General features: G+C 50.7%; 2 protein-coding genes, 1 long non-coding RNA gene, 1 other non-coding gene and 1 pseudogene across 4 annotated transcripts; 2 read left to right on the top strand and 3 right to left on the bottom strand.

Moving 5' to 3' along the window:
* Positions 1-26383: 26383 nt before the first annotated feature.
* LOC102449714 (uncharacterized) lies at positions 26384-81290 on the bottom strand. Its single transcript, XM_089771521.1, has 10 exons — positions 81188-81290; positions 78246-78332; positions 71567-71654; positions 71259-71385; positions 69175-69288; positions 67147-68385; positions 52976-53777; positions 49049-49479; positions 37979-38128; positions 26384-37703 (listed from the first exon to the last, which is right to left on the bottom strand). The coding sequence occupies exons 1-10, from the start codon at positions 81268-81270 to the stop codon at positions 36208-36210; spliced, it is 4617 nt and encodes a 1538-aa protein (XP_089627647.1). The 5' UTR covers positions 81271-81290; the 3' UTR covers positions 26384-36207.
* A 119-nt stretch (positions 81291-81409) lies between these two features.
* On the top strand, positions 81410-101662 carry LOC142821595 (uncharacterized). The gene is given in 12 exon segments (XM_075913050.2): positions 81410-81569; positions 82532-82997; positions 84362-84457; positions 88521-88751; positions 89062-89084; positions 89790-89905; positions 90474-90545; positions 92843-93043; positions 96120-96185; positions 99309-99422; positions 99727-100885; positions 100887-101662. Coding segments are annotated over 11 exon segments (2526 nt in total). The 5' UTR covers positions 81410-81569; positions 82532-82589; the 3' UTR covers positions 100927-101662.
* Positions 101663-103542: 1880 nt separating this feature from the next.
* On the bottom strand, positions 103543-103616 carry TRNAT-UGU (transfer RNA threonine (anticodon UGU)). Its single transcript has one exon. It is a non-coding gene; the product is annotated as a tRNA-Thr (tRNA).
* Positions 103617-109656: 6040 nt separating this feature from the next.
* Positions 109657-111086, top strand: LOC149522260 (uncharacterized; annotated as a pseudogene).
* A 5628-nt stretch (positions 111087-116714) lies between these two features.
* Positions 116715-134233, bottom strand: LOC142821512 (uncharacterized). Its single transcript, XR_012898258.2, has 3 exons — positions 133652-134233; positions 126201-126314; positions 116715-125910 (listed from the first exon to the last, which is right to left on the bottom strand). It is a non-coding gene; the product is annotated as an uncharacterized LOC142821512 (long non-coding RNA).
* Between the last annotated feature and the right edge of the window lie 8097 nt (positions 134234-142330).

Genomic DNA, 142330 nt, shown 5'->3' with positions numbered 1-142330 from the left:
ACTCTATCTATATGCTCTTGCTTTGGTACAGGCAGGGAGGTTACTATTCTGATCATTGTGAGTGAGGAACCCCTAGAGGGGCAAAAACAAACAGTTATACTATGGCCTGTCTAGGAGGGCCTTTAGGTCCTCAATAATTCTCTACTTCCCCACTCTCATGGATAGGCACAGGGAAGATGGGGACTCACCACTTCTATAAGGGCTGGGTGGTAGTGGCTAAAGCTTACCCTGTTCTTCAATACTGGCCTTTTAATTTCTTTAATTTAGTTTGATTAATTAACAATCTAATTAGTCTCTGGTCCAAATATCTGGTTAGGTTTAGTGAAGTGGACACAGAGCTGAACAGATCCTTCAAACTATTTAGGTTCACTTGATTAGCTTGGCTAGTGTCTAGGCCTTTACAGGCACTGGATATTACTGCATCTACCAGCTTAGACATAAGTGCTACTGACAGAGTTTCCAGGCCCAAACCAATCTGCGATGGTATCTGCTAAGCCCCGTTGTTGCCTAATCAGGCACTTGCCAATTCCATTAGCCAGTCTAGCACACAGCTGGTCTATACCAGTGTGGAACATCACCAAGGTAAGGACCAGTGACAGTTGTCTTAGTTCTGGGCCGGGTCTGTTCAGGGAATGATGCACAATTGGGAGGCTCTATTTTGTCCTCAAGGACTTGGTTAATAAAACTTAAATGAGGGCAATTTAGCAATGGCCCTTGTTTAACAAGTGACAGCCATGCCTTAGGGGTTACCTTTGTTTGGGCTTTAAGTGGTAAGCCCCAGTGGGAGTTAGTAGGTTTAACCTCAGTGGCCTGATGTTAGTGTTTAGCTTCTTTCCCACAATATTCCATACAAACTTTAACTCAGAGGACTGTGTATTCTTTGTCCTCGTAGTGTTCATGTTGTTACAATAAACAAATAATTATGTGTGAATGAGGGGCGGCCTAAGGCCGTATATTTCCCATCATTATTAGTGTATATTTGTTCTATGTATGTGACTTGAAGTCTGGTTTCATTGACTGGAATCGCTGTTTCTCTTATAGGACCAAGCATGGTTCACAGATGTTTAATTGTTAATAGGAACCTATGCAATTCCATAATTCTTGAGGCCTTTTAAGGCATCAGGCACCAATGAGTAGCAGGGCAAGTAGCTGTTATTGCAATGGTGAGGTTACTAATTTCCTCATTGTTGTGGGCATCTTTACTTAAATATGCTGATGTCCCACTTGCCCGTGTTGTTACTTATAGATTTCTTATTATCTCTGGCCAAACCACTTTCATGGTTGGTGTGCAAATTTTCAGAAGCTAAATATTTTATTTATGTAGCCATTAAAGCAAAACCAATCCGGTGGGGGAGGGGCTGGTATCCTACTCCCAGTCCTTCTCTTCACGTGATGCGCTCCTTGCTTCCTTCCAGTTCTTTTTTTGTTCACCTGTGGAGACATTGTTAACATTCTTCTAGCCTAAATAATTACTAAACTATTATCCTTTTACTGAATTTTAAAGTTGACAATTGATTAAGTTTAGAGTTGCCAATTGATTGGGCCCAATTATTAATTTTGTTGGTTTAAATCCATGCTTCTGCTTTACTTAAATTATCCTTTCATTAAAACAATTTCCTATACACAACAACATTTGCAATATGTATTACAATTAAGACACACAAGACAAACTTGGACAGAACACAAACTTATTATGTCATGACACAGAACCATGGTTTTTTGTTGTTGTTGTTTGTTGTTTTTCTTCAGCTTGCACCAGCGCTTTCTGATGATCTGAAAGACAAGAAAACATTTCTACCCACATTGGAGTAGTGCATTATATTTAGAATACTTTTTCTTTACAGATGTTCTTTCCAAATTTTTATTATCCTGTTGTTACCTAATGGTATGCTTTGTTTTGCACACCAGCTTCAGAGGGTTTGAGTAAATTACTTCATTGTTCAATTATTAAGTTGAAGATGACATGCTTCAGTTTCCCTCTTGTACTGCAGTTCAGGCTCCTTTTTCCTTTAATATGTGAAGCTTTAAATAATTTACTGCCACAGAAACTTTTTCTTAGAACAAGGCACTTGCTAATTACTATTTCAGCAAGCAAAACGGTTTTCTTTTCCTGAAAAGAATCATACACAATGTTACAGGCTTACTTATGGGGGACAGTGCCCCCCCCCCCTTTCTAGAACAGACAGGCAGTTTGCAGACACAACTTTGGATCTGAAAGCAAGCTAAAAGTGCTATCAACTCAGCCTTGAACAGAGACACAGTGAAGTTTCAGGGCTTGAATTCTTAAAACAATGGTTTGTTTTTTAAAGAGTAAATTTAACCTTAAGGATTGAATGTATAGATTTCATTCTTTTATACAGTTAACCAGTTAAGTATCAATCGAATTTCTTATTTACTTTCTACTATGCTTTTTTTTTTTCTCTTCTTCTTTCTTATGGTCTATCTTGATTCCTGCTAAATGACCCTTCCTAATGACACAAGTTTATCCAATATTAATTTGGTAAGGAGAGTGGGCTTTCCAATTAGCCCCCACACTTCCTTATTCTTTTCAATATGTAAATCTAAATGTGTATTATTGCAGTCAGCTATTATTAATTTTAAACTTCTCAGTATAAGGTTTTTATAACATCCATGCTGCAGCAGTTGATCTATGCTGCTGATTCTGGGGTGGATCACTTGCCCATGCTCTGTAAGGAGATTTATGTTGTAGAATGTGTCCCCTTGTTAGGGCAGATTTAGCTTCTGGTGATTACATCTTTAAATTTAATTTCTACCGGTTGACTTTAGGGTGGCTTTTAGGTTACTTCCTCCCACGCCCTCAAGCTAATTATAACAGCGTGTGAGGGAAGGGTTTTAACTGTTTTTTTTTTCTCTGGACGGCCTCTGCTCGTGCGTTGTGAAACATCCTTGAATTGCCTGCGATTCCAGCCGGAGAGGCTGTAGTTATCTATTTGCTAACAAGGCCTTGAGAATGTCTTGAAGTTGGTTGGTGGACTTTCCTACTCTTGTATTGTGTTCTGTGTAAATGTTTCTAAATAAAATGCCTAGGGTAATATGGCTTGATGGTCGGCAGGCATTCTTTCCGTGAGAATTTGGAGGAATACTTCCCATCAGCTGTTAAGTTTATTTGCTTTGGATCGGGCAAAGTTGTTACTAGAGCCCGTTTTTCCATTGGGAAGAGCTGATCTTTTTTAGTTATCTTTCATACCTCCTCTCTAGCTATAACGATGTATAGCTCATATGGGTCTGGGCATAGAGAGGAGTAAAGGGGTAATGTGTCAAATTCCCCCTCTAAGCTTGGGAGAGGCAGCACAGTTGAGATGGGTGCGCCAGCTGAGAAATCCTTTCCTCTCACTCCTCATGCATTCTTTTGGCACAGAGGCACTGCTGCTTGTAAGTTACATTTCTTACCATAGGGAGGATTTCTTTTTGCTTTTCTGAGCTTCAATTTTATCCTTCAGGCTTTAATTTCTTTTCTGTCAATTTGTTAAATGCTTACAGGTCCTTGGACCATGATGCACATACATGTAGTGGGTGCCTTTCTGCAGTGGGGGTATGCTTAGACTAATTCCCATTCATTTTAGTTATTCAGGGGAGTATTTTGTCCACTCCTTGTTTGTTCAATGGCTTATAGGGAACTAAATCTACACACTCCAAAGAAGGGGTCTGCTGCGTTTAGAGTGTCAGACCTTATTAGCAGCTTATGAAAGAAGGGGAGTCGTCACTCCCTCACATATCCGCTCGGCCTCAAGGTTCGGCTGACCTCCCCTTGCATTTAAGACCTTGTCAGCGGCATTCACTCCTCATACATCAATTTGCATTCATTCAGATGAGTGAGTATAAATGTGGTTTTTAACATACTATCAGTAGGAGAAATAGGATTATCTCTAGCAGGAAAAGGAGCACTCCCTGGGATTGAACAAATAATGACAGGGTATGACATACAAACACACAACACGTGGTCTGGAAAATGCAGAGGTTCAGCGGATCACACTTTCCAGCTGTAACAGCTACAGCTCACCGTCCGACCTTCCCAGTCCCTCCGGACAGGCGCTGGGTTCTTTCTCTTCCAGTCCTAGACTTGGGTGCTTTGGCTCCCAATCCGGCTGGGTTTAACTTCCAGCTCGGGCTCGGGCACCTTGCTCTCGACCCGGCTGACTTACGGAGGTTGCGCGCGGCTTTCCTCCCTGCTTCTGCTTTTTGGTACCTCCTCGGGGAGTCCACACACGACTTAACTGTCCCTCTTTAGCTTCGTCTTTCAGACGTACACTTAGGGATCAGCCTTTTTCCCCGAACTTCCATGTGTGGGCTTATACCGTACGGTCTTCTCTTCTTGTAGCGCCTCTTGGTACCTTCACAATTGCTGGCGGGGATTTGCACTATGCAAGAGTGTGTACGTTAAGTGCCTGTGGGGGGGCGTCCGCCAAGTCTTACAATGTTACGTGCAATGAGAGAGTGGGTCACCAGTTCGTGCTGCCTGCCGCCTTGCGTACTCGGCCGATCCCGAGCTTAACGTACGGCTCAATCACTCCTTGGTGATTTATCCAGTCTCTCCGTAACGAGCCCCTTAGTTCTAACAGTACACAACTCTCTTGTGCTCGTCCCCTGTGGGAGGTTAGATGTTCCTTCCTCCCTCTTTCAGGCCTGCCTCATATACTTGGTTCACCTTCATCCAGGTATCTCATGCCTCAAATGGGAACGGAACCAGGATGTGTCTGAAGGAAACCAGAGACGTCAACCCCTAGACCTAATGAGGTTTCAGTCTCCAGCTCCCGATCAGCTCACAAGCCTGAATCCCGGACGAGCCCCCAAATTGTTGGAAATAAGCCAGGACACTCTGGATGCAGGTGAAAACAAGCAGAGGATTTATTATACATCAGCTGATGGAGTGACACGCAGGGGTTACCCTGGTGAACACTGGTTAATTAACACTATACAATAGGTTATATAGTCAGCAGGTGGACGGAGGAAAAATGATTTGATAGGTCTAGCAGCAAGACGAAATGAGCACATAAGCCAATAGAACTACTAAAGATTACATAATATCTCTGCCCATTGCAAAGTAACAGCTCATTAATTAATATACAGGTGGTTATTGTTCAAATGCCAAAACATGTCAGCAAAACAGTAATAACATTTTAGTCTGCAAGGATGATGATGTTGCTATAGCAGGCGGGTATGGCCTTGAGTTGGTGCAGCACTTGGTTCTCAGGCTTATTATCTAGGAGTGAAGCAAGACAGTTTAAGCAAATTTTATGAATGTTATCTTAAGCAAAATGTGTTACGGTACCAACTGAGACCCTGTTGAGTGTTTTAGAACGTGGTTGCTATGGTGCCCAGGGTCTTTTACTGTCTGCAGTTCTTATCCTGACTGTGGTGTTCCCAGGCCTTAATCCTAGAATGGAGTTATGCTGTTTAGAGGCCTACTAGCACATTTAGGGCTGCCTCAGTTTACCCTACAGGCCCATTTACTAAACTCACTAAAATTTAGGACAAGGAAATAGACATTTAACTAAAAGGGCTTAATTTAATATTATTAAACTACATTACTATATTACTAAACCTAAAATACAAATATAAAAAGAATAAAACTTTCAGTTCCAACAGCTGCCTATTTCATTGCAGGGCAGGGGGTGCTACTGGGCCCCGTGCAGAGAGCCCTCTAGAGAGACATCATGCAGGATAACTACAACTCTGTGGCCTTGCTGGGTAAGGATTCTGGTGCCCTCATCTAGCAAAGCCCTGGGGCCGGCATGTCTGCATCTGGCCAGGTTCTTTCCTGGTCAGATAGATTAGAAGTGAGTGGGTCCACAGCCCCCATGTCAGAGAGACTTTAATCCCCATACCCCCTTCTGGAGAACAGGGGAGTCAGAGACCCAAGGGACATGCTAATTCATCCTCATCTCCCCAGTTTCCAGGGGCCAGAAGCAGGGAACTGTCCTGCCTAGGTTATTTCGCCTTCATGCACTTTCACCTGCCTTCTTGGGACTGGCTCCATCCATGGGGAGGGCTCTAGCTTCCTCAGACTTGGAAATAGGCAAGAGTTTAACCTCAGAGCTATGTGTGTGTTAGCAAGTTCCCACAGATCATTAAAACTCCTAGTGAGGCATGATAACACCCTCTGTCATCAAGGGGTGGGGAGTCACCTGGTTCTGCACCCCCATCTGCAGCCAGACGTGACTGTCAGCTGGCAGGTAGAACAGAAGGTTTATTAGTTAACAGGGATACAGTATAGAGCAAACTTGTTAGCATAGAGACCAGGAGCTGTCAGTACAATCCCTCTTGGAAAGAAGGGGGCCCAGCTGCACAAACTACATCCTCCTACATCCACCAGTTCAAGGATTGCAGGATCCTTTCCAGGATTGTGACTATCATGTCCAAAGGATGCCATAGTGGGTTGGGTACTGAGCAAGTCCCTGCAGTGGCCAAAGCCTGAGACTGGCATGGGTTACTATGTACGTACAGGAAGTCATATGCAGTTGCGGGCTGTGGTCAAGGGTGATTTGTGGAGGTCCATGATCATTACCAGCGGTGCCAGGGGCAATAGGGTGCAGAGACAGACACTGGGGCTGGCACCTCCGGGGACAGCGGTGCCAGGTGGAGCGGGATGTTAGCAGCCCCCAACTCCGACCACATGGTGGATAGTGGCACCATCAAGGGCTGCATTAGGAGGGAGGACGACGGCACCAGCACAAAGCTCAGTGTTGGGGTCGCTGTGGGTGCTGGAACTGGCTAGAGTGTAGGGGTTGGTGCCCCTAATGGTGCCTCTGTCTGAGCTCTTTCTGGTGCCGCTGACCATACGGGTGCCAGTGCCACCATCATGTTTGGCATCAGTGCCGGTGCCAGTGCCAGCATGCTCAGTGCCCCTTCTGGTGTTAGGGGCAATACCAGCGGTATTACCAGTGCCGGTGCCGGTGCTGGTGCCGGTGCCAGTACCAGCATTGCCCCCCGTGCCCCTGACAGCACTGGGAACAGTACCGAGTGCAGTACGGAGTACGGCACCACCGTTGAAGTGGTGGCCGGTGCCAAGGACTGTCCTGGGACCCAGGGGGTCGGAGTGCTAGTGTCCACAGGCTGTGGAGGCACCAGGAACTGGGGAGGTGCCCCAGATGTGGGTGGCACCATTAAGCTAGGCCTCCAAGACCCCATCAGAGTGGCCAGAACTAGGGTGGTGGAGTGTTATGGGTTCGGTACCGGGGAAGGCAGCAGTTCCTGCACGGTCATCGCAATCAGGTCCTGAGCCACGTCAAAAGTTTCTGGGGTCAACGGTCTCAGTTCCTGGAGTGGTCCCTCAGCTTCTCCCCTCAGTGGAGAGTGAGAATGACCCGGCTCTTTGCGTGGCACCCTAGAGTCCTTGCTGCTATGTGCCCCTCCTTTGGGCGCACTTTTTGACTCCTCCTTTCTGGGGACCTGCCTCTGGCATCCTTCTGCCTCCTTGGCACCAGGGAGTGTGATCGGTGCAGAGAAGCCTTTGACTTGTGTTTGGCTGGAGCCGCAGCGCCCTCTGGTGCCAATGAAGGGGTGCTCTGCACCAACTGAGGCCCCTCTGGTGCCAGCGGCTGCAGAGAAGACTCCATGAGGAGCCTCTTCAGTCTGGCATCTCTCTCTCTCCGGGTTCTGGGCTTGAATCCCCGACAGATTTTACACGTCTGAGTAGAATCAGCAGGGCTTGTGGTCAAGTTTTGGCCCTTCAGGTTCAACCTGCAAATCTTCTTTGCCAAAGCAAGTCCTGCCCCTCCCCCTTGTCCTCTGGGCTCTAGGCCTGAAACCTCTGGCCTGACCAAGACAAAGGGCTGGCTGGGTGTGACTCCCTGGCTCACAATGGCCCTGGAATTCTCCCCCTTCTCCCATTCAGTGGGGTAACAGCAGTAAGCTGTAGACTCCCAAGTCTCTCCTCTGTCCACCTCCAACCTCTGTTTCCAAATGGAACCAGATATCAAACTCCCGGAGGGTATGTCTACACTACCCCCCTAGTTCGAACTAGGGGGGTAATGTATGCATACCGAACTTGCTAATGAAGCCCGGGATTTGAATTTCCCGGGCTTCATTAGCATAAAGCCGGCGCCGCCATTTTTAAAAGCCGGCTAGTGCGAACCCCGTGTCGCGCGGCTACACGCGGCACAGGCTAGATAGTTCGGACTAGCAAGCCATTCCGAACTATCTGTACACCTCGTTCCACGAGGCACTAACTTCCACGCGGCATGGGGTTCGAATGAGTGGGGATTTCTAAATGGCGGAGCCCCGCTTATGCAAATGAAGCCCGGGAAATTCAAATCCCGGGCTTCATTTGCAAGTGCGGTATGCCTACATTACCCCGCTAGTTCGAACTAGCGGGATAGTGTAGACATACCCTCAGTTACTGAAAACTGATTGCTACAAGCACTGCCAGGACTCACTTCCCTATGAGCTTCCTTAAGCAACAGTTCACCCTTCTCTGGCTCTACAGCAGCATTACCCTGCTGAGCCACAACCAACTCCTCCTGCAATTCCCTTACTCCCTGAGTCATCTCTGGCCTCTCAGGTAGATTCACAGACAATCCCCTCTCAGGCACACAGACAGACTCACAAGAGACCGGGTCAGAGGCACCTTCTCTCCCTTTGCAGCTCTCTAGATGGCTGTAAACTTCCACACCATCATTAGGCTCCAGAGTTAACAGTCCCTCATTATCTCCTTGTGCCCAGGTTAAGGGGTCACCCTGGTCCCACAGAGTCACTTCCCCCTCTTCCAGCAACACAGCAGCATCAGTCACAATATCAAGGTTACCACTGTCTGATCTAGGCTAAACGTACACAAATCCATGGGTCCGGACTTAATGCACCCGAGGGTACTGAGGGAGTTGGCAAATGTCATTGAGGAGCCTTTGGCCATTATCTTTGAAAAGTCGTGGAGATCGGGAGAAATCCCGGATGATTAGAAAAAGGCAAATGTAGTGCCCATCTTCAAAAAAGGGAAGAAGGACGATCCAGGGAACTATAGGACGATCCAGTCTTACCTCGGTTCCCGGAAAAATCATGGAAGGGATCCTAAAGGAATCCATTTTGAGACACTTGGATGAGAGGAAAGTGATCAGGAATAGTCAGCATGGATTCACAAAGGGCAAGTCGTGCCTGACCAATCTGATTAGCTTCTATGATGAGGTAACTGGCTCGGTGGACATGGGAAAGTCAGTGGATGTTATATACCTTGACTTTAGCAAGGCTTTTGATACGGTCTCCCACAATATTCTTGCCAGCAAGTTAAGGGAATGTGGATTGGATAAATGGACGGTAAAATGGATAGAAAGATGGCTAGAAGGCCGGGCCCAGCGGGTAGTGATCAACGGTTCGATGTCAGGATGGCGGTCGGTTTCTAGTGGAGTGCCCCAAGGTTCGGTTCTAGGACCGGTTTTGTTCAATATCTTTATTAATGACCTGGATGAGGGGATAGATTGCACCCTCAGCAAGTTTGCAGATGACACTAAGCTGGGGGGAGAGGTAGATACGCTTAAGGGCAGAGATAGGATCCAGAGTGACTTAGACAAATTGGAGGATTGGGCCACTAGAAATCTCATGAGATTCAACAAAGACAAGTGTAGAGTCCTGCACTTGGGAAGGAAGAATCCCAAGTATAGTTACAGGCTGGGGACCAACCAATTAAGTTGTAGTTCTGCAGAAAAGGACCTGGGGGTTACAGTGGATGAGAAGCTAGATATGAGTCAACGGTGTGCCCTTGTAGCCAAGAAGGCTAATGGCATATTAGGATGCATTAAGAGGAGCATTGCCAGCAGATCCAGAGATGTCATTATTCCCCTTTATTCGGCTTTGGTGAGGCCACATCTGGAGTATTGTGTCCAGTTCTGGGCCCCCCACTACAAAAAGGATGCGGAAGCATTGGAGAGGGTCCAGCCAAGGGCAACCAAAATGATTAGTGGGCTGGAGCATATGACCTACGAGGAGAGGCTGAGGGACTTGGGTCTGTTTAGTCTGCAGAAGCGAAGAGTGAGGGGGGATTTGATAGCAGCCTTCAACTTCCTGAAGGGAGGTTCCAAAGAGGATGGAGAGAGGCTGTTCTCAGTAGCGACAGATGGCAGAACAAGGAGCAATGGTCTCAAGTTGTGGTGGGAGAGGTCCAGATTGGATATTAGGAAAAACTATTTTACTAGAAGGGTAGTGAAGGATTGGAATGGGTTACCTAGGGAAGTAGTGGAGTCTCCATCCCTAGAGGTATTTAAGTCTCGGCTTGACAAAGCCCTGGCCTGGTTGATTTAGATGGGATTAGTCCTGCCTAGAGCGGGGGGCTGGACTTGACGACCTTCTGGGGTCTCTTCCAGTTCTATGATTCTATAAGGGGATGGTTGGATGAAATAACATGATCTTGGTAACTAATTGACCATTCATTATCAGTTGGAAATAGGTCAATGGAGGGATGATAGGAGTTGCTATAGGGAACTTTCTGGGTGTCTGGCTGGTGAGTCTCGCCCACATGCTCAGGGTTTAGCTGATCGCCATATTTGGGGTCGGGAAGGAATTTTCCTCCAGGGTAGATTGGCAGAGACCCTGGAGGTTTTTCGCCTTCCTCTGTAGCATTGGGCACAGATTACAGCTGAAGGACTCTCTGCATGTTGGGTCCTTCAAAGTATTTGAATGCTTCAATATCTTTGATATAGGTGAGAGGATTATTCTAAGAGGGGTGGTTGAGATTCTGTGGCCTGCACTGTGCAGGGGGTCAGACTAGATGATCATAATGGTCCCTTCTGACCTTAAAGTCTATGAATCTATGAATCTATGAATCTCTGGGGTTCTGGCAAAACACTGACTGGATCTACCTGAGTCACCTCATCCTTCTCCCCAGCAGACACGAACTTAGAGCCACCTCCTTTCTGGGCCTTCTCTGTATCTAGACCCAACTCTGGGACAACAGCACTGCTCTCAGCCAACACAGGCTGTGGGGCATCTTCCTCAGACAAAGGAAGAAACTCTTCCCCACACACGAACAGACAACCAGAGACAGTTTCTCCCTTGTCCCAATACCCCTGGCTAATCTCAGGCATACAGCTAGCCACTGAGACAGCTTCCTTTACTGCCCCACTGCGACTTCCACCAGCCAAATTGCCAGCTTGCACACACTGTGCTTCACACAACTCAATTTCAGCTTGTGCAGGTTCAGTTCCACAAACCTCACCAGCCACCAACTCCTCAACTAAAACTTCACTCTGGCCAGCCACTCCAGGCTGCCCCAGAGAAACATTTCCCTGACTTCTGGGCTCTCCCTGCCCTGTTTCTGATTCCAGCCTCACCTCTGAGGCATCAGACGGGCCCTCACCCACAGGCTCACTGCCCCCCTACACAGACACACAGCTATCTGCCACAGGCACACATGTAGAGACACTTTCCCCTTGGTTACAGGGAGACTGACTAGCTCCAGGAAACTTTCCATACCCACATGCACCCCCTTCCCAAACCTCCCTGTTAGCTACAGATAACACAAAAGGTTTGCATTTACACATGCTTTGGGGTTGGGTCATCACATCTGCTGGGCAAAATACGTCTGCCATATCATAAGCACACCACATACCCACAGAGTTATACATTGAACCTTCAGGAGAATACAGTCTCTTGTTCTTTTAGTCTCTTAAGCTGGAGGTCAAGTCTAGCATGTTCCTCCTTGGCTAGGGCCATCTTCTTTGCATGCTCTACCTCTTCCCTCCACTGTCTCTCAGCATATTCTGCCTTTTCCTCCTCAAGTTCCCGATCCATCTCCTTCTGTCTCTTAGCAATTTCTTCATCTGCCTTCTGCCTTCTTTCAGCAGCTTCCTTGGCTCGCTTCTGATCCCTTTCATCCACCTCAGGTTAGTAACAACACTACCAGATCTAGTTTAGAGGCCCTCTTCCTAAAGGCAATGCCTCTCCCCAAGCACAAACCCTTCAGAGCACTTTTGCCCAGACTCTCATATAATCCCGGGATCATCGCAGCGGCTCTTTAACCAACCAAAGTCTCAACACAAAAAATCAAATTTAGACAGCGTGGGGTCCTGATCCCAAAGCTCAATTGACCAAGATCCGTGGATCCTGCCGACTACGCCACTGTGACAGACCGGGCCGTGTCTGGGCACAGTTGAGGGCGCCCGCTCAGGGCGAATTGCTCAAATCCGGGGCTCCTTACAGCCCCCAGACTGGTGACCTCTCCAAACAGGCCACAAACCAGTCCCACAGAGCGCTTCAGCAGCCTGCCAGAAGCCTTACGAGCAAAACCCCTCTGACACCCCAGCAATATCCGTGCCCCAGATGGCCCCGGGCCTCATAAACAGGTGGGGGGTCCTAGCACCCAATCCCACCTACCCCGAACAAGTTCTGTCCAGTTCCAAGAAACCAGCCACAGATCCCTGGTCAATTTACCCTCTGGATCTTACCCACAAATCACGCTGGGCCAATCCTTTAGAATCTAAAACTAAAGGTTTATTATCACAAGAAAGAAAAGCTTGAGAGTCAGGTTGTTAAATGCACCAAATCTCCCAGTCCTCGATGCAGGCTCTAGCAGAGATGTTACAGCTGCTGGTTTAAAAGTTCTTGTTGCACATCCTATCATCAGGATGGGTTCACAGGTCTTCCAGGCTCTTCGATCCCTGCAGTGCTGCCTCTGGGATGAAGTGCTGAGCTGAGAACAAAATGGCATCGACCACATGACCTCTTTATACCTCCTTCCTGGCCTCTTCTTGTATGCAGCAGGTCACCTGGTCAGAGGCCAATCTCTGTGTTTCCTGCTGGCTGCTCTCAGGTGACAGCCCCCATTCTTTGGGTGTGTCCTTGGCCCATCAAGTGCCATTGTCCTACAGGGCCTGGCTAATCAGCCTGTCCATAGCAATGCTTAACCATATTGAGAGAAATATTCAGCTTCCACACAGATTACAGATTCCTACCTACACACACAGACATTATACACTCACATAAATAGCGTACATAAGATCAGCAAACAATAAGCTCCCATTCAATACCCCACATGGCTCCCTTTTATACCAATTTCTGGGGCCAACACCCCCACCTAGGGGTGCAGCAGTGATCTGGCTGCTTCCCTCTAATTCGGTAATGTGACAGGCCCAATTTAGATGCCTCCTCACCAGCCTCGATCCTCTCTGAGCACAATATTCCACACGTGGTGGCAGCATGCTGTGTGCTCCACAATTTATGTGAGAGGAAGGGGGAGGCTTTCATAGAATCATAGAACCATAGATCTGGAAAAGACCTCAGAAGGTCATCAAGTCCAGCCCCCTGCTCTAGGCAGGACCAATCCCAACTAAATCAACCAGGCCAGGGCTTTGTCAAGCCGAGACTTAAACACCTCTAGGGATGGAGACTCCACTACTTCCCTAGGTAACCCATTCTAGTGCTTCACCACTCTCCAAGTGAAATAATTTTTCCTAATATCCAACCTGGACCTCTCCCACCACAACTTGAAACCATTGCTCCATGTTCTGCCATCTGTCACTACTGAGAACAGCCTTTCTCCATCCTCTTTCGAACCTCTCTTCAGGAAGTTGAAGGCTGCTGTCAAATCCCCCCTCACTCTTCGTTTCTGCAGACTAAACAGACCCAACTCCCTCAGCCTCTCCTCATAAGTCATATGCTCCAGCCCCCTAATCATTTTGGTGGTCATCCTCTGGACCCTCTCCAATGCGTCCACATCCTTTTTGTAGTGGGGGGCCCAGAACTGGACACAATATTCAAGATGTAACCTCATTAGAGCCGAATAAAGGGAAATAATGACTTCTCTGGATCTGCTGGCAATGCTCCTCTTAATGCAACCTAATAAGCCATTAGCCTTCTTGGCTACAAGGGCACACTGTTGACTCATATCCAGCTTCTCATCCACTGTAACCTCCAGGTCCTTTTCTACAGAACTACTACTTAACTGGTTGGTCCCCAGCTTGTAACTATACTTGGGATTCTTCCGTCCCAAGTGCAGGACTCTGCGCTTGTCCTTGTTGAACCTCATCAGATTTCTTTTGGCCCAATCCTCCAATTTGTCTAAGTCACTCTGGACCCTGTCTCTGTCCTTAAGTGTATCTACCTCTCCCCCTAGCTTAGTGTCATCCGCAAACTTGCTGAGGGTGCAATCCATCCCCTCGTCTAGGTCATTAATAAAGATATTGAACAAAACCAGTCCTAGAACCAAACCTTGGGGCCCTCTGCTAGAAACCGACCGCCATCCTGACATCGGGCCATTGATCACTACCCACTGGGCCCAGCCTTCTAGCCATCTTTCTATCCATCTTACCGTCCATTTATCCAATCCACATTCCCTTAACTTGCTGGGAAGAATATTGTGGGAGACCATATCAAAACCATTGCTAAAGTCAAGGTATATCACATCCACTGACTTTCCTACATCGACAGAGCCAGTTACCTCATCATAGAAGCTAATCAGATTGGTCAGGCATGACTTTCCATTTGTGAATCCATGCTGACAATTCCTAATCACTCTCCATGACTTTTCAAAAATAATGGCTAATGACTCCTCAATGACATTTGCCAACTCCCTCAGTACCCTCGGATGCATTAAGTCCGGACCCATGGATTTGTGTACGTTTAGCTTTTCTAACCTGTTCTTTACCCACCAAGGGCTGTCCATCTTCATCCCATCTTGCATCACTTAGCGCAGAAGTCCAGGAGCCGACCTTGTCCATGAATACAGAGGCAAAGAAAGCATTGAGTACTTCAGCTTTCCCCACATCATCTGTCACTATGTTACGTCCTTCATCCAGTAGGGGCCGCACACCCTCTCTGATCACCTTCTTCTTGTTAACACAAAAGCACACAAAAACTATTAGTTTGGGCCTGCCTAGGCTCTGTGTGCAAGGGGAATGTGGAGAGTGTCTTTGTCCTTCTCAGCCAAGGGCTTCTCAGTTGTGTGAGGCCCCCCAACTGATTTTTCTGTGGGTCAGTGGCTCCAAACCCAAAAAAATTTCCCAATCCTTGGCCTAAGGTAAGAAAGAAAATATTCTTTGAACAGAATGTTTTGAGAGTTTGCATATATCTAAAACTCTGATCTTAATTCTTTTTTTAAAATACTGTGTAACTAATTAATACATGGTAAACTATATTGCATTAAGGCCAGATATTTGCTATTTGGTAGAGTTCTGGCTCTTGTAAGTCAGAAGTAGCAAGTACTAGGTGTGATGCTGTTTTGTAGGATGAAACGTTATTTGCAAGATCTTGAAAGGTGCATTTGTGTGTTAGAAAGAATGATGATACATGTACTCTAAGTCTCAGAGGAGTGTTAATCTGTAAGGGTATGTCTACACTGCATCCCTAGTTCAGTCTAGGGATGCAAATGGAGACAACCAAAGTAGTTAATGAAGCGGGGATTTAAATATCCCGCGCTTCATTAACATGATCTCGCTGGCACGAGAAGTGCATGCTGGGACATGTTAGTTTGGACTAAAGCCCTTAGTCCGAACTACCATTACTCCTCATTTTTTGATGCGTGTTGGCGAGATCATGTTAATGAAGCACGGGATATTTAAATCCCCGCTTCATTAACTACTTCGGTCGTCTCCATTTGCATCCCTAGTCTGAACTAGGGATGCAGTGTAGACGTACCCTAAGGGTGTGTCTACACAGCAGGGCTTAACTCGAATTGCATAGCTTATTGCGTAGCTTATTTTGAAATAGCTGTAACGGAACAGCAAGCCCCATACTGAAGGGCAGAGGGCAGTCCAGGCCCAGCTGGTAGAAGAGGCCCCACCCAACCAGCCCTGCTGGGCATGCTCCCAGCAGGGCCCAGGTATAAGAGCAGAGAGAGCCCTGCATTTGGGAGAGTAGGAGGAAGGCGGAAGGGAGCAGGCAGCAACCCCGGTGTTTCTGCAGCAGCTGAGGCCAAAGACTGCAACAGACTCAGGGAGTAAAGCCAGCAGCCATCCAGCAAGACATGTTGGGTGGGATTGGCCCCCCAACTGGCAATATTGGCCCTGGTAATATTGGGACGAGATTGGACAGATCTCCGCAGGTTGCGCCAAGACTGGGCCCAGCACAGACCATCCGAAATAGGAAGGCGGCCCTGAGGAAGGACAGTAGTGACTCAGGGCAGAACTCTAGGGCCCGATAAAGAACTGGGAGCTGAAACTGGGACATCGGGCTAAGCCAGACCCCCGCGGCCGCTGGTAGAAGAGAGAGGGACAGAGTGGCTGGGCACTGGAGAGGATTTTTTGCAGGACCAGAGAGAGAACCCCACGTTAAGCCGAGCCTGGGAGCAAGTCCAAGAAACAGAGGGTGTGGAGCCAAGAAGCGCGCTGGGGTGGCAAGGCCCGATGTTTGGGGTCCAAACGACCGGCTGTACCAGGTAGTCCGAGACCTGCAGACGGATAAGGAATTTGCACAGCTCTTAGTCCCTTCCAGGTACAGAAAGAGGGTGCTGTGGTTGGGCCATGCCAACCTCTGGGCTGGACACTTGGGTCATGAGAAAACTCTACAACGGGTGGCCCAGAGATTTCTTTGGCCAGGTGCGTGAGTTCTGTGAATCATGCCCCAAATGTCAGCAAACCAACCCAAAGGGGGTACCCAAGGCCCCACTGGTATCTTTGCCAGTAGTAGGGGCCCCCTTCAAGAGAATTGGGTTGGACTTCGTGGGACCTCTAGAGAAGGCAAGCTCGGGCTGCCAACATATCCTGGTTATAGTAGATTATGCCACCAGATCCACAGAGGCGGTCCCATTATGGAATACCACGGCCCCTGCTATAGCTGCTGAGCTCCTCAAGGTATTCTCCAGAGTGGGGATACTGAAGGAGAAACTAATGGACCAGGGTACTAATGTATCATCCAAATTAATGGCAGAGTTATGCCGACCATTAAACATCCGAGCCCTACGAACTTCCGGCTTGGTGGAGCAGTTTAATCAACATTGAAATTAACGCTATAGAAATTCATAGGAGAAGACCCCCGGGATTGGGACAAGGTCCTCCCATCCTTGCTTTTCGCAATACGGGAAGTACCACAAGGGTCGACAGGTTTCACCCCTTTAGAGCTCCTTTATGGGCGACAACCCTGGGGGATACTTGACCACCTGAAAGAGGACTGAGAGGCGTAGGAGGCTCGAGTGATGGGAACGGTCCCCTATGTGTTACAGTTAAGGGAGCGTCTTCAGAAGTTAGGAGAGTTTGCATGGGCCAACCTGCTACAGGCCCAGGAGATCCAAGCCCATTACTATGACAGGGGAATGAAACTGCGGACTTATGAGCCTGGAGACCAGCCAAATGGCAAGGTCCTTTTGAGGTGATACAATGGGAGGGGCCCATAGATTATGAGGTGAAGTTGGCGGGGAAAGGGAGAGGAGTACAAATTTATCATGTGAACTTGCTAAAAAAGTGGAAGTCACAAGAGGGGCTCTTGATCTCACCCTTTCCCACCCATCGAAAACTTAGGACCTTGTGCCAGGGCACTGACGACAACTCCCCGATCACCCTGGGAGAAGAACTGAGCCCAGAACAAAAAGAGGAGTTATGCTGCTTCGTTCAAAAGTACACCCACATTTTGTCTTTGCAACCAGGTCAGACTAGCATGATCAGCCACCATATAAGCACCCTACCAGGTCATAAAGTTCAGGACCATCACCGCCCACTACCAAGAAAGATGTGGGAGCCCGTGCAGAAAGAACTCCGGGCAATGCTGGAAATGAGGATGATAGAAGAGTCTCACAGTGAGTGGCAGAGCCCCATCGTGCTCGTCCCAAAACCAGATGGGTCGATATGATTCTGTATAGACTTTCAGAAGGTGAACGCAGTAGCGCGGTTTGACGCCTATCCCATGCCGCAAGTGGAAGAGTTACTAGAAAGGCTAGGTAAGACACAGTACCTTTCCACATTGGACTTAACAAGGGGATATTGGCAAATCCCGCTGACCCCTGCTTCCAAAGAAAAAAACGCCTTCGCCATGCCATCTGGGCTTTACCAATTTATTACCATGACTTTCAGGCTGCATGGGGCAGCAGCCATCTTTCAAAGTTTAGTAGATCAGCTATTGTGCCCCCTCCAGTTATATGCCACTGCATACATAGATGATATAGTGGTCTACAGTCACACGTGGCAGGAACATCTTCAACACCTGGAAGCAATACTGAAGACCCTAGGGGAAGCAAGCCTCACAGAAAACCCTGGAAAGTGCCACTTGTGACATAGGGAGGTGACTTACCTGGGATAGACGGTGGGTAGAGGGACATTGAAGCCCCTGGTTAACAAGGTGCAGGCCTTCCACGAGTGGAACAGACCCACAACGAAGAGACAGGTCTGCCAATTTTTGGGACTGGTGGGATATTACCACCGCTTTGTCCCTGACTTTTCAGCATTGGCGGCCACCCTATCGGACCTGACCCGAGCTACCACGCCAAAAAGGATACAGTAGTCTCAAGAGTGCAAGGGAGCTCTCCGAGTATTAAAAAGATGTTTGATGGAGGCGCCAGTGTTATTTTCCCCAGACTTTTCTAAGAACTTTATCCTTCAGATAGAAGCCTCCTAGAGGGGGTTAGGGGCTGTGCTGGCTCAAGAAGTAGAAGGTGAAGAATACCCGATACTTTATATGAGTCAAAAACTTTTCCCACGGGAGCAGAAGTACTCCACAATTGAAAAAGAGGCGCTGGCAGTAAAACGGGCCATAGACGCCCGCTGATATTACCTCTTAGGTAGTCATTTCCAACTAGTGATGAACCATGCCCCTCTAAGATGGCTGCACAGCATGAAGGACATCAACCCCAGGATAATGAGGTGGTACCTATCACTGCAGCCATATGAGTTCAAAGTGGCTCATCGCCCAGGCAAGACTCACACAAATGCAGATTTTTTTCCCCAGGTAGGGGAGGAGGAGACAGGGCCAAAACAGGATATGACTACCCAGTTAAGGGGGAGGGTGTGTGATGGGGCAGACAAGCCCCGCACTGAAGGGCAGAGGACAGCCAAGGCCCAGCTGGCGGAAGAGGCCCTGCCCACCTAGCCCTGCTGGGCATGCTCCCAGCAGAGCCCAGGTATAAGAGCAGAGAGAGCCCTGCATTTGGGAGAGCAGGAGGAGGGCAGAAGGGAGCAGACAGCAACTCCGGTGTTTCTGCAGCAGCTGAGGCCAGAGACAGATCCCGCAACAAACTCCAGGGCTGCGTCTAGACTGGCAAGTTTTTCCGCAAAAGCAAACTGGCTAGCTGTCTACACTGGTCGCTTGATTTTGCGCAAAAGCACTGACGTCCTACTGTCCGAAATCAGTGCTTCTTGCGCAAATGCTTTGCCGTTCCTGTTCGGGCAAAAGCCCTTTTCCGGAAATGCTTTTGCACAAGAGGGCCAGTGTAGATAGCTAAAAACTGTTTTGCGCAAAAAAGAACCGAGGGCGAAAATAGCGATCGGGGCTTTCTTGCTCAAAACCGCGTCTAGATTGGCACGGACGCTTTTCCGCAAAAAGTGCTTTTGTGGAAAAGCATCCGTGTAAAATCTAGACGCTCTTTTCCGCAAATGCTTTTAACGGAAAAACTTTTCCGTTAAAAGCATTTGCAGAAAATCATGCCAGTCTAGACGTAGCCCAGGAGTAAAGCCAACAGCCATTCCCTGCCAGAGAGACCAGAGAACCCACAACCCCGACAGCAACCCTGGCAAGTACTGACTCTGAGGCAAATAGACTACAGGGGAACCAGGCCGTGGTAGGAAGCAGCCCAGGGCAAAGGACTAAAAGTGTGGCTCGGTGTGTGTCGGCCGGATTCCCTGCTGAGCGGGTAGGAGCCATAGTCCCTGCCTAAAGGGCCCTGGGCTGGGACCCGGTGGAGAGGGTGGGCCCAGGTCCCCCTACCACCCATTTTCCCTACCCTGGACAATCAACCCCTGGCCCAGGAGAGGCTTCTCCAGGAGGCTAGGCCTCAAAAGCTGTATTTACCCCGGTAGAGGGGCACTGACTTTGGGGACTAGACTGCTAGAGCCATATTTGCCCCTGGTAGAGGGACATTGACTTTGTGGCGCAGCCGAGGGGGGGACAAGCCCCTCGACAATAGCTTATTTCAAAACTGGGAGCATCTACACAGTGCTTAATTCGAAAGCGAGCACTCTTCTTCTGACTTCCATTCCTACTCATACAATGAGGGTTACAGGAGTCAGGGAATGTCTACACTACCACCCTAGTTCGAACTAGGGTGGTTAATGTAGTCATTCGAAGTTGCAAATGAAGCCCGAGATTTAAATATCCCGGGCTTCATTTGCATCTTGCCGGGCGCCGCCATTTTTAAATCCCCGTTAGTGTGGACTCCGTGCCCGCGGCTACACGTGGCACGGAGTAGGTAGTTCGAATTAGGCTTTCTAATTCGAACTACCATTACATCTCATTCCACTAACGGGGATTTAAAAATGGCAGCACCCGGCAAGATGCAAATGAAGCCTGGGATATTTAAATCCCGGGCTTCATTTGCAACTTCGAATGACTACATTAACCACCCTAGTTCGAACTAGGGTGGTAGTGTAGACATACCCTCTGAGTAAGAAGTCCTCCATCTTGACATTATTTGGACATTATGTCAAAATAACTGCCTGCTGCGTACCCGTGGACAAAGTTATTTTGAAATAATGTTGCTATGTGGATATACCCTAACCATTAAAACAATGGTCCTGTAGCACCTTAGACTAACAAAAATATTTAAATAGTATGATAAGCTTTCGTGGGCACAAACCACTTTTGCAGCCAAGGGTAATGTTAATTTTCTTTTTATTTTATTTCATATATAATTAATCATGAGCCTTGTTCCTTGATAATTATCCTTTGTTTTAATGTATTTTCTTCCACACTAATGGACTATTTAAATATATATTTATGTCTATGGTTTTTGATTGTACTGGTGGGTGCATATCCACTCACAGGAGACTAAGAGGTGCACGTGGTGGAGAGAATCTCCCTTCTCCCCCCCCCCCCTGCATCCCAGGAGAGTGGCACAGGTCAGGACAGGAGTGTTAAATCTTTGCACACCACTTTGGAAAGGTTGCAGATCCTTGTATTAGAGCTTGGGCATCAGAGACTGCTCTACACTTGAGGGAAATTCTTTCCATGTCCTGCTTGATTCCCACACACAGATGAGTGGTGTTTGGCTCCCAGGGATCCAGCTGTCCAGCACTGGGGTAAGGAGATGTAGTTAAATCTCTGTATTAAGCATTTTCATGTAACTTTGTATCATTTTCATATAACCTTGTATTAAGTCTTTCCATATATAACTTTGTATTAAGTCTTCTTATATTATAGACATTTTGCATCAAGGCTTTTCATAATGTTTTAGTGCTTAGGAATAGCTAAGGTAAATAAAATGTCTCTGTGCTAGGAGTAGAATAGATCTCTCCCTTTTGATCTGAATTGCTCTGTTGAATGACTGAGGGGTGAATGACTGAGGCATGGAAGGCAAGCACCTTGAAACAGCTGCAGGTGTTGGAGAGGGGACAGGAGCCAGACCCCAGGATACTAAGACCTGTAAAGTGGGCTCATTGAGAAACGCTCAGACACACTGAGGGCCCTGAGAGTCGGAAGCCAGCACCTTCTTTTGGAGCAAATTCAAAACCCCTTTTTGATTAATGTGGCAGCTTTGAGAACAGCAACCAAAAGAAGGGGCCACAAATGACTGACTTACACAGCGAGAGTGCATAGATTTGCATAAGATGATGAATAGATCTTCATGGGAGGGAAGCTACTATCAATGTAGGGCAGTGGTCTCCAACCTTTTTCCACCCAAGATCACTTTTTAAATCTCAGAACAGAGGAAGATCTACCATCCCACCCCTTTCTTTAAGACACGCCCCTTCCTTGAAAACACGCCCCTTCCTTGAAGACACACCTCTCTATTCTCCTGTCCATCACTTGCTATCCCCAGCCCTTATACACTCTGCTAAACAGTTTATTTTTAAATTATGCAATATATAAAATTAAAATCACATGTTTATAGTTATGAAATAAATGGTCTGTTTTTAATTCATGCTATTTAAATGTAAAATGAAGCATTTACAATTATACATTTTATTCTCTGCTATTTTGTAAATCTAAAATCGAGTATTGATAATTATATATTTTTTCCTCCAATAACAAAGTCTCAGTGTGACACCTGTGACTGAACAGTATCTGCCAGTGTCTTGAAGTCTGGGTTGTAGTCTGAGATTGCTAGTTGTATAGAGTCCATTAGATGAGCATCTGTGCGCGGGTGCAATACTTGGACTTGATTATCTTTAACTGGGAAAATGCTGTCTCTCAGAGGTTTGTGGAGCCAAAGTAGCCTTCACTTTGAAAGCACAAGATGATAGAAGGGGATATTTTTCTCTGTTTACTATTCTCCCAAAATCACTGTCCCTTGCTCTGACTTTCAGCTCAATATCATTTTGCATAGTAATTATCTCCTTATTAAGTCCATTGCTTTGTAAATGAAACACCTGATGAAATTTGGTAGCCAAGCCGCGAATGTCTTCTACTTGAAGGAATGGATTCAAGACAAACATGGCAATTGGTTCCATCACATCTAATTCCTGAAATCTCCTGTTGAATTCCTCTGCTAATTTCTTCAGGTGTGCACAGAAGTTTTCTGGGTGGAACCATCTTTCTTTCTCATTATTTTTTTCTAGTATTCCCCCCAAACTTGGGAAGTCATGCAGTGTTTTATTCTCTAATTTGGAGGACCGTAGGCCCAGTTTCAACTTGAATGCATTCACAGCACTGAACATACATGCTAAGTCTCTGTCCTTTCCCTAAAGTTCACAGTTCAACTCATTCAGTTTTGATGTCATATCTGTAAGGAACCCAAAGTCTAGCAACCATGCACTATCTGACAGCTCACTGTACACTTCATTCCTTGATTGAAGAAAAGTGTTAATTTCAGGCATCAGCTCTAAAAATCTTTGCAGGACCTTTCCTCAACTTAACCACCTCACATCAGCATGGAGGATTAGTTCACCATAGGCAGCATCCAGTTCGTTGAGTAAAGATTTGACTAGGTGGTGCTGAAGGGGTCTTGCTCAAATTGAGTTTACAATCTTAACAACTACTTTCATTATATGACAGAAGTCCATAACTTCACTTGCTAATACTTGCTGGTGGATTATACAGTGATAATTGACAAAAGAAGGGAAATCAGGATAATTCCTGTAAAATGCAACAAAGCCTGTGTTTGCGCCAAGCATGGCTGGTGCACTCTTCTTGCTACCATGGAAGCACCAAGTGACATGCCCTGGATCGCTGTCATTATTTCTTCTTTGTTTTTAAAATCTTTGAATAAAGAGTCAGCTGCCACAATTATTGCTTCTTTAATTATTTCGCCATCTGTGAATGATTTCTTATGTTTTGCCAGCAAATGGCAAATACAAAATGATTCTTCAGTGCAAGCCTTGCCTTTTGCTGCTGGTTTAAAAAATAATGACTGTTGAGCTTTCAAAATGGCCTTCAGTTCATTAACTTTCTTTGTACGTAGCATGCTGTTCAAGGGAAAACTATCCTTGAATTTACTATGTACTGTTGTGTGGTGTCGTTCCAAATTGCCCCTTTTACTTAATGATAAACTTTGATGACATATCAAGCATACACTCTTATCTTTTATATTTATGAACAGAAATTCATTTTCCCATTCCATGTGGAAGTTGTACATTTTTTATTTCTTAGGTGGCCTAGGGTCGCCATTCGTGTTTATCGCCAGCCAGGGAGGTAGAGCTAAAATAAAAAGCAAGATAGCACTAAACTACCAAATGTGTGATATTTGTGTTTTGGTACAGTGTGGTGATATTATTGTCACGGACAGACTGAACACAGTTTTTACAGCTGTTTGTATTTTGAATTTAAAATTGTCATGATTTATTTGTGCATGCTAGTCAGTGTGGTCTGCTGGAGGAACCCAGCAGGGACAGCTTCACTGGACACCAGGCCTTTCATAGGACCCCACTGGATCCAGTTAGAATCAGAGCTGCTGTCGGTGATGGATACACTCAAGACAGCACAGGTCAATAGGAGGGCCTCTCCAGGCTTTACTGTCACTGGGCTGAATAGGACCAGCTACACCTGGCCTGGGAAAGGAAAAGCAGCAGAGGTTCCATTCTCATTACTAGGCATTGAGGAAAACTCCCCAGAAGGCAGGGCTGGGCAGGTCTGTGTCTGGGGAGAGACTGAGGCTCCTAGAATATAGCACAGAGTGGAAGCTGCCTGGCCAGTTGGCTGTGGCATTCAGTGCCCCACTCCACCTGATGGTGAGGCTTCTCCTCTGTCAGCCCACGTGGAGTGTGGTGCACCTGGGCTGAACACAGTAGCCTTCCCACGAATTGAAATTAAGGGGATTGTTCAAATTTACAAGGGGGGGGTATCAGGGCTGATGAGGAGTGAGACCGTGAGGGGGAAGGTGGGCTGTATGGCATCATAGCTCACAAAACTGGGGGGTGTTGGTGAAATTGAGGGGGATATACACCCCCATGGGGGGGGTAGGGAAATCCCTGGCTGAGCACCATGGCCAGGCAACTTCCCCTCTTCACCAGCCCACCGGGAGCTGGTGCACCCTAGCTGAGCACCATGGCCAGCTGGCCAGCCAGCCCCTTCACTTCGCTCTAGCCCTGCTGCCCAGCACTCAGCCCAGGAGGCTGTGCCAGGATTCTTGGGAAGCTGTTCGTCTTTTGCTCCAGCACAGCTAGAGCTAGGTGCAGCCTTCCGGGGCTGAATGCCACAGCCAGCTGGCCAGGCAGCTACCCCTCTGCACCAGCCCATGTGAAGCATGGTGCTCATGGCTGAGCGCCATGGCCAGCTGGCCGGGCAGCCGGTCGCTTCTCTTTGCTCCAGCCCGGCTGCCCTGCGCTGAGCCCGGGAAGCTTGCTCCAGCACAGCTTCTCCTCTGTGCCTGCCCACGTGGAGCATGGTACACCCTGGCTGAGCACCATGGCCAGGTGGCCTGGCAGCCATGGCGCTCAGTCAGGGTACCCCACACTCCACGTGGGCAGGCACAGAGGAGAAGCTGCCCAATCAGCTGGCTGGGGTATTTCAGCTCTCTTGACCTCCCAGTTCCCACCATTCCGTGCAGCTACTCACGTGTGTTGTTGCTCGGTGAGTAGCTGCTCCTCAAATGAAGAAATCAAATGTAAATGTACTGCGCAGGCGCGCAGTTCAGAGGGGGCTCAAGATCGACTCTTAGAGCCCCTGAGATCGACCGGTAGATCACGATTTACCATTTGGTGTAGGGTGTCTTGCAGGGGTCCCTGGGTCTCATCTTGTCAACATTGGAGCATCAGTCTGGATTGGCAGAAGCCCAGCTCCTCCCTCCCCCCTCTAACTTACCTGGCCAGTGAAGTTAAAGGGAGCAACTAGTTGGTAGCAACAACAAGGAGTGTGTATGTGTTTATGAGTGTATTGTATCATATTCATATGATACATTGTTGATTGCTATATGCAGGGCTTGACAAACTATAGAATCTACTCACCTGTGGTGAGTAGATTTCAGCTGCACACCTCGTTTAGCAACGGTGCGCACATGCGCAGTGCGGCACTGGCGAGCAGCTTTCACTGCCGTTTGGCCATTTGTCAAGCCCTGGCTATATGTATTGCCAATAAATGTGGCACTTTTCCTTATCCCCCTAAAAAGATCCTGTGCAGTTCTTTAAGCACAACATTTTGGTGGAGAATTGTGAAAGGGGGAAGGTACCACAATTATTTATTGGGTAATAAAACAGAAACATTGAAAAGTATTGAAGAGTGATCATAAACACTCAAAAGTATTGGAAAATGATCTATCAATGAGGTGTACACCCCCCCCGGCTACACCCTCCCGGCTGTTGAATCTCCCCAGATTAGGAAGAAGGATTAGAGTGCTTGCTTCCCCGTTACTGGGTGAGGGTGCTAAGGGAATTGGTAAAGAAAATTGCTTTTAGGTATCTGTATCCTCAGCCATAGTGTCCCAAGAATCAGGGAGGTTTAGGAGCCCTTCCTTGACCCGTGAACATGTGTAACAAATTGCTATGAGATACCCTCAGCCATAGAGTCCCTGCCAGGTGTCCGGTATTGATTTGGACAGTCCGGTATTTTCATTTCCTGTCCAGTAAAAAATTCAGAAAACACGGGACACCTAAAATGTCTGGTATTTTCTAATTTTTTTCTCCTGCCAGGAGGTGAAAATACCAGACACCTGGCAATCCTACACACACTCAGCAGTCGCCCCCCCCCCCCCCCCCCGCCCCGCTTACCTGGTTCTGCAGGGGAGCTGTCTTCTGGCTTGGAGCAGGAAAACAATATGGCTGCCAGCAAAAAGCCTCAAAGGCCTTTCTTAAAGGGGCCAAGATGGATTTAATTTAATTAATTAATTTATTTATTAATAACTCTCAGGGTCGGTTTTTTTTTCTCAACAACTTTGGCCTACCCCTCCCCCCACACACACACACTTTTTTTTCTCAACAGAATTTTTCCTGTGTTTTCTTTTGGGGGGGGGGGGTCGGTATTTTTGGTTTTAACCATCTGGTATCCCTACCCAAGACAAGGACAGAGCTTAGTGCCTCCAATCATATTATGATATTTGTTTTATAGAACAGTGTTGGGAATATTTATTTTGTGGGTGGCTTTGTAGCACTGTAGGCTAAGAATATTCTTGATAGTGTTTAGAAAAAAGGAGTCTGGGTTAAGGGAAAGTGCTGCAACCCCTGAAAGAGAGAGAGAACAGAAAAAAGTGAATTGTATAAAATAAGAGATCCTGGCTGGCCAGAGGCTCTTGCCTTTGCAAGCCAGGGGTCTGAGGATCTGGCATTCCCTGGAGCTCAGTCTCTGGTCTGGCTGGTGCAGCAGGGGGACTGGGATAGGCGGGGCCTGGGACGTACCACCTGGCTAGATAGGAGGGGCTGAGCTTGCATCTCTTGCTGTTGCCTTTGGTGCCTGCATGTTTGGTCCCTGCAGCTGCCAGGCTCTGCCCCCCCCCCCCCCCCCCGATCCCCTAGCACTAAAGGGGGTGTCTCAGGGCCAGGCTGGAAACTCGGGGAGAGGCAGGAGCCCTATCCTAGGGGGGAGAGGAGAGGCTGTAGGGTGATTTCCCATCTTCCTGCAGCCACTAGCCTGGGCCCACCTCTGACAGGCTGGAGCCTCCCCAGTAACTCAGTCATTGACCTACGTGCCGTGTTGTGCAGAGAGCAGGGAATGTCAGTGCAGAACAGGCTCAGGGTGGGAGGGGAGGGCTGGGAAGTTGTAGGGGAGCTGTAGGAGGACGGGCAGTTGTGGGAGGGAGGGGGCTGGGACTGGGGGCTGTGGAAGAGATCTCTGGGAGCGGGGCTACTGGAAATGGGGGTTGCTGGGTGACAGGGACAGGGGGCAGTGTGTTAGGTTCACTGGCAGTGCAGAGCTGGGATTGGGGTGTAGGTGGGAGGGGAGTGTAGGGCTGGGGTGAGGATGCAGGGGGCACAGGTTAGGAGTTTAGGGGGCAGGATACAATGGCAAGAGGGGAACAGGATGGGTTATGGGGGTGGGAGGTTCCAAGGGGGCCGAGGGAAAGGAGGGTGAACCATTTTGTGGGGGCCAGAGGCCCCAAAACACAAGTTCACCCAGGGCACAGCTTTCCCTAAGGCCAGCCCTGCCTGCTGCCCCATACAGCCTGGGAGCCATCAGGTTCTGGGCACAGGACATCTTTGCTGACTTGCCAAAGCAGGCTGGGTGCCCAGTAACCCCAGACAGATGTGCACATCCGCACACTAGCAGCAGCTGTTGTGGGACTCTAGAAATCTCCCCCTAGATCCAATTCCCCTCCCCTAATTCCCCATGTGCCAGGCACCAGTCAGCTGAAGGGAGGGCTCCGGGGTCTCAAGCAGAATAGCGTCAGTGAGGCAGGGTCGGTATCTACTTGGGGAAATTTCTCAGACCTGCATCCTAGGCACATGGTGTGGCAGAAAGACCAATGGCCCCTGCTCAATGTGTCGTGCAGGGATAAAAATTGGGGCAGCAGGGAGGGGCAGCTCCTCTGCACCAGAGAGCAGATAGGAGAAGATGAGGGTGAATCCAGCTACCTCTCCATTAAGAAGGAGATACATTTCTTTTGCTCATGATTGTGCTCATGGCTGAGTGGTTAGGCAGGGGGTGGGACTAGAAATTCAATAGGATTTCCCTATGCAGGTTCAAATCCTGCTCATAACAAGGCCTATGTTTTTTTGTTTTTGTTTTTCTGCCACACCCCTAACCAGGGCAACAAGCTACACAACCCCAGACACTCTTCACATGCTTCCCATCCCCCATCAATCCCCTTCTCCTGTCAGAGATGCCTGGGATGATGCTTCATGCTGGGTCCCTGAGATGTCAGGCAAACTCTCAGCTCTTGCAGCCCTTTGCTCAGTGACTTATGGCTCAGCCGTACCTCTGGAGGCTGCTCTGTTCTGGAGTGTGAGAGGAGCAGTGTGTGCCAGAGAGACTGCACCACAGGGGTGTGATGGCGCATTGGGGGTCCCCCATCTCCTGCACCCCGAAATGGCACAAACAGACTCCACCAGCCAGTGGAATTGAGGGTGGTTTATTGCTCCTCCAGGATACAGCATAGCACAGATGTAATCTGGTTACAGGAACTGGGGCTAAGAGGCCTCAGTGCCCCCCCTTGAGATGGGGGAGTCCCAGCCCCCCTCCCCAGCTCCTTCTCCCCTGCTTTCCAGACAGGAACTAACTCTACCTCTCCCAGCCCTGCCCCCAGCCAGGGCAGCATTCCACCTCCCTTTGTTTCTCCCCATGGGGGGTAGGCTGGTTCAACTGGTATGGTACCTTTGCATAATAAGGTTTTCCCTGATGGGTCTTACTCCAGACAGCAGAGGTCACCACAGCCCAGCAAGTACCCCCACTACATCACAAGGGGCACCTGGATGGATAGCAGGGGTCAGCAAGAATTCAGGACCTCAGGTCAGTGCATTGGGACAAGATGAGAGCCCCCTCAAAAGTTTCTTCTTCTACCACTGGGGAAGGCAGCTAAGCAAGCTGGGTCCAGGGTTCAAGTCCCTTTCAGCTTCACCCTTCTGGCAAAAGAGGAAGCTGAGAGAGGGGAGGAAAGAAGGTGGCCAGAGCCTCCTTCCAACAGGCTGGCCCTACACGCATGGTGGAGGCTCCTCCTACCAGATGTCTGGCCTATTTTCTGCAAAGTCCTCAGGCTTTTGCTTATTTCTGCTTCCCTGTCCATAGCAGGCAACTAAAAGAAGACAGACTCTATCCTACCTGTTCAGTAAAGGGCTTGAACCTGTAATCTTGGTACTATACACACCACACTTGGCCCAGCTGAGCTAGCTGGTGCCCAGGCATCAGTCTCCCATTTGGCCCTTTCAGAAAGGAGCCTTGGGCAGCTGAAGGGCTCTGGAACACATTGTGTGGGGGGGGGGGGGAGAGGCAGGCAAGCTGGTCACAGGTATGGGAATTAGCTCAAGTGGCAGAGCACTTGCTTTGCCTGTGTAAGGCAGTGGGATTGATGCCACATTCCCTGGTGCAGGGTAGCTTATTTCTCTTTTTACAGGCAGAGCCAGCCAGGGGGCTAAGGGCTTCCAGTGGCCCCTCCCTCTTCCTACTTGCTCTCCCCAAAAGCCAGTCACCCTGGGGCAGAAAGCTGCTGGACTCAGCCTCTCTTTGTCTGGTGGGGAAAGGCCCTAGGCTGACCGAGTTGCCCCTCTGGGATTGTCAAAAGCAGACAGAAAGAGCTCCCCATCCTTCTTGATTGCATTTTTTCTCTTCTTTCAATCCTAGTCCTGCCTCCCACACAGCCCCAGCCTTTCTGCTTTCTCCCTCTAGGTGTTTTCCTTCCCTGGCTAGCACTGGCACTCTATGGGAGGGGATCACCCTGTCTGGATAGAGAAGAAACAGACCATCACTTAGGAGTTTGCTGGCTTCTTACCAAATCCAGCAATAGAGAAATCCCAACTTTACATATTTCATTCCCAGCTGGAAGTTTCCCTCTTTTTTTGGTCCTTCCAGCCTCATGGACCATTTGAAAGTGAGAAAGCAGGTTTCCAGCCTGAGGAATCAGAAAACAAGGCACAGAAATTCCCAACCCACCCAATTAATACGGGGGCTATGTCTACACTGCAGGCTTCTTGTGCAAGAACTTTTTTGCAGAAGATATCTTCTCTTGTGCAAAAAGCCCTGTGTTCTTACAATTTACTGTATTTGTTTCTTGCACAAAAACACACTTGTAGTGTGGACACTCCGCCTGTTTTTATGCAAGAACACTGCAGTGTAGATGTAGCCACAATTAATTCTCATTTTCCCCAGAGCACTAATGAACAATCAGCCTCTTGTTCTCAAGGAAGTGGATATCCCAAGATAGGAGCTCCTCATTTCCTCACCAGCCCCTTGATATTTGAAGCTCAGAGCTGGAGCTGCTGTGGAAGAATGTGAAGCTACACAGGCTAAAGGGAGCAATCAGCTGGCGGAGGGTTATTTTTTTCTCCTCCCTGAGCTGATGTGGATAGAATTGAATAGAAGAAAATCCTCTTCCCTTCTCCTCAGAAGACGGAAATGGCAGTTTCTCTCTTTGGTTCTACTAAAACTGGACTCCAGGACAAGACTTTTCTTTCCTGAGGACTTTGGAGTGAATTGCTTGTAAACTGGATTTTATTTATTTATTGCTTAATAACTCTCAGGGTCAGGTTTTTTTTCCTCAACAACTTTAGCCTACCCCGTCCCCCCCACACATATTTTTCCCGCACTGTGGGTGGTTCTAGACCTTATTGAGGTTTGGGGTGATGAGACCAACCTCCCGGATCTTCACACCAGATGCAGGAATGCGGATGTTTTATGGCCAGATGGCCGACAGCCTGGCCACAAAAGGACTCATCCACACCCAAGAACAGGTGAAGATGAAGGAAAAGAAGCTCCAGCAGGCATATGCCAGGGCTAGGGAAAACAACTCCTGCTCTGGGACAGAGACCCACACCTGCCCTTATTAAAAGGACTTAGATCGCATCCTGAAGGCTGCTATCAAATCCCCCCTCAGTCTTCTGCAGACTAAACAAAAGAAAATCCCTCAGTCTCTCCTCATAGGTCATGCGCGCCAGCCCCCTAATCATTTTGACTGCCCTCTGCTAGATCCTCTCCAATCCTTTCTATAGTGGGGGGCCCAGAACCAGACACAATATTCAAGATGTGGCCTCACCAGAGCCAAATAAAGGGGAATAATAACTTCTCTGGGTCTGCTGGTAATGCTCCCCCTAATGCACCCTAATATGCCATTAGCCCTCTTGGCTACAAGGGCACACTGTTGACTCACATCCAGCTTCTCATCCACTGTAATCCCCAGGTCCTTTTCTGCAGAACTGCTACTTAGCCATTCAGTCCCCAGTCTGTAACAATGCTTGAGATTCTTCCGTCCCAAGGCAGGACTTTACACTTGTCCTTGGTGAACTTTATCAGATTTATTTTGGCCCAATCCTCTAATCTGTCCAGGTTACTCTGGACCCTATCCCTGCCCTCCAGTGTATCTACCTCTCCCCCTAGCTTAGTGTCATCTGTGAACTTGCTGAGGGTGCAATCTATTCCCTCATCCAGGTCATTAATAAAGATGTTGAACATAACCAGTTCTAGAACAGTTCTTTGGGGTGCACGGCTAGAAACTAACCACCAACCTGACATCAAGTCATTGATCAATACCCGTTGTGCTCAACAGTCTAGCCAGGTTTCTATCAATCTTACAGTCCATTTATCCAATCCATATTCCCTTAACTTGCTGGCAATAATATTGTGGGAGATCGTATCAAAAGCTTTGCTAAAGTCAAGGTAGATCACATGCACTGACTTTCCCATATCCACAGAGCCAGTTGTGGAGAAGCTAATCAGATTGGTCAGGCAAGACTTGCCCTTCGTGAAACCATGTTGACTATTCCTGATCACTTTCCCCTCTTCCAAGTGCTTCAGAATAGATTCCTTGAGGATCCCCTCCATGATTTTTCCAGGGACTGAAGTAAGGCTGACGGGTCTGTAGTTCCCTGAATTGTTCTTCTTCCCTTTTTTAATGATAATCATTACATTTGCCTCTTTTCAATCATCCGGGATCTCTCCTGATCGCCACAAGTTTTCAAAGATAATGGTCAAAGGCTCCTCAATGACATTTGCCAACTCCCTCAGTACCCTCGGATGCATTAAATCCAGGTCCATGGATTTGTGTATGTTTAGCTTTTCTAGACAATTCCTAACTTCTTGTTTCTCCACCAAGGGCTGTCCACCTCTTTCCCATATTGCGTTGCCTAGTGCATTTGTCTGGGAGCTGACCTTGTCCGTGAAGACAGAGGCAAAGAAAGCATTGAGTACTTCAGCTTTTCCCACATCATTTATCACTAGGTTACTTCCCTCATCCAGTAAGGGCCCCACTCTCATCACCCTCTTATTGCTAATATGCTTGTAGAAACCTTTCTTGTTATCCTTCACATCCCTTGCTAGCTGCAATTCCAATTGTGCTTTCGCCTTCCTCATAACTCCCCTGCATTCTTGAGTAATATATTTATACTCTTCTCTAGTCATCTGTCCAAGTTTCCACCTCTTGTAAGCTTCCTTTTTGTGTTTAAGCTCACCAAGGATGTCTCCAGTAAGCCAATCTGGTCGCCTACCATAATTGCTTTTCTTGCTGCGCATCGGGTTCTCACTACCCCCATTCTTACACCTTCTCTCCTAGGTTCTTTCCCCAGCTTCTTTGGCCCCACATTCAAAACAAAGGTTTTAGTTGTTCAAAAACAAATGTGTCCTTTATTTTTTCATTAAGAAGGGAAGGAAGGGAGTGGTTAGTAGAGGGATGACAGTGAGGGGGTGAAGGAGAAGCCCCCAGTTGGGGTAGCCCAAGGGAGAGTGTCACTTGTCCTCCAGGGAGAAGCTCTTCCTGAGTGTCTCCTGGATGCGCACGGCCCCAAAAGGCCTGCCAAATGGCAGCCATGCATGATTGCCCATACTCCCTGCCTATGCGGTCAGCCTCCGCTTTGCACCCTGTCAGGAACGTCTCCCTCTATCTCTCAAACAATACACAGTCACCACATGTGAAATGCTATGCTCCCCGAGGTCCAGACAGGTAAGGAGGCAACTGAAGTGCACCTTCAAAAGGCCAAAGGCACCCTTCACAAGCATGCGGGCCCTTCTCAACTTGGCTTTATAAAGTTCTCTGGCAGGGTTGAGGTGGCTGGTGTAGGGCTTCATGAGCCAAGGCTGCAGAGGATAGGTCACACTGCTGACCAAGCAGACGGGTTCGTCCACATCCCCGACCCTGATGGTGCAGTTGGAGAAAAAAGTTCCGGCATGCAGCTTATGGAACATGCTACAGTTTCTAAACAGACATGTGCTGTGCGCGTTCCCCAGCCACCCGATATAGATGTCGGTGAACTGTCCCTGGTGATCCATCACAGCCTGCAGGACCACTGAAAAATATCCCTTTCGGTTGATGTACAGAGATGCCTGGTGATCTGGGGCATGGATGGGGATGTGGGTCCTGTTGATAGCCCCTCCCTCCCCTGCAATTGAGGAATCCCATGTCAGCAGATCCAATAATGATGGCATCCACATCTGCAAGGCGGATGACTGCGCAGCAAGATGGTGTTGATTGCTCTGACAACCTGCATGAGACAGAATCACAGGGGTGCCAGGGTGCCTGAAAGTTTCCCTAGCCCCTCCTCCTAGTCTCCCCCCTATGACCCTCCCCCGACCAGAAGCAACACCCTCAAATCAACCCAACCTCTGGCAGGGCTTTGTGAGGGTGGGACTGAACAAAACCTCCTGAGGAGGGGGCTTGCTACCCCCCACTATCAAACCCATTTCCCAGGGAAGCCCATTAATTCCTTCAATCCCCCTCCTGGGACAATAGCCCAAGAATGCCATACCTGCATGCCCAGGGCCCTGATGATCAATCTTCTCATGCCAAACTGCCTCCCTATGGATTAGTTGCTGTCCGGCGTGGAGAGCTTCCATAGGTGGATGGCAACACACTTCTGGATGGGGATTGCAGGCTTCATGTACATGTCCCATTACCTCAGGACAGGGTTGAGCCACTCATAGAGCATCAGGAAGGTGTCCTTCTTCCTTCTAATGTTCTGGAGCCATTGCTCTTCTCCCGAGTGCTCCAAAACAATGTGGTCCCACCAGTCTGCACTGGTGTCCAGATGCCAGATGTGTCAGGGCACAGTGTCCAGGGGAGAGCAGGCGGGATGCAGATGCAGGAGCTGTGCCTGCACAGTTCCTAAGAGGATTTCCCACAAGGGCTGGGGGTCAAGTTTCTGCAGAGCCTGGGAGGCTTCATGCAGAAAGTGCTGCATAACTTGCAGCAAAAGCTACAAGAGCTGAAGACTGTCCAGGGGCAACTCCGGCCCCATAACAAAGAGTGCTGTGTTGTCCAAAAGCAGGGCAACCTGAGCACATAGAGAAAATGCTTTCGGGTCCTTCAGAGAGGTAGGCAAGCAAGCAAGCAAACCTGAGAAATGGCTGTCCTGGAGTGTCCCTTTAAGCACCAACCTCAGATAATCTCAAGAAGCAGCCACACAAAGTAACTACTGACCTGATATCCTGCCTAAACTGGTTCTGAGAGGCCTTAAATGCAATTCAGCATCCAATCAGTATGGACACTCTATTTTGAAATAGCAAAGCACTATTTCAATGTGCATTTTGTGTGTAGACATGCTATTTCAAAATAAGCTATTCTGGAAAAATCTCTTCCAGAATAGCTTACTCCAAAATTACTGCGCAGTGTAGACATCCCTCCAATGTCCATGGCAGGTGGATCCCAGCTTGGATGGGAAGGGAGGGGGGAACCTGAGGCAGGCACAGGGATCATCTTGAGCAGTCTCTTCCTTCTCTCCCTTGTGACCCGTCGGCTCAGACGCCAGCAGAAGGAGTGACTGGGGTTACACAGACCATGCAGAGCCAGTGGGACCAGTTCAATGTTGGGTGCTGCAAGCCCCTTACCTGAGAGCTGGGCAGATGCATTCCTGGAAGCTGAATGCCATTCATCTGTGTATGGAAATCAGGTAGGCCATGGAAAGCATTTCCCTTGTGTTTGGAGCAATCTCTGGTGCCCGGGCTCTAACAGAAGTGTTTTACACACCAGCTAATGAAATCTGAGCGGTTTTCTCTAGAGATGTAATAGCACAGTCAATTAACCAATAAGCAAAGCTTATAGGTTAATACTCTAAACTACATGCATTTCTCTCTCCCGTCCCACCAGTAATTTTTTTAGCAGGCTGGACAGCAACCTGGCTCAGTCCTGGCTTGCAATGGGTCCAGGACTAACCACTGCTACAGTTTTGCATTTAAAATATATTAGGAGCTACGCAGGAAGACAGTCCAGCTCAGTTTCAGCCTGCGTCAGGTCTGCAAACTCAGACCCACCCCAGACAAGGGCTACTGTCACCCTGTAATGCTGCCTCTTTATGGCTACATCTAGACCACTGTTTCTCAACCAGTGGTATGAGTACCCTCAAGGGTACTTGAGAGATATCTGGGGGGTATGTCAACACAACTGAAATTTGGAGAAAACTGAATTTTGTTTTAAGTTATACAGCACTTTATTATTTTTGTACTTTTTATACCCAAACATTTCATTGCCCACCCAGCTATGAAGTTGTTTAAATAAATGTGATGCAATGGTAGAAAAATATTGTGTGTGTCTGCAAACTATCGGTACTCCAGGTATTTATACTTATTTAAAAAAAAAGGCAGTACTTTTTTTTTAAAGGGGAACTTTATTAAAAAATTTTTTAAAAGATTGAGAAACACTGATGTAGACTCCGGAGTTTTTCTGGGATACTGGATGTATCCCAGAAAAATTCTGCCGCATCTAGGGAATGCATCTGCTCTTCTGACATTTTTGTCAGACGTTTTTGTTGGAAGAGCAGATGCGCTCTTTTGGAAGCCCTGTCTTTCTCCTTCCACAAGGAAGGGCTCTCCCAAAAGAGGAGGTTTTTCCAAAATTTGGCCCAATATAGAAGAGCTAAATTTTGGAAAAGCCTCTTCTGACAAAACTCCTGGGAAAAGGTATGCAAATTGCAGAGTGCAATTTATGTACTTTTTCTAATAAAACATTGATAGGCTACATTTAGACTACAGAGGCAACAGCACTGGGTGACAGGCTGCTAGGCCACGAGGGGAGCCGGTTTTTAAACCTTTTAATGCCTGGCACCTTATACTGCTGCCTCTGATACAGAGGCAGCAGCACAGACTGGAAGGGGGCTCCTTGGGAGTGAGTCAAACTGACTGCCAGCCCCACGCCCAGGGATATAAAATAATCAACTAAGCAATAAAAATTCATGAGGTTACTCGACTAGTCAATTAACTGATATTTAACATCCCTAGGGTCTTCCCTGAGGGATTTGCTGATGCAGGAGACATGTGGATTCTCTGATGCCTAGTAAGATATGAGGTGCGATCAAAGCTTTTCCCACAGTCAAAGCACTTATATGGTCTCTCTCCTGTGTGGGTTCTCTCATGGAGAGTAAGAGCTGATCGACGACTGAAACTTTTCCCACACTCAGGGCATTTATATGGTCTCTCTCCAGTGTGGGTTCTCTCATGGACAGTAAGGTCTGGTAGTCGAGTGAAACTTTTCCCACATTCATGGCATTTATATGGTCTCTCTCCTGTGTGGGCTCTCTCATGGAGAGTAAGGGCTGAACGCATAGTAAAGTCTTTCCCACACTCGTGGCATTTGTATGGTCTCTCTCCAGTGTGGGTTCTCTCATGACTAGTGAGCGCTGATCGCTGAGTGAAACCTTTCCCACATTCATGGCATTTATATGGTCTTTCTCCAGTGTGGGTTCTCTCATGGACAGTAAGGGCTGATTGCTGAATGAAACCTCTCCCACACTCATGACATTTATATGGCCTCTCTCCAGTGTGGGCTCTCTCATGGACAGTAAGGGCTGATTGCTGAATGAAACCTTTCCCACATTCATGACATTTATATGGTCTCTCTCCTGTGTGGGCTCTCTCATGGACAGTAAGGGCCGAACGCATAGTAAAATCTTTCCCACATTCATGGCATTTATATGGTCTTTCTCCAGTGTGGGTTCTCTCATGGACAGTAAGGGCTGATTGCTGAGTGAAACCTTTCCCACACTCATGGCATTTATATGGTCTCTCTCCTGAGTGGGCTCTCTCACGGACAGTAAAAGCTGAACGCATAATGAAAACTTTCCCACATTCATGGCATTTATATGGTCTCTCTCCTATGTGCACTCCCTGATGGATAATAAGGTGTGAACTCTGACTGAAGCTTTTCCTACATTCCAAACATCTATATGGCCTCTTTCTGGTGTGGGTTTGCTGATGTCTACTAAGGTGTGATCTCAAAGTGAAGCTTTTCCCACGCTCAAGGCAATTATGGGATTTCTCTCCTTGATGGATAATCTCATGTTCAATACAGGATGACAGTTCAATCAAACTTTTTCCACATTCCAGGCACTTGCACAGCCTTTCTTCTGTGTGCCCTCTCTGTGGCAGAATACGGCCTGATTTCTCACTCAATCTTTTCTCACAGTCTGAGCATTCACAGGGTTTCTTTTCATTGCAAATTGACTGCTGGGCTGAAGTTTCCTTGGGATCCTGGGATCCTCCCCTACATTCAATGGATTCCTCTGCTTTCCTGCTTGAATTGTTCTCCAGCTTCTTCTCTGCCTTGTGTTGATTTTCCCAGGCTTCCCCCTGTTCTACACACTGGGAAAAATCCCCTTCAGCTCCTTCCAAAAATGTTCCCTGTGATACTATGGTTCCAGAACCTTCCTGCTGTAGATTTTCCTCATTGTTCTCCCCCACTGTCCTAGCACCTGCTGGAAGAGAGAGAATGGCAAAGACAGAAAGCACAACACAATCATAGTTCAGGAGACTGAGACATTGGATTCTGCCTCCACATCCCACCCAAATACTCCCAGAAAGGAAACAGAGAGAGGAAACTCCTGATAGCTAACAGGGTGGCTGGGGAGTTGTGACAGGTATTTGCCAGGATAAAACCTGCAGCCCTAACTGGGAGTGGAATATGGGGGCGGAAGTGAGGGCACTCACTCACAGCTCATTTTTGAGAGTCCCAGCTTTCTCCTGCACTCACCAGAAGGTTTGTGTGTCAGTTTCCCTGACTCTTCACCTATGCGGGTGCCTTTCAGGACCTCCATTTCTTTGGCAGGCTGGAGATCTGGGACCCAAGGCTCTTCCCCTCGTTCCAGCCGGGCAATCAGGTCAAGTCTGGGAATGGGGAGTCCTGCAAGGGTTGAGATCAGGCAAGGTGAAGGCCCATGGAGTCTGGGAAAAGTATGTGTCACAAGGAACATTCCCTGAACTCAATTAATCCAACAGAGGACATCTTAAGAGCAGCAGACTTCTGGGGCAGAATATAGTGGGGGATGAGACAGTCTGGATTGTATTCACTCTGTTCACTTTTTGATGTTGCATGCAATTTCTATTGCCGTCATAACCCTTTTGTGTGCCTCAGTTTCTCTCGGTACTACACCACTATCTAGATGGGGATGAAAATTTGCAGGTGACTCACCCAAATTCCTGAGGATGCCCAGGCCAGCACGTTCACAATCGCCCAGGCTCATGGCAATCTGAGTCTGGGAAGGGTGTGTGACCAGGTGACAGCTTTTGCCCAGGAAGCTGGACAAATGCTTGAGATGGGGCTGGCTGCAGCCAGGGACGAGCTGTGCAGGGTGGAAGTGAGTATTTCTGGGTATGTCTACATTGCATTCCTCCTTCATTTTTTAAGGATTATTTCTAAGGAAGGGTTTCTTTTTTAAATAACCCAATTTTTTTCTCAAAATACGCTAGTTCAGAAAAGTGGCCAGCCACCATTATGCAAATCAAGCACGGGAAACTCAAATCTGAGCTTCATTTGCAATTTTGTTTGTCTGCATTTGCATTCCTCTCTCGAAGGAGGAATGCAATGCAGACATACCCTCTGGCTTGGGGGCAGGAAACACACAGAATGAGGCCTTTCTGAGCAGGGTCAGGGTGGGTTTCTGTTCCTCTGGCCTCCTCCACTGCGACTAGTGGGGCTGTGGCTGGCTCCTCTGGGTCTCTGTGGGGGGCAGAGATGGGGGGCAGGGCCCTTGGCTCTGCGCTCTCTTCTCCCCAAGATGGATTGTGCTGATTGCTCCTGGTCACTGTGCTAACAAGTCTGTTTGATGCTGTGTTCCTGTGAATTAATAAACCTTTTGTTCTACCTGCTGGCTGAGAGTCATGCCTGGCTGCAGATGGGGATGCAGGGCCCAGTGACTCCCCACCCTTTGGTGATAGAGCGTGTTGTCATGCCCTCACTGGGAGTTTTAATGATCTGTGGGCTCTGAGAGACTTGCTGACGCACACACAGCTCTGGGGTTAAACTCTGGGCTATTTCCAAGTCTGAGGAAGCTGGAGCCCTTCTCACGGCTAGAGCCAGTCCCAAGACAGGTGAACAGCGTGTGAAGGAGAAATAATGTCGTCAGAACAGTTCCCTGCTTCTGGCTCCTGAAAGCTGGGGATGAATTACCATTCTCCCTTATATGTCTGACTCCCCTGCTCCCCAAAAGAGAGCATGCAGTTAAAAAGTGTCTCTCACATGGGGGCTGTGGGCCCCACTCCCCTCTCATTGAACTGACCAAGGAAGAACCTGACCCAATGCAGAAATGCCGGCCCCAGGGCTTTGCTAGCTGAGGGCACAGGAATCCTTACCCAGCGAGGCCATAGTCTCATATGAAGGCTAGGACTATAACATGGTTTAAAAGAGAACTAGATAAATTCATGGAGGTTAAGTCCATTAATGGCTATTAATAAAGATGGGTAAGGAATGGTGTCCCTAGACTTTGTTTGTCAGAGGATGGAGATGGATGGCAGGAGAGAGATTGCATGATTCACTCCCTCTGGGGCACCTGGCATTGGCCACTGTTGGCAGACAGAATACTAGGCTGGATGGATCTTTGGTCTGACCCAGTATGGCCGTTATGTTCTAGCTCTCCTGCATGATGTCCCTATAGAGCAGAGGTCACCAACCAGTAGATCAGGATCTACTGGTAGATCTTAGAGCCTCTGACAAGGGATCCTGACTGGTTTGGCCAGGAGGCTATCAAGTGCTGGCACTTCAGCTGTCCCTTCTCCCCACTGCTGTGCATCTGCTGCCATTTGCCTTGGAGCTGGCCCCTAAGGAGCCTCCTGCTTTCTGTGCGGGGCATGGGAGGGAGAAGAGGGGTGCTGAGGCCAAGGTGCTCCCTTCTCCTGCTTTGTATTCTGTCTCCACAAGCAGAGAGAGGGCACATCAAGACTTGGGCAGGGGAGAGTTTGCTGGCTGCTTTTGGGAAGGTGCAAGGTCAGGTCAGGAGTGAACCTGCTTTATCCCTATTGCACCACCACCCAGGAGCAGAGATAAGCAGTGCCCAGCTGGAGCACTCCTTCATTCAAACGCTCTCACAGAGCCTGCACCAAGAACCCCCTCTTGCAACCCAACTGCTTGCCCCAAGCTCAGCTCAGGGCCTCTCTCACACTTCAAATCCCTTAACTCAAGACCAGAGCCTGCAACTCAACCCTCTGCTCCAGGCTGGTGAAAGTGACTGAGAATGGGGGAGGGAAGGAGGACAGAGTGAGCAGAGGCAGGGCCTCAGAGAAGGGGCACAAAGAAGGCAGGACAAGGGTGTCTGGGTTTGAGGTAGATCCTGGATTGCATTTACATTCAAAAAGCGATTTTGTGCTTAAAAAGATTGGAGACCCCTGCCTTATGGCATGGGGAGTCACCTGGCTGCTCCTCACCAACCACTGCTGAGCCTTAAGGAGAAAAGGTATTTGCATATGATTGTCCAGACTCTGAGGCCCCACTTGATGGCTTTCCATTTACACATTTCAAAAAACATGAAGTATTCCCCACTCCACATGTCCAATTTCACACACAAGAGAGACACATACCCCCCAAAATAAGACAAACAAAACCAGTGGATCATGACATGAAGATTGACGGGTTACATGAAATAATTTGCTCAAAGCATCTTTGAGTTCTATACATTCATGTCCATAGGTCTATTTCATAAAGCATTGGGGGGGGGGGGTACAAACCACCTCTGTTCCTAGTCACAGCCCAGATCTCTGCACCACTCCTACTCTCCTGCCCCAGGTCACGGTCCCCTACTTCACTCACACTCCTTCCCAGATCCCTCACCCCAATCCCTTACTCCAAGCTCCCTTCTGCAACCAACTTCCATCCCAGACCCCCACACCTCCTCCAGAAATAGCACAGAAGAGTGTGGCCTTCAACCACTTATCAAATTCTTGGAGTGGCCCCCCCATTAAAAATGACTGCCCACCCTTGTGTTAATGGCTTACGGTCAGAAAGAAAAAGATTCTTTTAACAGAATTTTTTGGAGTGTTGCCAATATCTAAAACTCTGACCATAATGATTTTTTTAAATCCCATGTTACTAATTAATACATGGATAACTGTGTTGCATTAAGGCCAGATCTATGCTGTGTGGTAGAGTTCTGGCTCTTATGAGTCAGAAATAGCATGTACTAGGTGAGATTCTAGTGTTGTGTCTTGCAAACTATAGCGACAGAAGCAGCTGCTTGTCAGAATGCACTACTTAGGGTGTACTGAGCATGCTCAGTAAGAGCTGCTGTACACTCTTGGATTCAGAGGCCACTTCTAGCTTTACAAGCATTAAAAAAAGGTTCAGGGGCACATTACAGTGGCGGGATGGGCAAAGTGAGCAGGGGGCAGAAATTATCTGACCAGGATGGGGGTCAAATAACTTTAGGTTAAGGCAGAAGAGGGACTGGAAGGGGAAAAAAATTAGGTGGGTGAGTCAGGAGCTGGGGTTCACCTCGGGAGGGAGAAGCCACCAGATCCTGATCCAGGGATGGAGGGGAAGAACTGGAGTCTGACTGAGGGAGAGACACTTCTACTCCCTGTGCAGAGGCGAGGAGCAGGAGCTGGGGTTTGGCTAAGGGGGGAGACACTGCCAGGCGCTATGCAGGGTGGGGGAGGAGCTGGGGTTTGGTTCAGTTGGAGACACTGCCAGCCCCCGTGTGGGGGTTTTGTTCCTACACAGGAAGGGACAAAGGGGTAACAGTTACCCAGGGGTGAACCACCTGCCAAGGATGCAAAGCAGAGGTGGGGCCAGAGAAGGAGTTTTATTTCCTCTCTCAGGGCAAAATGTACCAGGGAGGGAGTACAAGGCAGCTTCCTCACTGTGCTTTTAAAGGTTAGGGATGTTAAATTGCAGTTGGTAAGCTAACTCAATGGAATTACCATTGACTATTCGATTAGTTGATAAGAGGCTTAGCTCCTGGGACTGCAGGAGTTGGGACTGAGTAGTCCAGATTCATGCTGTCTCTGGTACTGGTGGGACCATACGGTGACCATATTTCAGACACAAAAATAGGAACACATTAGCCACGCCCCCAATACTGCTAGCCACGCCCCTGCCCTCTTACGTCCTGCTCACATGATACAGTAAGTCCCACACCTGGGGGGTAGTACTTCCAGGGTCAAGATGGACACAGGACTGGAAGTACAGGCTGTCAGGTGACCCCCTCTAAGAACTTCTCCCACCAATAGGGATGGATTTGGGCACTGTAGGAGACCCCCATGCAACTATACGGCAATTGCATTAACCAAGGCCCCAAACCTAGGGTCTCAGGACACTGCAGCAACTAGGTGTCTAACCTTGATTCAAGATGAGATTCACAGTCCTAATACTTTGCAATGTAGATGCAGCCCCCTTTGATTCAGACCCTGGGAGTCATCCAGAACTATCCCATAATTTCACTGGATAACTTCCTTAGTCCTCTTAACAGATGCTTACTGGTTCTAATAACTGGTAATCAGAAGGGGCAGAAGCAGCAGCTCATCTGCTGTGGGCAGGGGGCTACTTCAGCCTCATGGAGGGCCTGCTGCACGCAGGGGTTGCTCGTCTGGAGCAGTCTGTGTGTGGGGGGGCCTGGGACCCTGCAGGCAGGGACTGCTCCAGTGTCAAGATCAGCCTCTCTCTGTAGGGTGTGAAGGGGGTTCGGAGCCAGTGGCAATAAATTAGGGAAAATTTACATCCCTAATGAATGGACTGCAACTGCATTTTTTGACGTTACTGCAAAACTATCAAGTGTTCTCCATTTCCACAAGCCAGAGTGACAATACTGAACTAACTATGACAATTACAGGTGAAGAAGACCATGTCACTAACCCTCATCACCACATCTTGAAAAGTACATTTCCCATAGATATCAATGGGGCTGGGCTATTTTATATGAGAAATGCACATGTGAATTCCATCACGGCAATGCCTATGTTATGTAAATAAAACTTAAAACTACTAATTACCAAATAAGACCACTTCCCAACCTTCTTAAAAATGGCCCAATCCAATTTCATTTTAAGCTAGGATAGGGCCCAAACCAATCTGTTGCTATTACCCAACAAGATCGACTTAACATTTAGTCACCCTTCAAAAATATAAAGGGACCAATCAGTAAAAGCCCCACTACCTGGTAAAGATGTTAAGGACTAGTTAACTATCCGATAAGCAAATGTCAGATAGAGGCAGCAAAGGAGGGGCGGGGGAAAGGGTACTTCAAAGCAGCAGTGCTGCATGGAGCCTGTACCCAGGATACATTGTGCAGTGCTGCCACTTTGAAAAACCGAGCAGAGCCCGGGATCAGCTGGGGAGTCCCCAGCTGACCCTGGGTTCTGAGGAAATGCTACATGGAGCCCAGGATTAGTCCCTAGCTGACCCCAGGCTCTGCATAGAATTTAGACGGAACCCAGGATCAGCTGGGGACTGATCCCAGGCTCCAGTGCAGCATTTCAAAGCACACAGAGCCCCAGGTCAGCTCCCCAGCTGATCCCAGGCTCTATGTGGCATTTCAAAGCAGTAGAACAGCACAGAGCCTAGGGTCAGCTGGGGAGTCCCCCACTGACCCCAGGCTCCAGAGGGCACTTCCACTGTGAAATGCACAAGAGCTGGGGACTCCCGCTGAGGACTCTTGTAGATTTCAAAGATGGCATGCCGCATGCGGCCTGGAATCAGTGGGAAGTCCCACTGACTCCAGGCTCCACATGGGTGCTTCCGCTTTGAAATGCACAAGAACCACGGATTTCCTGCTAGCCCCAGGCAGCACACAGAGTTCTGCATTCCAGCAGGGGCTCTTGTACCTTTCAAAGGAGGAACGTGAAAGTGCCTGTCAAGTAAGTCGATGGAAATTGCATCAACTACTCGACTAGTAAGTTATTCCTTAGTTAACATCTTTACTGCCTGGTAGAGGTGATTTCTGAAGAAATTTGAATTTACTTCTGACAGCAGCATTTTCTCTCACTGGAAGTAGAGTCTTCAGCACAGGTTTCACTGTGTGTGTCAGAATAGCTCAGAAATGCGTTGTCACAGCAAACGCCATTCAGGTCTAGGCAATGTACAGCTCAAAGACAGAAGACCAAATCCCTTGAAACTGAAAGTCAAAACATCTCACCTCTCCACAGAGCTCACAAAGGGCGTGTTCACCCAAAGACACAAGTCATAACAACCCCCTCTATAGAGAAACAATACATCCTGCCTTTCTGCATACATGCCAGTGTTTTCAGGTGGCACCTTACCATGCCATTTAAATCATCCACTGCTTGGATGAGGAAGATTCACAAAGAGTCTATCCATCATCCACACCAGTGATTCGGTGATTTCATCGCTGTGGTAACAGATCCGATCTCTCTCTGAGGGTACATCTACACTACAACGTTAATTCGAACTAACTTAGTCTGAATTAGTTAATTCGAACTAACGCGTCTAGAACTAAAAACTAGTTCGAATTAGCGTTTTAGCAAGTCCACATTGAGTGGACCCTGAACAGGGCTTAAGGATGGCCGGAAGCAGTGCCAGCAGGGCATCAGAGGAGGACTTAGAGCGTGGAGATGCTGTCTCAGGCTAGCCAAGGGCTGCGCTTAAAGGGTCCCGACCCCCACCCCGGACAGACAGTTCTAAGGGGTGCCCCGCTTGCAAAGCGGTCCTGGCTTGGATTGCCCGGAGTACCCACACTGGGCACATCACACCACTCGGCCATCAGCCCGGCTGCACTTGCCGCAGGCTGCCATCTGGGGAGAGGGGGCAATTGGGGGGCTGCAGGAGAGCTTCCACCCCCAGAAGCCCGCAGAGCCAGCCCAGTCCTCCCCATCGGGCGCTCGTACCCCATTCCTCCCTCACCTCCTTCCACTTATCCTTCCCTAGCCCCCCTTCTTATTGATGTACAAAATAAAGATAACGTTTCTTCCAACATTGACTCTGTCTTTATTGAACAAAACTGGGGGAGACTGGGAAAAGGAGGTGGGAGAGGGGAAGAGAAAGGCTGGGAGAGGGGAGGGCAACTAACATGATCAGGGGTTGGGAACAGGTCCCAGATGAAGAGAGGCTACAGAGACTGGGACTGTTCAGCTTAGAAAAGAGGAGATGGAGCGGGGACAGGATAGAGGTCTCTAAAAGCAGGGGTTGGGTGGAGAGGGTGCATTCAGAACAGTTCTTCATGAGTTCCCATAAAGAAGGACTAGAGGACACCAAAGGAAAGGAATGGGTAGCAGGCGTCAAACTAGTAAGAGAAAGTTGTTGTTCTTCACAAAGCAAATAGTTAACCTGTGGAACTCCTTGCTGCAGGAGGCTGTGAAGGCTACAACTAGAACAGAGTTTAAAGGGAAGTGAGATCAAGTCATGGAGGTTGGGTCCATGGAGTAGTCTTAGCCAGGGGGTAGGAGTGGTGTCCCTGCCCAAAGTTTGTGGAAGGCTGGAGAGGGATGGCACGAGACAAATGGCTTGGTCACTGTCTTCGGTCCATCCCCTCCAGGGTCCCTAGGGTTGGCCGCTGTCGGCAGACAGGCTACTGGGCTAGATGGACCTTTGGTCTGACCCAGGACGGCCATTGTAAGCTCAGGGCTCAGGGTCGGGGGTCTCAGTGGACCCCCTTGATTTTCATGCACACCTGCTCCTGGGTGGCCAGGCTGGCAGCTCTCCTGCCCTAGACGGCCACTTTCCTGTGCCTAGTGCGGAGATCGTGGACGAGGTCTACGATGTCCGCACTAGCCCAGGAAGGTGCCCGCCTCTTGCGGTCCAGGGCAAGCTCCCGGGAGCCACCAGCCTGGTCCCGGGAAGAGGGGGTGGGCTGGGGGACATCGGGTGGGTGGCTCTGTGCCGTGCCAGCTGCAGGGTCTGCTGGCTGGGTGCTGGCAGGCTTGCACCTGGCACGGGCACCGTAGCCAGCCCGTGCCCCTTTAAGGGGTCCTGGGCCAGGAGGGGGGCATAGAGTTTCCCTGGTGTTGGCCAGAGTGGCCACCAGGGAAACCTGGGGAGGGCTAGCCTCCCACTAGTTCAAATTAAGGGGCTACACACCCCTTAATTCGAACTAGCTAGTTTGAACTAGGCTTAATCCTCGTAAAATGAGGTTTTCCTAGTTCGAACTAAGCGCTCCGCTAGTTCGATTCAAATTCGAACTAGCGGAGCGCTAGTGTAGCGGCTATGAATGTCAGTTCGAACTAACGTCCGTTAGTTCGAACTAACATTGTAGTGTAGACATACCCTGAGCTCTTGTGGAGCAGCAGGGAGGCTGCAGTGATCTCTCACGGGCAGAGGCCAGGACCGTCTATTTTAGTGTCTCAAACTTTTTGGTCTGGCACAATGTAAACTTTTCTGTGGACTGCCAGTTGCTAATGGAAACTCACTTTTAATTACATAATTACACCTGCACTATTTTGCTAGAGCTACAGCTAGACAGAATGGTTTAATTTAAATTATTAAACAGATTAAGAGTTTTAACTTTCTCATGTTAATTTATCAAACTTCATTTTAAATAAAATAAAATATGAATTCATGTCCAACAGAAAAGGTTTCAATGTTTTCTTTATTTATGGACAAGGGTAGGCAATCTTTTTTGGGTCAGGGACCTCTGAGCCACAGAAAAATCAGCTGGGGATCACACAAGTGAGAAACAAAAAAACTTTCCAAACCTCCAAGCCTCACTGAGGTGGTACCAAACTGAGACACCTCATTCCTCTGGTGTTCCACTGAGTGAGGAAAAGGGACAGGGAGGACTGAAGTTCAGGGTTTCCCTTAGGCCAGATTTTCTTTTCTGGTGAATTTCATGGATGCCCTTAGGTTCTGCGGTGGAGACAAAAATGAGGGGCTGCCAGTGTGTGGGACAGGGCTGCCATTGAATGGATAGGGATGGGGTGCAGGATCTGGAAGGGAGGTGGTGTGCAGAACGGGGAGAGGTTGCAAGGAATACATGGGAGGTAGGGTGCAGAGGCAGGCTGGGAGCAGGGCCAAGTCTAGGTTTTTTGCTGCCCCAAGCAAAACAATTTTTGGCCGCCTTACCCCCCCCCCCAAAAAAAAACCACTGGGAAAAAATTCTGCTGAAGGAAAAAAAAAGGGTGGGGGAGACCAATTGTTAAGCAAAAAAAGAGGACTCCAAGACTTAAACAGCATGTCCCCATTAAGAGTGAGTGCAGGGATGGGAACAGGTTGAGCACTAAGACCCAGGGGAAGCATTGCTTCCCCTTGGTCTTTTGGCCAGCAGCCACTCTGTGCTGGAAGCCTTGTGGAACCGGGTAAGCACAGGGGCTGGGGATGTTGGGGGCCGGGAGTGGGGAGAGGGGAGGCTGGGTGCTGAGTGTTTGTAGGGTTGCCACGTACCCGGCATTCTCACCTCCTGGCCGGGGAAAAAAAAATCAGAAAATACCAGACACCTCAGATGTCCAATATCTTTTATACCTTTTCTATATATCATTGTATTTGTTGGAATATATAAAATCATAGACTCCTAGGGTTGGAAGAGACCTTAGGAGGTCATCAAGTCAAGCCCCCTGCCCAAAGCATGATCAATCTCAACTAAATCATCCCAGCCAGGGTTTTGTCAAGCCGAGACTTAAAAGCCTCTAGGAATGGAGATTCCACCACCTCCCTAGGTAACCCATTCCAGTACTTCACCACCCTCCTAGTGAAATGGTTTTTCCTAATATCCAACCTAAACCTCTCTCACTGTAACTTGAGACCATTGCTCCTTGTTCTGCCATTCGTCACCACCAAGAACAGCTTCTTTCCATCCTCTTTGGAACCCCCTTTCAGGAAGTTGAAGGCTGCTATCAAATCTTCCCTCACTCTTGTCTTCTGCAGACTAAATAAACCCAAATCCCTCAGCCTCTCCTCACAGGCCATGTGCTCCAGCCCTCTAATTTTTTTGGTTGCCCTCCAGTGGACCCTCTCCAATGCATCCACATCCTTTCTATAGTGGGATGTAATACTCCATGAAGAGAGGTCTGGAATGGTGGGAAGGAGTTCATCCACAGTAGGCATTACTCTTTCCCTTCATTTTTGCAACCTAGAAAAATAGATATGTATGCAGCTACTCTACTTTGTTGCATCTTTTGCTTACCCTCATTGGCATTGTATAAAATATCTTCAGAGTTAAATTTATTGTAATCTCTGAAACTTGCTTATTCTGAAAGTTTGTCGAGTAGAAAGGGTTGATTCAATTGGAAATTCTATAAATAGTAATTAGGGGCAGGGATAATTGTTCATTAATATTCATTTTATGGAAGTTAACATTACTAAATAAGGTTTTAGAGAAAGTAGTGATTGTGATGCATCATAGGCACGTGATAACTGTTGATTTATATATGTGCTACCAATAAATGTGACATTTTGCTTTTCCCCCTGTGACGGGGTTTTCCGGGTGCGAGCACCTCGCCCCCCTTTTGCCCCAGCCGATCCCGGCCCTAGTCCGGGGAGAGGGGGACCCAGCGTACTCACCGTCTGAATTGGACTCTTTGGTTGCCCCACCCGGGGTCTTAGTAGCAGTGACTGGTTGCGGGGGCGATCACCCCTCAGCCCCCCCCCCCAAGGGACTGAGGGGGCTCGGCGGCCCCTTCGTCAGTCTTTCCAGCTCCTCGATTTGGCGGGATAGGAGAGAGTTGCGGCAGGGAAGGGGGAAGAGAGTGGGGGACCCGGGCCCTCCCTCACCTCCGGGTCCCAGCCCGAGGCCCTAAGCGGAGGTCGCCGACCTGTTGTCGCCCTCCACGGCGGACGGGGCTGCGGCCCCCTCAACTCGTCCGCCCACGGGCGCCAAAACGGTCCCGCCTCGGGCTCCTTCCACTCCCCGCTGGCTTGTCCCACTGGCGGAACAAGTTTAGGGTCACTCACCCCGCCGGAGTCGTCGGGCGCGTCCCAGGGCGAGCCGCCAGCTGCCGAGTCCATCTCGCCGGGTTGCCCCAAGGGCTGGGGGTTTGGTGCTTCTGGCCGCCAGGGCGCCCGCCGTTGTGCTCCCCCCCCTCTTGCCGGGATGCTCCCGGCTGTTATAGTCGCTGGGGGATGACGTCGGGGCGGTAGGCTCCGCCCCCCGGCGTCCCCCCTTTGCGGCGGTCCTGGCGTGCTCCCGGGTGCTCGGCTGGAGCGTCATTCGGGGTGGCCGGGGCGGCTGCTTCCTGGCCGCTCGTGCTTGGCCCCGCCTCCCGCTCCCCGCTCCTGTCGGCGCTGCGGGGCGCCCGGTCCTCAGCGCTGCCGCCTCGGTGCTCTCAGCAGCCGCGGCGGCCGCTTTTCCTGCCGCGGGGGGGGGAGGGGTTCCCCCGCGGGTTCAAGTGCGGACCCCGCCGGGTCCATCACACACCTCCCCCCTTTAGAGAGGCGAGTTCCCGGGTTTGGTTGTTCCCCTATTCGGGAAAAGAAGTCCGCGTTTTGGTGGGTAATCCTTGGCCGGTGTACCACGTTAAAGCAGTATGGCTGTAGAGCCAGGTACCACCGCATTATATGCGCATTTGTTTCTTTCATTGAATTTAACCAAACTAAGGGTGCGTGATCAGTCACCAACTTATATTTATTCCCCCATAAGTAATACCGTAGTGTGTCGACTGTCCATTTCACCGCAAGTGCTTCTTTTTTGATCGTGGCGTAGGCCTGTTCGGCTGGTAACAGTTTTCAGCTTAAGTATAGGACCGGCTGATCTCCACCCTGCTCCTCTTGGGCTAGCTCTGCTCCGAGTCCCACCTCCGAGGCATCTGTATAGAGGATGAAAGGTTTATCAAAGTCTGGCTGCCTCAGTACCGGGGCTGAAGCCAAGCTTTCCTTTAATGTTTGGAAAGTGAGTTCGGCCTGTGGGTTCCACTGGACCCTGGTTGGTTCTGCATTCTTTATCAGTTTGGTCAGGGGGGTAGCTAGGGAGGCGAACTGCGGTACAAATCTCCTATAGTAGCCCACCAGCCCCAGGAACTGGCGGATCTGTTTTTTTGTTGTCGGGGTCGGGTAATCTTTCAGGGCTTGTATTTTGCTGTAAATTGGCTTCAGCTTGCCCCGCCCCACCATGTAGCCCAGGTAGGAGACTTCCCGTTGCGCAAAGTGACATTTTTTTGGGTTGGCCGTGAGGCCCGCCTTACCCAGCATTGTCAGTACCGCTTCAATGTGGCTTAGATGATCCCTCCACATCCGGCTGTAGATGACAATGTCATCTATGTAGGCGGCAGCGTACGCCTGGTGGGGCGCCAGGACTCAGTCCATCGTCCGCTGGAAGGTCGCGGCTGCCCCATGGAGTCCGAAAGGCATGGTCTGAAATTGGAACAGCCCAAAGGGTGTTGAGAAGGCTGTCTTCTCCCGGGCCGGGGGGTCGAGAGGGATTTGCCAGTACCCCTTAGACAGGTCCAATGTTGTTATGTATAAGGCCTGCCCCAGTCGCTCCAGTAGCTCGTCCACTCTCGGCATTGGGTAGGCATCAAACCGGGATACGGTGTTTACTTTCCTAAAGTCTATGCAAAACCGCGTCGACCCGTCAGGTTTAGGGACCAGGACGATCGGGCTGCGCCACTCGCTGGCGGATTCCTCTATCACCCCCCAGCTTTGCATTAGCTGCAACTCCCGTTTAACCGTGTCCCACACCTTTCGGGGGAGGGTTCGGAGGGGCTCGCGCACCTTCCGGCCCTCCTCGGTGATGATCTGATGTAGACCCATAGTCGTACGGCCCGGTCTCATCGTGAGGGTCTTCCGATGCCGCCGGAGGACCTCTTTTAACTGCTCCTGTTGTGGGCATGTTAGTTCGGGGTCCCACCGGGGTCCTGGCTGCTCCTCTCCTTCCTCCACTCGGGGCCCCAGATCTTCTCCCTGGGAGGCCGGTGCTATCAACAGGGTCTCGCGGGGTACCCATTTCTTTAGCAAGTTAATGTGGAAGAGCTGTGTCCCTTGCCTGCTTCCCGATAGCTTTACCTCGTAGTCGACCTCCCCCACCCTTCTTACTATCTCAAAAGGTCCCTGCCACTGTGCTAGCAGTTTGGATTGGGTTGTGGGGAGGAGTAGCATGACCTGATCCCCCTGCTGGAAGTTCTGCTGGCGGGCGTGAGCGTCATAGTACCTTGTTTGGCGTCTCTGGCTCTCTTCCAAATTCAGTCGGGCGTACTCGCCCAGCCGGCTCAGCTTCTCCCGTAGCTGGGTGATATACTGGACCGTTCCGCATCCGGTGGTCGGCGCCTGTTCCCAGCCTTCCTTCAGGAGGTCCAGGATCCCTCGGGGTTGCCGTCCGTACAGCAGCTTGAATGGTGAGAAGCCTGTGGAGGACTGGGGGACTTCCCGTACTGCAAATAGGAGGCTGGGGAGCATTAGGTCCCACCCCCGAGGGTCGTCCTTTACGAACCGGCGCAGCATGCCCTTAAGTGTTTGGTTAAACCGCTCCACCAGGCTGTCGGTTTGGGGGTGGTAAACCGACGTCTGTAGCCGTTTGATCTTCAGCATCCTACAGAGCTCTTTAATGACCCGCGATGTCACGTTCAGGCCTTGGTCAGTGAGGATGGCCTGGGGGAGCCCGACTCGCGAGAAGATCCGCAAGAGTTCCTGGGCCAGGGTAGGGGCCTTGGTATTTCGGAGGGGTACTGCCTCCGGGTAGCAGGTGGCGTAGTCTATCACCACCATAATGAAGTGGTGTCTCCTCCCCGATGGTTCTAACGGTCCGACCAGGTCCATGGCTACCCATTCGAACAGGATGGCCACCACCGGGAGGGGTACCAAGGGGGCCCTTGGCACTCTGGCCACGCCGGTTTTCTGGCATTCGGGGCAGGGGGCGCTAAAGTCCTGCACGGCTCGGAAGACCCCAGGCCAGTAGAACCGTTGCAGCACCCGGTCCAAGGTTTTCTCGCGCCCCAGGTGTCCCGCCCAGGGGTTGGCGTGTCCCAGCTCTAATACTTCCCGGCAAAATCGGGTGGGGACCACCAGCTGCCTCCGCTCCTCCCCCCCCCTTTCCATCGTGACCCGGTAAAGTCGGTCTTCCCATACCTGGAATTGCGGGCCTTGGGCGGGTCGGTCCGGGCTTGGCTCCGTCCCTCCGGTCGCGGTCGCTTGGTCCCAGGCGTTTTGCAGGGAGGGATCCATCCTCTGCTCCGTCAGGAAGTCTGGCTCCATCCCTACCTCCAGACAGATTGCCCCTTCCTGGGGCTCCCTGTCCTTCCCCTGGCTTCGGGACTCCACTGCTCGTCCCTGGGGCGTTAGTGGGGTCCGGCTCTGCAGCAGGGCCCCGAATCCAGGCCAGTCTCGTCCTATAAGGAGGGGGTAGGGCAGGTCCTTGGCTTTCCCTACTTTCCATAGTAAGTCCTGGCCACCGCCGGTCAGGTGTACTTGGGCGGTGGGGTAGGCGCGGACGTCCCCATGGACGCAACGCATCCGGACGGGTTCTCCTTCCGGTTGGCTCTGGGAGATGAGGTCAGCCCTGATGAGGGTCACGGATGACCCGGAGTCGACCAGGGCCTTAACTGGCCGCCCTTCCATCAACATCTCCCGGATGACGCGGTCACTGGTACCGGTCGTCTTCGCCGCGGTCCCGGCGGGTTCAGCGTGCAGTCCATCATGGGGCAGTCCCGTTTAAAATGGCTCTCCTGCCCGCACTGGAAGCAGGGTCCCTGGGGTCCTGGTCGTGCCTCCCTCGGGGTCCGCTCTGCCGGCTCTCCCTCTTCGGCTCTCTCCGGCCGCTGGGGCGGCCAGACCGGGGCTAAACGAGGGACATTCTCCCGTCCTCGACGTACCCCGGGGGGGTATTCCCGCCCTCCGGGTTTCCCCAGGGGCCGGGGTCCTCCCGCCTTTGGACCGGGGAGTACCTCTCACCGGCCCCCGCTTTCTTCTTGCTCGGCCAGCAGGTGTGCCTCCATCAGGGCCACCGCCTCGTGGAAGGTTGCGGGTTGGTTTCTTCGGACCCATCGCTGCCCGTCCCGGGGTAATATGTGTAGGAACTGCTCCAAGACTATCATTTCCGTGACTTGAACCCAGGTCTTTTGTTCTGGTTCTAGCCATCGATTTGCCCACTCCCGCAACCGCTGGGCCACCGCTCGTGGTCTGTCCCCGGTCTTGTACCCTTCTTGCCGGAACTTCTGTCGACAGGTCTCTGGGGAGTGTCCTATTTGATCCAATATGGCTTCGCTCACCTTGACATAGTTCAGGGCGTCCGGAATTGCTAGGCTCCGATACGCCAGTTGGGCGGGTCCGCTCAAATAGGGGGCCAGCAAGGTGGCCCATTGCTCCGGCAGCCAGCGTGCTGCCGACGCCACCCTCTCGAAGGTGGTCAGGAACGCTTCGGGGTCGTCCTGGGGACCCAACTTGCTAAGTCGCAGGGGGAGATTGGATCCTTCCCCGGCTCCTCCTGGTCCTCCCGTGGTGGTTCCCCACCTCTTCTCTGCTGTCTGCCGCCACTGGTCCTGCTGGGCAGCCATCTCCTGAATCAGTAGTCTTTGTTGTTCCTGGAATTGACTCGTCAGTTGTTGGACCAGCTGCGCCTGGCGCTCTTGCTGGACCTGATTCTGTTGACGTTGGTTCCCCTCGAACCATTCTAGGAATTGCCGGGGTTCCATTGTTCCTTCCGGCTCCATGCCGTACTCTGGGGAAATCGCCCGGTTTTCCTGGTCTTGCTCGTCTGTGGAAAAAAATGTTTATGCCCACATTCTCCACCAGTGTGACGGGGATTTCCGGGTGCGAGCACCTTGCCCCCCTTTTCCCCCAGCCGATCCCGGCCCTAGTCCAGGGAGGGGGGGGCCCAGCATACCCACCGTCTGAATTGGACTCTTTGGTCGCCCCACCCGGGGTCTTAGTAGCAGTGTCTGGTTGCGGGGGCGATCACCCCTCAGACCCCCCCCAAGGGACTGAGGGGGCTCGGCGGCCCCTTCGTCAGTCTTTCCAGCTCCTCGATTTGGCGGGGTAGGAGAGGGTTGCGGCGGGGAAGGGAGTGAGGGACCCGGGCCCTCCCTCACCTCCGGGTCCCAGCCCGAGGCCCTAAGCGGAGGTCAGCGACCTGTTGTCGCCCTCCACGGCGGACGGGGCTGCGGCCCTCAACTCATCCGCCCACGGGCGCCAAAACGGTCCCGCCTCGGGCTCCTTCCACTCCCCGCTGGCTTGTCCCGCTGGCGGAACAAGTTTAGGGTCACTCACCCCGCCGGAGTCGTCGGGCGCGTCCCAGGGCGAGCCGCTAGCTGCTGAGTCCGTCTCGCCGGGTTGCCCCGAGGGCTGGGGGTTTGGTGCTTCTGGCCGCCAGGGCGTCCACCGTTACGCTCCCCCCCCCCCTCTTGCCGGGACGCTCCCGGCTGTTATAGTCGCCGGGGGATGACGTCGGGGCGGTAAGCTCCGCCCCTCCGGCACCCCCTCCTTTGCGGCGGTCCTGGCGTGCTCCCGGGTGCTCGGCTGGATCATCATTCGGGGCGGCTGCTTCCTGGCCGCTCGTGCTCGACCCCGCCTCCCACTCCCCGCTCCTGTCGGCGCTGCGGGGTGCCCGGTCCTCAGCGCCGCCGCCTCGGTGCTCTCGGCAGCCACGGCGGCCGCTTTTCCTGCCGCGGGGGGGGTTCCCCTGCGGGTTCAAGTGCGGACCCCGCCGGGTCCGTCACACCCCCAAAAGAAAATCCCATGCAATACTTTAAGTACAACACTGGGACAGGAAATTAAGAATTGGGACCGTCAGATTTTTCGGGACAGATCATCAGCATAAATAACAGCCACCAGGCTCTTACCACATAGACTCATAGACTTTAAGGTCAGAAGGGACCATTATGATCATCGAGTCTGACCCCCTGCACAGTACAGGCCACAGAATCTCACCCACCGACTCCTGGAATAATCCTCTCACCTATATCTCAGATATTGAAGCCTTCAAATACTTCAAAGATCCCAAGATGCAGAGATCCTCCAGCTGTGATCTATACCCCATGCTACAGAGGAAGGCAAAAAACCTCCAGGGACTCTGCCAATCTACCCTGGAGGAAAATTCCTTCCCGACCCCAAATATGGTGATCAGCTAAATCCTGAGCATGTGGGCAAGACTCATCAGCCAGACACCCAGAAAGTTCTCTATAATAACTCCTAACATCCCTCCATTGACCTATTTCCCATTGATAATGAATGGTCAATTAGTTACCAAGATCATGTTATCTCATCAAACCATCCCCTTCATAAACCCATCTAGTTTAATCTTGAAGCCAGATAGATCTTTTGCCCCCACTACTTCCCTTGGAAAGCTGTTCCAGAACTTCACTCCTCTAATGGTTAGAAACCTTCATCTAATCTCAAGTCTAAACTTCCTAGTAGCCAGCTTATATCCATTTGTTCTTGTGTCCACATTGGTAACTCCTCTCCCCCCCTGGTATTTATCCCTCTAATATATTTAAAGAGTGCAATCATGTCCCCCCTCAGTCTTCTTTTGGTTAAGGTAAACAAGCCATGCTCCTTGAGTCTCCTTTCATAAGACAGGTTTTCCATTCCTCGGATCATCCTAGTGGCCCTTCTTTGTACCTGTTCCAGTTTGAATTCATCCTTCTTAAACATGGGAGACCAGAACTGCACACAGTATTCCAAATGGGGTCTCACCAATACCTTGTATAATGGCACTAACACCTCCTTATCTCTACTGGAAATACCTCGCCTAATACATCCCAAGACCGTATTAGCCTTTTTCACGGCCATGTCACAATGGCGGCTCATAGTCATCCTATAATCAACTCCAAGGTCCTTCTCCTCCTCCGTTACTTCCAACTGATGTGTCCCCAGCTTATAACTAAAATTCTTGTTATTAATCCCTAAATGCATAACCTTACACTTCTCTCTATTAAATTTCATCCAATTGGAGCTAACACTCCAATTTACAAGATCATCCAGATCTTCCTGTATGATATCCCGATCCTTTTCTGAATTGGCAATAGCTCCCAACTTTGTGTCATCCGCAATTTTTATCAGGACACTTCCACTTTTGGTGCCAAGGTCAGCGATAAAAAGATTAAATAAAATTGGAACCAAAACTGATCCCTGAGGAACTCCACTAGTAACCTTCCGCCAACCTGACAGTTCACCTTTCAATATAACCCACTTTAGTCTCCCCTTTAACCAGCTGCTTATCCACCTCTCAACTTTCATATTAATCCCTATCTTTTCCAATTTAACCAATAATTCCTCATGTGGTACTGTATCAAATGCCTTACTAAAGTCAAGGTAGATTAGATCCACTGCATTTCCTTTATCTAAAAAATCTGTTACTTTCTCAAAAAAGGATATCAAGTTGGTTTGGCATGATCTACCTTTTGTAAAACCATGTTGTAATTTGTCCCAATTGCCATTAGCCTCAATGTCTCTAACTTTCTCCTTCAAAATTTTTTCCAAGATCTTGCATACTACAGATGTCAAACTAACAGGCCTATAGTTACCCGGGGTCGCTTTTTTTCCCTTTCTTAAAAATAGGAACTATATTAGCAATTCTCCAGTCAAATGGTACAACCCCTGAGTTTAGAGATTTATTAAAAATTTTTGCTAATGGACTTGCAAGTTCATGTGCCAGTTCCTTTAATATTCTTGAATGAAGATTATCTGGGTCCCAGACGCTGTTAAAAAATCTTTGCTTTTTAAATGTAGTAAGCTGGTCCCACCCTCATTGCTGCCTCTCATAAAGCTCCCTCCCACATACTGAGCCCCTCAATATTGTTCCCACCCCCGAGTATAGGAGCTCCACAAAATCTACAATCCCAGGGTTCCCAGAAGATTTAGTCTGGCTCTGGGGGGAAGCCCTTGCAAAAGTCAAGACAACAGCCATTTGCACCACGTGATAAAACTGAATCACAAAGAGCAAGTCATTATATCACCAATATGATCTCTAAAGCAAACTGAGCTGGACCTTACTGGGTTAAATATGCTCAGCATCACACCTCACTGTGCCCTATACGTACAAACATTCCATAAGGGGTGGACAGCATGGCTAGAATTATGGTATTATGACAAACCTATAAAGAAAAAGAACTCCAAGGAGTGTATTGGAAACCATTTTGTATGGAACTGCAGTAGGAGTTGGAATACTAGATGCCGCTTACATAGAGATATTGGCAAACAAGCACAGCTGAAATACAAGAGTTGGGAAAGCCTGTCAGTGCAGTGCATCCTTATCAAAATTAGATATGGGACAACAATTATTTTCTAGAATATTGCCAGTATGTCAACCACAGGGGGAAAAGGATGTGTTACTATTAGCAGGAACTATGGGATCGATATAAGAAAACGCATCCCTAGCATTGGCCTGTACAAAGGCCCAGGAAATAAACCAGCAACTGATCATTCAAATAATCTGGGAAGGTATGCAAGGAAATTTGCCTTTGGAAATAAGAAAACTGTTGTTGGAAAATGTTACAGAGGGGGAGACACAATTAATGGCATGGTGGAAATTGGTAAAACAAAGGTAACTGGACCCTAAACAAAGATCAAATGGTTCTACAAGCATATGTAGTAACTGTATGCCCCTGCACAGGGGTGGAGAACCTCTTCAGGGCTGGAGGCTGCTGATCCACACACACAAATCAGTCAGGGCTGCACAAAAGCGAGAAGCAAAAAACCAAACAACAACAAAACCCAACCTCACTGACATGGGCCCTGAGAAGGAGAAAGTCACTCCTCACATTCCTCTCGCACACCAAAGCCTACATGGGTCCAGACTAATACACTGTGTACTTCAGTTCTGTGGTGGATCAGCAGGGGAGCTTGAGCTCTACTGTGGGCTCCCCAATGCTTGAGGGGGGGCATGACCTTGGGTGCCACATCCAACCTCCAGGCTTCAGACTCCCCACACTTGCCTAGCCTAACTATTAATATCTATCCAGTGGTATCTATGGGAATATAGCTAGCAAAAAAAATCATTATGTATTCCACTGATTGGCATTCCCAGGCACATAAAGAAAACCCAACATTGGAAAACCACTGACACGTTTCAGTGTGCAGCCCATGAAAATTTGGGATATGTGCATGAGGATCAAAATTTACAAGAAAGAGATGAATGTTCCTACCTAAAGGAAAAGGAACCCAAAGATGGATGTTTGAAACATCAGGTCCATACAGATGGGGGAGAGGAAGGCCCATGGTCCATCAAGTAAAGCACGTGCCAGCCAGCTGGGGGGAAGGATGGGGCCGATTTTCCACCCTTTCCCAGAAGTGAAGCCCAGGGCAGGGTCTTGCTGTTAGTGGAGTGGGGCAGAAATCAGCCCATGAGAGCATTCTTACTGGGAGGACCATGAGTGAGGGAGCATTCACACCCTTGTGGTCCACATTTACAAAAAAAAGCACCCCCAGAAATTCCTGCAGATGGCTCCATCCTATACAGTAATTCCTCATTTAACACTATAGGACTACGTCTAGACTACATCCCTTTTTCGTAAAAGGGATGTAAATTAGATGCATTGCAATTGCTAATGAAGCGGGGATTTAAATCTCCCCTGCTTCATTAGCATAAAAATGGCTGCCACGTTTTTCGGCATAGAGCTTTGCCCGAAAAAAGCGCCAGTCTAGATGCGGATCTTGCGGAAAATAAAGACTTATCTTGGATAAGGGATCTTTCGGAAAAGGCTTTATTTTCCACAAGATCCACGTCTAGACTGGCGCTTTTTTCCGGCAAAGCTCCGTGCCGAAAAAAAGCAGCAGCCATTTTTATGCTAATGAAGTGGGGGAGATTTAAATCCCCGCTTCATTAGCAATTGCGATACGTCTAATTTACATCCCTTTTATGAAAAAGGGATGTAGTCTAGACTAGTGGTCCCCAACCATTTGAGGTCGCCGGGCGCCAGGGGGCGTGGCCGTTTGCCCGCTGGGTGCCAGAGGGCAGGGCCCCCCCTTGCGCGCCTGGGGAACGGGGGCCCCCTCCATAGCTGCATGCCCGGGAGCGGCCCCCCCCCCCATAGGCGCGTGGCCGGGCCCGCCCTCCCCCCCAAACACCGCGCACCCGGGGCCGGCGCTCTTCCCCCAAGCGCCGCGTGCCCGGGGCCAGCACACCCTGCAAGCGCCGAGCACCCGGGGCCGGCGCTAGCGCTCTCCCCAAGCACCGCGCACCCGGGGCTGGCACTCTCCCCCCATGCGCCGCGCGCCCGGGGCCGGTGCACCCTGCAAGCGCCACGCACCCGGGGCCTGCGCTCCCCCTATGCGCCGCGTGCCCAGAGCGCGGGCGGCCAATCTGCGGCGCCCCCGGGGCCGGCACTCACCATGTGCCATGCGCCCAGGGCTGGCTCCGGCACCGCACATGTACCACATGCCCGGGGCCAGGCCAGCCCTAAGCACTTGGCGGGCGCACACAAATGCACCGTGTTGGGGACCACTGGTCTAGGCGTAGCCTAGATGTGTTTCTGAAAGTATTCATGTTAAGTGAAAACATGTTATGCGAGGGGTTGTGTTTGTGCATGTGGCTCCAGCTTGCACTTGTTAGCAGATGGGACCGGAACATAAGGTTGGGGGAGAAAGGGGACTGGGAAGGTGTTTGGCTCTGGGGAAGGGGAGGGGAGGACAGTGGAGTGGGCTTGTAGTCGGCGGCTGGGTTTCCCCAGCTGGCCGGTTGCGGGCAGCTGAGTGGGGCTTCCTCTGCCTCCATAAAAAGCGGTGGAGGTTTGCCGCTCGCCGCACCATTCCCTGCTGAATCCCTCTGGCCGGACGCAAGGCATCTGGCCAGAGGGGGTCGCTGGGGAACAGTGTTGTGAGCGGCAAACCTCTGCCGCTTTGCAGGGAGGCAGGGGAAGCCTTGCACAGCTGCTGGCCACCGGCCAGCGCTAAGGGAAATCGTGTTATTGCGGGGACGGTGTTGTGTTGTTTGACAAATGTTCCCCCAAAAAAATCGTGCTATCGCAAAAAACGTGTTAAGCAGGTATGTGTTAAGTGAGGAATTACTGTATCCTGCACTCCTCCCCTACTCCACATCAGAACCCTCTCATAAACCCATCTCCGTACCCATTGCTGGAGCTTGCAACCCCCTCTGCATCCCACTGCCCTGCTCCAGGTCCAGGGCTGGCCTTACCACAAAGCCAACTGAGGCAGCCGCTTCAGATGCCAGACTGGGGGTGGGGAGGGCGCCACTAGGACCTAGGGTGTAGAAAATTGTGTCTGCTGCTGGTGCATATGTAGAGCATATGGTGCATATGCTGCTGGTGCATATGTAGAGCAGTACCATGAGAGGAGTAGAACAGAAAGAAGGCAGAATTGAGACCTTCCAAAGTTTTGGCCCAAGTTCAGGTGTATGGGGGTCATCAATTGGTAAATTTTACCCTGAACCAAGATCAAATGGTTCTACAAGCATATGTAGTAACTGTATACCCCTGCACAGGGGTGGAGAACTTTTTCGGGGCTGGAGGCTGCAAATTAGTCAGGGCTGTAGGAAAGCAAGAAGCAAAAAACCAAACAAAACCCAACCTCTCTGACATGGCCCAAGGAGAAAGTCACTCCTCACTAGGGCAGGGGGCTGGACTCGATGACCTTCTGAGGTCTCTTCCAGCTCTATGGTTCTATGATTTGGGCCAAAACTTTAGTCCTCAGGTGCCAAAATGTTGTGGGCCAGCGCTGTTCAGGTAACAGCCTCCTTCATCCCCATTCCCTCGCCCAGAGCTCCCCTCTGCACCCGCCTCCCTCCCAGCTCCATCCCCCAACCCCCTGCACCAGGCTCCCTTTCTGAACCAACCCCTGCGCCCCACTGACACCTGGGCAGAGCCGGGTCTGACCCGCAGCCCCCGCCCGTAGGAACGACCCCGCCCCCTCGCGTCAACAGGCTGGTGTCGGCGTCACGTGATTTCTGCCCCCCCCCAAGCCCAACCCAAGGCAAAACCTTCCCCCGTAGGAATTGGTCTGCCGGCCCCGGCCCCCAATCGCCCCTCGGATCTAACACGACACCTGCCCCCCCCCCCAGCTGTACCCCGTCCCAGGCGCCGCCCCGCCTCACCTCGGCTCCCACGATCCTTCCTGCCCCTCCCCCCGCGCTTCTCAGAAGCAGCCGCGCGGCGAGTAACGGAACAAACGATTCCCTCCGAATTCGCGGCGGATGTGCGGAGCCGCGGCGGGGATTAGCGCCGCCCTCTGCCCGCGCAGTACGGCTCCGCTACGGGCCAATCGCAGTGGTGTGGGCGGGGCAGAAGTGACGGGGGGGGGGGGGTAACACTGAAAACACGGCCGGGGGCGGAACAGGCCGGGGCTCAGAGACTCTACTCCCGCATCAGCGCCCAGGGCTTAGCTCGTACCGGGAGTTACCCGGCCGCGCCCGAGCCCCGCGGCGTTGGGCTCCCCGGGACGTGCCTGCTGCTGCTTCGCGGAGCTGGACACCGGCCCGACCCCAAATAAACCCGCGCTCTGTGCTGGGCCGGGTCTTGCAGCAACAGCGAGCCCGCGCGGGGAGCGGGCGGAGCGAGCGCCTGTTCCCTGCCCCCGCCGCGCACAGAGCGGGCCGAGTGACACTGACCGGCCCAGCCCCTGCAGCAGCCTCCCGGCAGCCCGGAACACCAGCACCCCGGGGCAGGAGGCAGCGACTCCCCGAACCGGGCAGGGCTGGAGCCGCCTTCTCTTCGCCCGCACCCCGGGGCGGGGCTGCCGCCTCCGTGAGGCCCAGCCGGACCGAGCCCGGGGCACCAGCGCGCAGAGCCGCGCGTGCGGGGCCAGCGGCACCCAACGTACTAGCCCCTGCGCGCAGCGTGAGGGCAGAGGCCTCGGCCGCAGCTACTGCGCATGCTCCGCTCGGGAGGCGCCTATGCACACGCTTTGAAAACAGCCGCTGGAGCCAAGTGCGGAGACCAAACTGACCGCGCGAGGACAGAGGGGGGAGGTTCCATCTGCGGTGTTCGCAAACCGGCCTGTAGGGGAGATGCGGGTGTTTCTCTGGTGGTGGGGGCCTCTCAGGGTCCGTCCCAGGGTTGGGATCTGACGGGCACAACCTGGCCAGGGCGGCGCTCACCTGCTAGCGGGGCTGGACGCAGGGAAATGTTTTAGCTGCAGCCCCTGCAACACTACCATGGCCAGGCCTGGCGCTAGGGCGTATGCACAGGAGGGGAAAATCTAAAATCTCATGACAGACAGACAAGATTGTGTAAAAAAGAATGGGGCTGTGTCTACATTGGCAGAATTTTGCCCAAAAACTTGCTTCCTGTCTACATTGGCCACGAGTTCTTGCGCAAGAACACTGACGTTCTAATGTCTAAAATCAGGGCTTCTTGCGAAAGAACTATGATGCTCCCGCTCAGGAATAAGCCCTCTTGCGCAACTGTTCTTGCGCAAGAGGCCAGTGTAGACAGGCAACATGAATTTCTTGCGCAAGAAAGCCCTATGGTTAAAATGGCCATCGGAGCTTTCTTGCGCAAGACAGTGTCTACACTGGCACAGAAGCTCTTGCGCAAAAGCACATGCCAGTGTAGATGCTCTCTTGTGCAAATACTTTAATGCAAGAACTCTTGCATTAGAGTATTTGTGCAAGATCATGCCAGTGTAGAAGTAGCCTGGTTGTAAATGGTCATAAGTTGGGGATCACCTTGTAAATCAGCTGCTTTGCACACTGCTGCCCCAGGATTGGTGCGGCTGGGTGGGCCCCCACAGAGGTGGTGGCAGTGTGTGAGCAGAAGCCCTGCCCTGGGGTGCAGGGGGAGAGACAGAGCCTCCAGCCCCGCCCCCAGCAGTGCCCAGTGTGGGGAGTTGCTGCTTCCTGCCCCTGCCCCGCTCCCCAAGGGCTGCCCCAGGTACCACAGGCTGTTCTAGGCCCTGCCTGGCCCAGCCTGTCCTAGGCGTGCAGCTGCGAGAGCTAAGGGGTTACCCCACCGTCCACCACCTCACTACAGGCTTTGGCTTCTGCTCTGGGTGCAGGTGAAGATGCTGCTCTACTGCTGTGTGCACTGAGGGCAGAGGGATGTGGGGACAGCAGGGGGGTGAAGGAGGATGGGAGGGGGTAGGAGTTGCAGTGTGGGGAGTATTGGGCACTGCCGGGGGATCAGGGTGTGATGGGGGATCATGGGGAATGAGGCTGGAAGCCAGAGCTAGGCTGTGGGAAGAGCTGCCCAGGCAGCCTGGGCTGATGGGGAGCCCCAAACTCTCTATCTGCCCTGAGCAGCCCCCAGCCTGTTCCTTCCCCCTTATCCCACCGGACTGGCAGAGGGTTTTGAGAGCCCAATCACCAATCTGAAATACAAACAAAACACATGGAGCTGCCCAGCTCCCCCTCCTGGCCCTGCTGCAGGGTTTGAAACTGTCTCTTCAGCCCCTGCACTCCATGGGGCTCCAGGCAGCTTGGCCAGGCACCAGCGGAACATCTGTGCCTAGGGCTCTGGGCTCCCAGGGCTGCTCTTCTGGGGTGGGACTGTTAGGGACAGAAGCATCCATGAGCAGAGGTTTGGTGCTTCTCTCCAGGCAGTGGGGCTGAGCAGCTAAGGCCTGGGGTATCTGTGCTGGAGACCCTGGGTACAGGTCCAGTCCCCATTGCCCCCTTGTGCAACTTCCCTTCATTTAGGAGTAAAACAGGTTGGAAATGCGACCAGAGTGACTCTTGTGCACCTGGAAAGAAAAGAACTCCCCCCCCCCCCCCAGACTGTCATGTGTGTAGAAGAAAAGCCCCTCGTCTCTCCTGCAGCCAGCCTCAAGGTCTCTGATGACAGGGTGTTGCCGGTGCTCCCTGGCTCTGATCAGCTTTTTGGCCTGGCTGTTCCAGCAAACGGCTCCACTGACAGAACTGGACAAACGCACATTCTCATGTCTCTGTTTAGCTCACTCCCAAGTCAAGGGAGCTCTGCTCATTTGCTGCTTGAGCCCAGCACCTGGCTTTATTCACATCAGCCCCTGTGCTGGGGGGGAGCATCACTGGGATTTTACAGGGACATCAACATCCTCCTGCCTTATTGCACTTGCAGTGGGTCTGTGCACCTCAGAAGTCACCTGCTACCGACAGACCCAACCAAGAAAGCCACAGAATGCCCTTGGCCAATACCTACAGCCCCCAGCTAGACCTTCTCCAGCACATCAGCAAGGCTCTGCAACCGGTCCTAGGTGATTTTAGGACCAGAGCCCTAGTGGGACATTTTTCACCAAAGTCTCCAGGACTGAATTGTTTCCTTTGAGGCCCTTTCCAGGAAGGGAAATGCCCCATTTCTGGCATAGGCCTGGCACAGTGTGAGCTCAGGAAAGTCAAACTAACCTTGTTCCACTGCCCAGAAGCAGCCATGGCTGCAGCAAGCCCCTTGGAAAGTCTCCAGGAGGAAGCGACCTGTCCCCTCTCCCTGGAGTATTTCATGGACCTGGTGATCACAGACTGTGGGCACAATTTCTGCTGGGCCTGCATCAACCAGTTCTGGGAGGGACCCAGCCCAGCCCAGCCCAGCCATCCCTTACCCGCAGTGCAGAGAAACTGTGTAGCAGAGAAACTTCCAGCCCAATAGGCAGCTGGCAAATATGGTAGAACTAGTCAAGCGGCTGAGTTTGCAGGCACCAAAAGGAGCATGAGGGGATAGGGTGTGCGGAAAGTACCAGGAGGCTCTCAAGCTGTTCTGTAATGAGGATCAAACTTCAATCTGTGTGATTTGCCATCTATCCCAGGCTCACCACACAGGGTGGTGCCCATAAGGAAGCGGCCCAGGAGTACTACACAGGGAATTGCTACTACGTTGAATCTACTGTCTATTTGGGAGAGTTTGTCTGCCTGTGTCTGTGTGTTTGCCTGTTCGTTCAAGCACTTCTCCTAAACCGTGAGAGCTGCAACGACCATGGAGAGGCACCTCACCTGGCCCCAAGCTGCTGCAGTGACAGAGGGCTGGGACAGTGCTCGCTTTCCAGGGCACCCTGCCTGCTGACCCCCTCCTCCCCAGCCCCACCGCAGGCCAATGACTGAAATGAAGCCCGGACATTCTCATTTTATTCTCCAAACTATAAAAATTGAATTAAGGACCCCAGCAATGTCAGGTAAAACTTCTAGTAATGAAATCAGTGCTCTGGCAACAGAGGCAAAATCTCAACTCTTTAAAACTTCCAGCTGTGAGAAACTTTCCTCAGAGATGCTGAGTCCTGTTGGAACCCAGCTTGGTTTAAAAGCTCTTTTTTTCACACTGGAGGCTGTGTTGTTCTCAGAGAAGCTTGGCTCAGAAGCGCTGCCACTGACTTCTTTGAGCCAGTTGCCCTCAGCTTGGAAAAGGGTAAGTTCCAGGATCTAGTGGAAACCATTTCATATATAGCTAGAAGCCATTCTGTATAACAAAAGCCATTTCAGTTTCCTGAGTCTGCACGTATACTAGAGGGAGTGAACTGGCCTTCACCGAGATGGGGAGAGGCCAGAAGGATGCACTGTTGGAATGTGTTAATGAACTATTTTAAGCTGAAGCCCTTACTCCCCTATTGCAAGAAACCCCTATTGCCCTTCCACACTGCCTTCTTGAGCAAGAGCTCTTGCGCAAGAGGGCTTATTCCTCATGGGTAGAGGAATAACTCTTGTTCAAGAAGCCCTCTGTTCCGATGCCTTACTGTAAATTTACTCGCACAAGAACATGCGCGCAATGTAGACGTTCCGCAAGTTTTTGTGCAAGAACGGTCATTCTTGTGCAAGAAGCCTGCAGTGTAGACATAACCCAAAGGAAATGGTGGCATAATGTATAGAAATGTTACTCAATGTTGATTTTAAATAAAAGAGGAACATGAAAGTTCTTGCCCTACAAGGACTTTTATCAGTTCTTGTTTCTATATATGTAAAAAGGTAGAGAAAATCTGGCCTGAGGCCTTGAACCTCAGTTCTCCCTACCCTCCCCCCTACGGGGCTGGAGTGCCAGGGGAATGAGGTGTCTCAGTTGGGGGCCACCTCAGTGAGGGTTGGAGGTTTCTGGAGGGGTTGTTTTTTGCTTCTCACTTGTGTGGTCCTCAACTGATTTTTCTGTGGGTCAGTGGCCCTCATGCAAAAAAGGTTCCTTGTCCCTACCATAAATAAGGACAATGCTGAAATCTTTTGTGTTGGTCATATTTTACTTTATTTAAAAAATGAAGCCTGGCCAACAAGCCCCTAGTTGGGGCCCAGCCCCCATCTGGCTGCAGCATAATAACACTCCTGTACTCCCCCACACCCTAACCCTGAACCCCCTGCCCTGAGCCCCTCTTACACCCACATCCCCAAACTTCTGCACCCCCACATCTCCAGTCTCCTGCCATAACACTCCTGCACAACACACACCCCAAATCTGTGCCCCTCATATATCCCCCCTGCCCTCAGCCCCTCAAACACCGCAACCCAGACCCCTGCACCTCACATCCCCAGCCCCCATCATCAAATTGGCATAAGACATTCTGAATACATGCACAAAGCTGGATTTGACCAGTTATGATGTAAATGTCAAAGAAATGTGTGAAAAGATGCAGTAGAAGTCCCATTAAATAGAGTCCGTGAGTGCAATGTTTCCTTTGTACTATTATTAATCACCATGTCAATTATCTATAATTATCTATGATATTAAGTTGTATATTTTCAGTCATGCAAATGGGCATTTTTATGCAGCTCTTTATAAATCACTTGTTCTGAATTTTGATGTAGTTTGGCTCTTTGCAGTTTGAAAAGATTGTTGACCCCCACTCTAATAGAAGTGTTTTACACACCAGGCCCTATACAGGAATTTCTGGGGGGGGGTGCTTTTTTTGTAAATGTGGACTGCAAGTGTGTGACTGCACCCCCCCCCCCCTCACAGGCACACCCATGGTCCTCAAAGTAAATGGGGAAATCAGCTCCAGCCTTCCCCCAGTCCCCCAGAACATGGAGGAGGAAGGCTCAGGCAGCATGCCTCTCTGGCTTTCCCCTGGCTGGCTGGCGCATACTTATTTGAGCGATTGTAAGGGGGTGCTTTTGCACCCTTCTCCCCCTCCTTGCATACGGATCAGAGGTTTCTCTGGGGGATTTGCTGATGCGAGACTTGTGTGGATTCTCTGATGTCTAGTAAAGTGTGAAGTGCACCCAAAGCTTTTACCACACTCATTGCATTGATACAAGTCTCTGTCTCTCTCTCTCTTGTGGATAATAAAGTGTTAAGTTGGACTGAAGCTTTCCTCACAATCCAAGCACTTATATGGTTTCTCTTTTATGTGAGTACTTTCATGTCCAATGAGGGCAGTTTGCCAAATGAAATCTTTCCCACATTTACAGCATTTATACGGCCTCTTTCCTGTATGGATTCTTTCATGTCTCATGAGGACTGTTCGACTAGTGAAACATTTCCCACACTCGTGGCATTTATATGGTTTCTCTCCTGTGTGAATTCTCTCATGAACAGTAAGGACTGATCGGTGGGCAAAACCTTTCCCACATTCATGGCATTTATATGGTTTCTCTCCTGTATGGGTTCTCTCATGGACCGTAAGGACTGATCTGTGGGTGAAACCATTCCCACACTCACCACATTTATATGGTCTCTCCCCTGTGTGGGATCTTTCATGGACAGTAAGGGCTGATTGGTGAGTAAAACCTTTCCCACATTCATGGCATCTATATGGTCTCTCTCCTGTGTGCATTCTCTGATGGATAATAAGGTGAGAGTTTTGACTGAAGCTTTCCTCACATTCGGAGCACTTGTATGGTTTTTCCCCTGTGTGGGTTCTCTCATGTCTAATGAGCTCTGAATGCCAAGTGAAACCTTTTGCACACACATGACATTTATATGGTCTCTCTCCTGTGTGGATTCTCTCATGTGTAATAAGATTTGACCGCTGACTGAAGCTCTTCCCACATTCCAAACATCTATATGGCTTCTCTCCACTGTGGGTTTGCTGATGTCTAGCCAGGTGTGCTCTCGAAAAGAAGCTTTTCCCACACTCAAAGCATTTATGGGATTTTTCTCCTCTGTGGACAATCTCAGGTTCCATATGGGATGACAGTACAAGCAAGCTTTTTCCACACTCCAGGCACTTGCAGAGTCTCTTTCCTGGGTGCCCTCTCTGGGGCAGAATAAGGCCTGACTTCTCACTAAATATTTTTCCACAGTCTGAGCATTCACAAGGTTTCTTTCCATTGGGATTTGACTTCTGGGCTGGTGTTTCCTTGGGTTCCTTGGATCCTTCCCCTCCTTGACTGGATTCCTCTGCTTTCCTGCTTGGATTGTTCTCCAGCTGCCTCTCTGCCCTGTATTCATTTCCCCAGGCTTCCCCCTGTTCTACACACTGGGAAAAATCCCCTTCAGCTCCCTCCAAAGATGTTCCCTGTGATTCTACGGTGCCAGGACCTTCCTGCCGTTGATTCTCCTCCTTGTTTTCCCTCACTGTCCTAGCACCTGCTGGGAGAGAGAGAATCCATGCAGGAGTCACTGTCTGTGCTGGGGTGAAAAGACCCACAGGGAAATTCCAACAACAGAAAGCACAAAACAATAAGGCTACGTCTACACTGGCAGCTTCTTGCGCACAAACTCTTTTGCGGAAGAGTTCTTGTGCAAAAACTCTTCCACAAGAGAGCATCTACACTGGCATGTGCTTTTTCGCAAAAGATGTGCTTTTGTGCAAGAGCATCCATGCCAGTGTAGACACTCTCTTGAGCAAGAAAGCTCTTATGGCCATTTTAAACATAGGGGCTTCTTGCACAAGAAATTCATGTTGCCTGTCTACACTGCCCTCTTCTGGAAGAGCTCTTGTGCAAGAGGGCTTCTTCCTGAGAGGGAGTGTCAGAGTTCTCAAGCAAGAAGCCCTGATTTTCTACAGTACATCAGTTTACTTGCACAAGAATGCACTGCCAGTGTAGACAGGCGGCATGTTTTTGCGCAAGAGCGGCCATTTTCGTGCAAGAACGCACCAGTGTAGACACAATAATAGTTTGAGAGACTAAGACATTGGATTCTACCTGTACATCCCAACCAAACACTTCCAGGGAAGGAAACAAAGAGAATAAACTCCTGACAGCTAAAAGGATGTCTAGGGAGCTATGACAGGTATTTGCCAGGATGATACCTGCAGCCCTTCCTGGGGGACATGGGGTGGAAGCAAGGGCTCTTGCTCACTGCTCATTTTGGGGACTCCCAGCTTTTTCCTGCACTTGCTGGATGGTTTCTAAGTCAGTTTCCCTGACTTCTCACCTGTGCAAGTGCCTCTCAGGAACTCCATTTCTTTGGAGGGCTGGAGATCTGGGACCCACGGTTCTTCCCCTCGTTCCAGCTGGGTGATCAGGTCAGGTTTGGGAATGGAGAATCCTGCACAGGGGTGAGATCAGGCAAGGTGAAGGCACATGGAATCTGAGCAGAGTGTGTGTCACAAGAAACATTCCCTGAGCACAATCTGATCCTACATGGGACTGGGGTAACTCAAGAGATCTTGAGAGCAGGAGATTTCAGAGGCAGAACAGGGTGGGGGATGTGACAAAGTCAGGATTGTATTCCCTAAGTTATGTGATTTCTATTGTCCTCTAGTAACTCCGTGTGTGTGTGCCTCAATTTCCCTGAGCACTGCACCACTATCTAGATGGGGATGGGAATTTCAGAGTGATTGAGGGAAGATGCTCAGGACAGCACATTCACAATAGCCCAGGCTCATTGTCATCTGAAGCTAGGAGCGGTGTATGCCCAGGGTACACCTTTTGCCCGGGAAGCTGGACAAAGGCTTGAGACAGGGCTGGCTGCAGCCAAGGACGAGTTGTGGAGGGTGAAAGTGAGTCTTCTTGGCCTGGGGACAGAGATGGGGAGGGGGTTGGCTCAGGGCCCCCTTGTCTCTAAGATGGATTGTGGAAACTGCTCCTGGTCCGTGTACTAACAAGTCTGTTCTATACTGTATCCCTGTGAACTCATAAACCTTCTGTTCTACCTGCCGGATGAAAGTCACATCTGTGGATGTGGGAGCAGGGCTCAGTGACTCCCAACACCTTAATGACAGAGGGTGTTGTCACCCTCACTAGGAGTTTTAATCATCCGTGGGCTCTGGGGGACTTGCTGACACACAGCTCTGGGATTAAATTCCTTCCTATTTCCAAGTATGCACAAACTAGAGCAGTGGTCTCCAACCTTTTTACACCCAAGATCACTTTTTAAGACTCAGAACAGGCGAAGATCTACCGCCCTGCCCCTTCCTTGAAGACTCGCCCCCTCTATTCTCCTGTCCATCACTTGCTATCCCCAGCCCTTATACACTCTGTTAAACAGTTTATTTTTAAATTATGCAATATATAAAATTAAAATCACATGTTTATAGGTATGAAATAAATGGTCTGTTTTTAATTCACGCTATTTAAATATCAAATGAAGCATTTACAATTATACATTTTGTCCTCTGCTATTTTGTAAATCTAAAATCAAGTATTGATAATTATATATTTTTTCTTCCAATAACAAAGTTTCAGTGTGACACCTGTGACTGAACAGTATCTGCCAGTGTCTTGAAGTCTGGGTTGTAGTCTGAGATTGCTAGTCATATACAGTCCATCAGATGGGCATCTGTGATCCTGCGCTCAGCCTGGGAAGCTTGCTCCAGCACAGCTGGAGCTAGATGCAGCCTCCCTGAGCTGAGCACAGGGCAGCCAGGCTGGAGGGAAGAGAAGTGGCTGCCTGGCCAGCTGGCTATGGTGCTCAGCCAGGGTGCACCAAGCTCCACGTGGGCAGGTGCAGAGGAGAAGCCGCCGATCAGCTGGAGCATGGGGCAGCCTCTTTCAGCTGAAAGCCACAGTCAGCTGGCTGGGATGTTTCAGCCCTCCAGATCTCCCAGCTCCCACCATTCCTCGCAGCTATTCACCTGTTGTTGTTGCTCGGTGAGTAGCTGCTCCTCAAATGAGGAAATCTAATGTAAATGTACTGCGCAGGCACGCAGTTCAGAGAGGGCTCAAGAGCTACTCTTAGAGGCCCTGAGATCTACCAGTAGATCATGATCTACTGGTTGGTGACCACGGAACTAGAGCCTTCCCTATGGACAGAGCCAGTCCCAAGGAGGCAGATGAATGGTGTGTGTTTGAGAAATAATGTAGGCAGGACAGTTCCCTGCTTCTGGTCTCTGAAAGCTGGGGAGATGAGGATGAATTAGCATGTCCCTTAGGCATCTGACTCCCCTGTTCCCCTGAAGGGGACATGGGGATGAAAGTGTCTCTCACAGGAGGGCTGTGGTCCCCTCTAACTGCGCTGAGCATATGCAGAAATGCTGGCCCCAGGGCTTTGCTAGCTGCAGGCACAGGAATCCTTACCCAGCGAGGCCACAGTCTCATAGTTCTCCTGCATGACGTCCCTGTAGAGGGCTCTCTGATTGGGACCCAGCAGCGCCCCCTGCCCTGCGGTGAAATACACAGCCACCTCCTCGAAGGTCACGGGCACCTGAAACAACAGAGGCCCCCTACTCAGCACCTGCCGCCCCAGCCCCAGCCCCACTAGTCACAATGGAGGACTGAGGAGCAGAATCCCACCCCAAACCTGCCCAGAGAGACCTCACCATGTGTATTTCTTGCCCCTCCCTCTCTACAATAATCCCCCTGCAACTCCCCACAAAATCCCCTACCTGAGCTGGCTCCACCACAGCCATTTCCCTGCCCTGCCTCCTGCAAGACAGGACGATCTGGAGCGAAGTGGGGATGTGAGTCTTCACCCTGTCAGGGCAAGAGGAGTGACTAGGGAGGTTTCCAAAGTGGGTTGGGTTCATTTCACACCCCCAGTTCCCCAAAGCTCTCTCCCTGGAGACAGACGCTCTAGGCTCCGCCATGCTAGGAACCCCTCAGTTGTGTGGTTACAACACAGACATGGCCCCTCCCACCAACGCTGAGCCTACCAGGCACTTTTACACCCTCCCTGGGACAGAGACTCTGAGATAGATGCTAGAAAAGAGCAGAAGTTCCAAGCCTGCCACTGTGGGGGATTCCCCCAAATTGTCCCTGAGGCCAGTCCCCCCTCCTCTGGTCACATGGGGGCTGGGAGGGGTAGGAACTGGCTTTTCCTTCCCTGCATCCTGCTCTCAGGACAGTCAATCTGCCCAGGGTGATGCAGTGAATGAGCCTGGACAGGTTGAGGGCTGGAAATCTCTCCCTAATTCCTGCACTTGCTGCCCCTTCTGGTCTCCCCTGTCCCTCTCCTGCCCTCTCCCCTCTGCTGGGAGCACTGGTGTCTGCCCGGTACCCATGGGCATTTCCTCTCCAGTGAGAACCTGGCTGTGTCACTGAGGTAGCAGCTCTGGGACCCGCAGACATACAGAGACCCCTCCCCTCCTGTCTGGCACAAACAGGCTGGAAGAGGCTGGTTTGGCTGAGTCACTTTCCTGCCCCTCCTAGCCTTTTTCCACCAGATCTCTCCCCATCACCTGGAACTGATGCCAACAGAGCTTGGGGCTCCCCCAAGGGGTGAGTAATAGGCACCGGGGAACGTCCCCACCCGGGATGGGCACAGAGGGGCTGCAGTGAATGTCTCCCTGCTACAGACCTGCTGCTTAGCCTGGGCTCCCAGATCATGGTGTCAGAGGAAGCAGCCTACGACCCAGGAAACTCAGCCAGCTCTAGGGCTCTGTACCCTGAGCAGAGATAGACACCAGCCTCCTCTGCCTGCACAGTAACCAGGGACCCCTCCCCACATGCCTGAGCTGCTCCTGGGGTGCCCCACAGCTGCTAGGGACAGCTCATCAGATATGGATTCCATTTGACCAGCTGAACTTGCCAGAACTGAACCAGGCCCAGGAAAGTACGATTTTTAACTGACCTGGAATCAGACTTGAACCATCATTTTTCTCTGAGGGTATGTCTACACTAGCCACCCTAGTTCGAACTAAGGTGGCTAATGTAGTCATTCAAACTTGCAAATGAAACCCGGGATTAAAATATCTCAGGCTTTATTTGCATGTTCCCAGGTGCCGCCATTTTTAAATGCCTGGCAGTTTGAACTACCTGCCCGCAGCTACACGCGGCACGGACTAGGTAGTTCGAACTAAAGCCCCTAATTTGGACTACTATTACTCCTCCTGCAATGAGGAGTAATGGTAGTCCAAATTAGGGGCCTTGGTTCGAACTACCTAGCCCATGCCGTGTGTAGCCGCAGGCAGGGAGTCTGAACTACTGGGCATTTAAAAATTCCTTGAAAGTAGGAATAAGAGATCCTCCGGAATAGGACTTTATTCCGGAGGATCGCGCCAGTCTGGGTGCTCTTTTCCGGCTTTTCCCCAAGCCGGAAAAAAAGCGGCAGCCATGTTTATTTAAATCCCGCAGGGGATATTTAAATCCCCCACGGATTTCCCTATTCCAAAGTTCGAAATTAGCATGCCTATTCCGAAGAAGGGGCCAGTGTAGACGTAGCGTTTGTGAATCTGAATTGAACTGGGGAAAATGGCCACTAGATACAATGTCTGATAATGTTAAACAAAAGTGACTGCAATATTGTAAAACAGAGAACACAGAGGCATGAGAGTGCTCCAACAGCACAAGGGGCAGCCCACTGGTGCACAGCGGGAGATGGGAGAGAAATAGCAGAAGGCTCCCTGGCTCCAGAAGTTTACAATAACTCCTGAATTCTAAGGCAAACGGAACCATTCCAACTCTTTCCCCCTTCTCCACTCAGGCCCTGCAAATGCTGAGATTGTTATAACACAGAGGTTAAATTGGGAGCCCTGTGTTAGGGAACAGTGCAGGGAGGGGCTACCCATGGATATTTGCCTTGTAAATTCTGACTCCATGAGCATGGCTGGGCAAGACACGGCCCAGGGGCTGGATCCAGCCCTCCTCACACTTTGATCCGGCCCACGGACAGCATTTGGCCACTTTTTATGTACATCGTGCTGCCACTGCCACCGAATTTCCAGGCAGTGGCTCAAGCAGCAGCATCTTATTTCCATGGTGCACGGCTCCCAGTCACATTGCCACCCCAGCAAGGCCAGAGCCATGAGCCCTTCAAATAGCCACAGCAACCCCATGTGGCTGCCAGGCAAAACCATGGCAGCAGGGACAGGAGCCACAGGCCCTTTTCTTTGTTTCTAATTCTATACCTCCAGCCCCAGACAATGCCAGGGGAAGGCCAGATACGGACCAACAACCATGGCACAGGGCTAGTCCTCTGCCCCCATCTCCCGTATTCATGCCCCACCCCTGGGCAGCTGGGAGCCAGCCCTGTTCTGGAGGGGAGTGAGAAACCATCGCTGCTCCCAGGCAGCCAAATCTCTGCAGCCTCTGCCTGTGCCTCTGCCCCCTCAGCCCTGTGCCACAGCCAGACCTCAGGAGTGTGTCCCCAGGCCTTCTGCCAGCATGGAGGGAGCAGGTTGCAGCCTCTGGCCCCGGCTCCAACTTTCTAGCATTGCGAGCCACAGACCCAGGCAGGGGCAAGTGACCAGGGCTGGTTTTAAGCCGATTCAGCCGATTTGGGCCCCGCGCCCCTGCACCCGGAAGTTGGCTGCCTCTCCTCCGGCCTTACCTGCGCATGCTGCCGGCTGCTCCTGCTGTGCGTGCCATTCGCAGGTGGGCGGGGAGACGCCCAGCCATGACATGACGTCACACCCAGGATTTTAAAACTGAAAAGTGTCACCACGATGACGCGGTGCATGCGGTTCGCACAGAGGCCCCGCAGCAGGCGCGGGAGCGGGAGCGGTGGCAGGGGCTCTGATGGGGTGGAATAGGAAGGGGCTTGTACAGAGGGGAGGGGGGAGAGAGGAAGAGGCTTGTGCGGAGGGGGAGGGAGAAGAAAGGGGAAGGCACCAAGAGGCAGATGGAGGTGAGACACATTCCAGGGGGCCAAGTGCAGACAATGAGGGAAAGGGCAGGAGGGGAGATGTCAGTGGGAGGGGGGGGACAGGGTGATGCTGGGAGAGGAGAGGAGAGGGGAAGGGCATTGGGGAATAGAGGGGAAGGTGCTGGGAGAAGGCTTGAAAAAAGGGGTGGGCATGAGAAAGGTGGGGATGGAGCAAGTTGTGTGAGGGCACAGAGGGGCAAGAAGAGGAAGTAAGAAGAGGAGACATGGTAGCAGAGAGAAAAGGTAAAGGTTTATAAAATATTTATTAATAACATGGTATGCTGCCCACGGTCAGTTTGTTTGCACCCCGTGGTGCAGTTTGGTTTCTGTGGGGATCAACATGTGGCCGGCGAGTGGGAGCCAAAACAAAAGTAGTCAGTATAATAATCTTCTGTTGATATGTGTTTTAGTAGTTAAATTCTTGGACTGTCATTGCTCATGAAAAGTGTTGTCACAAGTAGAAATCGGGTAAATATTGCATTTTATTAATATCAGCAGAACTGACTTCAATGGGGCCTGTGTGTTGTGTAGTCTTGCCTTAATCTTTGTATTCATGCCTATCAGTGTGAGAGAAGCTATTTGTATATATTTGCTTGCATATGCAACCACACTTAAGTTGAGGCCCTCAGCATGTTCTGTAAATATCAGTGTGGCCCCTAGGGCTTCCAAAGTTGAGTTGCCCTAGCTCATCCCTGACAGGTGTCTGGTCTAACCTAGTCTTAAATATCTGCAATTTAAGCCCATTGCTTCTCATCCTAACCTCAGAGGCCAAGCAGAACAATTTTTCTTCCTCCTCCTTATGATACTTTAAAGCTGCTCTCATGTCCCTTTTCAGTCTTCTCTTTTCTAAGGTAAACAAGGCCAATTTCTTCAGCCTTCCCTCATATCTCATGTTTTCTAGACCTTTCATCATTTATGTTGATCTTCTCTGGACGTTCTCCAGTTTCTCCACATTTTCTGAAATGTGATGCCCAGAACTCGACATGATACTCCAGCTGGGGCCTAATGTACATGGCTCATTCCCTGCCTAGGGGACATGAGACTGAGTGGGTTAATTTCCAATCTTCCTATTTATTCTTTTCCTAAGTTAGGAGGGCACAGTAGTTCTGATGGGGGTTGGAGAGGGGACGGAAGCCAGATCCAAGATCAATGAGCCCTGGGAAGTGGGCCCACTGAAAGGAGACTGGACCTGTGGATGCCTTGGGGGTCTGCAACAAGGGCCTGCTTTGGGAAGCTCCCTCTTTGGAGGTGAGTGTGGCAGCATTGAGACACCACTCAAAAGCAGGCGCCACAGACACTAACTGCAGATTCATGGGACGGCTCTCACAGATCTTGCACATGCATTAAGATGATAGATCTGCAGGAAGGGGGGCAGTGGCGTAGTGAGGGGGACGGATGGGTCAGTTGCCCTTGGGAGAAAAATATAAAATTTAGTTTAAAATAGATGTCACGTGTTTTTAAAAGGAATACCATATCTCCTGCCTTGTGTCTATTTTTGTCTCTTTAAGCCCCCAGTTAAAATTTTCAAAAGCACTTGAATGACTAAAGTCATTTTTGAAAATTGGACTTGGAAATCTAAGCTCAGATTTTCAAAGGTAATTAAGCTCCTAAAGAGACAGTTTCCAATTCGAATCTTCAAAGATATCTAACTGATCTTTACACACCTTTGAAAATCTGGTCGTAAGTGTCCTAGTCAGTTCTGAACGTGAGATGTAGGAGCCCAGTCCTAATTCCTTCAGGCTTTTTTTTTAAATTTGAACATTTATCTACACTAATTCCCCTCCTTTCTCTTTCACTATCCAATAAATGCATGGATCAAAATTATAGGTGCTTTGTGAATATGCTGACTTGAGAGTAGAAAGATTTCCTATTGTCATGTATTTCCTGGTAACCCATCTCAAATCTGAAAAACTAGGTTTGTACCTGTTCATAAGCTGTTGAATTCAGTTCACCATTTACAGTACAGGCAGTCCCCGAGTTACGCGGATCCGACTTATGTCGGATCCGCAGTTACGAACAGGGCCCGTCTCCCTGGTCTCCAGCAGACCAGGAAGAGGAAGCAAAGCGGCGGAGCACGCAGGCAGCGGACAGCCCAGACGCGTCTGGGCTGTCCGCTGCCCGCATGCTCCTTGGCTTTGCTCTGCTTTGCTCCCCGTCTCCCTGGTCTGCAGACCAGGGAGATGCTCCTTGGCTTTGCTCTGCTTTGCTCCCCGTCTCCCTGGTCTGCAGACCAGGGAGACGGGGAGCAAAGCAGAGCAAAGCCGCGGAGCACGCGGGCAGCGGACAGCCCAGATGCGTGTGGGCTGTCCGCTGCCTGCGTGTTCCGCGGCTTTGCTCCCTGTCCCCCTGGTCTGCAGACCAGGGAGACGGGGAGCAAAGCAGAGCAAAGCCGCGGAGCCCGAGGGCAGCAGGACAGCCACGGCGCGTCTGGGCTGTCCCGCTGCCCCCGTGCTCCGCGGCTTTGCTCCGGACGCCTGTGGTACAGCAGCTGGGGCGCTGCCAGTTGGTCCCGTAGCGCCGCTCTGGGCGCTACGGAACCAACCCGGCAGCACCCCAGCTGCTCTGCCCCAGGCGTCCTGATTCAGCCACTGCTGAAACTGACCAGTGGCTGACTACAGGAAGTCCCTGCCCCGGGCTTCCTGGAATCAGCCGCTGATCAGTTTCAGCAGCAGCTGACTTGGGGATGCCTGGGGTTCTTAAGTTGAATCTGTATGTAAGTCAGAACTGGCGTCCAGATTCTGCCGCTGTTGAAACTGATCAGTTTCAGCAGCGGCTGAATCGGGACGCCAGTTCCGACTTACATACAGATTCAACTTAAGAACAAACCTACAGTCCCTATCTTGTACGTAACCTGGGGACTGCCTGTATCTCATTAGGATGTTTACTGGAAAAGATATTGTTTGCTTGTTTTTATTTATACTGTGGGCAAAGCATGGGCTCACAAGAATTCCTCCACTGTTTTACCATGAGTTTCAAAACATTTGGTGTTTTTCTAAAGGCCTGGAATCAATTGATTATGTAGGAATCTCAGCTTTCATTTAAAAAAAAAAGTTCTCTATACTTCTGGGCCTTACAGCTAAGGAGGAAAGCTTTAAAACATGAACTCTAAATACTCAAGAAACAAAAGGCCAATAAAAATCCAACATGTTTTATTTTTAAAAAAATCTTATGATTTGTAGACCATTCTCATAACTTTGTATAGGCGTTCCTTGTGATTCTGGGGTTGGCAATACTGCTCTTTGATTGGTGAATTTAGAGCGGTCTCTCCCTTCAGTTTCCCTTTACACCCTCCTTTTTTGTCACAGGTCATCAGAGAATCATAGAGTCAATGGAGAGTAGGGTGAGTCCGTGTCTATGTTAATGACTGGTCAGGGTGACTAACTATTATCAGCCAGTGGTCTGAGTGAGCTATCTACTGCCATCTGTTAATAAACTGTAGGAAAAGGCTTCACAAGCAGACCTTATTTATATAGACAACTTACTTTGCCACAGAGATCAGTAGACACTCTTGCTGTCTCAAGATGATCAATTTTGGCTCTTTTTGGTTGAAATTCACGTAAGAATTGGAGCTGGGAGAATGAAATGTTGTTATCCATATTGTAGGATTAAAAGGTAAAAGACCTGAACTTAACATGACCTGGCTTAGGGTCTACCATAACTTGAACACTAAGCAGAGGATAGTGAGTAACATCTAACTGAAAGTCACAGAAGATGGAAACAAGTTTTATTTCTGGTGGTGTAGAGTCTATTTGGGAGTCCTCAATTATATCTGACATTTTACATCCAGGCTGCATCTAGACTGGAAAGTTTTTCTGCAAAAGCAGTTGCTTTTGTGGAAAAACTTGCCAGCTGCCTACACTGGCAACTTGAATTTCCGCAAGGACACTGACGATCTCATGTAAGATTGTCAGTGTTCTTGCGGAAATACTATGCTGCTCCCGTTCGGGAAAAAGCCCTCTTGCGCAAATGCTTTTGCGCAAGTGGGCCAGTGTAGACGGTATTGTTTTGCGCAAAAAAGCCCCAATCACAAAAATGGCGATCGGGGCTTTCTTGCGCAAAACCGCGTCTAGATTGGCACAGACACTTTTCCGCTAAAAGTGCTTTTGCGGAAAAGCATCCATGTCAATCTAGATGCTCTTTTCAGCGAATGCTTTTAACGGAAAAACTTTTCCATTAAAAGCATTTGCGTAAAATCATTCCAGTCTAGATGTAGCCCCAGTGTTTAAAGGCAGAGCTGACTAGAATCAATTGAAAGTCTTGTCTCAGTGATCACTTGAGCAAAAATCATTGATAAAATCTTGTGTAGACCTTAGACTCAACATGCAGGCAACGTGTTGAAGGGCAGTGCAAAGGAGGCAATGGTGGTGAGGTACCATATGACCTAGTGAAATCATTGGTGCTGAAATCACTAAGGACTCGAATTTTACCACAGAACTGACACTTTCTTAAAAAAAGACTCCATTTTTGCTATTTAAAAAGTAAAACAATGCAACACTCTCTGGTAACTTTTTAAAAATCAAGCTTTAAACTTTATTGAAAAAACTGGATAGTTTGCAATTGAAAATATTTGACCTACACTTAAGGCAAGTGATTTAATTTTGTGTAAAATTTTGCAAAATAAAGGATGGCATTTTTTTTAAATGTTCAATTATATAGATATACATTTTGATCAGATCTACTTGATGTGATATTTGTGTGTGGTTGTGGTTTGTTGTGGGTTTTTTTGGCTCAACAAAAAAATCCTGGGTAGAAGAGGGATGGGGGGCCCTGCCAAAACAGTTCGAATTGGGCCCCGCACTTCCTAAAGCCCACCCACGTGGGAGCCACAGGCAGGGCTGGGCAGGGCTGTCCGAGGGCCCTGTATAACATGATTCTTCCACCCCAGCCCCCAAGCCAGACTCAGGGGAAGCATTTTTCTCACCTGCTGGATGTCAGGGCCTCAGCCCGCAGCTTCCCCGTTCAGCCCAGCCCAGGTCCCTCTGGGGCACGCCCTTGCCCTGCCTGCTCCAGGATGGATATAGAAAGCTGCTACCTATGAAACTGAGCTACTTAGGAAGAATTTTGGCGCACTGAGCATGCACAGTCACAGAGCATGCTCAACAGCTCTGTTGAAACCACTGCCCTTTGCCCTGCCCACTCTATGTATATGTTTTTGCTGACTTCATATTAAAAGGGTTTAAAAATGGAGAAAAGGAGCTAACCAGAGGCAGAGGTGACAAATGACTGGGTATGGGGGTGAAGCAGCTGCTGGGGGTGAAGCTTGATGCTGCCTCTTCCCATGTGGCTGGAGCATGGGCTGCAGGCAGCATATCTTGTCCTGTGGCAGGGGGCAGGAGATGCTGAGCTTTGTGGCTTGGATCCTGTGCTGCCTGTTCAAAATCTTCATCACTGCTTTAGATAATAGCTTTGACATTGGGGTGAGATGGGGGGAGGAGCACACATGTTAGCAACCCCTCAAATGTGTGGGCAGAAGCAGAGTGATGCAGCCAGGGAACCAAAGAGAGCAGAGGCTGCATTGCTGCACTTCCCCCAATCCTGCTGGTATGTAAGGGCAGGCGGGTGGGGGGGGAGAGGAGATGAGGCAGGGCAAGGGCAGATCAGGAAAGGGGTGGAATAAGTGCAGGGGTTACACCAGCCCTTGCCCAGCACTCTGGGTCCCCCTACGCCAGTCACCTCTGCTTGGAGAGTCCACTTATAAAGGCTGTGAATGAGAACACGTTGAGAGGGGTTTGCAAGTGCTTTGGACCATAACCTAAATAGGAATCAACAGTGTAAAACTCTGGGGGGGAAGCAATCCTGTGTTTTGTTTACAACACAAGAAGAACTCTGTGCTGAGTAATCCTCAAGTAATCCTCCCTGAGAGAGGAGCCGGAAACATGACAATAATCCCTGGGCCTATAGCAATTTGCTAGATCTGGTGCTGGTGTTTGAAAGTAGCAGTTGCTTACACTGCAGACTGGAGCTGCCCCCTGTAGGGCCATGCTACTTCTGGCAGCAGTTTCCTATAGAAGCATTTTCTTACCATCGAACAAGCAAGAAAACGCTACTGGGAGCGCCACATCCCCTGGGGCTGGGGGAGGAGGGGATGTGAAGGAGCGGGGGGGGGGGGGGCTGTGGGATTCAAAGGCCGAGGGAGGACAGCAGAGGGAACGGGTCACCGGCTTCGCCCCCCGCTACAAGCCCCGCCCCGGTCAGTTTTACCCTGGGTAGCAGCTCGTCGGGGTCACGTGATCTCTGCCCCCCTCCCCCCCGCGGTGTGTGAGACAAGGAGCCGCGCAGCCAGTGATTTGGGTCCCAGGGCAAAACCTCCTGCCGCTGCCCCGCAGCGATTTATTTGCCCCGCCCCCAGCCCCGCCCAAACTCCCCCGTGTCCAGCCCCCTCCCCACTGCATCCTCCCGCTCCCCAGGCGCCTCCCCGCATCACCTCGGTTCCTCCGATCCCTCGTGCCCGGAAACAGAAACAGCGGCACGGCGAGTAACTGCACTAACGAATCCCTCGGGGCGCATGCGCAGTGACGGCGGCAGAGGCTGCCTCCTTCTGCGCGCGCGGAGCCAAGGTCCAAACACGTCGGGGTGGGCGGGACCGCAACAGGAGGGGTGAGACTGACTGAAGGGGGGGGGGGGGAGACGGAGGAACTGAAAACCAGGCCGCGACAATGCGGAATGGGGAACGTCACACCACGCATGTGCAGTGGCTCAGTGACGCCGATCTCGGGCCAGCGCCGGGGCCTAGCTGGGGCTGGTCCGGCTCCCGGGCCCGGTGCCGCCCCTCGAAGCCGAACACGCGGACGTTGAATGTCGCCCAGGTCTCTCGTCGCTTTATTTCACTCCCCGCGGCTGGCAGCGGGTTCGGCGTTCGCGCCGGGCGGCTGCTGGGCCCCGCCCCAGGCTCCCTCCCCGCCGCTTGGCTGCGGGGCCCGGCTCCGCTCCGGGGCGGCCGCGCCTGGGTCCCTGCGGGGGTGGGTTGGGCTTGAGGGGGGCAACATCCGTGTTACCTGGCACTTGCAGGGCATCAGTGCGGGGGGAGGGTCTGTCCGAAGGGCGCGCACAGGCTGTTGGGGAGGGAACGGGGGGGGGGGTGGCGGCAAGGCTGGGGGGGCTGCAGCTCGACCTATGGAAGTTGGGGAGATTGGCACAGCTGGGGGGGAGGGGCTATGACCCAGGGTTGTGAGTTCAATCCTTGCGGAGGCCATTTAGGGATTTGGGGCAAAAATTTGTCAGGGATGGTACTTGGTCCTGCTGTGAAGGCAGGGGGCTGGACTTGATGATCTTTCAAGGTCCCTTCCAGCTCTAGGAGATAGGCAATCTCCATTATATCCTATGTTGCTTGTGGGTCAGGCTTTAGGTATTGGGGCGCACCCCCTGGGGCAGGGTCGGGGGGGGGACTTCTCCGGCTGGGCAATGGCCTTGCCTCGGTCTGGTTCAGTGCTGCCTGCACTCTCCTCTATTGTGGAATTATAAAAATTCAGCTCAGTGCATGTCGCTCCCTTTCTGGAGCTGTTTGTGCTTCCTGATGCTCATGCTGGGCTGGGTGGGGGCTGAGAGCTGGGTAGGGGCCGGGGGAGTACAGAGGTGCTGTGAGAGGGGACTGCAGAGTGTGTGTGGGAAGGGTTTGAACACAGGGAGAAGAGGGGGCCTTGGCATGAGTGGGGGAGAGTTGGGGAGGTTCTGGCTGAGGGTGCCCAATGGAGGCCCTGGTGTGGGCAGTGGGTGAGCGAAGCTTTTGGGGATTTTTGATTTTTAATTTTGACTTTCTTTTTATCCTCAGTGCTGGTACCTCACACACACTCCCTCTGGACCTGCCCCTACATTACTGAGTTCAGGAAATGGAACTACCCTTGTTCCCCAGCCCAGAGGCAGCTATGGCTGCAGAGAGCCCCATGGAAAGTCTCTGGAAGGAAGCATCTTGTCCTATCTGTCTGGAGAATTTCACAGCCCCTGTCACTCGGGAGTGTGGGCACAATGTCTACCAGGCCCATCTCAGCCCTCAGTGCAGAGACACTGAAAAGCAGGGACCCTTCCAGCCCAACAGGCAGCTGCCAAACATGGTAGAACTAGCCAAGCCACTGAGTTTCCAGGCAGCAGAGAGGGCAAGATGGGATGAGATGTGTGGGGAAAACCAGGAGACTCTGAAGCTGTTCCATGACAAAGATCAAACTCCCGTCTATGTGGTGTGTGACAGATCCCGAGCTCACACAGTGGTGCCTATACAGGAAGCTGCCCAGGAGTACAAGGTACAGAGTTGCTGTCCAGTGTAATGGGAAAAAACATTGGGTTTTAATTACAGGCTGATTTCACTGACTATTACCTGGCATAGGTGTGACACAGTTCTGTAAAGCCTTCATGGTACTAGAGATGCTGTAAAAAGTAAATGCTCTGGCTGCGTGGCAACTTACATCAAATCTGTACAGATACCTGATGTGGGAAATGTTTCTCTGAGACTCTGAGTCCTAAGACCCAGCCCTCACTGGTGACAGGAGGGATTTTTGCACAAGGGGAGGTGTTAACAATCAGAGTGGTTTAGATCACAGGAGCTGCAGGCCACTCTATAGGAGTGAGCTGTCTTGGGACTGGAGAAGAGGAGTTTACAAGCTGTTACTGATTGGATGAGAAGCAGTAATAATCTGTCATTTGCCTTATAGACCCTCAATGGCATCTGGGCCCTGCACAGCACCCAGCAAGGAACAATTCCTGCCCTGAGCAGATCACAGTCTAGTTAGACAAATGGTAGGAAGGGAAAGTGGAGGCAGCAAGTCACTCATGATCACCAAGCCCATCAGTGATAGAGTTTAGCCCGGAACCCTGGTCTCTCTGGGCTCAGTCCAAGGCTACACTCCCACTTGCCCCTCAGGATCACTGAAAAGTGATGAAGTGTGGCCCTTAGGAGGGAAAGACGCCTTGCTATGGGTCACAGGCCCAGCAGGAAGAGGTGGTTTCCCACTGGGGTGCTGAACTCCTGGTCTGGTCCATGAGGGTTTAAATTCAGATGCTGCAGCCAGCACTAGAGGAGGTTGCTGGCCTAGGCAGCTCAGGTCAGTGCCAGGCACCACTGGGATTTGACTGGGTTGTAGCAAGAGTTCAGTCTGGTTAACTGATGAGCTAATGCTTATTAGTGCCAGTTACCAGTTAAACTCCCCACTGTCCCCGGCAGTGCCTGCTTGACCCTGTCAGCTAACATCAGTCTTCAGCTGCTGGGAGTCCCCATTTTCCGGCAGCCCTTGTCACCGCTCCCGGCAGACCTTGCGAGAGAGCCCATGTCCGCTATCAGCCCTGCCTCTCAGTAGGTTAAAAATACTGTAACTGATTAAATTGTAATCGGTTACATGATTAGTATTTTTAACCCTTTTTACCTCCCTAATTCCCACTTGCATCTTCGTTCTTTACAAAGGTGCCACCACCAGTCCATCCTCACAGGCATCCTGCTGCATACGCCATCGCCTCCTGTCTCTTTTTCAATGGACAAAGCCACGTCCAGAGCTGAGTGCCTGCTGGACAGGGACAGAGAACCACAAAAATAGGACTGTGCAGCTTAAAGGCTGACAAATGGGCTCCTAAAATCTTATAGGGTTTGCCCTTGTGCTTATTTTTGTTTTTTCAGGAAAAATTGGCGGCCCATTTGAAGACTCTGAGAGAAGAGAGAGAAAAGCTTCTGGGATGGAAAGTGACGGGAGAGGGGAAAAGCCAGGAGTATCTGGTAGGTGCCTGTGATTGTGAACCGACAGGGACTGGCAGTGGGACGGCTGTGTTAGGAAGCAGACTCCTGTGTGGCCTTAGAGTTCTAGGGTTGGAACGGTCCTCAGGAGGTTATCAAGTCCAGCCCTTTGCCCAAGGCAGGATCAGTCCCAACTAAATCAACCCAGCCAGGGCTTTGTCAAGCCGAGACTTAAACACCTCGAGAGATGGAGATTCCACCACCTCCATAGGTAACCCCTTCCAGTGCTTCACCACTCTCCTAATGAAATAGTTTTTCCTAATATCAAACCAATACCTCCCCCACTGTAACTTGAGACCATTGCTCCTTGCTCTGCCATCTGTCATTACTGAGAACAGCCTCGCTCCATCCTCTTTGGAACCTCCCTTCAGGAAGTTGAAGGCTGCTATCAAATCCCCCCTTAGTCTTCTCTTCTTCAGACTAAATAAACCCAAATCCCTCAGCCTCTCATAGGTCATGTGCGCTTTAGCCCCCTAATAATTCTGGTCGCCCTCTGCTGGACCCTCTCCTTTCTATAGTGGGGGGCCCAGAACTGGACACACTACTCAAGATATGGCCTCACCAGAGCTGAATAAAGGGGAATAATCTCTTCTCTAGATCTGCTGGCAATGTTCCTCGTAATGCAACCTAATATGCCATTAGCCTTCTTGGCTACAAGGGCACACTGTTGACTCATATCCATATTCTCATCCACTGTAATCCCCAGGTTATTTTCTGCAGAACTGCAATTTAGCCAGTCGGACCCCAGCCTGTAATGATGCTTGGGCTTCCTCCATCCCAAGTGCAGGACTCTATACTTGTCCTTGATGAACTTCATCAGATTTCTTTTAGCCCAATCATCTAATCTGTCAAGGTCGCTCTGGACCCTATCCCTGCTCTCCAGCCTATCTACCTCTCCCCCTAGTTTACTGTTATCTGCAAACTTGCAATCCATTCCCTCATTCAGGTTGTTAATAAAGATGTTGAACAAAACTGGACCAAGAACCAATCCTTGGGCACTAGAAACTGTCCTCCACCCTGACATCAAGCTGTTGACCCCCACCTGTTGGGCCTGACAGTCTAGCCAGGTTTTTGTCCATCTTACACTCCGTTTATCCAATCCATACTCCCTTAACTTGCTGGCAAGAATATTGTGGGACACCGTATAAAAAGCTTTGCTAAAGTCAAGGTATATCACATCCACTGACTTTCCCATGTCCACCGAGCCAGTTACCTCCTCATAGAAGCTAATCAGATTGGTCAGGCACAACTTGCCCTTTGTGAATCCATGCTGACTATTCCTAATCACTTTCCTCTCATCCAAGAGCCGCAAAATGGATTCCTTAAGGATGCCTTCCATGACTTTTCCAGGAACCGAGGTAAGACTGTAGTTCCCTGGATCATCCTTCTTCCCTTTTTTGAAGATGGGCACTACATTTGCCTTTTTCCAATCATCTGGTATTTCTCCCAATCTCCACGACTTTTCAAAGATAATAGCCAAAGGCTCCTCAATGACATTTGCCAACTCCCTCAATACCCTCGGATGCATTAAGTCTGGACCCATGGATTTGTGTACGTTTAGCTTTTCTAAATAGTTCCTAACCTGTTCTTTACCTACCACGGGCTGTTCATCCCATCTTGCGTCACTTAGCGTAGAAGTCCAGGAGCCGACAATGTCCATGAATACAGAGGCAAAGAAAGCATGGAGTACTTCAGCTTTCCCCACGTCATCTGTCACTAGGTTACCTCCTTCATCCATTAGGGGCCGCACACCCTCTCTGATCACCTTCTTCTTGTTAACATGCCTGTGGAAACCTTTCTTGTTATCCTTCACATCCTTAGCCAGTCGCAATTCCATTTGCGCTTTCGCCTTCCTGATAACCCCCAGCATTCTCGAGCTATACATTTAAACTCCTCCCTGGTCATTTGTCCAAGTTTCTACTTTTTGTAAGCTTCCTTTTTTTGCTTAAGTTCACCAAGGATTTCCCCTGTAAGCCAATCCGGTCTCCTACCATGTTTACCTCTCCTGCTACGCGTCAGGATGGTTTCTTTCTGTGCCTTCACTAAGGCTTCTTTAAAATACTGCCAGCTATCCTGGTCTCCTTTCCCCTTCATGTTAGCATCCCAGGGGATTCTGCCCATCAGATCTCTGAAGGAGTCAAAATTTGCTTTTTTTGAAGTCCAAGGTGTGTATTTTACTATTCTCTTTTCTTCCTTTGATCAGGATCCTGAAATCTACCATCTCATGATCACTGCTTCGCAGGTTGTCACCCACCTCCACTTCCCCTATTAGTTCCTCCCTGTTTGTGAGCAGAAGGTCAAGCTGCGCACGGCCCCTGGTCGGATCCTTCAGCACTTGTGTCAAGAAGTTATCCCCAATGTTCTCCAAAAACTTCCTGGATTGCCTGTGTACTGCCGCATAGGTTTCCCAGCAGATGTCAGGGTGATTAAAGTCCCCCACGAGAACCAGAGCCTGCGATCTGGAAGCTTCCCTCAGTTGTCCGAAGAAAGCCTCATCTACCTCATCCACCTGATTTGGTGGCTGGTAGCAGACACCAATCACAACATCACTGCTGTTGTTTGCTCCTTTAAACTTAACCCATAGACTCTCAACAGGTTTTTCTTCCTCTTTATGCTGGAGTTCAGAGCAATCGTAGTGCTCTCTTACATATATTGCAACTCCTCCTCCTTTTCTCCCCTGCCTGTTCTTCCTGAACAGTCTGTACCCTTCCATGACAGCGCTCCAGTCATGCGAGTCATCCCACCAAGTCTCTGTTATCCCAATTAAATCATATTTCTTGGACTGGGCCAGGGCCTCCAGTTCTTCCTGTTTGTTGCCCAGGTTTCTCGCATTAGTGTACAAACACTTCAGGTAACCAGTGATTGCCCTATCTTCTCTATTCAAAACAGGGGTCCTCCTTTCTTGCTCCTTCCTCTCTGCATTTCTTCCTGGTATCCGACTTTCCTACTCCCCTCAGGATTTTGGTCACCGTTCCCCGACGAACCTAGTTTAAAGCCCTCCTCACTAGGTTTGCAAGCCTGCCCGTGAAGATGTTCCTTCCTCTCTTTGTTAGGTGGATCCCATCTCTTCCTAACATGCCATGCCATGCCTTCCAGTAGATGGTGTTCCCTTCAGGTTTCTTCCTTGTGAGGTCCCTTCCAAAGCTTTCAGCACTGCAGAGCCTGTGTAGAGAGCTTGAAAGCGATTACTTACCTCTATAGCATTGGGGGATTCCCGTGTTGGCTTTTTTCCCCTTCTAGAAGTTACATGCTGCCAGTTCTGTTCTTGGTCATGTACTGCCCTCTCTGGCTCTTCTGCCTGCTGTGCTTGAAGGATTAAACGCTGCCTTCTATAGAGGAAGTCTTCATCCTCTCTGATCGAGTGTAGGGTCGACACTTGGCCCTCCAGTCCTCTAATTTTTTGTTCCAAAATGTCGACCAGCTTGCACTTCGTGCAGATGAAATCTGTTCTTTCTTCCGGGAGGAAGACAAACATGGCAGACACTGTGCAGGTAACAGCAGCAGACCCATCACCATCCATCGCTGCTGTCCTGTTCACAAGCTCCTCGGCCCACTGCCTTATAAAGCCCTGGAGTGCCTGAAATCCTTCCCAAGGGAATTGAATGTCTCTGTGAGGGGTTGCCTGCTGGGCTTGCTCACTTTGTTTCATAGAACCATAGAGCTTGAAGAGACCTCAGAAGGTCATTGAGTCCAGCTCCCTGCCCTAGGCAGGACCTAACCCTACTTGTTTCTTTTTCCTCCCTGGGTATCTTTGTCAGGTTGGTGCTGAGTGCTACTCCTGCTGCTCTGAGTCTGAATTCCCAGTGCCTATGAATAATGGAACATGCTGCCCATGACAGACATGGGAACATCTCTTTCAGAGGGACACAGGGGCCAAAGGAGATGCTGGGAGAGACACATCTGCCTAGTACCCACAGAATAGAGTCAAGTGTCACAAATTTTAAGGTTTTCCAAGAAGTTTTCTGTGCTGCACACTCAGCTTCCTATGAAAGGACCCTGGGCTCCATTCATGCCCCTGACCAGACCTTTCCGTGTTTTCATACAGAAACAGACACAAGCCGAGAGGCAGAAGATTGTGGCCGAGTTTCAGCAGCTGCGGCAGTTCCTGGAGGAACAAGAGCAACTCCTGCTGGCCCAGCTGGAGAAGCTGGATGAAGAGATTGGGAGGCTCCAGACTGACACGGTCAGGAAACTCTCCATGCAGATTTCCCATCTCAGTGAGCTGATCAGTGAGCTGGAGGGGACATGTCAGAAGCCAGCAAGTGAATTCCTGCAGGTGAGACTGAGGGAGAAACATCCCAGCTCCCCACACAGGGAAGGAATGTTGCTGAATCAGAAGCACTGGGGTCCAGCCATCAGATCTGGGTGTAATTTGGTGGGTGCATTGCTGCCATGTGAGTGACTGTTGTGCTTTGCAGAGTTACAGGCACAGAGGCATTATAGATGGCAAAGCCCCATTAGTGCATTTAATCAGTGGCCCTGGGGCCAGAGCGGGGCCTCTCTTCCCATGTTTGCAAAATCTTTTCCCTGGGGCCCCCTATGTGTGTCCAATGGGACTGAGAATCTTTTCTGTCCTTTTTCTCTAGGACGTCAGAAACATCTTGAGCAGGTACGTGGTTCTTGCTCCCCTCAAATTGCACAGTGCAGGGAAAGAGCTTGGAGCTGATGTTAGCACCACATCTCCCCAGGGTCCTATAGCCAGGTGTTGGATACAAATGTCTCTGACTCACTTAATTCTGAGGGTCTCACCCTTGCACAGAAGACTCTGGAATTCTCAATTCTGGGGCACAGTCTGACGTCAGATATTTCCTAGAGTTGTCACGTCTCTGAGGATTGGCTACCTCAGGACTGGGGGGCTGGAACATGGGCCTCTCATTGGAACATGGGCACTGGGCACATTCAGCCCAGGGCAGCAGGGACCCAGAGTCTGTCCCACCCAAGGGCTGTTTGGACACTTTTGTGGAATGAGCTGGGGAATGAGGGGGAGCTGGTGTCTTAGTCTAGTTTGTAGTGGGCAGATTCCTACAGCCCTTCACCTGGAAACCTCCTGTCCCTCAGCACCGGGAGACCAAGGAGTGAGTTGGCCAGGGAGACTCAATTCCCCTTTCTCCCCCAGCTGTTTTCTCCAGGCCAGAGGTGAAGAATAGTAATGGGGCCTTTCAGGGGAAGGTTGCACGGCCATGGGCTGTGTTGCACCTGCTGTCAGGCTGGGAGAATTGGAGGAATTCTAACTCCAGGCCTGTTAGAGCTGAGACTCACTAGCCAGAACTTATCAGTAAATGAAATACAATCACATGACATTGTTTCTGTCCAGGTGTGAGACGGAGCAGTTCCAGCAGTCAGAGGAGATTTCTCCTGAATTGGAAGAACAAATCAGTGGTTTCTCCCAGAAAACGATTGCACTGTCAGATACTCTGAGGGAGTTCAAAGGTATCTAGAAGGGATGGAGGAGGGAAAAGTGGTTTAAGTATCTGAGATTATTGAATCTGGCCTCTGAAGCCAACCTTCCCCTGCCTCCTTTCCCACATGGAGAATGGTGACCCCATCATGCTGCTCTCCTTAGAGAGACTGAGCAAACAGACCCAACTGCTTGCAGTTAGAGCCAGGAGTTTGCAAATTCTGAACCTCCCATTAGTGTCAAAGGGCTCAAAATGGGTAAAGTTACTGTCATGGCAATGCCTTCTGCCACCACAGCTCTAGGTTATGACAAGAGGTGGTAAGTGACTCAGAGAAACCAAGTAGGAAGGGGTGAGGTGGGAAAGGTAATCTCACTTTCAGCTTGTCTCTCCTGGGATGGGTGTGAGGCTATAGGGATGTTGGCTCTGTTGCTGGGAGGTGCCTGAGTGAGAGAGGAAACAGAAGGTTTCAAACCTTTTCATATTCAACACCTGTGTGTGTGTCTGGTCTCCAATACAATGGAAACGCAGAGTTCACAGTGGGGACATTGTTATAAATATGAGAGCCTGGAGTCTCACCTCTCTGATCCCTTCCCCCACAGATACTCTGCCCTCTGCACTGGAGAGAGCAAGAAGAAAATCCCTGGGAGTTTTCAGACTGGGTGAGTTTGCAGGTGGGGATTCTTTAAATCATGGGACTTTTCTCATCAAAAACATCTTCATGGGATTGTCATTAAACTTACCAACTAAACCCAGCAACCACAACACGCACAGCCCTAAATCTCACCTGCTGATCAGTGAGCAGACCCAGGGGCACTGAATTGGGAACCTGCAAACCACTTTGAGAAACACTGGTCTCCAGGGTGTGATGCTCAAGAGGTGAAATTAAAGCACACAGTGGATGGCACCTTCAGGCTCAGATTTCACTGCTTAGTCAGTTTCAATCTGGGGTTGGTTTCAAACAATAAATAGGCTGAGGCTTCCACTGTATCAGTTTGTTCATGGCGAGAAAGTGATGGATCTCCAAGGGCTCTTCAGACTAGTGCAGGCCTGGGTAAAATACAGCCCATATGCTGGAACCACCTGGGCAAGCCATCGGATCCAACCCACAGATGCTGGGGGAGCTGTGGGCTGGGTCTGTGCCTGCCACGCCCAATCTCACAAAGTGACTGTGAGCCCGGACAGGAGGGGGGAACGCTTCAGCCACTGCTTCCACCCCCAGGACAATGTCCTTGACCAGTTTCTGGCTAGAAATGAAGCACCATGCCCTTACCCTCCGACTCATAATTCACATGTGCACGTGGCCCTGCAGCCTGTGCAAGGGTTGGGGAGGCTCCCTGCTGGTCTGAAAGAGGTGCTTGGCTGCTGGCCAGGAGACTGGCAACCCAACCTCTTCCTTCACCTTCTAATCTCTGCCCTCCACTCCACATTCCCAAACTCTGTTCTCCACCGGTTGCTAAATATGTAAGAGAACATATATGTGGTCAGAAATTCACAGCCCCTTATTTGTCCACGCTGGCACTTTTCTCTAAATTAATGTTACTTTAAATGTCTAATGAGTAGCTGGCTAATCCAGTGCCCCAGGTCACAGCCTGTCTCCTTCACCCAAACTCCCTCCCAGGCCTGTCTCTCTCTCTCTCTCTCTCTCTCTCTCTTTCTCTCTCTTGCATCCCAATCCTTTAATCCAAGCTCCCTCTGCTCCCAATGTCCATCCCAGAATTAATGCATTTCCTTCATTAATGTCATGGAGGAGTGCAACTCGACCACTTTCCAGAATCTTGAAGTCCCCCCCCCCCCCCCCCCAACCAACATTTATTGCTCACCCCTGGTCTAGTGGGTGCAGCTCAGTGAAAGCTAATAAGTGAAAGCTAAAGCCAGGCAATTTCAGGCTAGAGAAATTGCACAAGTGTTTGATAGGGAAGAGGATAAGCTGCTGAAACAAATGAGCAACGAACTGGTGGATTCTCCATCTCTTGGGCTGTGTCCAGGCTCAAGGGTTTTTTCGAAAAAAGTAGCCTTTTTTCGAAAAAACTTCACCTGCGTCTAGACTACAGCCGCGTTCTTTTGAAATTAAATTGAAAGAATGCGGCTTTTCTTTCGACGGCGGTAAACCTCATTTCACGAGGAAGAATGCCTTTTTTCGAAAGTGCTCTTTCGAAAAAAGGCGTTCTTGAGTGCAAACAGGGCTTTTTAGAAAGAGAGCATCCAGACTCCCTCAGTGCTTTCTTTCGAAAAAGCAGCTTGCTTTTTCGAAAGTACTGCTTGCAGTCTAGACGCTCTTTTTCGAAAGAGGCTTTTTCAAAAGTATCTTTCGAAAAAGCCTCTTTCGAAAGAGGCTTGCAGTCTAGATGTAGCCCTAATGTCTTCAAATCACTGGGCAACTTTCTAGAAAACATGCTGTGGGGAAACAATGCTTTGTGACTGGGCAACTGAATTAACTGTAATGGCTTATACCACAGAGAGGGTCAGACTGCATGACAGGATATCTGTCTTCTGATCTCATGAATCCTACAAGCACTCAACACACATTTAATAAACACCTGAATACTTAACTTCACTGACACTCTGTTGTGGAGAGGGTTTATAAAGTCTGTCAGATGAGAGACAAAGTTTGTGCTGCAAATCAATGAATGAAGACTAAGGGTTTTAAATGCAGCAGCCTACATTTAACCTATGTCCATGTTCAGATGGGAATATGTGGCTTGTTATTGAAAACAGTGGGTGCTGAGAGTTGAATCCCATTATTACAGGAGCAGTAATGTTGTAACTCAAGCCAGGTACAGTGAGAAATGAATGTGGATTTGGGATCTAACGTGTGTGGTGTTTATGGAATATCTATACTCAGCAGTTGCCCACAGTGGCAGAGTATAGCATGTGTGTCACCAGGGACAGAGTCTGGGCAGATTGGGGGTGTAGAAAGGATTAAAAGCCTCTTCTAAAATGTCTCCATTTACTCTTCTCCCCCTGACAGGCTGCGGATCTCTCATGTCTGTGTCCAGCTCAGCCCATGGCCTGCAGAGCCAGGGACAGGAAATGGCTGTGGCGGAGCCGGTTAGCTTCGAGGAGGTGGCTGTGTATTTCTCTGAGGAGGAATGGGCCCTGCTGGACCCGTGTCAGAGAGCCCTCTACAGGGATGTGATGCAGGAGAATTATGAGGCTGTGAGCTGGCTGGGTAAAGATTCCTGTTCCCTTGGGTAACAGTAGCCATGTGGGCTCAGGAGCAGCTGGGTTGGGTTCGGTTCAGGCCCCTCAATGTCCTCTGCCTTCCAGTGTCAGGAGTATCAGCCCCAGTAATCCTGGCTCCTGTGTGAGATACTGTCCCCTCCACGGCCCTTTCCAGGGGAAGCTGGTTCAAGGGCATTACAATGCTGCTGCTCTTTCCACAGCCAAGTGGTTCCCCACCATCTTGCCCATGTTGTGCCTTGACTACAGGTGTTAGTGGAAGGGGCCCAGACATGATCAGCAGGTGGGTCTGGGTATGGCTGCTGTTAGTGGCTGTAGGGTTCCCCTATGCTGTATTGGCAGAGCGTGGGGCTTGTCCAAGCCCCACAGTTCAGGTTGTTGCTGTCGAAAAACACAGGCCCGTTCAGGGGCAAAGGCTCTCGGCCGGGTTTATTGTCGGAGGAGCAGGTGCTATTGTCCTAGTTCCCCAGACACAGGTACAATGATACGTGTCGCACCCCAACAAGGGTACCAGCCCAGTCAGCTGAAAGGGGAGGCTCAGAGCGGTGGCCAGGGTCTGACATCAAGCTCCAGTGAGGCAGGTGACACAGGCACAGGCAGGCAACAGGGCATCCTTTACCTCCTGGAGGACATGTTGTGTCGGCAGCGCTATGTACTGGGCAAGCACCCTGGGATCCACCCAGTCCTGCCAAGCATTGTCCAGGAGATCACTGACTTTGGTGACACCAGCCTCAGGGGCAACCAAGGAACCTCCACCCCCTGTGCCACAAGATGGGGGTGAGCAAGAGGAGTTCAGGCTGGAGATCGCCATCCTTGGGCCGTGGGGCAGATCTGGTTGCAGAGCCCAGCTTTCAGGAGCTGAAGAGATCTCTGCAGCTCTCAGAGAGTTTGGAGGGAGCACAGCCAGTTGCTGGTGGTATCAGAAAACTGGGCAGCAGTGGAGGCAGACGAATCCCCTATGGCCACTTTCATCATCTTGTGATCCAACCTCGACTTGCCCCTTTTCATTTTGCCACTGCCCGTTTGTGCCTCATCTGTCTCCCTTTCTTTAGCAACCCCTCTGGCTGCTAGCGGAATGGGGCTTCTATGTTGGGCACTAAAGGGGGTTGGGGAACACAGGGAGCCCAGGGCCCTCTGACTAGTTACTGCTGCTGAGATCCCTGCTGCTCTGTGGGGCACAGAGAGAAGCCTGTGAGGAAGCTGGGTTTGCTGCTGCTGAGGCTCCTACTGGCGGGAGCAGCCATTGCTGAGGGCAGCCTTGGAACCCTGCTGAGCTGCTGCTGCAGTTGCTGCTTTTCTGGGCAGCCCCTCCTTTGCTGGGCTGCTCTGCTGCTGCTGTTCCGTCAGTGCTGTCTTCCGGCCGGCCGGCGTTCCTACTAAGGCAGTGGTTCCCAACCTCTCTCATGCTGGGAACTGCCAAACCCAGTCACAAACCGGTAGCATTGTATTTGCATATTCATAATACAATTAAGGAATATGCAAATAATAGTTACCAGTCCCTAACAGATCAGAGTTTGCAGATATCTGCACTTAAAAAAAAAAAAAGTCCCTTTTACTGCTGAATCCCTACAGAGGGAGGGGTGCAAGGAGAGGCACCCACAGCAGTAGGGGGCATTTGGGGCCCCCTGTTTTGAAACTTTAGACATTTTATTGGGACATAGGAGCTGGTGTCTTCAAGTGCTACCAGCAGTGAGCGCTGCCCTCCCCGTTCTGCCCGATGGGGTGAGGGGTCTGCCATTGTAACTTCTCCATCTCCTTCTGTACAAGCCCTGCCCCATGTCGCTCCCTTCCCCAGCCAGGCTGCTCTTGCTCCCCCAAGATTCCCTCCTTCCGCCCCTTCCTGTATCCCACTTTCCCTCCCTGTGACCCCCCCCCGAGAGTTTCCCTCCATTGCACCCTTGCCCCCTCCCTCCCATGGATAGCTTCCCCCCACCCCATCCTGCACACCCTGGGAGCCGGTGGCAGCTTCCCTGGGCCCGGGCAGGGATTGCCATCCCCTTTGCTGGGAGCATCCTGGGGACAAACCCTCCCCCTGGAGCACTGGGGCCCAGGGACAGGAGGGACAGAAGGGTGGTGTCTCTGCCCTGTCTCCAAGTGCTGCCTGCCCTGGGGCAGAGGCTGGGCTGGGGGGACTGCCCTGGGAGGGGCTCCTCAGGTGCAGCTTTCTAAATACCATTGGCCCTGGGGGTGATTCCCCCTCCCAGCTGCAGCCTGAGCTGTGGGGCCCAGCAGTGCCACTGCCCCCTTCTCCCCCCACCCCAGGCTCAGGGATCTGGCCTTTGTCAGGCCCCAGAGTCTTAGCAGGCAAGAGGCTGTGAGTCACTTCCTGCTGCCTGGCTGGAGCCAGGGATCGCTTCCTCCTGCTTCTGCTGCTGGGTCCGATTGAGTAATGGGCTCCCAGACTCCTGCTGGCTGCTGCTGAGTCCTAGTGCAACACCCACCCATGTGCTCGGTCAGTGTGTTGTGGCCCAGCAGCCAGCAGTTCACGGCCCACCACTGGTCCATGGATTGGCAGTTGGGAACCTCTGCTCTAAAGTGCCTGCCTACGTGGCTGTACACGAAGAAGTGAATGGCCACAGACACAGTAAGTGGAGCCACAAGGGGGGTTCCACTAACGAGGTGCCTTCTGGACCCTGCAGAGGACGTCAAAGATGGTCAAATGATGGGGAAATAAGAAGTGGGTGGGGTAGCTTGGGAGAATAGGAGGAGGATGACAGGGTCAGTGGGACGAGGTGGGGGTGGGCTGTTTGGAGCATCCCAGCAGCAGCTGTTGGTGTTTGCTGGTGCCTGGACACACTCTCCTATGCTCAGACTAGGCAGAGGAGAGCAGGCTGCACCAAGGGTAGAGTGTCAAGAACAAGTTCAGTCCAAGCTCAGCTTCCCTTTTCTTGTTTGTTGAGGCAACTCTGAGGCTGGGGTAAGGAGCTGGTGTTAATTTCCTCCTGATTGTCGATGTTCTTCCTGGCATATCTCACACCTTGCAATTATGCGATGGGGAGGAGGAATGTGGCACCCCCACTATTTTCCACTGCTAGAGCAAACCCCAAGCCCTGATTTCTCTGCAGTTCTAGGCCATCGGGTGCATCATCTCCTATCAGAAGGGACAGAGGAAGCGCTTACATTTGACCAAGGTGAGTTTCAGTTGACAGCTGGCAGAAGAGGTTAGTTTGAGAGGAAGGAATATCCAGAGCAGAGAGATGCAGAGAGCTGAGGGGTTCTACTTGAGCAGAACTTGATGCAGGATCTGACTTAGGTGGTGGGTTTTTTAATTGTAAAGCCTTTAGGCTGCCTTTGCGGAGATGTCTTCCTAGTGTCCTGGGGAGGGTGAATATTTTTTAAAAGTGCAGAGCAGGCTGCAATGAAACCATAACAAGCTGAGGATTAGGATTTAAACTGCTGGCAAATCCACTCAGTGAACAAACAGCCTGAGGGCACAGAAAACCCATTTCATCAGCAGGGTGCGCACAGCCTGCCTCTGTGACAGGAAGAGCCACATGCTGCCCAGGGGCTCTTCCAGCTCAGGGGAATGCCCAGGGCAAGGACATCCCAGCATAGGTGGTATTGCTGCGTGAATCAGCCGGTAGAGCCTGCAGCTGTTCTCTGTGTGATATGCAAGAGTGAGAGGAAGCTCTAGCCAGTCTCGGGCCCCCTTGTTGACCATCAGGCCTGCGTCCTACAGGGCTGCTCAGAGATTGTTCAGTCTGGAAAAAAACGGCTGATGTAGAATACATGCCCTTGTCTGCCCTTTATCTCACCTGCCCTGGAGCCATAAGAGCAGCGCTGCCCCTTTCTAGGAAACATACGACTTTTTTCTCTTCCTCTTCTCCAAAGCACATAAGAAGCAGGAGCAGCAACACATCCCTTCACTAGGCAAAACCTCCATCACTAGGCAAAAGCTCACGAGCTCAGTGTCCACCCAGGAGCCAGAGTTCTTCTCATTTCCCCCAGCACTCGCTATGGAGGCAGAGTCAATCGGGATTGGGAGCCACATAGCTTTCAACCTCCATGACTTCATTAGGCTATTACACACCCAGGCCTTGGCCACGTGCACTCGGCCACTATTGCTGCTGGGCTTAAAAACTGGCCGCCTAGCTTCTTCAGGCAGAGCAGGCAGTCTGGCCCACTCCATATATGGCAGGGAATTATTGCTGATCCCCCCCCCCCTCCTTCCCTCCGAGTTGGGGTACAGGCTCAGAGACGCCCTGAGATCAGCAGTGCTCTCCCCTTACTCTGTGCAGTTAGCAGCATAAGGTGGGGGAGGGGCACCTGAGCACATGCTGCCAGCTGTGTGCACTCTGCTGGGCAGTGTGTGACTCCTGGGCAGCTGCACGTGTGTAGCTGATAGGACGCTCAGGTGGAGGGGGACTCATTGTTCCAAGCAAAGCCCCCAGCACTGAGTAGAAATGCACAGGAGTGAGATGGAGTTGAGTCTCACGTGAGCTGGTCTCATGTCCTTGTCTGCTCTGATGAGCCAGGGTGGATATTGCCTTCCATCTGTCTGAAAAGTACATGGGAAAGTCTGTCCGGTGGGTATGAGCTTTCCAGGCCCTGCATGTTTTGTGGATGGACCACTCACAGGTGCTGGCTAGACTGGATGGAAATGACATTTTATGACAGCAGTGATTATATTTGAAATATAGGTGCATGGTCCATATTCATAACTTGAGGTACAAAAATGTTGTCCATGGGCAGACAGGATACTCACAATCATCCCATCAGAATGTTCCCATTGACACCACCCATTGACACCATACATGACAAACACAATTACAACAAAATTTGTGCTAGCAGTAGTAACGCTATGACCTACATAATCATATTTTAATCCTGTAACATCACCAGGGGATCTTCCCAGTACTAGACGAAGGTCTGAGAAGGGGTCTGGCTGACAGTGAGGAATGCACTGGGAAAAATGCAAATGGTTGATTCTGTGCAGCTGAGGGGAACAACAAAGGGGAGGCCAGGGTGGAATCCACACAAAGAGGATTCTGCTGGGGGCAGAGTAGAACCAAGGCAGCAGAAGAGGAGGTCAGGGGCAGAAACAATGCAGCTATGGCCCTGAGACACCCCCCTGAAGAAGCAGCACAGCCAACCAGCCATGGCCAGCTATGAAAGTAGCTGCTATTGTGGGCAGTGTCAGGGCCCATCTAGCCATAGTGAGGGGTCAGGAGTATGGAGCATAGGCAGGGTCTGAAGCAGCCAGCCAAGGGTTTGCCTCATTGCTCAGGTAACTTCTACTGCTTCCTGCTGGTTCAAGTAGAGTCTGAGCCAAGCCCCCCAGCCAGGAGCTTTGTGGACCAAGTGCTTGGGGAGCTGAAGTGGAGGTCCTGCTGGATCTTTTCCAAGTTCTAGTGACCTGCCATGTGGCCACTGCAGTTTAAGCCCTGCCTGTGGCTCTTGAGCAGCATGTTCCTGTCCTGCCCTGGGATGGGCAAGGGGATGGAATGGGCCATGATGGAGACTTAATTGTACCTTAGAGCTGTGGTTCTCAACCTTTTTAGATCTTGGCTCACATTGCTCAATGCAGGCCTTTCCACAGACTGCAAGTCGACCACCTGTGATGACAAAATGGGTGTAGAAGAGGGTAGGTTGGGTGTAGCAGTGTGCTGGGAGTGGGGGGGTCTGGAGACAGGGATGTGGCATCTGAAAGGGAGGAGAAGACACTTACCTGTCTCCATACTTCCCACCATTCCTAGGCACTGTGCCCCTCCACCTCACTGCTCCCATTGGCCAGTATTATGGCCAGTGGGAGCTACAGGGAAAGCCTACAGCGGAGTGTTTTCCAGCCAGAGAGAGGGGGAGTGGTAGCACATGGAGCCATTTCTTTCTGCAAGTCATATTCTGCTTGCAAGGGTTGCTCTCCCCCTTCCCCATAGTGGGAAGCTTGTGCTGGTGCTCCAACCTTGGAAGGGGTGCTCAGAGCCACAGCACCAGTGCTGGCTTCATACTGAAGGCTCAGAGGCAAGTCCCAAGCCTGGGGCCCACCTGCAAGATGGTCACAGACCACTAGTGGACCACTTTTTGAGAACCACTGTTCTTCAGGGTGCAACAGAGCACTCAGCTCCCCTAAGGAATCAGCTAAGCCATTCCCCAGGCAGGGGGTGATGCACCTTTACCCCAGGTACTTGTGCCCTGGGATCTTGTACCAGCCAGTCACTGCAAGGTGTGGGGGGAGTCAGATCCTTACTCTGGAAGCAGTAATGGCACAGACCTTAATGAACAAGATCAGGCACTTTTAATTGTCCTTCAAACAGGATTTCCAGTCTCAAAAGCCCATGTAATCTCCTGGGTGGACCGAAGGGAAGAGCTGTGGATCCCAGATCTCCAGGGCTGTGAGGAAGAGGAGATTATTAGTGACACCCACACAGGTGAGCAATCAGCTAAACTGACTCAGAAACCAATTTTGGTGTCCTCCTAGCAGGCATCACTTGTGCATTTTTCTCAAGTCTCACTGACCTTTCAGCCTTTCTTCAACTCCACTCAGAACAGGGGCAAAGGTTGGTCTGTCTCCTTTGGGAAAGGGTTATGGGGAAGGAGGATGGGCTCAGCTCATGATTATTGACGTTTCTAGAATTATTTGGCCATGTTTTCCCTTTTCTATTCCGTATTCAGAGTTTTCTTTTCAGCTCAGCACAGGGAATGACTCCTGTCTGGATTCTCTCTCTTTCCCAGCAGGTGATGGAACACTGAGTGAGAACAATGAGGAGAGTTTTCAGCAAATGGCTCCACATGGGATGTTATTGGGAAGATCTGAAGGGCATGTTTCCCTGATATGTGAGCAGGGAGAGACCTGTGAGAGTCAGCATACCCCAGACAGGCAGCAGGGAAACCATCCAGAGAGGGGACAGGGTAAATCCAGTCACAGGAGCAGAGGGCTGAGAGGAAACATAGAAACCATTCAACAGAAAATCCCCCATGAACAAGCACCCTCCACATACAATGACTGTGCCACTCTTATTGAACATCAGAAAATCCACAGAGGAGAGAAACGTTTCAGCTGCTCTGATTGTTGGAGAAGCTTCAGTAAGAGGTCAAACCTTGAAAGACATAGCAGAATCCACACCGGGGAGAAACTCTTTTATTGCTCTGACTGTGGGAAAAGGTTCAGTAGGCGCTCAAATCTTTTTCAGCATCAGAAAACCCACACAGGAGAGCCATGTTTTAACTCCTCTGATAGTGGGACAAGCTTCAGTGAGAGATCAGACCTTGTTAGACACAGGAGAATCCACACAGGAGAGAGACCCTTCAGCTGCTCTGAGTGTGGGAAAAGCTTCCGTCGGCGCTCACATCTTATTAATCATGTGAGAATCCACACTGGAGAGAAACCTTTCAACTGCTCTGACTGTGGGAAGAGCTTCAGTAGGAACTCAAATCTTGTTACACATAAGAGAATCCACACAGGGGAGAAAACCTTCATCTGCTCTGTCTGTGGGGAAAGCTTCAGTTGGAGATCACACCTTAATCTGCATAGGAGACTGCACACAGGGGAGAAATCCTTCATCTGCTCTGACTGTGGGAAAAGCTTCAGTTGGAAATCACATCTTAATATACATAGGAGAATGCACACAGGAGAAAAACCCTTCAGCTGCTCTGACTGCGGGAAAAGCTTCAGTGGGCATTCACATCTTGTTAATCATATGAGAATCCACACAGGAGAGAAACCTTTCAATTGCTCTGACTGTGGGAAGAGCTTCAGTAGGAACTCACATCTTGTTACACATAAGAGAATCCACACAGGGGAGAAACCCTTCAGGTGTCCTGACTGTGGGATAAGTTTCAGTAGGAACTCAGATCTTGTTAGGCATAAGAGAATCCACATGGGGGAGAAACCCTGATTGTTCTGAGTGTGGGAAAAGCTTCAGGGAGAGGTGAGGCCTTGTTACAAATTGGAGAATTCACACGAGAAAAACTCTTGTCACGAATCAAAAGGGTAGTGTGAATGGTTGGCATGAGTGAATGAACAGTAAGTGAGCTGAAGAAAGGCCATACTAGGATCTGACTCAGTGTCCTGGTGAATTATGGACTTGTTTATCACTTTAAGAAAAAGGACAGTATGAAAAAAGACTGTGCACTGAGAGAAGCAAAACTGTACAAAGGAGGCGCAAAGTTCCCAAATAAGAGGAGTCAGCGAGGGAAGAACTCAACCAAGGATACTCCATTGTTTATTGCTTGTGATTAGGCAAGCAGAATTGGGTGTTGTAAGCAGAATGTTCCAAGATCGGTTGTAAGCAGTCACAGGTGGTGAGATCATCAGACATCACCCCCACTCAAACTGTCCCTTGTGGAGGGACTATATATAGCACACCAATTTGCCCTAGAGAGCAGAGCCCATCAGTTCAGCATATTGGGGTAATGTGCATGTCGGACTTCTGCCTCACCCAAATTAACCAACATTGCTTGTGGTTTGGCCAGCGCTAGAGGGTGAATGGGATGTGAGAGTGTGTGTGTTACTATTGGATTAAGAATTAGGCTGCTAGATCAGGTTAAGAATTAGATTTAGACTGTTTATTCAATTTTAACATGCCTTTCTAATTGCTAGTTATTAGGTGTGTATATATTGCTTTTAAAACTGCTCCTTAATTGCTTGCAATAAAACTTGTTAAAGGTATATTTGAGCTGCTCTGGATTTTTGTTCTGTGATGCTAATCAAATGCCTCTTGTGCGGCATGATCAACTGTATAACAGCACACTCTTGTGACAACTGTGACTAGCCAGCGCATCTCTGGGCACCAAGGGGGTGTGTCTAGACTGGCAAAATTTTGCATAAAAGCGCCTGCCAATCTAGATGCGCTTTTGCGGAAATACTTTTAATGGGAAAAACTTTTCCGTTAAAAGTATTTCCGCGAAATCATGCCTGTCTAGATGCAGCCAGGAGGTTTGGCTTTGTTACCAGCACTGAGCTTTGTACAGTAGCCCAGAGAACATTGTGAAAAGGCAAAATCTTCCCACCCTGGGTGTCCCTGGCTAGGTAATGAGTGGTACAAAGTTTCTCGGCAGCGCTGGCTTTGGCTAGTTTGAAACAAGCCCCACAGTTCAGGTGAGGTGGTGAAGGTGATGGGATTTTAATCCATTGTCTTCTGCCTGCATGGGTTCAAATCCCATTTTCGTTGAGTGTTTGCACCCCTCCCTCATTCTTGTTTCTCTCATTCTCTTGTTTCCCCTGCTCCTGCTCACTGCAGCCTGGGAAAAGGGGAAATCTTCACAGAGATACTCCCAGATGTGACCCTCAAGGGGAAACCTCACAAAGGAGATTCAAGGCAGTCAGGCCATGGGGGTCTCTGAGATTGCCCCAGCCCTGCAGCCTGTCCCACCTGGATGTTGCCATAGACCCTCTGTGAGAGCCTCCCAACCAATGATCTGCAAAAGCCTCTTATGTCATTGCTGCTTTGTAGGGTTCATGTTCTGCCCCTGACCATCCCCTTGGCATGTTTGAGCTGCTCCCCCTGTGTCACCCCCACTCAAGGCTAGTTCTGGGGCTCTAGCAAAGAACATTAGAGGTTTCTCATGGTGCCACATGCAACCTGCAGACTTTAGGCCAGAAGAGAGAGTTAGATCATCTCATCTGACACCGTGCCTCTCCCTCCCCTCCGCTTAGTATCAACAGCCTCCTGCATGGCGCAGCAATGAGTTTTGCACCCAAGCATGCTCCAGAAAGGCATTGATCTTCACTGCCAGCCCCGCAGAGGTGGAGAAAGTCCCATGCCCCTTGGGTGTGGGGAGGGATCGATACAGTGACAGGAAGCGAAGTGATTCCAAGGCCACCCATTCAACAAAGGTGTGATCTGAATGCCCATTAGCAGGTCCTTGAGCTCCATGGGTTGCGCTGTGCAGAAGAACAAGAACCATGACCAGGTGGGATGGAATGGCCACAATCGATCTTCTGGAGTTCAATTTAGCGAGTCCAACTAAGACCCAGAGAGCACCCCATTAGCAGCCAGAAGTCTGCTCTTTGCTGCTTTTGGCTTCCCTCTGTGGGACATGGCCAACCTTTAGTGAAGGAAGCCGACTCCAGCTACGTATGGAAGGATGTTGGGAAGAGCAGACACAGTGGACAGGCACCACTGGGGGCTGCATATCCCTCACCTCCCCCATACCTGGCAGGCGCCTTGGCCAGTTTAGCCATGGGGCTGCTCTCTGGGACTTTTCTTCCAGCTGCTCCACATGTTGCCAGTGCCCATCCCAAGGGAGGGGAGAGGAGAGTAACTCTCCATGGCTGCAGAGGTTGCACTTCCAGGATCTCTGGGCACTGACACCCCTAGGGAATCACAGGGGCATGGGATGCTGGTTCTCCTGTCCCAGCAATTGCAGTCAGAGCCATGCCTTGCCAGTCACAGCAGCCTCTGCACTCACTCCATGCTTGTGGTTTCCTTTCTCCCAATGCTCCTCTCCAGTCAGCCTTTTCCTGAACCAGCTGGCCCATGGGTGGCCAAGGGAGGCCTCTTCTGTATCCCAGAAGGACATAGGAAAATGCAAGCCAAGGCTACGGCAAGGCACCACTGGGAGTTGAACCCAGGATCTCCTACTTACAAGGCAGGTGCTTTAGCCAGCTAGACCATGGTGCCCTTCTTTGCTATAGCTATATTGTAGGGCTTTTCTGGGATACCTCTTGTATCCTGGAAAAACTCTGCCACATCCACTTTTTCGGATCAGTGTGTTTTTTCAGAAGCCCTGTATTTCTCATTTTATTAGGAATAAGAGCTCTTCTGAAAGGGGTTTTTCCCCCATTTGGGCCCGTGGAGATGGGCCAAATGTTAGAAAAGCCTCTTCTGAAAAAAAAGTGTCTCTAAAATTGATCTAATTTATGGTTTCAGACAATACCTTTGCATCCCAAAGTGCAGCCATTCCCCATTTCCCTCTAGCCTTCCAGCCATGTGCGGCCCAAGAAATGTGATTGGCAGCTAATACCCAAAATCTTTTTTCAATTGCAGTGCAGGGCTCTGGTGACATGGATCCAGAGGAAAAAGACTCTCCTTTGAGCCAGAGTCAAACCAGCAACCTAAGGATCACTTGCTAAGCACACACTACAGTTCTCAGCTCTGTCAGCTGAGCTCTTAAAGGGTATCTTAGAAGTGCTATTTTGTCCAGGTTGGCCCTTCTACAAGTCTCAGGACAAGTTCTTCCCCCAGTAGATGGCATTGCTGATGAGGGACAGAGGAGTGCAGGGGTTGTCACAGGTATTTCACATGTAGAAGGACCCCCCTTAACGAAACCTGAGGTAGAGCCATACATGTCACAGCAAAAGAAAGGAGGTTGGGTTCTTCTCGTGTCTTTTTTGTTCCAGAGTCTCTGGGGTGTGGAGGGGCAGATCCACAAAAAAAACAAACCACGTGGGTGAACCTTGGTCCTGCCTCTTGTGCTGCTCACTCTCCAAGGCAATAGCTCCACAATCAATGTAAGTGGAGGCAATTTAGCTAAGGACAAATTATGCTCAGATACTGGAGCCTCAGGCACCATGAAAATGGGCACCAACTGAAAATCCCAGCTACACAGCTCTCATGATGCATGTAGAAAAATGAATGTCAGTGAAGAGGGGCCATATGGTCTTTGGGCCCTTTAAGGATGTGGCCACCAGCTGGTAGGTCGGGATCTATGGGTCTGGCTGGGAGGCTCTCAAGTGCCAACACTTCAGCTGCCCTTCCCCCACTGCCCTGCTGCTCCTTCCCCCTGCCTTGGAGCTGTCCCACAGAATCTCGTGCTAGCAGAGGAGGAGTCACTGATATCAGGGTTTTCCCCTCCTCTACCCCTGTACTCCAGGTTCACAGAGAAAGGGACACAACAGGGTTTGATATAGAAGGAGCTGGCTGGCAGCTCTGACTGCTCAGCAACCTTAATGGGGCGACACACATCTCTGTCACCCCACACACTATCCATCACACCTCCCAACCCAACACACTTGGGTGGAGGTATTACTCTTTGGATGTGTCTAAACTAGATGGCTCCATCGATGGCAAGGGAAATGATTATTTAAATTGTGTGGCTTCATTTAAATTTAAATGGCTGCCATGCTGAGCCAACAAACAGCTGATCAGCTGTTTGTCGGCTCAGCACACTAGTCTGGATGCTCCCGTGCCGACCTGAAAGCCCTTTATCGACCTCCCCGTTATGCCTCGTAGGATGAGGTTTACTGGGGAGGTTGATAAAGGGCTTTCATGTCAGCAGGGGAGCGTCCAGACTGCCCCGATCTGCCAACAAACAGCTGATCAGCAGAGCGGGGCAGCCATTTAAATTTAAATGAAGCCGCGATTATTTAAATCGCAGCTTCATTTCCCTTTGCTGAACAAACAAATCTACATGGCTCCGTTGACAGAGCCATGTAGTTTAGACATACCCTTTTATTGCTGCCTCCATCACTTCTGCCTCTGCCTCTGCCAGGCAAAGGGAGGCTGCTGGGACCCAGCATCTTTCTGCTCAACCAGGGCTGGCTTTTGGGGAGACCAAGCAGAGAGAAGGAGGGGCCACTGGAGGCCCTTAGCCCCCTGGCTGTGTCCATGGGGATGTGGCTCTGCTGAAAGCCCGATTTGGTTGTCCTCTCAGTTAGGCAGAGCCCTGTCATCTATGTTTCCACCTGCTTTTTCTACCCTCCTTTACCTTTTATAGGTGTCCCTGCAGATGGGATGGGCAGGTTCTATTCTGTGCCAGGGATCTCAGGGCTTGGGTTCCTTGGTGCCCAAGCAACAGGTGTTGGCAAAACCCTGGTGTCACTGTGAGCAGGATTTGAACTTGCACCTAGTGGCTTGTTACTCCAACACCTTAAGCACTCAGTCATCATAGCTGGGAGCTAACAATGCCTCCAGGGCCTGGGAAACTGGTAAACAATCCCAGTGCCCAGGCCTAATGTCACCTGCCACACAGAATTAAACAGCAAACCTGGCTCCCTGAGCACATGGGAAGTTTGAGGGCTTGTTGCTGGGCTGTGGGACCTGTGAGTGATGCTGTCCCTGCTGTACAGACAGGGACATGGAGACAGGAAGAGGTTCGCTGAACCGGCCAAGGTCACCCAGCAAGTTAGAGCCCAGCTCTGCCCCCCAGCCACTGATGTACTGACTCCCTTGCTGTTATGGGGCTATTTGCTTTGGCCTCTTCTCTCTGTAGCCAGGGCTAAGCCAGGACTGAGACTGTCAGGCAAGTAGGAAGAGAGAGGGGCCACTGCAGGCCCTTTGCCTCCTAACTGGCTCTGCCTGTGAAAAGAGAATTCCCTCATCACTGGAGAATGTGGCATTGATCCCACTGCCTCTGGCATGCTAAGCAAGTGCTCTAAGCAAGTGCTCTGCCATTTGAGTTAATTCTCCACCTGTGAGCAGTTCTCCTGCTCCACCCCCCACCTTGTTCTAGAGTCCACAACAGCCTTGCAGCTGTCCAAGGCTCCTTTCTGAAAGGGCCACTTGTGACCAACATTTCTGTAGGCTGGCTATCTGGTTAGAGCTGTGGTGCTAATAATGCCAAGGTCATGGATTCAAGCCCCATTCTGGACACATGTGAGGAGGTAACCTTCCCCTCCTTTAGCTGCTTGCTATGGACAGAAAGGCAGAAAGAAGAAAGAGGCTGAAGGCTTTCCAGGAAGCAGATCAGAGGTCAGGGAGGAGGAGGATCCAGCATACACAGAGCCTGTGGCTATAAGGGACTCATTAGGCCCCTCTCACCAGTCTGCTCAGTCACACAGTGCATCCCAGGGAGCAGAGCAATTGTGCCTTTGAGTGGCACTGTCTGTCAGCCAATCAGCTTTGTGGGGAAGAACATGGAGGAGGAGGGGGAAAGGGCTTTTGTGTTAGGTCAGCAAGAAAGCAACCAATGCCTCACCCCCAGGGAGCCAGCTGGAGATCATACAGAGTGAGCTGCTGCCTCTCACCCATGTAACAGGCAGTTTCTCCAGTGGGGCAACTCTGCCCCCCTGGGGCCTGTCTCCTCTGCTTCTGTCACTGCCGGGACTTTGGGCTGTCACATTTCCAGAATGTACCAAACGCTCAGAATGAAGCTGAGGTTCTCCTGTGGCACTGAGCTAGTTCTCTCAGGGATGGGGTACAGGCTGGGTTAGGAAGGTGCCATTATCCCTGTTCTCATCCCCAGACAACATGGGTGCTGGGCCTAGGCATACATGCAGCAGGACTCTGGCAGCCAGGCAGATTGGTGGGTGCTGTGGCAAGACAGGGGCAGGAAGCCCCACCAGCTGATATTGGGATCTGGGGTGAGGCTTAGATCCCTAGCTGGGCACACAGCTAGATGCTGGCCCCCCTTTCCCCCCCCCCATACAAGCTGGCACAGTCTGTAAGTGGCAGTTTTGTGCCCATTTCTCCCCTCCCCTCTCCCCTTCCCTGCTCTCCCTCCCCCCCGGCCAAAATTCCCCATTGATTTGGTCAATTTGTTCCATATTGTTACTTGTACCACCCCTCAAGAGTGTCTAGGGGTGTCTTTGTGCAGGCACAAGTGCATTGTGATGTCATGTGTGACACAACACACAGTGCTTTGCTGCAGCATCCTCAGCCTGCCCACAAGCTGGGTCGCTCTCTGGTGAGGTGGGTGGCTGCTGGTGAGTGTTTGCTTAGGTTGGGGGCTGTCCGTGAGCAGAGACTGGCCTGTCTCCCAAGGCCTGTGTGAGGGAGGGGCTGTGTCCCAGGCTGGGTAGCTGGGTGCCAATGATGTGCAGGAGGGGTTTGAGCTGAGGGCTGGAAGGGATGGCCAGTGGGGTGCTATTATTTTCCATGTTGGGCCTATCTTGAGGCAGATGAGTTCAGGATGCTCAGGGGGCGTGTTTCAGTGGTAAGAGTGGTTGATAAAGATCTGGTAGGTGTGACTGTGACTGTGACTGTGACTGTGGGATGGGAGCAGAGCCAATCAGATCTTAGGGCCAGGCTGCAAATAATGGATCGTGTAATGTGTCCTGGATGGGAGCAGGAAGCATGTAGATAAGAAGAGGAGTCAGTAGGTGTCTGGTACAGGTTGGTGTTCATGGGGCCGTCAGTGATCATAAGAACATAAGAATGGCCGTACTGGGTCAGACCAAAGGTCCTTCTAGCCCAATATCCTGTCTACTGACAGTGGCCAGTACCAGGTGCCCCAGAGAGGGTGGACAAACAGAGGCCAAGGACACCATTTTATCCCCTGGCTAATAGCCTTTTAAATAGATCAGTACTGTTGTGTTCAGGAAGCGGATCTCTTGTGTGGACAGGCCCAGGCTGAGGCTGATGAGGGAAGGGGGGGTTGCCTGTCACTGAATGCCACTGAACATCTGCCTTGTAGAGCCCAGGGACTTGCTGAAGGGTTTATCTTTACCAGTGAGTTTGCTGAGGAGTTTGGTGAGGTGCTTGCTCAGGGTTATGAAAGCTGCTGGGCAGCCCCTGACCATGGAGAAATGCATATGCCCTTTGCAAGACCTCTGCACAGTTCCGATCTCTGCTTACCCTTAGGCTAGGTCTACACTACAAAGATAAATCAGAAAAAGAAATATACATTTCGGGGGTAGGAACTGAGAAAGGATTTCATACCAGCCAGATCAACATTTCCACCCTGTTGCATTCCTCATTAAAAAACTCTTGTAGAGGGAAAGCCACTGGTCTGTTTCTGAGAAGGAATGCTATGCCATTGTATATGCTCTAGAGAAGCTACTGTTAGGCCCTAGAAAAAATTAGGCCTAGTGCAGTTATGCTAAAGCAAATGTAACAAAGATTTCTGAGTAGCCTTGAACTGATGGGTTCAGGCAGGGACGCACCCTACACGCTTGCGCAAGTTGCAAAAATAAGATAACTAAGAAGCTGCATTCTTGTACCTGCTGAGATGAGGAACAGTTTGTTTTGAGAATTGATAAGAAAACTCCCTGTTTCTGCTCTTCCCCCGTTTGTTCCAAACTCCCTGTTTATGTTCACCTTTTGGCCATAACAAACTGTCTCCTTGTTGCCCGGTACCTGTCTTTTGGGCTGATAAGAAATTGCTGATGCATTATGAATTGCTTAAGGCCATGATGTATAGTTGGCCAGGTGTGCATGGATACTAGAAGTTTCTAACTGATAAAGGGGGATGGGTTGCTTGGGCAAATAGTCTATGACATGACGGAACTGTCTATATAAGCCTACCTGTTAATGAAATCGTGGCTGGTTCTCTTTGGAGACGGGCTGCTCTCTATTGTAAGTGTGCACTATTCAATAAAGAGCTTGTGATTGGATCTTGCTGGTGTTGCCTGTCTCTTCGCGGTCAGACAACGAACAAAGGCCATCCAGGTTTGAGTCCCCGACAAATTTGGCACCCCAGATGGGACTCATCTGACTCTCCGGTGCAGAGGATCGGACTCCAAAGCAATGCAGCACGCATCCTCCAGTTTTGAGGAGCCTTGCCAGGTAGCCTGATCCCTGCTTCGGCGAAAGGCGTGTCCTGTGAACCAGCTGAGGCCCGCAGAAATCCAGCAATGTCACCTACCCATTGTGTAGGATCCCGGTCCTCGGGCTAAAGTCCCTGGAGTCTTCGGGGTTAGAGTCCCTGGAGAGGTAAGCGAGCGCTCGGTATTGAGAAATTGAGTTAAGATTCCTTTGGCTGTTAAAGATGGAACAGGGCGGCAGTAAATGCCCGGGGGATGCCCCGTTGTCCCTGATCCTGAGAGATTGGAAAGACATTTTTGGAACGACCGGTCTAACAAAATCTAAAATAAAGGATTTGTGTCAAACGCAATGGCCTTCACTCACTGCTAATTTGTCCCCGGATAATGATTGGCCAGACTGCGGGACGTTTTCCGTAGAAAGAATGAATGTCCTGAGGGACATATTGGTCAATCTTAGACCCAGACAAATGGACTATTTATTTGTATGGTATAATTATAAGCCAAAGGAAAGGGAAATGGCTCTGCAGGCTGTGTGTGTAGAAAAATCTGTTAAACCACCCCTGCCCTATGCCCCAGAAACCCAATCAGAGAATGTTGAATACTTTCCTATAGGAATGCCACGAAGGGTAAGCTCAAGATTGCATGGGGAGGCTGGGAAAGCAATAACTGAGGAGCAGAGAAAAGATCTAGGGACGGCATCCCCAGTTCAGGGAGAGCCCTCTGGGAACTTTATAACAGCCTTTGGGAAGTTACCGGGGTCTCTGGAAGCACACCTGGCTCCTCTACGAGCTTACCCGGTTCCCCAGAATAATGGATCAGTTATGATAGCATACACTCATGCCCCATTTGCGGCAGCTGATTTGTTACATTGGCAGTGCTCCACGCCATGACTCCGGGATAACCCGGAAGAGGTGGAAAGAACATTTCCACCCACTTGCCAATTTGGACTGATGTAAACCAATAGCTGGATACTCTCCTCACCGAGGATGAGAGGCAAAAAATTAAGGAAAAGGCTAGGACATACTACGAGACTCAGAATTGGGGAAACATGCCCACTGCTGAGCCCAATTGGGATCCGAATGTGGGTGGGGGTAAGGCTAGTTTAGCCCATTACCGACAGGCTATCTTGCACGGACTGAAGGCAGCAGGAGAAGTTACCCCCCATTGGAGCAAGGTTACTGCATGTGTCCAATTCCCTAATGAGCACCCCTCCGACTTTTGTACGCGATTGACTACTGAGATCAGGAAACATAGCACTCTGGATTCTGACTCGGAGTCCGGCAAAGAAATGATAAAGATGGTTTTCATGGCACAGTGTGCAGAGGACATTGTGAAAAGGTTTAGGGAACACCCGGACGGGATGCAAGGGAAGAGTTTACCTGAAGTAGTAAGCATTGCAACACGAGTGTATAATGGCAGGGAAGAGAAGAGGGAAAGAGAAAGGAAGAAGGAGAAGCAAAGGGATATGAAGGATCAAGTGTTGTTGTTGGCTATGGCCGTGGCCACATCAGGAGGCAGAGGAGGGGGCCACGGGTGGAACTATAATAGTCGGGGAGGGTCTGTTGGAAGAGGAAAAGGTGGAGTAAGTAGGGGACGAGGACATGGAGGTAGTGGTGTCCGTGGTTCTAATGAGTGTCATTGCTGTGGTGAGGTAGGACACTGGAAGAGGGAATGCCCATTTAGGCTGCAATCTGAGGTGGTGGGTCAGTTCTCTGTGGATCAGGAATGAAGGGAGGTGCCGCTCCCCTGGGGTCCTGAGGTTTACGAAGCCGGAATGATACGTTTTAAGTGTGATGCACGATTTCCTGTAGTTCCCCTTAAATTAGGACAGAGAACCTTTGAATTATTAGTGGATACGGGAACTTCTCATTCGGCTGTACCTAAGGGAGCGGCACCAAAAAGTGGAATAGAAAAATGTGTTCTGGGGGTTACTGGGAAACCTGAATACCACTTCATGACCAATGATTGTATGGCTACATTGGGTCCTATTTCTGTTCAGCACTCTTTTCTGTTAATGGATGGTCCTGTAAATCTGTTGGGAAGAGATTTGTTGTGTAAATTGCATGCACCAATTTTTTGTACCCCCGAAAGTACCCCCTTTGATTTCCGATTGAAAAAGCTTATTTGTTAACACAGCTCATTGGTAGCAATTGTAGTACACTTCCTCTCTGAGTCCAAAATGAGGTTAATCCTATAGTGTGGGGAGGAAAGCACGATGTGGGCTTAGTAAAATCTGCCTCACCCTTAAATCCAGTTGTGAAAAGCAATGTGCTTCCCCCTGCTCAGAGACAGTATCCTCTTAAAATGGAGGCAATAAAAGAACTTGAACCTCTTGTACAGTGTCTTAAGAACAAAGGGATCTTGGTGCCGTGTGTTTCTCCCTGTAACACCCCCATTCTAGCTGTAAAGAAACCACAGCATGGTCCTGATGGAAAACCTGTGTATAGAATGGTGCAAGATTTAAGACTTATCAATCAGTACGTTATTCCTGAACATCCTGTGGTGCCGAACCCAAGTACTATCTTGGCAATGGTGCCACTGAAGCGGAATGGTTTACTTGTATGGACTTGACAAATGCCTTTTTCTCTGTACAGGTGGCCTCAGAAAAGCAGTATCTTTTTGCATTTACGGTGGGGGTCCCTAGTACCGCTGGGAAAGGGGATAAAGGGTCCGGACCTCCGGGACAACTTACATGGACTAGAATGCCCCAGGGCTATGTGGAAGCACCAGGTGTGTTTGCCAGGGTTTTGGCAGAAGTTTTAAAGGATGTCCAGTTGCCAGCTGCTTCTACTCTGGTGACTTATGTTGATGACATTCTAGTGGCTTCGAGAATTCGAGAAGATAATGAGCGTGACTGTGTTTATTTGCTTAATCAGTTGGCACTTAAAGGACATAAAGTTAGCCCCACAAAGTTGCAATGGGCCCAGCAGGAAGTAAAGTACCTCGGGTATACCTTGGGTCCTGGGATACGTAGTCTGGATTCCAAGCGGATTGAAACTATAGTTAAAATCCCGTTTCCTACCACCAAGCGAGGTATGCGGGGTTTTATTGGCATGATTGGATTTTGTCACCCTTGGATTATTTCATCTGGGGAATTGCTAAAGCCTTTACATGAACTGACAAAGGAGGGGGCTGAAGAGCCCTTACATCCCAACTCTGAGCAAATACGAACCTTTAAGGCATTAAAAGAATCCCTTGTTCGAGCTCCTGCACTAGGACTCCCTAACTACAGCAAGCCTTTTGATTTGTATGTCCATGAGGTAAAGGGAGTGGCATCTGGAGTTTTAACACAATCTTTTGGAAGTAGCTCCAGACCTGTTGCATACCTATCAGGACAGTTGGCTCCAGTGGCTAAGGAACACCCAGGTTGCCTTAGAAAAGTGGCGGCAGCTGCTCTGCTAGTTGAAAAGGCTCAAGAAATTGTTTTGGGACACTCTTTAACTGTTCATACTCCATATGCTGTAGCTAGTTTATTAAACTCACAGCAGCATAAACATTTAATCAGAGATTGTCGAAGTATGAGGTAACGCTGCTAATGACTCATGGGGTTACCTTAAAGAGATGTGCAAGTTTAAACCCTGCTTCTTTGTTACCCCATGAGTCGGGGCAGGAACAAATACATGATTGCTTACAGGCTTTGGATCAGGTATCAATTCCACAATCTGATCTCACTGATGTTCCTTTACCTGATCCAGAATTAGAATTGTTTATTGATGGATCTGCTTTTGTCCGGGATGGAGTTCGGCATTCTGGGTACGCAGTTACAGATGGTCGTACAATGCTAATAGGAAAACCTTTGTCGCCCGGTGCTCAGTCATCTGAATTGCAAGCTCTAAGGCTGCTTGCCTATATGCTAAAGGAAAGAGGGTTAACATGTATACAGACTCTAAATATGCTTTCGGTGTGTGTCATGCTACTGGAGCTATTTGGAAAGAGAGAGGATTTATTACTTCCTCGGGATCACAGATTGCTCACGGAAAAGAGATAGCTGAACTATTGCAAGCTATTCAAGTCCCTAAAGAAATTGCAGTTATTCACTGCAGGGCTCATACTAAACAGACTGATCCTGTGTCAGTGGGAAATCACTTTGTGGACGGGGCTGCTAAGGCAGCCGCTTTACAAGGAACTCAGTTAGATCTATGTTCTCCTCTAGTAACTTGGCAGCATCAAGCCCCAGATACTGAAAAGGCAATCTGGGAGAAATGGGGAGCTCAGCCGAACTCGGTAGGAATTTGGGAGTGCGATGGTCGGTTTGTGTTACCTAAAAGTCATCAGAGCGAAGTGGTGCAGCAAGTTCATAACAATACTCATTTGGGGGCAAATAAGATAGCCAAAATCATCTTAAGATAGTTTGTTTCTCCAGGACTTCATGAAGTGGCCAGGAGAGTAGTGGAAAAATGTGCCTTGTGCCAGCAATGCAACCCAAAAGGTGTAATCAAACAAGCACCGCCTGGGGGGCGTAGCTGGGCTCATAGACCTATGCAGCATGTACAGATTGATTTTACAGATTTACCTCCCTCTGAAGGAAAAAAACATTTGTTGGTTATAATAGACCAGCTCACTGGATGGGTGGAAGCATTCCCCACCACTCGAGCTACTGTGACTACAGTATGCAAGGTATTACTTAATGAGGTCATACCACGATTTGGCCCTCCTGAAATAATTGACTCTGATTAAGGTACTCACTTTACTGCAAAGATTTGTAAGGAGCTCACTGAAGCCGTAGGAACCCGATGGGCTTTTCACGCTTCCTGGCACCCTCAGAGTTCGGGCCAGGTGGAGCGAATCAATGGAACTTTGAAAAATCTACTGAAAAAGCTATGCCAAGAACTTGGGTTGAAATGGACTAAGGTCCTCCCTCTAGCTCTCTACATCATTTGAACTCCAAGTGCTAGGACTAGATTGGCACCTTATGAAATTCTGTTTGGACATGTACCCCCAACCTTTGCTCCTTTAATTTCAATTCCCAATTACACTGATTTAACAAATGAAACAGAAACTTATGTAAAGAGGCTGCAGCAACATCTAATAACATTGCAGCAATATTCCGAACAATCTCAATCCTTACCGTTGTGAGAAGCTGTTCATTCTATTTTACCAGGTGATCCTGTTTGGGTAAAAGCATGCAAGAAGACTCCGCTTCAGCCTCAGTGGTTGGGACCTTTTGAAACTCTTCTGGTGAGCCCCACCGCCATCTGGGTAAAAGAGCTTCCCACTTGGATACATCATACCAGGGTCAAGAAGAGCACCGCTAGGGAAACCGACCTGGTAAAAGGTCCCCCAGAAGCAGACTTCAAGGGAGCAGCGCACGTTCACCCCACCGCGAACCGGGTGAATCAGAAGCAGACGGCACCTGTGTCTGAGGCAAATGGACTGCTAACCCTTTGGACGACCTGAAGCTTCGGTTGAAGAGGACTTAGATCTGTGGTACCCCTTTGCTGAAGAATCTGAAAGATGGCCTTGTTATATTTTCGGGGCCCTTTGTGTGTTACTTTGTTTTTTGTTTATTGCTTTGCTCTTTTGGTCGTATGGAATGTAAGAGCATCAGAGGCTAATACCTTCCTGCACTTTGCTCATAAAATGAAGGCTCGCATGCCTGCATTACGTAATGTATCCTGCTGGGTTTGCTCCTTAATGCCAATGGATAGTCAAAAGGGCCTTCCCATGATTGCTATTGCCCTTAGCACAGTGAATATGACTTGGACTCCATCGTGGAGAGATCCTTTGGGCACCCAAAATATAACCTGGGCAAATGCTGGAATCCATACAGATAAATATCTGTTGGTCTGGCAACGACCCGATAAATGGTGTCTTCTTAAAGGATCTTCTACACCCAATACTTTATGGGTTGGTGAAAGTCAGTGCGAAATTTATTATAATATCTCACATATTGGGTACCAATTTGAAAGGATAAAAACACAATACAACTTTTCCCGTCATGGGAATCAGGCGGAAGGAAAGAGATCGAAATATCTGATCCCCAATGGAATCTCTATCTCACTCCTCCCTACCTGGATGACTATAGACCCTTCCTTGTGTATCCCATTTCAGGTAAATGACTCTCATAACTGTTCTCCCTTAAATTACACTCATTGCAATCAGGGACCTGATCAGTGATTGCTTTGTGCTTGTTACTTTCCTGATAGTCCCCTAACACCGGTTGCTCCCCATAGTTGGGCACCATGGAACACACCCTTATTTAGAGTATACTGGGTGTGTGGTAACAAGGCATATTTAATTCTTCCTCCCTCATGGAGTGGATCCTGCTACTTGGCCTGGTTAGAGCCACCTGTTGTTTACCGCCCTCATCTTCCTACTGGAAAGATTAGAAATTTAAGGGACGCTGAGACAGATGCTAAAGAATCTCATCCTCTTATTTGGCGGGCTGTGAATGATTGGACAGGTGTTTGTGCGGCATTTCCCAATGCCTGTGGAGGGGCCTTTTATTGACTAGAAGAAGGAGTAATGAGGCTTCAAGGGATTTTGGAAATAATGGCTAATACCACTGCTGATGCTTTAACTGATCTGGCTACCAAACAGAGAAAGATCCGGCAGATGGTTCTCCAGAATCGCTTAGCACTAGACATTCTACTGGCCTCTCAAGGGGGAACATGCGCCTTGATAGGACAAGAGTGTTGTGTGTATATTCCCGATGTTTATAACGTCACTTGGGAAAGAGCGCACCATCTTATGCAGGTAGCAAAAGACCATGGAGGAAAGAAAGGGGATTCCTGGTAAAGCGACCTGTTTAGCTGGTTTCCAAATATAGGTGGTTGGCTCCATAACCTACTTCGTAGTGCTGTCATTATTATTTGTGGCTTGGTAGTTCTCTATGTCCTAATTCGTTGTGGATGTTGGATAGGCACTAAGGCATGCTCCACCAAGTAGTAAATTGTTACACTGTGTCCCAAGAGTTCCTTTGTGGCACTCTAGGGACGAAGGGGGGACTGTTAGGCCCTAGAAAAATTAGGCCTAGTGCAGTTATGCTAAAGCAAATGTAAAAGAACAGTTACTTACCTGTAACTGTTGTTCTTCGAGATGTGTTGCTCATGTCCATTCCAAGTAGGTGTGCGCACCGTGTGCACCACGTCTTCCGGAGTGTTTTCCCTAGTGGTACCCGTAGCACCAGCAGGGCGCACCCTGGAGTGGCGCCGCCATGGCGGGGCATAAGTAACCCTGCCGGCGCTGCCCCACCTCAGTTCCTTCTTGCCGGACACTCCGATGAAGGAGAGGTAGGGTGGGAGTCGAATGGACATGAGCAACACATCTCGAAGAACAAAGGTTACAGGTAAGTAACCGTTCTTTTCTTCTTCGAGTGGTTGCTCATGTCCATTCGAAGTAGGTGACTACCAAGCTAACCCCATGGAGGAGGCGTTGGAGCAGTCAGACCACCAGAGTCATGAAAAAGGTGAACACATAGAACGGATTTATTTGAACAAGCCAACACAGATAAGGCACGTATTAACACCAATGACAACAGAACATATTTACATCACAGATTCAAGGACTGCAGAGCCCACACCTGCGTCCTCCCTGGCCTGCTGTGCTAGCGCATAGTGCGCCGTAAACATATGGAGGGACGACCATGTGGCCGCCCTGAAAATTTCCGTAATTAGTACCTGAGCACCAAATGCTACCGAGGATGCCTGCGCCCTGGTAGAGTGTGCCTTTACCCTAGGTGGGGTTTTACCAGCCAGTTGATAACATTCTCTGATACACTGTGCAACCCAGTTTGATAGCCTTTGTGTCGATATAGGCGACCCTTTCACCCTGTCCCCAAACACAATAAACAATTGTTGAGATTTGCGAAAAAGCTTGGTCCTCTCAATGTAGAATGCCAGCGCTCGCTTAGCGTCCAGGGAGTGAAGCACTCTCTCCTTAGGGGAGGCGTGAGGCTTTGGGAAAAAAAACGGGAGATAAATCTCCTGGGACAGGTGGAATGGTGACCCCACCTTTGGGAGGAAGGCTGGGTGAGGCCAGAGCCTTACATTGCTATCTGGAAAAACAAGGTAGGGCGGATCAATAGTTAGCACCCTTAGTTCAGAAACCCTTCGAGCAGATGTAATGGCCACGATGAAAGCAACCTTCAACGAGAGGTGCTTCAGGGAACACGTGGCCAGTGGTTCAAAGGGGGGTGACATAAGCCTGTGCAGGACCACATTGAGGTCCCAGGCAGGAAGCGGGGCCCTCACTGAGGGGTACAGCTTTTCTAGACTGGTAAGAAACCTTTTAACCACCAGGTCAGAAAAAAGGGAAACTCCTGCCGTACCAACATGGAAGGTGGAGAGAGATGTCACATGGACTTTGAGAGAAGAAAAGGAAAGGCCACTGGCCTGAAGCTGGAAAAGATAGTCTAGAATAGTTGGGACAGGGGCCGAGGATGGGTGCACTCCTCTTCGGGATGCCCAAGACGAGAAGCACCACCACTTGGCAGCATACGACCGTCTAGTAGAGGGTTTCCTGCTACTGAGGAGCACCATCTGAACCTCCTGGGAACATTCCCTTTCAGGTTGGTTCAACCATGGATAAACTAGGCCGTTAGGTGGAGAGACCTGAGATTCAGGTGAACCATGGTTCCCCCCATCCCAAGGCTGAGTTAGCAGGTCCCGGACAGGAGGGAGTGCTATTGGGTCTTGGGTGAGCATGTCCACCAGGATGGGGAACCAGAATTGCCTGGGCCACCTGGGGGCTATGAGAATGATCGTGGACTGAAATGTCCTTGCCCTGGTCAACACCCTGGAAATTAGGGGAAACGGGGGAAAGGCATAGAGAATGCCCTCTGGCCACACAGCTGTCAGGGCATCCCCCAGGGAATATTTCCCCAGTCCCAGCAGGGAACAGTAGTTCCGGCACTTGGCATTGTGTGCCGAAGCAAACAGGTCTAGGAGGGGATAACCCACCCTGTGGAAAACCTGACGCAGAACAGTGTCCTTGAGCAACCACTCGTGGGCTCCAAAGGATCTGCTCAGCATGTCTGCTAACAGATTCTTGCACCCTGGGAGGTACTCCGCCTGTGGCGTGATATCGTGTTTCACACACAGGTGCCAGAGTAGCAGGGCCTCTTTGCAGAGGGGAGGTGACCGGGCTCCCCCCCTGCTTGTTGAGGTAAAAGACTGCTGCTGTATTGTCCAAACGAACCAGGATCGAGCAGTGAGAGAGTCTTGGCAGGAAGGCCTCGCAGGCTCTCCTCACTGCCCGCAATTCCTGGACGTTTATGTGAAGGGTTCGTTCCGAGGGGGACCAGAGGCCTTGAGTCCTGTGTAGCCCCAGGTGTGTTCCCCAGTCCAGGTCGGATGCATCAGTGATCAGCGTGAGGGAGGGGGAAGGGGCATTGAAAGGGATCCCGCTGCACACCACAGTTTTCTAGGTCCACCATTGGAGGGAGTCCAGGATCTCTGGGGGCACTGTGATTACCGAGTCCCAAAGACCCCGGGATTGGATGAAGGCATTCGCCAACCAAGCCTGCAGGGGTCTCATTCTCATTCTGGCGTGGTGCACCGTGTACGTGCACACCGCCATATGGCCCAGGAGCCTCAAACAGACCTGAGGGGTCGTGATAGGGGACCGGGTTAACCCTGAAATCAGCTCCACTATGGAGAGGAACCTGCTTTTGGGGAGGAACACTCTTGCCACCCTTGCATCGAGAAGGGCTCCCACGAATTCTAGATGCTGGGAGGGAGTCAGAGAAGACTTTTCGTCGTTTAGCATGAGCCCGAATTTTAGGAAGAGGGCTTTCGTGAGTGCCACGTGATCTTTCACCTGCTCGTATGAGCGACCTCGGATTAGCCAATCGTTGAGATACGGGAACATGTGCACCCCTTGTTTGCGGAGAAACGCCGCAACCACAGCCATACATTTGGTGAACACCCTTGGTGCCGTGGATAACCCAAGGGGGAGCACTGTAAACTGAAAATGGTGCTGATCCACCATAAACCTGAGGAACCTTCTGTGGCTGGATCTGATTGCCACGTGGAAGTACGCGTCCTTGAGATCGAGAGTCGTGTACCAGTCTCCTAACTGTAGCACTGGGATGACTGAGGCCAAGGTCACCATTCTGAACCTGTGTTTTATGACCGCCTTGTTTAAATTTCTGAGGTCCAAGATGGGACGGACTCCTCCCTTTGGTTTGGGGACAACAAAATATCGGGAGTAGAATCCCCTTCCCCGCAGGTGTGGGGGAACCTCCTCTATTGCCCCTTTTGCGAGGAGCACGGACACCTCCTGGCACAGGATGTGTTCGTGAGGGGTGTCCCTTACTGGGGACAGAGAAGGGGGGTTTGAAGGCTGTGGGCCCAGGAATGGAATAGTATAGCCTCCATTTACTATGTTCAGAACCCAGGTGTCTGATGTGATTAGTGCCCATGCACAGGCAAAAAGGGATAACCTGGCCCCAAACGGGGGACCAGGGTGGGAGACTGGTACGTGACCCTCGAAGAGGGCATCAAAATTGCGGCTTGCCCTGATGGGAAGGGCCGTGGGGACCTCCCCACTGGTTATCCACCCTGGGGTGACGACGTCGACCCCTAGCACTCTGGGGGTGCGCAACCACCCCAGAACCTCCACTGGGGGCCCGGGAGCGGCACCTCCAGTAATCCCCATGGGAGACCTGGGACTGTGCCCTCCCCTGCTGCCTAAAGGGCAGCTGTTGATGCTGCGGGGCAGGCGTGTGGATGCCCAAGGACTTCAGCGTGGACCTTGTGTGCTTCAGGGTATGGAGCCTAGAGTCAGTGTGCTCCAAGAACAAAGTTTTGCCCTCGAAAGACAAGTCCTGGATTGTATTTTGGATGTCAGGGGGAATCCCTGAAACGTGCAGCCATGCCCCACGACGCATAACGACGCCAGTTGCCATAGTGCAGGCTGCCGAATCAACAATGTCCAAGGATGCCTGGAGAGCGGTTCGTGCAATGACTTTGCCCTCAGAAGCAATGGCTGCGAACTCCTGACGGTCCTCCACTGGGAGCCTGTCTCTGAATTTTTCGACAGCCTGCCAGGTATTGAAGGCATACTGGCTTAACATCGCCTGCTGGTTAGCAATTTGGAGTTGTAGTGCCCCTGTGGCGTAAACCTTACGGCCCATCAAATCCAGCCGCTTAGGCTCTCTTGCCTTTGGAGATGGGCCAGGCTGAGGGAGCCTTTCCTTTTGGGCCGCGGCCTACATGACCAAGGAACCCGGGATGGGCTACGAATACAGATGTTCATGCCCCAAGTGCGGGACGTAATAGCGCCTCTCGACCCCTTTTAAGGTAGGGGCCAAGGTCGCCGGCGTCTGCCACAGAGCATTAGCGATTTTGGTTACCGTTTTATTGAGCGGTAAGGCCAACTGCGTGGGTGCGTCCTCGGTGAGGATGTCCACCATTGGATCCGTGTCCTCAATGACAGGTTCCACCGGGATGGTTAGATTCACTGCCATGCGCTGGAGAAGTTCCTGGTGCGTACGGGCATCCATGGTAGGCAGACTCGGTGCCGGGTCTGCTAGAGCCTCATCTGGGGACGACGATGAGGATGACTCCTGCGTTGGTATAGGCACGGTTGGTGCCAACTGCGGTGCCGGTTGAACGTCCTGCGTCCCCTGTGGGTCCATCACCGGTGCCGGTGCCGGTGCCAGTGCCGCTGAATCAGGTTGTGGCGCCCCATGCAGGGAAGGGGGGAGCTTGAGACAAAGATGCTGAAGGTTGTGAGCGGTGACCCGAAGCCTCCGACACCAAAGAAGGGGCACCAGCCCCTGCCACTGATGGTAGGCCCAGGGAGTCCAAAAGGGCCACTGTGGATGCAGGGGCCAGGTTTTCTGAGGATGGTCCCGCCGGTGGGACGGACCCCGACCGGATGGAAGTTGCATCAGAATCCGACGAGTAATTGGACTCTGGCCACGGCGGAGCCGAGGACGAATGTGGGGCAAACCTTGCCATGGACTCTGGCTTACCTACATGAGTACGGCGGGGCCGGACAAGTTGCGGCACCGGGGGACCCATGCCCGGTGCCGGGAGACTTGTCACTAGCTGCGGCACCATGGTGCCCAGGCCCGGTGCCGGGTGTGAGGTGACCAGCAAATGCGGCACTGGGGTGCCCAGGCCCGGTGCCAGCAGAGTAGTCGCCGGCAGATGCGGCACCAGGGTGCCTAAGCCCGGTGCCGTAAGAGACAGTACTGTCGTGCACGGTACCGGGGTACCCAGGCCCGGTACTGGAGGTGGTGCTGTAGGAGTCGCCGACTGCCATCCCGTTGACGCCGGTGCTGGTGAGGGCACGGAGACGGATGCCAACTCCAGGAGGCCTGGTGCCGTGGAGGGGAGAGATGCCTGAGTGGACGCTACACGGCTGCAGGGGTACGGCACCGGTACCACCAGGTGGGGGGCTGGCAAGGAGGTCAGCTGCACCGAAGTTTGAGCGCGGCCCGAAGCTGACTGGGACTAGCGACCCGGCGTCGAAAACGGTGCCGTAGTAGCGAGCGGTACTGACCCCATATGGGGTGGTCCCGATGCATGAGTCGCCTTAGCATGCCGACCTGGGCCATGCGTGGGTGAAGCCGTAGCCAGCTCAGCCTCTGGCGAGGGTGACCTCGACCCTTCCGTCTCAACCGACGACGGAGGGGAGGTCGTGAGGCTAATAAGGTCCTGCGTCGCTTCAAATGTGTCCGGTGTGGATGGACGGTGCGAAGGGAGGTGACCAGGACTATCGAGGCCTCCTCGCCGACTGTGGTGCACTGCAGGTGATATGTGCACCGGTGAACCGGCACCGTGGTACCTGACCGAGTCTGACTTCTTTGAAGGGGACCTTCCACGAGACTTCTTTACCCTCTTGGAAAGAGGAGAGTGAGACCGGTGCCGAGATCTTAACGTGGACACACAGTGCCAATGAGGGGTCTCACGCGTCGAAGCTGGTGTGCTGCGCACCGTAGGTTGCTCCAGTGGCACCGGTTGTAGCGCTGTCTCCATGAGAAGTTTCAGGCGGGAAACTCTTTCTTTCCTCGTGCGGGGCTTAAAGGACTTACAGATCTTGCAGGCAATTGCGAGATGGGCCTCACCCAGACACTTAAGGCAACTGTCATGTGGGTCGCCTCTGGGCATAAACTTCCCGCAGTCTGAGTCTATGAATCATCATCTTGTTCCCCGAGTTCCTGACTTAAAACTCACACAAAGAAACACAGTAGGCACATATCTCCTCCAATTCAAATGTCCATATTTCTTATTGGTTCTTCTGGCTTCCTGCCCACATTTTCTGGTTACCTGGGTTGAATCCTTTGGTTACTGAATACAGGGAAGTTTAGAAAAAGCCAGCACTCCTCCTATCCATCATCCACCTCTGAAAACAGAGACTGGGCTAGACGGGTGGTCCACATTGTCTGTGATTTTTTTTTCTGGAGGTTTAGGAATATACCTGCACACAGTAAATTCACTACTGAATACACAAAAAACTAAACAAGATCCTCTGCATGCATGGAATACGACAACTTAGATACAAGGAGAGTTTTAACTGGCTTAGTCTGGAAAAGTTTCAAGGGAGAATGCATCTGCAACTTTGTTAGAAACTCCTAAGAAGTGCTGTATGTCAAAGACAAAGGAGTTTCTTGGTAGTCTCTTTGTGTGAAACCACTTCAGAGAAGAATGGTCAGTCTGTAGATGAAAGTGTTATCCCCAAATAACACTCATACTGTCGGGGACTCGAACCCGGACGGCCTTTGTTCGTTGTCTGACCGCGAAGAGACAGGCAACACCAGCAAGATCCAATCACAAGCTCTTTATTGAATAGTGCACTTACAATAGAGACAGGCAACACCAGCAAGATCCTATCACAAGCTCTTTATTGAATAGTGCACTTACAATAGAGAGCGGCCTGTCTCCAAAGAGAACCAGCCACGATTTCATTGACAGGTAGGCTTATATAGACAGTTCCGTCACGTCATAGACTATTTGCCCAAGCAACCCATCCCCCTTTATAAGTTAGAAACTTCTAGTATTCATGCACACCTGGCCAACTATACATCATGGCCTTAAGCAATTCATAATGCATCAGCAATTTCTTATCAGCCCAAAAGACAGGTACCGGGCAACAAGGAGACAGTTTGTTATGGCCAAAAGGTGAACATAAACAGGGAGTTTGGAACAAACAGGGGAAGAGCAGAAACAGGGAGTTTTCTTATCAGTTCTCAAAACAAACTGTTCCTCATCTCAGCAGGTACAAGAATGCAGCTTCTTAGTTATCTTATTTTTGCAACTCGAGCAAGTGTGTAGGGTGCGTCCCTGCCTGAACCCATCAGTTCGGGGCTACCCAGAAATCTTTGTTCTTCTTCTAGTGGTTGCTCATGTCCATTCGAAGTAGGTGTGCACACCGCATGCACCGCGTCTTCCGGAGCGTTTTCCCTAGCGGTACTCGTAGCGCCGGCAGGGCGCCCCCTGGAGTGGCACCGCCATGGCGGGGCATAAGCACCCCTGCCGGCGCTGCCCCACCTCAGTTACTTCTTACTGCCGTGACGGTCGTTGGAGCTTAGCCAGTTGTTTAGCAGAACTAGAACAGGGGTCAGCAACCATTCCCAAGGGGTGTGCAAAGATTTAATCCTCCTTCCCTGGGCCATGCCACTCTCTTTGGATGGGGGAGGGACTCTCTCCACTGCATGACCTGTGGACCACCTGGGTCTATGCAAACCTTTTAATGAACTACCAGTTGCTAATGGACACTCACCATTAACTATATAATTATACCTGAGCTATTTTTGCTAGTGCTTCAGCTGAAGAGATCAGTTTAATTTAAACTATAATACAGATTAAGAATTTTTAATTTCTCATGTTTCTTTGTCAGCTTAATTTTAAATAAAAGAAAACATTATGTCCAACACAAAAGGTTACAATGTTTTGTTTACTTAAGGCAGGGGTGAAGAAATATTTTTGGGTTGGGGGTCACTGACCCACAAAAAAAATCAATTGGGAAAGCAAAGTGAGAAGCAAAAAAACTCCTCCAAAACTCCTCAATGTTCACTGATGTGGCACCAACTGACACACCTCACTCCTCTGGTGCCCCAGCCTTATGGGGTGATGGGAAGATGGAGACTGAGGTTCAGGGCTTCCCATAGAACAGGTTTACTTTTCTGGGATTCTGGAGTTAGTAGATTTTATGGAATTCCTTTGGTTCTAGGCTAGGGACAAAAATGAGGGGTACGGTGTGCAAGGCAGGGCTGCAGGATCTGGGAGGGAGCTGGGGTGCAGAATCAGCCTGGTGGTAGGGTGTTGAGCCAGGTGGAAGGAACAGGAACAATGGAGGGTGCAGTGTGTGACCAGGAGAGAGGGTGCAAGAACAAGGGAGAGTGCCGGAGCAAGCTGTGGGTGCTGGGGGGAGGAAAGTGAAGGAATTCAGGTCAGGGGGGTCTGGGGACGAGGGGGAACATTCCCTGGCTTTGTGCCCACTTGAAGCAACATCTCCAACCACACTGTCCTGGCTGCCCCAGAGGGAGGATTTGCTGCTGCGGCAGCCACACAGTCCAGGGCTGGCCCTGGAGTTACCACTGCCACAGCTATGGTATCACTGCTGCAGCCACATGGCCCGGGGCTGGGGGTGACTACCACAGCAATGCAGCTCAGGGCCAACCCCAGAGACATCACAGCCATGAGATTCTATGCCTGTGGCCATGAGCCAGCCTTAGAGGCCAGAGATGCAGTGGCAGCCCTACAGCCTCCAAGATCGGCCCCACTCCATGTGGCTGATGTGCCATTGAGAAGCTTCAGTCCCAGTGCTGCCTGCTTTACAGTGGCTGCACAGCGGGAAGAGAGGTGGGGTGAGCTCCTTCCCCTGCAGCACCTGCTCATTAGGAGTCAGGGCCTGGCACTGCCTCACAGGCAGGATCAAAGGGCTAGGTGGGCCAGATTCTGCTTCCTGAGAGATTTTCCCCACCTCTGTTACTGTGTTTCTTCCTGTGTGGGTTCTCTGATGCCTAACAAACTGTGTCCTTCGACTGAAGATTTTCCCACAGTTTGAACAGGTGAAGAGTGTCTCCCGTGTGTGGCTTCTCCAATGTGTATTAAGTTGTGAGCTACTAGTGAAGCTTTTCCCACAGTCAGAGCAGCTGAAGGGTTTCTCTCCTGTGTGGATTCTCCTATGGATAATAAGATTTGAGCTCTGACGGAAACTTTTCCCACAGTCAGAACAGGTGAAGGGTTTCTCCCCTGTGTGGATTCTCCTATGGATAACAAGGTGTGACCTCTGACGGAAACTTTTCCCACAGTCAGAGCAGCTGAAGGGTTTCTCTCCTGTGTGGGCTCTTTCATGTTCAGTAAGAGTTTCACAGTCACTGCAAGCATAGGGTGACTGCTGTTGGGGGATTTTCTGTTGAACTGTTTCTGTGTTTGCTTTCACTCCTCTGCTTCTGTGACTGAATTTACCCTGTCCCTCTCCTGGATGGTTTGTTTGCCACCTTTGTGGGCTATGCTGACTCTCACAGGTCTCTCCCTGTTCAGGACTCTGAGAAACATGCCTTTCAGATATTCCCAATAACACCCCAAATGGAGCCTTTCGCTCTGGTCCTTCCTGCTGAAGACTCTTCTCATTCTCACTCAGCATCCCATCACCTGCTGGGATAGAGAGAGAATCCAGACAGGAGTCATTCCCAGAGCTGACCTGAAAGGAAACTCAAAGACAAAAACAGAAAAGGGCACACACACCCAAAGAATGGCTAGAAAGACTGAATAATCATGAGCTGAGTTCACTCTCCTTCCCCCATAAGCCTTTCCCCCGCCCAACACCCTCAGACTGGAGTTGAAGACAGGCTGAATGGTCAGTGAGACTTGATGAAAATGCACAAGTGACACCTGCTATCAGGACACAAAAAATAGTTTCTGAGTCAGTTTAGCTGATTGCTCACCTGTGTGGGTGCTGGTGATGATCTCCCCTTCCTCATAGACCTGGGAATCTGGGACCCACAGCTCCTCCCCCTGTTCCACCCAGGAGATCACATGAGCTTTTGAGACTGGAAATCCTGTTTGGGGAACAATTAAAAGTGCCTGATCTTGTTCATTAAGGGGTTCATTAAGAGGTTCCTTCCCCACCTTGAAGAGGCTGGGCTCTGGCTGATATAAGATCCCAGGACACACTCATCTGCAGTAAAGGTGCATCCCCCCTGCCACAGGAAATAGCCCGGCTGATTCCCCAGGGGAGCTGAGTGCTCATCTGCATTCTCTAAGGTACAACTCAGCCTCCCTCATGGCCTGTTCCATCCCCCTGCCATAGACCATGTCAGGAACACACTGCTCAGAAGGGGAGCTCTAGGGAGGGCTGAGGGCTGAGGGCTGGCAGGTCTGACACCAAGGCCTCCAGGCAGGGCTCAGATTGCAGCTGCCATGTGACAGGTCACTAGGGCATGGAGAGAAGGGACCCAGCAGAGCTCTAGCTCCTCAGGGGCTCTGTGCCCAAAGCTCCTGGCTGGGGAACTCAGTTCAGCCTGCTCAGCGGCTCAGATGCTTTAACTGAACCAGAAGGAGGTAAAGGAAGTTGTCTGAGCAGAAAAAGGAACCATTGGCTGGTTGCTTCAGGCCATGCCTGTGCTCCACACTGCCTATTCAGGCCCTTCCAGCTGCCTAGAATAGCTGCTGGCCACAGCAGTGCCAGGCTGTGCTGCTTCTCTGGGTGTTCCTGCAGCTCACCTCTCCCTCTGCAGGCTCAGTTCTACTCTGCCAACAGCAGCCTTTGTGTGGTTTCCCAGCCTTCCTCTTGTAGCCAGTCAGGCCTGCTATTTGGTGCCCCTTGGGCTGCACAGAATCTACCAGAGGCAGGAAAGGACTCTGAGTCTGCACCTTAGATATCTCATAGAGCTGGAAGGGAACTGGCAAGGTCATTGAGTCCAGTCTCCTGCCCCCATAGCAGGTCCAAGTACCATCCCTGACAGATTTGCCCCAGACAGCCCCCCCTCATGGATTGAACTCACAACCCTGTGTTTAAGAGGCTAATGCTCAAACCACTGAGCTATCCCTCCCCCTTCAAGGTAATCAGCACAATAGCACAAGGGGATCCTGCAGGCATTAACATCAGCTACACCCAGCCCCACAACTCTGGTACCAGCTGTTGCTGCCTGGGCCCTTCCACTGACACCTCTGGCCAAGGCACAAGACAGGCAAGATGGTGGGGAATCATATTGAGACCTTGGCTGTGGGAAGAGCAGCTCCATTGTTATGTCCGTGACCCTTCTTCCTCTGGAAGGGGGCATGGAGGTGACAGTCTCTCACACAGGAGCCAGGATTATTGGGGCTGATATTCCTGACATTGGGGGCGGGGGCAATGAGGGATGTAAAACCAAACCAACCCAGCTGCTCCAGAGCTCACCCAGCTTCTGTTACCCAAAGGGACAGGAATCCTTACCCAGCCAGCTCACAGCCTCATAATTCTCCTGCATCACATCCCAGTAGAGGGCTCTCTGACCCAGGTCAAGCAGAGCCCATTCCTCCTCAGAGAAATACACAGCCACTTCCTCGAAGCTCACTGGCTCGGCCACAGCCATTTCCTTTCCCTGGCTCAGCAAGCCACGGGCTGAGCTGGAGACAGACATGGGTGTTCTGCAGTCTGGCAGTGGAGATGGGCAATTGGAGACATTTCAGAGGGAGCTTTAATCTTTTCCATGCCCCTATTCTCTCCAGACTCTGTCCCTGGTGACACAAGTACTAGACCAGGGGTGGACAACCCATTAGAAATGAAGAGCCAAAATAGCAGTGGAGAGAGTGTGAAGAGCCACGGGGGTCAGAGGAGAAAGATGTTGAGGGGAAAAAATGTGCTGCACTGGAGGTGCTCATTAATACCCACATCTCCCAAACTGGTACACCCGAGGGGAATGCAATTCATTAAAGTTATGCAGGGAAAATAGGTGCTGGGACACCAGCCTGGGGCGTGCTGTCACAAAGATAGCACCGGGTAGATATATAAAGTACACAAAATAAAGTGATAAAAATAACATTACAGGACATTTTGGACAAGAGCCCCTCTCACTGCATTGAAACAGGAGGTGCAGGATCTGGGGTGGGAATGAAGGATTTGGGTGTGGCAAGGGGTGAAAGGTGGAAGCTCTGGGAGGGAATCTGGGTGCAAGAGAAAGTAGAGAAGGGGATGCTGGCTCAGGGAGGGGACTTCAGACTGGAGAGTGTTGGGGTCAGGTGGAGGCTTGGGGTGCTGAGCAAGCCGCAAGCTTGTGGATGTGAGAGTGCAGGAGTTTAGGGATGTAAGAGGCTCAGGATGGGGGTTCCAGTATATGACAGGCTCAAGTTTGGGGTCCAGGATGTGGTGCAGGAGTGTTATGATGCTGCAGCCAGATGGGAGCTTAGTCCCAAGTAGGGGCTTGTTGGCCAGACTTCATTTTTAAATAAAATATTATGTGAAACACAACATGTTTCAGCATTGTCTTTAGTTATGAGAGGAGTGGGGAATCTGTCACTGACCCACAGAAAAGGTAGTTGAGGCCACACAAGTGAGATGCAAAAAAAAAATCCCTCAAACCCCCAATCCCAACTCTGCTGGTGGGGGCAGGGAACAGAGTGCTGGTGGGGGCAGGGGATCTGGCCAGAGGGAGGGGACAGGGACAGCTTGGCTGGTACCTGGGGATCCTGTATCTCAGGAAGTGAATGGGCTGCTCTTCCCCTCCCCTCCTCTAAATAGCTGGCACAATTCCTGAAATGCCGAGTCTGTCACATGGCTGGGCACTTTCTTCCCCCTGCGGCCTGCCTGTGCAGGGTGTGGGTGCGAGTGTGGGTAGGAGTCCCGGGATTGCATGCCATCTCCAACTTCTCAAGAAGCACATGCTCTTCCTCTGCTCTCCATAACAGCTGCATGCTTCCTGAGAAGCTGGAGCTGGCCTGCAGTCCTGGGATTCCTACTTCCCACCCCGCTCTAACCAAATCCACATCTCTTTCCTTCCCCCACAGCCATGCACCCCCCCCCCAAGCCAATCCCCCTCCTCTCCCCTTCCCCAAACACTCCCCCTCAACCTTATGACTGGGTCCCAGTCCTGGAGCCGGAGACACTGCCACTGCCAAGCACGTCTTTCTCCAGTCACTGGGTGCGTGTGCTGAGCAGCTGGCTTTGAGCATGTGCTGGCTAGGGCTCATACGCGGAGCAGCCCGGCCGTGAGCTCGTGCTGGAATATGGCACAAAGCAGCCCAGCCATACGTAGGTGCTCTGGTGGTAGGCCTTGTGCTGGGGGAAGCAGGGCAAGCTGCTCCAAGGCTGGCAGGAGCTGTGCCAGGGGAAGCGGCTGCGCAAGCTGCTCCGGGGCCAGCATGTGCTGGCTGGGATGCATGTGCAGAGTGGCCTGGCCATAAATAGGTGCTGGGGTACCTTGCGCAGAGGGGCTGGGCTGAGTAGTACATGCAGAAGCTGCATTTTTGTAATCGAAGAGCTGCATGTAGCTCGCAAGCTGTGGGTTGGCCACCCCTGTGCTAGACTCTGCCATTGTGGGGAAATGCTGAGTCTAGATTATTCCATAACCACCACCACACAAGTTAGCTCCCAAATCCATATTCATTTCTCAACACCTGCATTGAGTTTTAACATTGCTGCATCTGCAACAATGGGATTCAATTCTTAGCACCCAGTGTTTTTCAGAAACAAGCCACTAATTATGTTGCCTGAACATGGATGTAGGTGTTTCCACAACTAAAATACCTAGTTTTCCTCCATTTATCTGTAGCACAGACTTCGGCCCTCTGATAAGGACTAAACAAACAGAGACTTTATAACCCCTCCCCCCAACAGAGATGAAGTGAAATTGTAGGGTAAAAATTTCTGAGGCAGGCTATGATATTCTGTTAAGAACCTCTATTTTAAATCTCAAGTTTGGAACAGGATTACAAATGCATATATCAAAGGCACAGCTGCGTGAGTAGGTTACACCCCTCCCCCACTTCTTAGGCCAATGGAGGAAGGTCAGATTAAAGATAACTTCCCAGACAATCACATTCCAGGGACAGGCCCTACGGGTGAGAGACAGGACATTGTGCCATCACATTCAATGGTGCTAGGAACAAATACGCAATTGTCATGTACCTTTACTGCCTTCTGCTTTAATTCCCCAGGCACAACACCAATGGATTACATCCGTGAAAAGATACCATCCTGACGCTGACAGACACATTGCCACTTAACACATAATTGACAACTGATGTCTCCTTTGTTTAAGTATTTGTTTAACTGTACATAATGTATTCTGTAAATTATGAGTGGAAAACACTATGTAATCTTTTAGATTATTGTTCTCATTTCGCCTCATGGCTAGCACCTATCCAGGGGGTCTGGGATCTCTTCCCCCCCCCCCCCCATTGCTTCCTCCGCCCATCAGCAATCTATATAATCAATTGTAACCTATTGCCTAGCAGTGTTCACCAAGCCTAACAAGCAAAGTGACACCCCACCCTCCTGCTTGCTTCATACACGGTGTCCAGACTCTGGTCCAAAGTTAACGCCAGTCAAATGTTTATTAGTAAGCAGGTGTGGTGAGCGTTTGCAGGATGAGAGCGTAAAATTCGTAGTCACAGTATCCAAGGGGAACGTTAGCTCTGCAGTCTGACCCCTCTGTGACACAAACGATTGCACTTAGGCCAGCTACCCAAGCACAAAGCTCTGTTTCCCCAGAGTGTGTTTTCTAGAAAGTTGCCAGAACAGGGGATTCCTGGCTCACGCCTGTCCTCTGCTGTGCCTCTACCTCCCCTGCCACTCAAACTGACTCCCCCCAGCACCGGCATCTGTTCCCCTCTTGCTACCTCTGGCAGCAAGGTGGGAGAGAAGCGATTAGATGAGCAGTGATTCGACTACACGATAAGCATATACTGGTCAGGTAGATGACTATTCGACTAGTCGCTCACATCTCTACTCTGGACCCTTGCAAAAAAAAAAAAAAAAAAAAAAAGAGAATCCATTTAAAATACCTGGATTTTGGCAACACAGAACAGTGGGACTGTCAGAGCCCCCATTGGAATGTATTGTAATTATACATGTAGCACAGAGAGAAACTGTGGCACTGAAATACATGATTAGAAGTAGAAATATACAAGTATAATGCCAAATATTTGTATATACAATAAAGTAATAGAAAAGTAAAGTGTGTACTTCGGTGGTTGCAGGATGGAGAAGTACTTACAGAAATACAGATTTTGGTAATAAGTTTGCAAGTACAAAATTATTTTCAAAACTATCTCGGTGCTTTTGCATTTAATAACCTGGCTGTAATGAACATTCAGGAAGCAAAATCTACCCAAGTGGTGGGTGATGTGAAAAAGCACCAGGCTGAGGGTAACTGCATTTCCCTATGTTGGATACTGGACACCCGGTAAAACGACTCATATTCAAGCGAGTTCAGCAGCAATACATTAGAACTGAGCAGCACAAAGGTTCAAATTAACATCAAATCCCTGTTAAGCATAATGATTGTATAGCTGGAGACTTCTTATCTTTAGGGTTCAAAAGAGTGAGGGGGACACCCCCCTACACCTCTTTCACATGCTTGGGTGTCTGGCAAAGCTGACAAGGGATGTTAAATATTGGTTAATTGAATAGTTCAGTAATCTCAAGAATTCTTATCAGTCGACTATTCTATAGTCCCCAGGGGCAGGGGGCAGCAGTCAGTGCGCTCCAGCCTCACTCCTAAGGAGCCCCCTGCGACTCCATGCTGCTGCCTCAGTATCAGAGGCAGCAGTGCAGGGTGCCAGGTAGGACCTGGTCTGGTTTAAAAACCAGCTCCCCTCATGGACCAGCTGCCTGTTGCCTGGTGCTGCTACCTCTGATAAAGAGGCTGCAGCGCAGGGTGGCAGCAACTCCTGTCTAGGGGTGGTCTGGGCTCCTATACCTGGTATGAGCCAGAACTTAGCTGGGCTGCTTGCCCACCTGCCTTCTAATACACTTTATATGCTGAACCACAGCAGGGATAGGTCCCAGACTCGTTTCAAGCCAGGACTGAGCTGGATTGCTGGCTAGCCTGCTAAAAAATTTACTGGCAAGTGGAGGGCAGGGGATGCACGTAGTGCACAGTATTAACTTATAAGCTTTTGCTTATTGGTAACTGATTAATCAACTAGACCATTACATCCCTAGAGCTGACCCTGGTGCTCTCCTCTGGAAAGGAGAGAGGACACACTCCCCTCTCCTGGGACCTGGAATCACATCTCCCTGGGGAAGCACATGGGCAGAGCTACACACTGCAGGGTGATATGAGCAGAAGGTTATGGGGCATGAGGGGGCAGTGCAGGGAGAGGACAGCAAGAGAGGGAGGATGCAAAAGGCTGATGGGCAGGCGGCAGAGGGAACAATTCACCAGCTGCCACCTGCTCGCATGGTCCAGCTATTGCTGCTGGCTGTGAAATCAGTGCTGGATGGGAACAGGAGGAGATGGGGAGGGGGCCCTGCTGGCTGACACTGACATGCAACATAGGCTGTACAGATGGACCTGTTGGAGGTGCAGCCACTGGCAGCACCAATGGGGAGGGAAACAAAATATGGGACAATTAACCCATTTTTAAGAACAAACCAGGACTCAGCAGCCAGGCTTAAATCTAGCCCTGTCCCTTTAATCCTGGAGGTCTTCTCACTAACTAGAGTGCTAGGCAGGAAGCAAAACAATAGCTCTCCCAGGCAGCCCCCAGCCACTGAATCTCACCCCCTGGGGCAGCGCCCACCTCTCAGGTAGGGAAGAGGCATCTTCTCCAGGCACTGGCCACCCACACAGCCCTGGGAAGTGGGCGCTGCCACCCCCATCCTGGCAGGAGGGAAAATCCCTCTGTCCTCTCACCCCTATCTTTACAAACACTGTAAGTGTCCCGCCACGCACACTAGAGTATGTTTTCTGGCAGGCCCTGGGTCCTGTTCTTAACCCTGCTGCCTGCCCCGATTTTGCCCTTTGGCCCCTCTCTGGGCCCTGCAGCCAGCCGTGGGATCTCCCCACCCAAACGGTCGGTTTGGCCCCTGCACAGACTTTGCCCCTTGAAATTTCACGCATCAGCTTCCCTCCACAAACGAACTTACGTGGCCTCTGACTGAGGAGAAAGAGCCGCCCCGCACCCCAGAGCCCGGGAACAAGTCACCGGCTTCCTCCCGCCCCGTCAGGTTTACCCCAGGAGCAGCATCACGCGGTGGGTGCCGCCCCCTCCCCACACCCCCACCGGGACCGTGATTTAGATCCCTGAGCAAAACCTCCCCGCTCAGCGATTTATCTGCCCCGCCCTCATCTGACACGTCATGTGTCTCGCCCCGCCCCCGTGCTTCCCTGCCCCGCCTCACCTCGCATCTTCCGACCCCTCCCCCCCCACCCTACGCTTCTCAGAAACTGCCGCGCAGCAGGTAACTGACCCAACAGCTTCCTCGGAATTCGCGCCTCGGCGCCCGGCGCATGCGCAGTGACCGCGGGTGGGGGGGCAGCTGTCTCCCTTTGCTTGCGCGAGGGGTCGGGCCCTGCAGCCAAATCGCACCGGGTGGACGGGGCCTGAGCAAGGCAGGGAGGGAGGGACGTACTGAAAACCCGGCCGGGACAAAATGGAAGGGGGGCAGAACACGCGTGCGCAGTGGGTCAGTGACTCGAGTCTCTGGCCGGCGCCAGGTCTTAGCTCAGACCGGGAGCTGCCTGGTCACGCCCCCTCCCTCGGGTAGCCGGACACCGGCCCGGCCCCAAGCAGATTCGAAGCGCGGCCGCCCTCTGTGCCGGGCCGAGACTTAGAGCAACACCGGGCCCCGTGCGGGGAGCGGGCGGAGCGAGCCCCCTTTCCCAGCCCGCTTCCGCACAGAGACCGGGCCGAGTGACACTGACCGGCCCAGCCCCTGCAGCAGCCTCCCGGCAGCCCGGTCCCCAACCCGGAACACCCCAGCCGGATCGAGCCCGGGGCAACAGCGCGCGGAGCCGCTTGTGCGGGGCCAGCTGCCCCCAGCGCTTCAGTCCCCCCGCGCCTGCGCGCAGAGCGAGGGCAGCGGACTCAATCGCGGCTACTGCGCATGCTCCGCTGGAGAGGCGCTGCTCGTTCGCTGCAGCCCGGTGCGCACCGGCGGAGGGTCGAAGTGATCTGAGGGGCGGGGACCCATCCGCCGTGTTTGCAAACCGGCCCGGGGGCATCTCGGGGCCCTTCCCAGGGCTGGGACCTGACGGCACCATGTGCCCAGGGACTGGCCAGGGCGGCGCTTCCCTGCCTGGCGGTGGCACGCAGGGAAACGTTTTAGCTGCAGCCTCTTGCAAACCCACCATGGCCCGGCCTGGCTCTAGGGCCCAGAGAATCCCTGTTTGGTTTCTATGTCTGCTTAGAGCTGCCTGACTCGCGCTATCAAGCAGGGGCCCGAACCTATGGCTAGGGCTGGATATGGCCCCTGGCTTGCCTGGATCTGGCCCCTGAACCTCTGGTAACCCCCCTCCTTTCCCCCCACGCCCATTGGAGAGCTTGCACTGGCTCCCAACCTAGAAAAGGTTCCAGTTTTAGCTCCTTTTAAAACGAACTCAGCAAAATCTTACCCTTAGGCTATGTCTAGACTGCAGCTCTTTTCTGGGATAAGGTGCCCCAAATGCCTTGGGGTAGCCACTGTTGCAGCAGGAATTTGGGCATCAGGTCACCCCATTGGGGACAATGAAGGGAGGTGAATCATTTTCCCTGGTATTAGGGAAAGTAGGACAGGACAAGGCCCTTGTAGCCACTGGGTCTGTGCAGGCTGGAGCTTTCGCCTACCAGTTCCCTCACCTGCTTCCTGCAAAGCTCTCAGCCTTCTGCTTCCCTGTCTATAGCAGGCAGCTAAAGGGGGAACAAATCACCACCCCAAATGTGCCTGTGGCCAGCATAGGGGTTGAACCCATGATCTTGGCATTATTACCACTACATGTGAATCAACTGAGCTAGCCAGCCTATCAGAGCCAAACTCACAAGTGGCCCTTTCAGAAAGGTGCCTCAGGCACTTTCAGGGATGTCTCTGCAGGTGCCAATGGCTTTTCTCTGATAGGGTCACTAGCAACTCACTGTGATTTGAGCTGGCTAGTTCAGCTGGTTTAAGGTTTGGTCAAGGTGGCTGGCGGCCGGCATGGCACACTGAGACTCAGGGCTAAGAGGCAGCCAGAATCTCTTGCTGCCAGCATCTTGCCTCCCAGCTTCTTCCCTGTCATCAGGAGCCACAGCCCCTTTCGGGCCCTGAGTCAGCCTGGGAAGGGAGGCAGGAATGGGGCCATGTAGCGAGTCAGGCTGAGGAAGGCAGGCAAAGCTCATCTTGCCTTGCAGGGCCACTGGCAGCAGCTTCTCTCTTGTGCGCTGCTGAGGAGAAAAACGTACTGAGAGGGACCATAAAGAACAATTTAAAAGAGTACTTAGAGGTGGGCACCAGTTAGCACCATAAGAGCAAGAGTCTGAGCCTGGCAGCTGCTGGGACCACACATGGGGGCATCAGGGGAAGCAGCAAGAAACACAATCCCAGGCCTCCTGTCACTCCAGCTAGGTTGTAAGTTACAGAGCCCAGCCCATCACAGCCACCAGCTGAGCCAGACAGACACAGACTGAGCTTCAGGGGGCATCAGACATCTGGCAGGAAGCACAAAATTATCTCTGGGGAGCCTGCAAGTAAGGAAACCAATGCACATGAAGCATGACGGTTTTGCAAGCCAGGACCCACTGAGATTTGAACTTACATTGGAGGAGTCAAGAGTCCTGAGTTTTGTCTCTTATACCTTGGGACTCAAGCCCCTTGTGACTCAATTAGGCTGAACTGGAGCCCCAGCTCATGCCCCCTGGGACCCAGCTTTGCCTGTTTTCCTTCCACCCAGAGCACTGTTCTTCGCCTGGGCTGCAAGGAGCCATCATCCTTGGGACGCCCTGAGACAGGCACAGGACTCTGCCTCCCCACAGCCAGCCCCACCCCACAGGCTTTGGGAGAACAAAGAGGGTCTCCGCTCACCCCACTGAATCCCACGGAGGTGCTGAGCTTCTGCCCCTGCCTCCTTCAGCTTGGCTTTCCTCCTCTGCCCCATTTCTGCCTCTCTTCCTCCTTGAGCAAGTCACACAAGGGAGGCAGCAGGAAGAGCCAGCCCCCCCCCCCCCCCAAGGCAGGGGAGGACAAGACAGAAGCCCCCCACAGGCATCTGGCCTGACTCATCTCTGTTCCCCAGGCTGGGACCTAGGTGCATTCTCAGCTGATGTCACCCCCTCCCCCCCCCCCCGACTCATGGGAGTTGGATTCATCCCTGTGGGGCAGCAGGAGCTGCTCTTAGCTGGGCACCAAGGGGAGTGTGACAGGGTGCTGGCCCTGCACTGTCCCTTTAAGACCAGGACTCAGGCCCTGAGCCAGGGCTAGAAAGAAAGAGGCCAGCTGGAGTGGTTTAGGGACAGTGAGAGCCCAGCTGGCAACTATCTATGGCAGCACAATTGGCTGGTGGAAGCCAGCTGAACCCATTAGGGGAGTGAGAGCCCAGCTGGCAGGTATATATAGAGAAGCACAGGTTGCTTAGGGGAGGGCTGACTACAGAGTAAGCAGGAGCTCCTTGGAGGGAGACAGCTGAAGGAGAAGGACTGGAGCAGGGAGCTCTCCCTCAGCAGTTGTGAGGGACTCCAAGAGAGGCCGGCGGAGGTGAGTGGGTGCCACCTGGAGACTGCCTGCCAAGGGGATGCCGGCCTGGAGATCGTAGCCAGCTGGGCAAGTCCAGGGGAAGGAAGCCTGGGGATCCAGGTAGGAAGTGGCCCAGGGCAGGAGCGGGAGCTGCCCCTCCCGGCCTGAGAACCTTGGTGCGTTTTGGCTGGATGGCCCCGCCAAGGGAGTGACCTGGTACATGGTAGCTCACAGGGCCCTGGGCTGGGACCCGGTGGAGTAGGGTGGGCCTGGGTCCCCCTACCTGGGGTATGCCCTGCTACAACGATAATCTGCTTTGTGGACTTGGCCTTGCTTAAAGGGCCAGTTAGAAACTGCTTTGTGCCTATGATGAGCAACCCAAACAGACTGTAACTTGCCCTGTGAGGGGCTGTATGAGGACAGTCAGGGGGCACTGAGGCACACTGGGGGTGTGCACCCCTTGACAGGGAGCAACAATAAGGGCAAATCCTGTTTCTGCCTGGCTTTGAACCAGGTACCTTTTGTGTTAGACAAACACAATAACCACTACACCACAGAAACACCTAGTCAACCTCCTTCTGCTGAGCCATGTGGTGCCAGGCGAGGGGCAGGAGCCAAGCATTTATCTGAGACCTCAGGACCCCGGCACGTGTCACCATCCCAGGTGTCTGTCTGACAGGAGCAGAAGGGGATTGACAGGGAGTGTGTCTCAGGGATTGTGTAGCTTGTTGTCCTGGTTAGGGGTGTGGCCAAAACACAGGCCTCAGTGTGAGCAAGATTTGAACCTGTGCAATGAAACCTTATTGGATTTTTAGTACAATACTTGAACCATTCAGCCATCACAGCTATGAGAAACTCTTCTCCTGTACATAAATGTGCAGAAAAATTCTGTTACTGTTTGGCCAGCTCAGATTACTGCAGGACAAAGGAATTCTCTCTTGTTAATTCTGTGCCCTCGGGAACGGACCAAACCGAAGGAGGCCAGACCCCCACCTGTGGACTCCAACCAAACCCTGTGACCCAGGGGTTGACAATCAAGATGATCAGTGTTTGCTGTACTTCTCCCTCCCTCCCAAGCCCAACTCCACAGTCTCAGTGGCTGGGGGAGATGTGCATGTTAGAGCCTCTGCTCATTGAGCTGTAGTTTTCTGTGCCCAGGGAGCCGGATGCAACCAGGGTGGGAAGGCTGGAGGGGAATGGCTGCGCTTTGGGAGTCAAAGGTGTTGGCTGGAACCATAAAGTAAAACAGTTTTAGAACCCTGTCCAAGGAGGGCACCATGGCTTAGTTGGCTAAAGCACCTGCCTTGTAAAAAGGGTGCAGAGGCTGCTGTGACTGGCACTGGCAAGACAGGGCTCTGACTGCAATTGCTGGAACAGGAGAGCCAGTGCCACAAGCCCTTGTGATTCCCTGGGGGTGTCAGCGCCCAGTGCTCCTGAGAGTACAACCTTTGCACCTCCTGCAGCCATGGAGAGTAACTCTCCTCTCCCCTCCCTTGGGACAGGCAATGGCAACACGTGTAGCAGCTGGGAGAAAAGTCCCAGAGAGTGGCCCCATGACTAATCTGGCCAAGGCACCAGCCAGATACAGGGGAGGTGAGGGAGGCACCCACCCAGTGGTGCCTGGCCAATGTGTCTGCTCTTCTCACCATCCCTCCATATGTAGCTGGAGTCAACTTCCTTCAGTAGAGCTTCTCTGTGTCCCCACAGCAAGAAGCCAAAGGCAGCAAAGAGCAGATTTCTGGCTGCTAGTGGGGTGCTCTCTGGGTCTTAGTTGGACTTTCTAAATCAAACACCTGAAAGTCAATCACTGTCGTTCCTCCCCAGATGGACGTGGTTCTTGTTCTTCTGCACAGCACAGCCCATTGAGACCAAGGACCGACCAATGGGCATTCAGATAACACCCTTGTTGAATGGACAGAAATAGAAACCAGACACACAGTGGCTGCATCTAGACTGGCAAGTTTTTCCACAAAAGCAATTGCTTTTGCGGAAAAACTTGCCAGCTGTCTACACTGGCCGCTTGAATTTCTGCAAGAACACTGACAAAGATTGTCAGTGTTCTTGCAGAAATACTATGCTGTTCTTGGCAATGCTTTTGCGTAAGAGGGCCAGTGTAGACAACGCGGTATTGTTTTGCGCAAAAAAGCTCCGATGGCAAATGGTGATCAGGGCTTTCTTGCACAAAACCGCGTCTAGATCGGCACGGACGCTTTTCTGCAAAAAGTGCTTTTGTGGAAAAGCGTCCATGCCAATCTAAACGCTCTTTTCTGCAACTGCTTTTCACGGAAAAACTTTGCTAGACGTAGCCAATGGGTTTGAACTGGCTCCAGCTGAGGGAGAGGTCTGCCTGGTTTATGTGCATTGGTGCTGGAGAACATTAAAGGTTTTTATTCATTTCAAGAGTCCACATAAATAGAAATCCAGATCGCAATGGAATTAAACATGTAAATATTTCAACTAAACAGACAATCTCCCAGAGGGCACTTAGATTTGAACCAAGGACCACTTGATGTGTAAACAAAACACCCTACTCCAAGCTATACCCCAATACTAAACAGGTGTCTGCATCCCGTGCTGAGAAGGGGGAAGGGAACAAGTGTCTTTTGTACAACACACATCTCAGGTAGGATGGACCCTCATTGTCCCAGATTGACTGGTCCTAACAAGGAGTTTGTCCCGAAAGGAGTTTGTCCCGAAAGCAGCAGAGCTGGGGCAGGACAGAGGTCATGTCTACGTGGAAAAGTAATTTTGTTATTCCTAAACAACAATGTAAGAAATAATTCTGAAATAACTGACAGCTTATTCTGACTTCTGTAAACCTCATTCTATGTAGAATAATGCCTATTCCAAATTCGCTATTTCAAAATAAGGCATGTGTAGATGCTCCACTGCTGCTAGTTCAAAATAACCCCTCCCCAGGGCCATTCTAAGTTATTCTTTCTTGCTCTCTAAACCAAGATAGCTCATGTACATTAGGGGAGCCTTCCTCAGACTATTTCTGAGGTTTCCCTGCAGTGTAGACGTGCTATTTTGAAAAGCTATTTTCGAATAACTATTTAAGAACAGCTTATTCCAAAATAAATGTTCAGTGTAGATGTTTCCAGAGATTACTGAGATGAAGCAGCTGGATTGAAACCAGGCGTGCAGAGGCCAGACTGAGAGCTGAGAGTCACAGGTGCCCACCCAAAGCACCATGTATAGGTCCTGTTGTGTAAGACAGTGTTCAAGACACTGAATCCTGTAATCTGATTTCAAATCCCAATGGGACCTGCTGGGGCAGGGCTGGTTGCTGTGAGGTTCTCACACTCCGTGGGTACATCTATGCTGCAGGCTTTTTGCACAAGAATGGCTGTTATTGTGCAAAAACTTGCAGAGCGTCTACACTGGCCCCTTCTCCGGAAGAGGAATGCTAATTTCTAACTTTGGAATAGGGAAATCCGCGGGGGATTTAAATATCCCCCCGCAGGATTTAAATAAACATGGCCGCCGCTTTTTTTCCGGCTTGGGGAAAAGCCGGAAAAGAGCGTCCAGACTGGCGCGATCCTCCAGAATAAAGCCCTTTTCCGGAGGATCTCTTATTCCTACTTTGAAGTATTCCTCTCCCCATGAGGAATAAGCCCTCTTTCACAAGAGGGCAGTGTGACTGGGCAGCAGGGGTTTCTTGCACAAGAAAGCCCTATGGCTAAAATGGCCTTCAGAACTTTCTTGCACAAGAGAGCATCTGCACTGCCATGGACACTCTTGGTCAAAAGCTCATCTCTTGTACAAAAAGCACATGGCAATGTGGACATGCGCTTGTGCAAGAACTCTTGCCTAAAACAGTTCTTGTGCAAGAAGTCTGCAGTGTAGATGTAGCCTAAAGTTTTTCATATTTTTTTGTTTTAAAAATATTTTAAACTGTTGTTCAATGTGCCCGAGGCCTAGAATTGTGCTGTAGCTGCCTCCCTTGCTACAGACACTGGCTCCGTGTGCATGGGCCTTCTGTCTGGGTGCTGGCGGGGGGGTGAGAAGAGGTGGGTGGCAATGGGTGCCAAGGCTCATACAGAGAAGCCAGCACCAGTGACTCTGCAAATGACCTCACTTTGCACACCTCAGCTTTTAGGAAACATTCTCCTCTTGTCTGCGCCTAACACCGGTGTCAATGTTTGCTACTGAGAGATTCTGTCTGGGGGAAAACAGCAATTCCAAGGGACCCTTACCTAGTGTTCAAACATCTCACAGCTGCCATGGTGAAAGGAAGCCAAAGAGACTTTACATCTCAGTTCTCTCCCAATATGGGACCTGACCCCACAGTTCTTTGCATAAAAGGCCAAAGCTTTGGACCTTAGGCCATACCAGTGATATTAAAAAGACAGAAATTCCCTCTTCCAAATGCATATTCCTCAGCTTTTAGGTGCTAGATTCCAGCCCTTGGAAGGAACCAGAAACACAGGAAGGGCTGACCACACTCCCTCTGAAATTCAGCTCTCAGGAGGCACCTCCAGCTGCCCCCAAAACTTGGGTCACCCACTAGCCCTGGGGGAAATTGAACACCTTGACAACTCTTCTCCCTCCTGAAGCCAGGGGCTTGTCTCCTGCAGCCCCAGCATGGAGCCGCACTGGTGCTCATGCTGCTCCTGGGGAAGGGAGCAGGTCCCGCTGGGGATGGGCAGGGAATGTCTGGTTATTACAGAAGGGGAAGGATAAAAAGCAGCCATGTTGCTGAGGGTGCAGGAGAGTGTCTGGGGCTGGCAGCACTGTGGGACAGCCCTGGGGGAGCTCTGCAATGTGACTGACTGGCTCCCAAGGCAGCAAGGGGAGAATCCCCCTTGGCAAGCGCAAGAGGCTCCAACTGGCCTATTCTGAATCTAGCTGAAGGGTTGCCCAGCCCTCCTGCTGGAGAGTCAGAACCCATCAATCAGCCCTCTGTTTGTCCCCTCCCCCACCAGGCAGGGCGGTGCCTATGCTCAGGCCAGCTTTAGGAAGCGTGGGGCCCAATTCAAACCATTTTGGCTGGGCACCACCACCCAGGAATTTTTGCTGAGCAAAAAAAGACCACTCACACAACAAACCACAACTACACACAAATATCACATCGGCAGTAGATCTGATCAAAATGTATATCAATATAGTTGAACATTTTCAAAAATATTCTATCCTTTATTATGCAAAATTTTACACAATTAAATCAGTTGCCTTAAGTGTAGGTCAAATATTTTCAATTGCAAACTATCCAATCTTTTCAATGAAGTTTGATTTTAAAAAAGTTACTGGAGAGCGTTGCAGTTTTCTGTTACATTGATTTACTTTATAAATAGCAAAAATGGAGTCTTTGTTAAGAAAGTGTCAGTTCTGTGGTCAAAGTCGAGTCCTTAGTGATTTCAGCACCACTGATTTCACTAGGTAATATGGTACCTCACCACCATTGCCTCCTTTGCATTGCCCTTCAACACACATTGCCTACATGTTGAGTCTAAGGTCAGTCTA

The sequence above is a fragment of the Pelodiscus sinensis genome, chromosome 19 (assembly GCF_052426305.1).
Source record: "Pelodiscus sinensis isolate ZL-2025 chromosome 19, ASM5242630v1, whole genome shotgun sequence".
NCBI classification, from domain to species: domain Eukaryota; kingdom Metazoa; phylum Chordata; order Testudines; family Trionychidae; genus Pelodiscus; species Pelodiscus sinensis.
The sequence above is the reverse complement of the archived record's forward strand: the minus strand, read 5'-3'. Positions and strand labels throughout refer to the sequence as shown.

Excerpts from the sequence above, each read along its gene's own strand:
- LOC102449714 (XM_089771521.1), bottom strand. The coding sequence starts at position 81,270 with ATGCGCCCCGAGGGATTCGTTAGTGCAGTTACTCGCCGTGCCGCTGTT. Across the intron at positions 38,129-49,048 it reads CGCCCGACGACTCCGGCGGG|GACTCCCCATTCCCAGACTT; the intron begins GTGAGTGACCCT and ends CAACCCTTGCAG. Across the intron at positions 37,704-37,978 it reads ACTGACACACAAACCTTCTG|CAGGTGCTAGGACAGTGGGG; the intron begins GTGAGTGCAGGA and ends TCTCTCTTCCAG.